At 43.4% G+C, this 144,179-nt stretch overlaps 1 protein-coding gene across 4 annotated transcripts; it reads right to left on the bottom strand.

The window, feature by feature from the left end:
* Positions 1–40,536: 40,536 nt before the first annotated feature.
* On the bottom strand, positions 40,537–122,514 carry AP3B2 (adaptor related protein complex 3 subunit beta 2). Of its 4 annotated transcripts, none has more exons than XM_056572618.1 (27): positions 122,343–122,514; positions 102,614–102,689; positions 102,457–102,531; positions 92,816–92,911; positions 91,000–91,160; positions 86,699–86,765; positions 85,388–85,570; positions 84,980–85,159; positions 84,097–84,194; positions 83,537–83,591; positions 82,805–82,876; positions 82,352–82,414; positions 81,892–82,024; positions 75,056–75,165; positions 74,684–74,860; positions 68,769–68,955; positions 62,791–62,921; positions 60,957–61,068; positions 60,232–60,394; positions 55,630–55,816; positions 53,766–53,838; positions 52,857–52,963; positions 52,497–52,728; positions 50,805–50,889; positions 50,458–50,555; positions 47,864–48,002; positions 40,537–41,693 (listed from the first exon to the last, which is right to left on the bottom strand). In XM_056572618.1, the coding sequence occupies exons 1-27, from the start codon at positions 122,447–122,449 to the stop codon at positions 41,543–41,545; spliced, it is 3,318 nt and encodes a 1,105-aa protein (XP_056428593.1). In that variant the 5' UTR covers positions 122,450–122,514; the 3' UTR covers positions 40,537–41,542. The 4 variants fall into 4 exon arrangements, with proteins under 4 accessions (XP_056428593.1, XP_056428594.1, XP_056428591.1 ...); XM_056572619.1 differs by having other exon boundaries at positions 62,803–62,921; positions 122,343–122,513; XM_056572616.1 differs by lacking the exon at positions 122,343–122,514 and adding an exon at positions 109,291–110,240.
* Between the last annotated feature and the right edge of the window lie 21,665 nt (positions 122,515–144,179).

Below are 144,179 nucleotides of genomic sequence, written 5' to 3'. Positions count from 1 at the left end.
CACCAGAGCAATATGAGAAATGGAAGCTCAGCTGTGATTGGTTGCTATGGGCAAAAAAGAGAACCTTACTATAAGACAGCTTGATGAATCTCCCCGATTAATTTGTTTTGCATTTTGCATTTGCTGTAACTGATCTGCAGTAAATGTGTAGTGTGTAAACATACCTTAATAATAAATCTGTAAAGGACCCTCACTTATACAATAATGATCTCCTCATATTGGGCAAGGTGACCTTTTCGACTTCACCATGCTTCAGGGCCCAGTGTGGCTGCAACCTCTATTTTCATATAATAAAACCTCAGCCCCAAATATAGTCAGGAAGCTGATTAGTAAGTGCTTAGACACCCAATAATTCCCCATTTTCAAAAGAAAGCAAAACAAATCAAAACAATAACAACAGCAATATCAGTGTCTGACTGTAAATAACCAGGGATGCACATACAGCAGGATAAGCGGCAGTTACAGTAATATAAAAAAAAAAAGCACAAAACGGCATGTACAAATCGACATGGCATGGATATTAGGAAAAGTGCAATAGAGTAGGCAGACACTGTGTACCAACAAACCTAACAAATGTGCCCATCACACAGAGGAACACACACAAATACAATTTCATCATTTATTCCTGTGCCCATCCCAACCCCCAAAGGAGGGAAAAAAGAGAAAAGAAAGGATATATCAAATTACCCATTTAGGTCAGCCTGGCGAATATCACCCACAGATGCATGAAAAATTAGCCAAGGCATTCAGATTTTGTAAAACTTTTTAGGGCACTTTCGGTTAAGAAAAAGAGCCTGATAAAGCGGGACATATTTGTTAACTAGGTTAATGAATCTTGAGATAGGGAGACTGACACTGTCCTTCCAGGTCATTGCTATGATCTTGCAGGCACCATAGAGAAGAAAACAAACAAGCATATGTCTATGAGAGCCCGATTCCACCTCATAAAGTAGACCCAACAAACAGACCTCTGGGGTAGGCCAAACAGGAAATCTAAGTGATCACCTTAGAACTGCATAACCTCCTTCCAGAACGAAACAACACATGGGCAGCTCCACACTACATGCAGTAAGGTCTCCTTCTCCGCAGAACACCTAAAACACAGACCTGATGGAGAAACTCCTATTCGTTTAAGTTTACAGGTATATAATAGAGATGTAGGAGAAAGCAGGACTGTATAAGGAGATCTCTAGCACTGACCACAGTAGAATAATATGTGTGCTTCCACTGATCCATACTAAGCATAGGCACCACTGCTTGCCACTTCAAGAAAGCAGAAGCAAATGGGCTAGGCGCTAGAGATTGAAAGAGAGCATTATCCTGAGTGAGTGACTTGGAGAGTTCTGTAGTGCCCAAGAGCAGCTCCACCTTAGAAACGTTGGGCGCCACCTCAAGGGTTCCAAATTGCGCACTAATTGCATGTCTCAATTGAAGGTACAAAAAAAAAAAAAAAAAACTGTTCGGGGAATATGAAATTTAGATTGCATATCAGCGAAGGACAGAAATGTATGATCCTTACTGAACAAGTATGTAACTAATTTAATCCAATGCCTATACCAGAAGCTGGCAGTCAGCAAATCATGCAAAGTGGATAGGTGCACATTTACCCAAAGAGGGTCTTTCGAAGAGACAGAGGATTGTGGGAAGCGTCTAGACACCACAGACCAAACTCCAGTAACTGTTCTAATGGGACCAAGGAAAGTGGAAGCAGAAGAGAATCTATACAATGCACTGGTGAGGCTCTCATAAGAACCCATGAGGGCTCCAGCCAGAGCCATTGTTATGTTAGAGAGATCAAGATTTATCCACCAGGCAGCATAACGTTACTGAAATTCAAGGAAATACAGTTGTTTGCAAAATTTTAGGCACCCTTCATTTTTATTTATAAGTAATTGCATCTGCAATAAAATTTTGAGCTATTAAATATCTGCCTCCTCATCCTCCACCATGTCCTCAGCCTCCACTGCACGGACAAGGCACAGTGCTCCTCCAGCATACCATGTGTGCAGGGCACGGTGGTGTCACGCTGTTCTTCACCTGGTTTGCCTTGGCGAACGAGTCACACGGGAGATACTGCTGAAAGTGATTTGTCAAGAAATCAAATCATGGCTTTCTCCGTGACAACTGGAAATGGGAACCATGGTGACCGACAACAGGAAGAACATCTTGTCTGCACTACGTCAAAGGAGCCTGAGCCATGCGCCCTGCATGGCACACGTGTTCAATCTGGTTGTCAAGAGTTTCCTAAAGTCTTCCACCCAATTGCAATACATCCTAACAATGGCAAGGAAACTGCATGCACTTCAGCCACTCGTACACCGCAAAGCACAACCTCCTTGAGCTGCAGCATCAGAACGCATCCCCCAACATAGTCTGATATTCGACATTACCACCCGTTGGAATTCCACCCTCCATATGTTGGACCGACTATAGGAACAGAGAAAGGCCATCAATGATTTCTTGATGATCCAAGGGGATAGGGGTACTCCACTGTGTAACTTTGATGTCAATTAGTGGCAGCTCATGTGACACCTTCCGTTTGCTCAGGCCCTTTGAGAAAGCCACATTATTAGTCAGTCGCCAGGATTACGGATGAATGACATCATTTCACAGCTTCATTTCTTACAACAGATGGTGGAAACAATGGCTGGTCAGGGTACTGGAAATGTGGCGCCTACATCTCACGGCCACATTAGTCCTGTGGGGGCTGAACTGGAAGAGGAGGAGGAGGGTGAGGGGGACGGTGAAGCACAGGCAATGTGTAGCAAAATGGGTGGTTTTTACACTCATCTGACAGGAGAGGAGGAGCAGGAGCAGCCAGACTATGTTGGGTGATGAGGAAGACGAGACAGAGGACCCAGACATACCATGGCAGTATGCAGTGGAGATGGAGGCAGGGAGTCACTTGCACAGTTTGCACGATGCATGTTCACTTGCTTGCATAGTGACTGCTGAATTGTCACCATTCGGCAGCGGGATGACTTCTGGCTCTCCCCCTTCCTTCCTGGACCCTCACTACCGGCAAAAAATGGGGGAGGGAGGACAAACTGACCTACTACAGAGAAATTCTATATAGTCAGTTGGCCAATATCTATTTGAGCCATCGTCCATCCTCTCGCAGGTCTGACTGGGGGGGGGGGGGCCCTCTGCGCTCACGTTCCACTGCCATGGCTGCTAGGGAGGGGTGGCAGGAGCAGTACCAGCTCCATCAGCAGCAGCCTAAATCTACAGTCGCTGATGAGTATCTTTCTTCACCCACATAGTTGTCAGACTATATGGGCCAGAATTATACAACATAGTGAAGCAAGTAAAAATAAATGTAGCCCGAAAAATTGTAATCCCAATAATTCAAAAAATTCCATTAGCCCCAATAACTCAATAACTACAATAAGCCCCATTAACTCAAAAAATACCATTAGCCCCAATAACTTAAATAACAACGTTAGACCCAATAACGCAAAAAAATCCCATTAGCCCCAATAACTTAAATAGTACAATTAGCCCTTATAACTCAAAAAATAACATTAACCCCAATAACTCTGAAAATCCCATTAGTGAGACTATATGTGTAAAACTTAATGGAAATGTAAAGTGTATGTTCACAAATGCCAGAAGCCTAGCAAATAAAATGGGGGAGCTTGAGGCCTTGATACTGGAGGAACATATTGATATAGTTGGGGTCCCTGAGACATGGCTGGACTCCTCACATGACTGGGCTGTTAATCTGCAGGGGTTTACATTGTTTCGCAAGGATAGAATGAACAGAAAAGGTGGTGGAGTCTGTCTATATGTAAGAATTGGTATGAAAGTCAGTGTGAACGATGCCATAGTGTGCTATGATTCTGAGGATGTGGAATCACTGTGGGTAGAATTACAAAAGGAGGGAAATATTGAAAAAATAGTATTTGGTGTAATCTACAGACCCCCTAATATCACTGAAGAGATAGAAGGTCAGCTGTATAAACAAATAGAGAGGGCCGCCCGGGCAGGTACAGTGGTAATAATGGGAGATTTTAACTATCCAGATATAGATTGGGGCCGGGGGCTGGCTAAAACTACAAAGGGGAGAAAATTCCTAAATTTATTGCAGGATAATTTTATGGGCCAGTTTGTGGAGGACCCAACAAGAAGTGATGCCTTGTTGGATCTGATCATTTCCAACAACGCAGAGCTGGTTGGTAATGTAACTGTGCGGGAAAACCTTGGTAAGAGCGACCACAATATAGTTACTTTTGACTTAAAATGTAGAAAACAAAGACAGACGGGGAAGGCAAAAACATTTAACTTTAAAAAGGCAAATTTCCCTGGGCATAGACTGGGGGGAGGTGTTCTAAAATACTGATACAGAATGTAAATGGGACATCTTTAAATCAACTCTAAATAACTATACAGCTAAATGTATACCAAAGGGGAACAAATATAAACGATTAAAACTAAATCCTACATGGCTGACAAATTATGTTAAAAGAGCAATAAACAACAAAAAAATAGCCTTCAAAAAATTCAAATCTGATGGGTCAGCTATAACATTTAAACAGTACAAAGAGCTTAATAAAATCTGTAAAAATGTAATAAAAACAGCAAAAATTCAAAATGAGAGACAGGTGGCCAAAGAAAGCAAAACTAATCCTAAATATTTTTTTAGATATATAAATACAAAAAAAACCTTAATAATGATAATGGGGAGGTTGTCACGGGCGATCAAGAGAAGGCAGAGCTACTGAATGGGTTCTTTAGTTCTGTATACACTATGGAAAAAGGAGCTGACATTGGCCAGGTCAGTGCTGGTAACACATCATGTAATGTACTGAACTGGCTTAATGTAGAGATGGTACAAGGTAAGTTAAGTAAAGTAAATGTAAGCAAATCTCCAGGGCCAGATGGACTACACCCAAGAGTTCTTAGAGAGGTAAGTTCAGTAGTATCTGTACCCTTGTTCATGATATTTAGAGATTCTCTGGTGTCTGGTATTGTGCCAAGGGACTGGCGCAAGGCTAATGTGGTACCAATCTTCAAGTAGGGCTCTAGGTCTTCGCCAGGCAATTATAGACCGGTAAGTCTAACGTGCATTGTGGGTAAATTGTTTGAAGGACTTATAAGGGATTACATACAGGAATACATAGGGGATAATAGTATTATAAGTGATAGCCAGCATGGGCTTACTAAGGATAGAAGTTGTCAAACCAATCTAATTTGCTTTTATGAAGAGGTGAGTAGAAGCCTTGACAGAGGAATGGCTGTGGATATAGTGTTTTTGGATTTTGCCAAAGCGTTTGATACTGTCCCTCACAGACGTCCGAAAGGTAAGTTAAGGTCTTTGGGCTTGGAAACTTTAGTTTGTAACTGGATTGAACACTGGCTCATGGATCGTACCCAGAGAGTGGTGGTCAATGATTCGTACTCTGATTGGTCCCCGTTAATTAGTGGTGTACCCCAAGGTTCAGTACTGGGCCCGCTGTTGTTTAATTTATTTATCAATGATATAGAGGATGGTATTAACAGCTCTGTTTCTATCTTTGCAGATGACACCAAGCTTTGTAGCACGGTACAGTCTATAGAGGATGTGCATAAGTTACAAGATGACTTGGATAGACTAAGTGTCTGGGCATCCACTTGGCAAATGAGGTTCAATGTGGATAAATGTAAAGTTATGCATCTGGGTACTAATAACATGCATGCATCGTATGTCTTAGGGGGGATTAAACTGTCAGAGTCACTGGTAGAGAAGGATCTGGGTGTACTTGTAGATCACAGACTACAGAATAGCAAGCAATGTCAGACTGCTGCTTCCAAAGCCGCCAGGATATTGTCATGTATAAAAAGAGGCATGGACTCAAGGGACAGGGACATAATACTCCCCCTTTATAAAGCATTGGTACGGCCTCACCTGGAATATGCTGTTCAGTTTTGGTCGCCTGTTCATAAGAGGGACACTGCGGAGTTGGAAAGGGTGCAGAGACGCGCGACTAAACTAATATGGGGCATGGAACATCTTAGCTATGAGGAGCGATTAAAGGAGTTACAATTGTTTAGTCTTGAGAAGAGACGTTTAAGGGGGGATATGATAAACGTATATAAGTATATAAATGGCCAATACAAAAAATATGGAGAAAAACTGTTCCAGGTTAAACCCCCCCAAAGGACGAGGGGGCACTCCCTCCATCTGGAGAAGAAAAGGTTTAGTCTAAAGGGGCGACACGCCGTCTTTACCGTGAGGACTGTAAATTTATGGAACAGTCTACCTCAGGAACTGGTCACAGCAGGAACAATTAAAAGCTTTAAAACAGGGTTAGATACATTCCTGGAACAAAATAACATTAATGCTTATGCAGAATTATAAAACTACATCCCTTTCCCTTATCCCCTTACACCCTTCCCTTCAATTCCCTGGTTGGACTTGATGGACGTATGTCTTTTTTCAACCATACTAACTATGTAAGTAATCAGCAGAAGGTAGACCTTGAGCAGGACCTGAACCAGCAGGTGGTGGCCTTACTTGGACATGACTCAGCCAATCCACATTGGAGTTCCGTTGGACTTCTGGGCAGCCAAACTGGATTTGTGGCCGTAACTAGCAGTTTGCCCTGGAAAAGCTGACCTGTGGAGAGACTGACCTTTGTCAAGATGAATCAGGCTTGGATCAGCCAGGATTTCCACCCACCAATGCCTGATGCATCAGACTAGATTAACCATGGTGCCACAGCAACACTTTACAAATATGTATACAACTAGAAAATTTAAGGTGCTTATCCCCAGTTACAGAAATTTTTCCGCATCAGACCACAAGTAAGTATTGAGGATATGCATTAGCTAAAACTTAACTTTTAATAATATTCTTAGGATAAAATATATGGACATTTTTTTTTAAATCAAACAAAAGGAAAGGTGTCCAAAAAACACCATGTGCCACCTACACCACCAAGTATTGATGTGATGCAAAAACCTCTAAAAGGTGGAAGGGAACAACGTATGGTCCTTTGTAACAGGTGGGGGTAAAAACTGACCCTGTAAGACCCTACTTTCACCCTATTAATTCCCTTCTTGACAAGTGTTAATCGCCCTACAAAGGGCGGCCCCACACAGGAACCTTTCCATATTTCCACCTAAAAACCCTGCTATTTCCCACCTGTTATAATGGACCATACGTTGTTCCCTTCCACCTTTTAGAGGTTTTTGCATCACATCAATACTTGGGGTAGGTGAGACATGGTGTTTTTTGCACACCTTTCCTTTTGTTTGATTCAAATAAATTTTGGGGTCCATATATATTATCCTAAGGATATTATTAAAAGTAAAATTTTAGCTAATGCATATCCTCAATACTTACTTGTGCACACCAACAGCCCCACTCTGTTACCGAGTCACTTTCAGGACTCCTGATGCTGCTGACATCTCTAGACTGTGTTATTGTGCCACCATATGGTCTCATGCTGCCGCCACCTCCAGGCTGTGTCATTCTGCCACCATATGGTCTCCTCATGCTGATGCCACCTCCAGGCTCTGTCATTGTGCCACTCTACAGCCTACATAGGCTGCCGCCACCTCCAGGCAGTGTCATTCTGCCTCCATATCATCTCCTCATTCTTCCACCACCTCCAGCCCGTGTCATTCTGCCGCCATGTGGTCTCCTCATGCTGCCGCCACCTCCAGACTGTGTCATTCTTCCACCATATGGTCTCCTCTTGCTGCCTCCACCTCCAGGCTGTATCATTCTGCCACCATATGGTCTCCTCATGCTGATGCCACCTCCAGGCTCTGTCATTGTGCCGCTCTGCGGCCTACATAGGCTGCTGCCACCTCCAGGCTGTGTCATTCTGCTGCCATATGGTGTCCTCATGCTGCCGCCACCTCCAGGCTGTGTCTTTCTGCCACCATATGGTGTCCTCATGCTGCTGCCACCTCCAGGCTGTGTCATTCTGCCGCCATATGGTCTCCTCACGCTGATGCCACCTTCAGGCTCTGGCATACAGGCAGTTATTCTAATAGCGACGCCTGTAATCTGCACATTAGCACACTCCCAGGACAAGGCAAAGTGTTCTATAGCTGTTTTTAATGGCTATTTGGGGCAAATAAATTTGGACCGATCCAATTTCTTCCGGAATATTTGGCGAATCGGCCAAATCGATTTTTCGAAAAAATTTGCTCATCTCTAACTCTCAAGTATAACAAGACTCCCAGTAAGGGCACTGGTTACACAACACCACAGCATGATTGAACCTCCACCAAATTTTACTGTGGGTAGCAAGTGTTTGTCTTAGAACGCTGTGTTCTTTCGATGCCATGCATAACGCCCCTTGTTATGACCAAATAACTTCCACTTTGTTTCATCAGTCTACATCACCTTCTTCCAATATGAAGCTGGATTGTCCAATTGAGCATCTGCATGCCTCAAGCGACTGTGTTTGTGGTGTGTGTGCAGAAAATGCTTCTTATGCATCACTCTGCCATACAGCTTCTCCATGTGCAAAGTGCGCTGAATTATTGAATGATGCACAGTGATACCATTTGCAGCAAGATGATGTAGGTCTTTGGAGGTGGTCTGTGGACTGTTTTTGACCATTCTCACCATCCTTCGCCTTTGCCTCTCCGATGTTTTACTTGGCCCTCCACTTCTGGCCTTAACAAGAACTGTGCCTGTAGCCTTCCATTTACTCACTATGTTCCTAACTATGGACACTGACAGCCTAAATCTTTGTGATAGCTTTTTTTTGTATTATTTATTTATTTATTTATTTATTTATTTAGCTGTGCACCCCTCCCTGTTTCACAGGAGGTTTTTAAATTGATAGTAGACCCTGCATGTCACCCAGTCAGAGGCCATATGCCACGCAGAGGTGAGTGGATTAAGCATGTTAGGGTCCCATCCGACAAGAGGCCACCTCGGCGTGATGGATGGGGGACACATTTTGATATAAAAGTGCACTAAGAGCCTCCATTTTTTGACCAAGAGAGCTGCTGCAACCTTCTTTTTTGTATACTTTGTACTTGCCACAACACCGTGCACTTGTGTATTAGGTAGTTGTGCTGGCTATTTTTCTTTTTTGTATTTTTGCTATGCAAGTTAGGGGGAGTGGCACCCTCTCTAACCGTGCACTCCTCCCTTTTTCACAGGAGGTTTTTAAATTGATAGTGGATCCTGCATGTCACCCTGTCAGAGGCCATATGCCCAGCAGAGGTGAGTGGATTAACCCCTTAAGGACCCAGCCATTTTACACCTTAGGACCCGGCCATTTTTTGAACATCTGACCACTGTCACTTTAAACATTAATAACTCTGGAATGCTTTTAGTTATCATTCTGATCCCGAGAATGTTTTTTCGTGACATATTCTACTTTAACATAGTGGTAAAATTTTGTGGTAACTTGCATCCTTTCTTGGTGAAAAATCCCAAAATTTGATGAAAAATTTGAAAATTTAGCATTTTTCTAACTTTGAAGCTCTCTGCTTGAAAGGGAAATGGATATTCCAAATAATTATTTTTTTATTCACATATACAATTTGTCTACTTTATGTTTGCATCATAAAAGTGACGAGTTTTTACTTTTGGAAGACACCAGAGGGCTTCAAAGTTCAGCAGCAATTTTCCAATTTTTCACAAAATTTCCAAAATCACAATTTTTCAGGGACCAGTTCAGGTTTGAAGTGGATTTGAAGGGTCTTCATCTTAGAAATACCCCACAAATGACCCCATTATAAAAACTGCACCCCCCAAAGTATTCAAAATTACATTCAGTCAGTATTTTAACCCTTTAGGTGTTTCACAGGAATAGCAGCAAAGTGAAGGAGAAAATTCACAATCTTCATTTTTTACACTCGCATGTTCTTGTAGACCAAATTTTTAAATTTTTACAAGGGGTAAAAGGAGAAAATGTATTGTTATTTTTGTAGCCCAATTTCTCTCGAGTAAGCGCATACCTCATATGTCTATGTAAAGTGTTCGGCGGGCGCATTAGAGGGCTCAGAAGCGAAGGAGCGACAAGGGGATTTTGGAGAGTACGTTTTTCTGAAATGGTTTTTGGGGGGCATGTTGCATTTAGGAAGCCCCTATGGTGCCAGAACAGCAAACCCCCCCCCCCCCCCACATGGCATACCATTTTGGAAACTAGACCCCTTGAGGAACGTAACAAGGAATAAAGTGAGCCTTAATACCCCACAGGTGTTTCACGACTTTTGCATATGTAAAAAAATATATAATTTTTTTCACTAAAATGTGTGTTTCCCCCCAAATTTCAAATTTTTGCAAGGGTTAATAGCAGAAAATACCCCCCAAAAATTGTAACCCCATCTCTTCTGAGTATGGAGGTACCCCATAAGTTGACCTGAAGTGTACTATGGGTGAACTACAATGCTCAGAAGAGAAGGAGTCATATTTGGCTTTTTGAGAGCAAATTTTGCTCAGGGGCATGTCGCATTTAGGAAGCCCCTATGGTGCCAGGACAGCAAAAAAAAAAAAACCACATGGCATACCATTTTGGAAACTAGACCCCTTGAGGAACATAACAAGAAATAAAGTGAGCTTTAATACCCCACAGGGGTTTCACGACTTTTGCATATGTAAAAAAAAAAATATTCACTTAAAAGGTGTGTTTCCCCCCCAAATTTCACATTTTTGCAAGGGTTAATAGCAGAAAATACCCCCCAAAATTTGTAACCCCATCTCTTCTGAGTGTGGAAGTACCCCATAAGTTGACCTGAAGTGCACTACGGGCGAACTACAATGCTCAGAAGAGAAGGAGTCATATTTGGCTTTTTGAGAGCAAATTTTGCTCGGTGGGCATGTTACATTTAGGAAGCCCCTATGGTGCCAGGACAGCAAAATAACCCCCACATGGCATACCATTTTGGAAACTAGACCCCTTGAGGAACGTAACAAGGCGTAAAGTGAGCTTTTACCCCCCACTGGTGTCTGTCAGATCTTTGGAACAGTGGGCTGTACAAAATTTTTTATTTACACAGCCCACTGTTCCAAAGATCTGTCAGACACCTGTGGGGTGTAAATTCTCACTGCACCCCTCATTACATTCCGTGAGGGGTGCAGTTTCCGAAATGGGGTCACATGTGGGGTTTTGTTTTTTTTGCGTTTGTCAAAACCGCTATAACAATCAGCCACCCCTGTGCAAATAACCTCAAATGTACATGGTGCACTCTCCCTTCTGGGCCTTGTTGTGCGCCCCCAGAGCACTTTGCGCCCACATATGGGGTATCTCCGTAGTCTGGAGAAATTGCATTACAAATTTTGGGGGGCTTTTTTCCCCTTTACCTCTTGTCAAAATGAAAAGTATAGGGCAACACCAGCATGTTAGTGTAAAAAATTATTTTTTTTACACTAACATGCTGGTGTAGACCCCAACGTCACCTTTTCATAAGGGGTGAAAGGAGAAAAAGCCCCCCAAAATTTGTTAGGCAATTTCTCCCGAGTACGGCGATACCCCATATGTGGCCCTAAATTGTTGCCTTGAAATACGACAGGGCTCCGAAGTGAGAGCGCCATGTGCATTTGAGGCCTGAATTAGGGATTTGCATAGGGGTATTCTACGCCAGTGATTCCCAAACAGGGTGCCTTCAGCTGTTGCAAAACTCCCAGCATGCTTGGACAGTCAACGGCTGTCCGGCAATACTGGGAGTTGTTGTTTTGCAACAGCTGGAGGCTCCATTTTGGAAAGAGTGGCGTACCAGACGTTTTTCATTTTTATTGGGGAGGGGGGCTGTGTAGGGGTATGTGTATATGTAGTCTTTTTTACTTTTTATTTTATTTTGTGTTAGTGTAGTGTAGCGTTTTTAGGGTACAGTCACACGGGTGGGGGATTACAGCGAGTTTCCCGCTGCGAGTTTGAGCTGCCGCGCAAAATTTGCTGCATTGCAAACTTGCAGCCTGATACTCACTGTAAGCCCCCTGCCCATGTGAATGTACCCTGTACATTCACAGGGGGGACGGGACCTCCAGCTGTTGCAAAACTACAACTCCCAGCATGCACAGTCTATCAGTGCATGCTGGTAGTTATAGTTTTGCAACAGCTGAAGGCACACGGGTTGGGAAACACTGAGTTAGGAAACAGACAATGTTTCCCAACCAGTGTGCCTCCAGCTGATGCAAAACCACAACTCCCAAACATTCTCAGGCATGCTGGGAGTAGTAGTTCGGCAACATCTTTAGAGCCAGATGTTGCTGAACTACAACTCCCAGCATGCTTGGAGTTGTAGTTTTGCAACATCTGGAGGACTACAGTTTGCAGACCACTAATACAGTGGTTCCCCATCTGTGCCCTTCCAGATGTTGCAAAACTACAAATCCCAGTATGCCAAAACTGTCCAGGCATGCTGGGAGTTGTAGTTCTGCAACATCTGAAGGGCCAGATGTTACAGAACTACAACTCCCAGCATGCCTGGACAGTAAGGGCATGCTGAGGATGTGTAGTTTTGCAACATCTGGAAGGGCACAGTGGTCCCAAAACTGTGGACCTCCAGAAGTTGCAAAACTGTAACTCCCTGCATGCCCAGACGCCAAGGGCTGTTTGGGCATGCTGGGAGTTGTAGTATACAGGGTCCCAATACAGCAATGCATGTCGCTTTACGGCGACGTGCATTGCTGTAAAGGGCCCGACCGCGGCTGAAGATCCACTCACCTGTCGCTGCCGCCGCCGTCTTCATCGCAGGGATCAGGGTCTTCAGGGACGAGGTAAGTACCGGGGCCGGTCCCCAGCACTCCCCCGTCCCCCGCCGCGTTCTCCGGTCCTCCTCCCGTCCTCTCCGGACTTCAAGGGGCCGGGCAGGGCGGGAGGAAGTAACCGCCCCCCCCTCTGCGATTGTTCGGTTAGTTAACCGACGGATCGCAGGGAATAGGAGGAGGTGGCAGGCTTGCCACCTCGCTCCTATTCTTTAGCATGGTCCTGGCTGTCTGTGACAGCCGGGACCATACAAAATTGCCAGGCGGTCGGGTCCCAGAGACCCGATCAGCCCGGTATCGCCGCAGATCGCAAGGGCGATTTCCCTTGCGATTTGCGGCCATCGCCGACATGGGGGGCCTACATGGCCCCCCTCGGCATTTGCCCTGGATGCCTGCTGAAGCATTTCAGCAGGCATCCGGTTCCGATCTCTGCCCAGCACGCGGCAGGGACCGGAAAACGCCAGGACGTCCTGGGTCCTTAAGAGGTTAAGGACCATCATGACACCCTGGTACTTAAGGACCTATGACGTACGCGTACGTCATGGAGAATTCCGGCCCCTGGGGTGTTCAGCAGGCATCCCGTGCAAACGCCCAGGGGGGTCATCAGACCCCCCCCCCCCCCCCATGTCGGCGATCGCGGCAAATCGCAAGTGAATTCACACTTGCGATTTGCGCAATTCCGGGTGATTACGGGTCTATAGTGACCAAGTGACCGGGAATATAAGGGGGATCGCGGTTGTCTAAGACACCCACGATCCCCCTGAAGGCATAGGAGCGAGGTGGCAGGGGTGCCACCCCTCCTATCCCTGCTATTGGTGGTCTAGACGCGACCACCAATAGCAGATTGGGGGCGGGGGGGGGGGGGGGGTTAACTTTCGTTTTCCCTGTCCTACCCACCCACAATAGGTGGGGCAGGACGGGGAAACGATGGGGACCAGCGCCAAAGATCCACTTACCGATCCGGACGGGCAACGGAGGCTGTGGGCGACGGAGATCGGCGGGCGGTGATGACGTGCGAATGGATCCGACTGAGGCCGGTGAGTTGCCTAGCAACATCTGGAGGGTACAGTTTGAGACCATTATACAGTGGTCTCTAACTGTAGCCCTCCAGATGTTGCAAAACTACAACTCTCAGCATGCCCAGACAGCTGTTTGGGCATGCTGGGAGTTGTAGTTTTGCAACAGCTGGAGGGCTACAGTTTGGGACCACAATATAATGGTCCCTAATCTTACAAAACTACAACTCCTAGCATGCCCAAACAACTGTTTGCTGTCAGGGCATGCTGGAATTTGTAGTTTTGCAACAGCTGGAGGACCACAGTTTAGAGATCACCTTGCTGTGTTCTTTAAAACTGTAGCCCTCCAGATGTTGCAAAACTGCAAATCCCAGCATGTCCAAACAGCAAACAGCTGTCTCGTCATGCTGGGAGTTGTAGTTGCGTACCTCCAGCTATTGCATAACTACATCTCCTGGGAGTTGTAGTTTTGCAACAGCTGGAAGCACACTGGTTGGAAAATACTGAGTTAGGTAACAGAACTTTACTGAAGGTTTTCCAACCAGTGTGTCTCCAGCTGTTGCAAAAGTACAACTCCCAGCATGCACGGCCTGTTAGTACATGCTGGGAGTTGTAGTTTTGAAACAGCTGGAGGTTTGCGCCCCCATGTGAACGTACAGGGTACATTCACACGGGCAGGCTTACAGAAAGTTTCCTGCTTCAAGTTTGGGCTGCGGCAAATTTTTCACCACAGCGCAAATTCCTAGCGGGAAACTCACCGTAACACGCCAGTGCGAATGTACCCTAAAATCACTACACTACACTACACTAACACATAATAAAGAGTAAAACACAACATATACACCCCCATCCACTGTCCCCCCCAATAAAAATGAAAAACGTATTGTATGGCAGTGTTTCCAAAACGGAGCCTCCAGCTGATGCAAAACAACAACTCCCAGCATTTCCGGACAGCCACTGACTGTCCAGGCATGCTGGGAATTTAGCAACAGCTGGAGGCACCCTGTTTGGGAATCACTGGCATAGAATGCCCCTATGTCCACCCCTATGCAATCCCTAATTTAGTCCTCAAATGCGCATGGTGCTCTCTCACTTCGAAGCCCTGTCGTATTTCAAGGAAACAGTTTAGGGCCACATATGGGGTATCTCCGTACTCGGGAGAAATTGCACTACAAATCTTGGGGGGGCTTTTTCTCCTTTTACCCCTTATGAAAAGGAAAAGTTGGGGTCTACACCAGCTTGTTAGTGTAAAAAAAAAAAAAAAAAAAATTGACACTAACATGCTGGTGTTGCCCCATACTTTTTATTTTTACAAGCGTTAAAAGGAAAAAAAGACCCCCAAAATTTGTAACGCAATTTCTCCTGAGTACGGAAATACCCCATATGTGGGTGTAAAATGCTCTGTGGGCGCACAACAAGGCTCAGGAGTGAGAGCGCACTATGTACATTTGAGGCCTAAATTGGTGATTTGCACAGGGGTGGCCGATTTTACAGCGGTTCTGACATAAATGCAAAAAAATAAATACCCATATGTGACCCCATTTTGGAAACTACACCCCTCACGTAATGTAATAAGGGGTACAGTGAGCATTTACGCCCCACATGGGTCTGGCAGATTTTTTGAACAATGGTCCGTGAAAATGAAAAATTCAATTTTTCATTTGCACAGCCCACTGTTCCAAAGATCTGTCAAACGCCAGTGGGGTGTAAATACTCACTGCACCCCTTATTAAATTCTGTGAGGGGTGTAGTTTCCAAAATAGGGTCACATGTGGGGGGGTCCACTGTTCTGTCACCACGGGGGGCTTTGTAAACACACATGGCCCCTGACTTCCATTTCAAACAATTTTTTTTCCCAAAAGCTCAATGGCGCTCCTTCTCTTCTGAGCATTGTCGTTTGCCCACAAAGCATTTTACGTCCTAACATGGGGTATTTCCATACTCAGAAGAGATGGGGTTACAAATTTTGGGGGTCATTTTGTCCTATTATCCCTTGTAAAAATGTTAAATTTGCGGGAAAACTAGCATTTTAGTGAAAAAAAAAATCATTTTCACATCCAACTTTAACGAAAAGTCATCAAACACCTGTGGGGTGTTAAGGCTCACTGGACCCCTTGTTACGTGCCTTGAGGGGTGCAGTTTCCAAAATAGTATGCCATATGTTTTTGTTTTTTGTGGTTCTGGCACCATAGGGGCTTCCGAAATGTGACATGCCCCCCAAAAACCATTTCAGAAAAACTCACTCTCCAAAATCCCACTGTCGCTCCTTCCCTTTTGAGCCCTCTACTGCGCCCGCCGAACACTTGACATACACATATGAGATATTTTCTTACTCGAGAGAAATTGGGTTACACATTTTAGGAAGATTTCTCTCCTTTTACCCCTTGTAAAAATTCAATAACTGGGTCTACAAGAACATGCGAGTGTAAAAAATTAAGATTTTGAATTTTCTCCTTCAATTTGCTGCTATTCCTGTGAAACACCTAAAGGGTTAACAAAATGTCATTTTAAATACTTTGAGGGGTGCAGTTTTTATAATGGGGTCATTTGTGGGGTATTTCTAATAAGAAGGCCCTTCAAATCCACTTTAAAACAGAACTGGTCCCTGAAAAGTTTTTATTAGGAAAATGTTGTGAAAAATTGGAAAATTGCTGCTATACTTTGAAGCCCTCTGATGTCTTCCAAAAGTAAAAACATGTCAACTTTATGATGGAAACATAAAGTAGACATATTGTATATGTGAATCAATATATAATTTATTTGGAATATTCATTTTCCTTATAAGCAGAGAGCTTCAAAGTAAAAAAAAAAAATGCAAAATTTTCAATTTTTTCATCAAATTTTGGAATTTTTCATCAAGAAATTATGCAAGTATCGACAAAATTTTACCACTAACATAAAGTAGAATATGTCACGAAAAAACTATCTCGGAATCAGAATGAAAGGTAAAAGCATCCCAGAGTTATTAATGTTTAAGGTAACAGTGGTCAGATGTGCAAAAAATGGCCGTGTCCTACAGTGAAAATTGGCTGGGTCCTTAAGGGGTTAAGCATGTAAGGGTCCCGGGGGCGTGGCCTGGCTTCCTAGCTGAATGCACACGTGAGCCCCGAGCTCTGGCTCCTATGCTGTATATAGCAACGAATATAGCACTCTGCCAGCTGATTTTCACACCCGTGGGTGTCGGAACGTTCCTACAATGCCCACCACCAGAAAAAAGTCAGCTCATCAGGCAAAGTTGGCGAAATTTCAGTTCACCAGGCGCCAGGAGAATATCCAAGATGGCCACCAGAGGGGACATGACGGCTCTCCCGGATGTTTATCCTCCCCTCACTCAGCGCACAGCTCGCTGGCCCTGAACCTCCTCAGATCTACATCGGTCCCCTCTCTGCTGGTGGAGAGCAGGACCTGCGCCTCGCCGCTACACACCCCGGACCTCCGAAACTCTCCGGCCTCCTCTGACGTGGGCCCAGCGGTAAGTGCAGACCGGCTCCCCCTTACCTCTCCTACACACTCGCCGGGGCCCTCGCCCTCTCAGAGCCCGCTTAAGCAACGGCAGTGCCTGGAGAAATGATGCGACTCACCTTCCTCTCCTTCGCAGGCGGCACGCACTCCGGCTGTCGATCCAGAGGGGGATGCTCTGCTTCAGCTGCCATTCTCTAATGTTCCCCTAACGGACACTGCCATGAAAGACATGCTCCTTCTTCAAAACCGCTCTATGCTGCAGGCTATGCAGGCGTTACTTAACCCCTTACTTAACCGATATAGCTGATCTGGGGGGCAGAGTGGATCACATGGAAGTGAAATTTGGGGATTTTGCAGATTCCCACAACTCCTTGATTGGCGCTCATAATGTGTTGGAGGATGCGGTCACCTTTTTGAAAGCTAAAATTGCTGACCTTGTGGACAGAAGCAGGCGCAACAACATAAAACTCAGGGGAGTGCCTGAAACAGTTCTACCGCTAAATATCCCAACATACGTGCACCTGGAGGTGGACAGAGCACACCGTGTTCCATGACTTAAGCATCTAACGGACTCTGTTCCTTGGGACATATTGGCTAGAGTGCACTTCTTCAGAGTGAAAGAGGCACTCATGAATTTTTAGAGGAAGAATGGCGGTCTTCCGGCGCCCTCTCATGGAATACAAATTTATGCTGACCTATCTGTGGTGACCCTGCAACTACGCAGAGATCTTTCATCTATAACTGCTGCTCTACACCAAGCAAAAATGCCTTACAAATGGGGGTTCCCGGTACGCCTGCTGGTACACTTCAGGAATGAGCTTCACATCATCCGTTCCGAAGAGGAGGGTCGTAAACTTCTTCATCAATGTAAAAGTGACTGTTCCGGGCCCCGCTATCTGTCCGCCACCCAAGTTGTGGGAGGATTGGGCTACTGTTCATTGAAAGCTGGACTGATTTACTGACTTACATTCTTCAGTGTGGGACTTGCTGGTGGCCTGTTGACTCGGGGTGCAGGAAGCTGTCGGCTGCAGCATGGACGTTTACCCCCATACCTCTGATGGACTTTGGTCTATCTTGGCATGTTCCAGTATCCTTCCATTGCATTTGGTTTGCATTACCTGTTGCTTTGTTTCTTTGTTTTTGTGTATGTCTGGTGGTGTCTGTCCTGTCAGTGTCATACTATGCATTGCAGTACCTTTAAGGAAACAGACACCCTCACTGGGAGGAGCTCTGTCCCGTTATACTGATTTTGCCTACGTAAAAATGTTCTTCTTTTTTCTTTTGCTTTATAATGGTGCTCATCTTTGCTAGTCTCAATGTCAATAGCTTAAATAGCCCAATGCGTAGAGCCCACATATGGAAAGAGGCTAAAAATTTGCATTGTGATGTTCTATGCCTTCAGGAAACACATCTTCTGAGCTGGGATGCTTCCCGTCTGGTTTGTAGATCCTTCCCACACATTTTTCAGGCACACTTTGCTTCCAAATCCCGAGGGGTGGCTATAGCCATAAAACACACTGTCACGATGCCGGCTGGCAGGTAGTGGATCCTCTGTGCCAGAGAGGGATTGGCGTGGACCGTGCTAGTGGATCGGTTCTAAGTCACTACTGGTTTTCACCAGAGCCCGCCGCAAAGCGGGATGGTCTTGCTGCGGCGGTAGTGACCAGGTCGTATCCACTAGCAACGGCTCAACCTCTCTGACTGCTGAAGATAGGCGCGGTACAAGGGAGTAGACAGAAGCAAGGTCGGACGTAGCAGAAGGTCGGGGCAGGCAGCAAGGATCGTAGTCAGGGGCAACGGCAGGAGGTCTGGAACACAGGCTAGGAACATACAAGGAAACGCTTTCACTGGCACAATGGCAACAAGATCCGGCAAGGGAGTGCAAGGGAAGTGAGGTATAAGTAGGGAGTGCACAGGTGGAAACTAATCAAGGTAATTGGGAAGATTGGGCCAGGCACCATCATTGGTGCACTGGCCCTTTAAATCGCAGAGACCCGGCGCGCGCGCGCCCTAGGGAGCGGGGCCGCGCGCGCCGGGACAGGACCGACGGAGAGCGAGTCAGGTACGGGAGCCGGGGTGCGCATCGCGAGCGGGCGCCACCCGCATCGCGAATCGCATCCCGGCTGGAGGCAGTATCGCAGCGCACCCGGTCAGTGGATCTGACCGGGGCGCTGCGGGAGCGAGAGTGTAGTGAGCGCTCCGGGGAGGAGCGGGGACCCGGAGCGCTCGGCGTAACAGTACCCCCCCCCTTGGGTCTCCCCCTCTTCTTGGAGCCTGAGAACCTGAGGACCAGACTTTTATCCAGGATATTGTCCTCAGGTTCCCAGGATCTCTCTTCAGGACCACAGCCCTCCCAGTCAACCAAAAAGAAGGTTTTTCCTCTGACCTTTTTGGAGGCCAGTATCTCCTTTACAGGAAAGATGTCAGAAGAACCGGAGACAGGAGTGGGAGAGATAAGTTTAGGAGAGAAACGGTTGATGATGAGTGGTTTAAGAAGATAAACGTGAAAGGCATTAGGAATACGAAGAGAAGGAGGGAGAAGAAGTTTATAAGAGACAGGATTGATCTGGCGCAAAATTTTGAAAGGACCAAGATAGCGTGGTCCCAATTTGTAGCTGGGAACACGGAAGCGGGCATATTTAGCGGAGAGCCATACCTTGTCTCCAGGAGAAAAAATGGGAGGAGCTCTTCTTTTCTTATCAGCAAACTTCTTCATGCGTGATGAAGCCTGTAAGAGAGAATTTTGGGTCTCTTTCCATATGGTGGAAAGATCACGAGAAATTTCATCCACAGCGGGCAGACCAGAGGGCAAGGGGGTAGGGAGGGGAGGAAGAGGGTGGCGGCCGTACACCACGAAAAATGGGGATTTGGAGGAAGATTCAGAGACTCTGAAGTTATACGAGAATTCGGCCCATGGTAGAAGATCTGCCCAATCATCCTGGCGGGAGGAAACAAAATGTCGTAAATAATCACCCAAGACCTGGTTAATTCTTTCTACTTGTCCATTGGATTGAGGATGATATGCAGAAGAAAAGTTTAATTTAATCTTGAGTTGTTTACAGAGAGCCCTCCAGAATTTTGACACGAATTGGACGCCTCTATCCGAGACGATCTGCGTGGGCAACCCGTGAAGACGAAAAATGTGTACAAAAAATTGTTTAGCCAACTGAGGCGCTGAAGGAAGACCAGGAAGAGGGATGAAATGTGCCATTTTGGAGAATCGATCAACGACCACCCAAACAACAGTGTTGCCACGGGATGGGGGTAAGTCTGTAATAAAATCCATACCGATCAGAGACCAAGGCTGTTCGGGGACAGGCAGGGGATGAAGAAAACCAGCGGGCTTCTGGCGAGGAGTCTTATCCCGGGCACAGACAGTGCAGGCTCGCACAAAGTCCACGACATCCGTCTCCAGAGTCGGCCACCAATAGAAGCGAGAGATGAGTTGCACAGATTTCTTGATGCCCGCATGACCTGCGAGATGGGAGGAGTGACCCCATTTGAGGATTCCGAGGCGTTGGCGTGGAGAGACGAAGGTCTTTCCTGGAGGAGTTTGCCTGATGGAGGCTGGAGAAGTGGAAATCAGGCAGTCAGGAGGAATGATGTGTTGTGGAGAGAGTTCAACTTCCGAGGCATCCGAGGAACGGGAAAGAGCATCGGCCCTAATGTTCTTATCGGCAGGCCGAAAGTGAATTTCAAAATTAAATCGGGCAAAGAACAGAGACCACCTGGCCTGGCGAGGATTCAGCCGTTGGGCAGACTGGAGATAGGAGAGGTTCTTGTGATCGGTGTAAATAATAACTGGAAATCTTGATCCCTCCAGCAGATGCCTCCATTCCTCAAGTGCTAATTTAATGGCTAGAAGCTCTCGATCCCCGATGGAGTAGTTCCTCTCCGCCGGAGAGAAGGTCCTAGAAAAAAAAACCACAAGTAACAGCATGCCCGGAAGAATTTTTTTGTAGAAGGACCGCTCCAGCTCCTACTGAGGAGGCATCAACCTCCAATAGGAAGGGTTTAGATGGGTCAGGTCTGGAGAGCACGGGAGCCGAAGAAAAGGCAGACTTGAGCCGTTTAAAGGCGTCTTCCGCTTGAGGAGGCCATGACTTGGGATTGGCATTTTTTTTGGTTAAAGCCACGATAGGAGCCACAACGGTAGAAAAATGTGGAATAAATTGCCTGTAATAATTGGCGAACCCCAAAAAACGTTGGATAGCACGGAGTCCGGAGGGGCGTGGCCAATCTAAGACGGCAGAGAGTTTGTCTGGATCCATTTGTAGTCCCTGGCCAGAGACCAAGTATCCTAGGAAAGGAAGAGATTGGCATTCAAACAGACATTTCTCTATCTTGGCATAAAGTTGATTGTCACGAAGTCTCTGAAGAACCATACGGACATGCTGGCGGTGTTCTTCTAGATTGGCAGAAAAAATCAGGATATCGTCCAGATATACAACAACACAGGAGTATAAGAGATCACGAAAAATTTCATTAACAAAGTCTTGGAAGACGGCAGGGGCGTTGCACAGGCCAAAGGGCATGACCAGATACTCAAAGTGTCCATCTCTAGTGTTAAATGCCGTTTTCCATTCATCCCCCTCTCTGATGCGGATGAGATTATAAGCACCTCTTAAGTCCAGTTTGGTAAAGATGTGAGCACCTTGGAGGCGATCAAAGAGTTCAGAGATGAGAGGTAGGGGGTAGCGGTTCTTTACCGTGATTTTATTAAGACCGCGGTAGTCGATGCAAGGACGTAGAGAGCCATCTTTTTTGGACACAAAGAAAAATCCGGCTCCGGCAGGAGAGGAGGATTTACGGATAAAGCCCTTTTTTAAATTTTCCTGGATGTACTCAGACATAGCAAGAGTCTCTGGGGCGGACAGAGGATAAATTCTGCCCCGGGGAGGAGTAGTGCCCGGGAGGAGGTCAATAGGACAATCATAAGGCCTGTGAGGAGGTAGAGTCTCAGCTTGTTTTTTGCAAAAAACATCCGCAAAGTCCATATAGGCCTTAGGGAGACCGGTTACAGGGGGAACCACAGAGTCACGGCAAGGGGTACTGGGAACCGGTTTTAGGCAGTCCTTGAAACAAGAGGGCCCCCAACTCTTGATCTCCCCAGTGGACCAATCCAGGGTTGGGGAATGGAGTTGAAGCCAGGGTAGTCCAAGGAGAATTTCGGAAGTGCAATTGGGGAGGACCAAAAATTCAATTTTCTCGTGATGAGGTCCGATGCACATTAGAAGGGGCTCCGTGCGGAAACGTATGGTACAGTCCAATCTTTCATTGTTTACACAATTGATGTAGAGGGGTCTGGCGAGACTGGTCACCGGGATGTTGAACCTGTTGACGAGAGAGGCCAAAATAAAATTTCCTGCAGATCCGGAATCCAAGAAGGCCATAGTAGAGAAGGAGAAGGCAGAGGCAGATATCCGCACAGGCACAGTAAGACGTGGAGAAGCAGAGTTGACATCAAGGCCTGTCTCACCTCTGTGCGTAGTCAGCGTAAGTCTTTCCAGGCGGGGAGGACGGATAGGACAATCCTTCAGGAAGTGTTCGGTACTGGCACAGTACAGGCAGAGATTCTCCATGCGGCGTCGTGTCCTCTCTTGAGGTGTCAGGCGAGACCGGTCGACCTGCATAGCCTCCACGGCGGGAGGCACAGGAACGGATTGCAGGGGACCAGAGGAGAGAGGAGCCGGGGAGAAAAAACGCCTCGTGCGAACAAAGTCCATATCCTGGCGGAGCTCCTGACGCCTTTCGGAAAAACGCATGTCAATGCGAGTGGCTAGATGAATGAGTTCATGTAGGTTAGCAGGGATTTCTCGTGCGGCCAGAACATCTTTAATGTTGCTGGATAGGCCTTTTTTAAAGGTCGCGCAGAGGGCCTCATTATTCCAGGATAGTTCTGAAGCAAGAGTACGGAATTGTACGGCGTACTCGCCAACGGAAGAATTACCCTGGACCAGGTTCAACAGGGCAGTCTCAGCAGAAGAGGCTCGGGCAGGTTCCTCAAAGACACTTCGAATTTCCGAGAAGAAGGAGTGTATAGAGGCAGTGACGGGGTCATTGCGGTCCCAGAGCGGTGTGGCCCATGACAGAGCTTTTCCAGACAGAAGGCTGACTACGAAAGCCACCTTAGACCTTTCAGTAGGAAACTGGTCCGACATCATCTCCAAGTGCAGGGAACATTGGGAAAGAAAGCCACGGCAGAATTTAGAGTCCCCATCAAATTTATCCGGCAAGGATAGTCGTAGACCAGAAGCGGCCACTCGCTGCGGAGGAGGTGCAGGAGCTGGCGGAGGAGATGATTGCTGAAGCTGTGGGAGTAGCTGCTGTAGCATCACGGTCAGTTGAGACAGCTGTTGGCCTTGTTGCGCTATCTGTTGTGACTGCTGGGCGACCACCGTGGTGAGGTCGGCGACAACTGGCAGAGGAACTTCAGCGGGATCCATGGCCGGATCTACTGTCACGATGCCGGCTGGCAGGTAGTGGATCCTCTGTGCCAGAGAGGGATTGGCGTGGACCGTGCTAGTGGATCGGTTCTAAGTCACTACTGGTTTTCACCAGAGCCCGCCGCAAAGCGGGATGGTCTTGCTGCGGCGGTAGTGACCAGGTCGTATCCACTAGCAACGGCTCAACCTCTCTGACTGCTGAAGATAGGCGCGGTACAAGGGAGTAGACAGAAGCAAGGTCGGACGTAGCAGAAGGTCGGGGCAGGCAGCAAGGATCGTAGTCAGGGGCAACGGCAGGAGGTCTGGAACACAGGCTAGGAACATACAAGGAAACGCTTTCACTGGCACAATGGCAACAAGATCCGGCAAGGGAGTGCAAGGGAAGTGAGGTATAAGTAGGGAGTGCACAGGTGGAAACTAATCAAGGTAATTGGGAAGATTGGGCCAGGCACCATCATTGGTGCACTGGCCCTTTAAATCGCAGAGACCCGGCGCGCGCGCGCCCTAGGGAGCGGGGCCGCGCGCGCCGGGACAGGACCGACGGAGAGCGAGTCAGGTACGGGAGCCGGGGTGCGCATCGCGAGCGGGCGCCACCCGCATCGCGAATCGCATCCCGGCTGGAGGCAGTATCGCAGCGCACCCGGTCAGTGGATCTGACCGGGGCGCTGCGGGAGCGAGAGTGTAGTGAGCGCTCCGGGGAGGAGCGGGGACCCGGAGCGCTCGGCGTAACACACACTGTGGCCTTTACACTTAAAGAATTTATCCCATCCCCTTCTGGCCGATACTCTATAGTGATATGCAGGCTAAACAATGTAGTATACACTGTGGTATCCCTATATGATCCAAAAAAAATCCCAACTGCCCTTTTTGAAAAAACTGATGCGGAAAATCAATCAGAACTGCCAGGGACATTAGATAATGTGCGGGGACTATAATCTTACAATAGACCCTTCCTTGGACACCACTTTCCCCTCATTGAGAAATGCTACTACACTGTCAGAATTCATATGGAGGAAAGAATTATATGATGTATGGCGAATACACCATGGGGAGGAAAGGGACTATACATTCCACTCGGGAGTGCATAATATGTATTCCCACTTAGACTTTTTCTTGATAGATAATTAATTGCTTTCACGGGTCCAACATACGAGCATAGATACTATTAAGTGGTCCGACCAAGCGGCAGTTCTGCTGTCGCCTTCAGAAAGTAATACCTCATCTCCAACGTATATTTGGCAGAGCAACTCCTTTCTCTTGTCTCACTTCCAATATGGGAATCAAATAGAAAAGGATTTAATAGAATACTTTCACCTCAATACCCCCTCCTCCCAGGATCCTAAAACCCTCTGGAATGCCCACAAGGCCTGCATAAGAGGTTCTTTCATCAAGCAGCCTGCGATTCACAAGCGGCAACAGGAGGCTAGAATTGTGGATCTTCTGCATGCAATCCAACAGGTAGAGTCTCAAAATAAATCCAACCACACTACCATTTTGGCAGCTTTCTTGGTGAAATTGCGACAGTAGTTAAGCTCGCCAGATTTTAACCAGGAACAGGGATTCTGGAGGCCTAGCGATTCCAGATCTAAAACTGTACTATTTAGCTACTTTGGTGTCTATGTTAATAGGATAAATTGACAAATACCCCCTAGAGGGTCTACGGGCCCTTATATATTAAACAACAACCTTGGGGATATGCATCCCCTCAGGGAAACCCTGAATAGAGACCCTCTGTGGTCTAAAACTTAACTTTTAATAATTTCAAATAATAATTTTTGTGCTCAAAATTTCCACTAAGTGGCAGTGTATGCTAAAATTACAGTCCCTATTTGTAATGATTTTTATTGCATACTATGCATGGATGAACCTGATCACGGGGCTCTGTTTTCAGCGCTCTGCTCTGACACCGTCTACAGACGTGGTGTCACAGCGCACCGTGATCCATCCATATTTGCATGGGGACTGAGCTAAAATCTCCTCCTCTGTCTCAACGTTTCGCTAGGCTAGCCTAGCTTTTTCAAGATATTGAATTGTGTGGTTGAAATACGTTTCTTTTGTTCTGATTTTGCTCACAATAATTCTGTAGTAATCTTCTCATATTCTTTTTTGTTTTTTTCAAGAATTCATTTCTGTAATTCCAAAGCATGTTTTAAAGGGGTTATCCAGAAAAAACTTTTTTTTATATATATCAACTGGCTCCAGAAAGTTAAACAGATTTGTAAATTAATTCTATTATATAATCTTAATCCTTTCAGTACTTATGAGCTGCTGAAGTTGAGTTGTTCTTTTCTATCTAAGTGCTCTCTAAAGACATGTGTCTCAGGAGCCACCCAGTTTAGAAGCAAATCCCCATAGCAAACCTATTCTACTCTGTGCAGTTCCTGAGACAAGCAGAGATGTCAGCAGAGAGCACTGTTGCCAGAAAGAAAACAACTCAACTTTAGCAGCTTATAATTATTGAAAGGATTAAGACTTTTTAATAGAAGTAATTTGCAAATCTGTTTAACTTTCTGGAGCCAGTTGATGTAAAAAAAAAAGTTTTTCCTGGAATACCCCTTTAAGTGCGCGTTTTTCCACTCTTCTACAAAGTTGGAATCATCTTGGAACTGTGATGGCGGTTTATAAAACCGCAGACCCCTGGAGGCTCTATTGCATTCCATATAGGCAGACTGAGATTTTATAGTCCAAAATGTCCATCTTTCTTTTTCTTCAAGTGTTTGGATGCGCAATTCTAAAGCTTTTATGCTGAGCGTTTGAAGTTCATCCAAAGAATTGCAGGATAAAAAATACCCTCCTGCGTCTTCCCTCCCTGAATTAATGGAAGTGTCCATAGTGCTATTATCAGGAATATCCTCCATGATGGCTTCTTTTGCGTGCTCTCATCCATGAAAAACAAGTACAATGCCCACCACCAGAAAAAAGTCAGCTCATCAGGCACCTTTTTGAAAGCTAAAATTGCTGACCTTGTGGACAGAAGCAGGCGCAACAACATAAAACTCAGGGGAGTGCCTGAAACAGTTCTACCGCTAAATATCCCAACATACGTGCACCTGGAGGTGGACAGAGCACACCGTGTTCCATGACTTAAGCATCTAACGGACTCTGTTCCTTGGGACATATTGGCTAGAGTGCACTTCTTCAGAGTGAAAGAGGCACTCATGAATTTTTAGAGGAAGAATGGCGGTCTTCCGGCGCCCTCTCATGGAATACAAATTTATGCTGACCTATCTGTGGTGACCCTGCAACTACGCAGAGATCTTTCATCTATAACTGCTGCTCTACACCAAGCAAAAATGCCTTACAAATGGGGGTTCCCGGTACGCCTGCTGGTACACTTCAGGAATGAGCTTCACATCATCCGTTCCGAAGAGGAGGGTCGTAAACTTCTTCATCAATGTAAAAGTGACTGTTCCGGGCCCCGCTATCTGTCCGCCACCCAAGTTGTGGGAGGATTGGGCTACTGTTCATTGAAAGCTGGACTGATTTACTGACTTACATTCTTCAGTGTGGGACTTGCTGGTGGCCTGTTGACTCGGGGTGCAGGAAGCTGTCGGCTGCAGCATGGACGTTTACCCCCATACCTCTGATGGACTTTGGTCTATCTTGGCATGTTCCAGTATCCTTCCATTGCATTTGGTTTGCATTACCTGTTGCTTTGTTTCTTTGTTTTTGTGTATGTCTGGTGGTGTCTGTCCTGTCAGTGTCATACTATGCATTGCAGTACCTTTAAGGAAACAGACACCCTCACTGGGAGGAGCTCTGTCCCGTTATACTGATTTTGCCTACGTAAAAATGTTCTTCTTTTTTCTTTTGCTTTATAATGGTGCTCATCTTTGCTAGTCTCAATGTCAATAGCTTAAATAGCCCAATGCGTAGAGCCCACATATGGAAAGAGGCTAAAAATTTGCATTGTGATGTCCTATGCCTTCAGGAAACACATCTTCTGAGCTGGGATGCTTCCCGTCTGGTTTGTAGATCCTTCCCACACATTTTTCAGGCACACTTTGCTTCCAAATCCCGAGGGGTGGCTATAGCCATAAAACACACTGTGGCCTTTACACTTAAAGAATTTATCCCATCCCCTTCTGGCCGATACTCTATAGTGATATGCAGGCTAAACAATGTAGTATACACTGTGGTATCCCTATATGATCCAAAAAAAATCCCAACTGCCCTTTTTGAAAAAACTGATGCGGAAAATCAATCAGAACTGCCAGGGACATTAGATAATGTGCGGGGACTATAATCTTACAATAGACCCTTCCTTGGACACCACTTTCCCCTCATTGAGAAATGCTACTACACTGTCAGAATTCATATGGAGGAAAGAATTATATGATGTATGGCGAATACACCATGGGGAGGAAAGGGACTATACATTCCACTCGGGAGTGCATAATATGTATTCCCACTTAGACTTTTTCTTGATAGATAATTAATTGCTTTCACGGGTCCAACATACGAGCATAGATACTATTAAGTGGTCCGACCAAGCGGCAGTTCTGCTGTCGCCTTCAGAAAGTAATACCTCATCTCCAACGTATATTTGGCAGAGCAACTCCTTTCTCTTGTCTCACTTCCAATATGGGAATCAAATAGAAAAGGATTTAATAGAATACTTTCACCTCAATACCCCCTCCTCCCAGGATCCTAAAACCCTCTGGAATGCCCACAAGGCCTGCATAAGAGGTTCTTTCATCAAGCAGCCTGCGATTCACAAGCGGCAACAGGAGGCTAGAATTGTGGATCTTCTGCATGCAATCCAACAGGTAGAGTCTCAAAATAAATCCAACCACACTACCATTTTGGCAGCTTTCTTGGTGAAATTGCGACAGTAGTTAAGCTCGCCAGATTTTAACCAGGAACAGGGATTCTGGAGGCCTAGCGATTCCAGATCTAAAACTGTACTATTTAGCTACTTTGGTGTCTATGTTAATAGGATAAATTGACAAATACCCCCTAGAGGGTCTACGGGCCCTTATATATTAAACAACAACCTTGGGGATATGCATCCCCTCAGGGAAACCCTGAATAGAGACCCTCTGTGGTCTAAAACTTAACTTTTAATAATTTCAAATAATAATTTTTGTGCTCAAAATTTCCACTAAGTGGCAGTGTATGCTAAAATTACAGTCCCTATTTGTAATGATTTTTATTGCATACTATGCATGGATGAACCTGATCACGGGGCTCTGTTTTCAGCGCTCTGCTCTGACACCGTCTACAGACGTGGTGTCACAGCGCACCGTGATCCATCCATATTTGCATGGGGACTGAGCTAAAATCTCCTCCTCTGTCTCAACGTTTCGCTAGGCTAGCCTAGCTTTTTCAAGATATTGAATTGTGTGGTTGAAATACGTTTCTTTTGTTCTGATTTTGCTCACAATAATTCTGTAGTAATCTTCTCATATTCTTTTTTGTTTTTTTCAAGAATTAATTTCTGTAATTCCAAAGCATGTTTTAAAGGGGTTATCCAGAAAAAACTTTTTTTTATATATATCAACTGGCTCCAGAAAGTTAAACAGATTTGTAAATTAATTCTATTATATAATCTTAATCCTTTCAGTACTTATGAGCTGCTGAAGTTGAGTTGTTCTTTTCTATCTAAGTGCTCTCTAAAGACATGTGTCTCAGGAGCCACCCAGTTTAGAAGCAAATCCCCATAGCAAACCTATTCTACTCTGTGCAGTTCCTGAGACAAGCAGAGATGTCAGCAGAGAGCACTGTTGCCAGAAAGAAAACAACTCAACTTTAGCAGCTTATAATTATTGAAAGGATTAAGACTTTTTAATAGAAGTAATTTGCAAATCTGTTTAACTTTCTGGAGCCAGTTGATGTAAAAAAAAAAGTTTTTCCTGGAATACCCCTTTAAGTGCGCGTTTTTCCACTCTTCTACAAAGTTGGAATCATCTTGGAACTGTGATGGCGGTTTATAAAACCGCAGACCCCTGGAGGCTCTATTGCATTCCATATAGGCAGACTGAGATTTTATAGTCCAAAATGTCCATCTTTCTTTTTCTTCAAGTGTTTGGATGCGCAATTCTAAAGCTTTTATGCTGAGCGTTTGAAGTTCATCCAAAGAATTGCAGGATAAAAAATACCCTCCTGCGTCTTCCCTCCCTGAATTAATGGAAGTGTCCATAGTGCTATTATCAGGAATATCCTCCATGATGGCTTCTTTTGCGTGCTCTCATCCATGAAAAACAAGTACAATGCCCACCACCAGAAAAAAGTCAGCTCATCAGGCACCTTTTTGAAAGCTAAAATTGCTGACCTTGTGGACAGAAGCAGGCGCAACAACATAAAACTCAGGGGAGTGCCTGAAACAGTTCTACCGCTAAATATCCCAACATACGTGCACCTGGAGGTGGACAGAGCACACCGTGTTCCATGACTTAAGCATCTAACGGACTCTGTTCCTTGGGACATATTGGCTAGAGTGCACTTCTTCAGAGTGAAAGAGGCACTCATGAATTTTTAGAGGAAGAATGGCGGTCTTCCGGCGCCCTCTCATGGAATACAAATTTATGCTGACCTATCTGTGGTGACCCTGCAACTACGCAGAGATCTTTCATCTATAACTGCTGCTCTACACCAAGCAAAAATGCCTTACAAATGGGGGTTCCCGGTACGCCTGCTGGTACACTTCAGGAATGAGCTTCACATCATCCGTTCCGAAGAGGAGGGTCGTAAACTTCTTCATCAATGTAAAAGTGACTGTTCCGGGCCCCGCTATCTGTCCGCCACCCAAGTTGTGGGAGGATTGGGCTACTGTTCATTGAAAGCTGGACTGATTTACTGACTTACATTCTTCAGTGTGGGACTTGCTGGTGGCCTGTTGACTCGGGGTGCAGGAAGCTGTCGGCTGCAGCATGGACGTTTACCCCCATACCTCTGATGGACTTTGGTCTATCTTGGCATGTTCCAGTATCCTTCCATTGCATTTGGTTTGCATTACCTGTTGCTTTGTTTCTTTGTTTTTGTGTATGTCTGGTGGTGTCTGTCCTGTCAGTGTCATACTATGCATTGCAGTACCTTTAAGGAAACAGACACCCTCACTGGGAGGAGCTCTGTCCCGTTATACTGATTTTGCCTACGTAAAAATGTTCTTCTTTTTTCTTTTGCTTTATAATGGTGCTCATCTTTGCTAGTCTCAATGTCAATAGCTTAAATAGCCCAATGCGTAGAGCCCACATATGGAAAGAGGCTAAAAATTTGCATTGTGATGTCCTATGCCTTCAGGAAACACATCTTCTGAGCTGGGATGCTTCCCGTCTGGTTTGTAGATCCTTCCCACACATTTTTCAGGCACACTTTGCTTCCAAATCCCGAGGGGTGGCTATAGCCATAAAACACACTGTGGCCTTTACACTTAAAGAATTTATCCCATCCCCTTCTGGCCGATACTCTATAGTGATATGCAGGCTAAACAATGTAGTATACACTGTGGTATCCCTATATGATCCAAAAAAAATCCCAACTGCCCTTTTTGAAAAAACTGATGCGGAAAATCAATCAGAACTGCCAGGGACATTAGATAATGTGCGGGGACTATAATCTTACAATAGACCCTTCCTTGGACACCACTTTCCCCTCATTGAGAAATGCTACTACACTGTCAGAATTCATATGGAGGAAAGAATTATATGATGTATGGCGAATACACCATGGGGAGGAAAGGGACTATACATTCCACTCGGGAGTGCATAATATGTATTCCCACTTAGACTTTTTCTTGATAGATAATTAATTGCTTTCACGGGTCCAACATACGAGCATAGATACTATTAAGTGGTCCGACCAAGCGGCAGTTCTGCTGTCGCCTTCAGAAAGTAATACCTCATCTCCAACGTATATTTGGCAGAGCAACTCCTTTCTCTTGTCTCACTTCCAATATGGGAATCAAATAGAAAAGGATTTAATAGAATACTTTCACCTCAATACCCCCTCCTCCCAGGATCCTAAAACCCTCTGGAATGCCCACAAGGCCTGCATAAGAGGTTCTTTCATCAAGCAGCCTGCGATTCACAAGCGGCAACAGGAGGCTAGAATTGTGGATCTTCTGTATGCAATCCAACAGGTAGAGTCTCAAAATAAATCCAACCACACTACCATTTTGGCAGCTTTCTTGGTGAAATTGCGACAGTAGTTAAGCTCGCCAGATTTTAACCAGGAACAGGGATTCTGGAGGCCTAGCGATTCCAGATCTAAAACTGTACTATTTAGCTACTTTGGTGTCTATGTTAATAGGATAAATTGACAAATACCCCCTAGAGGGTCTACGGGCCCTTATATATTAAACAACAACCTTGGGGATATGCATCCCCTCAGGGAAACCCTGAATAGAGACCCTCTGCGGTCTAAAACTTAACTTTTAATAATTTCAAATAATAATTTTTGTGCTCAAAATTTCCACTAAGTGGCAGTGTATGCTAAAATTACAGTCCCTATTTGTAATGATTTTTATTGCATACTATGCATGGATGAACCTGATCACGGGGCTCTGTTTGCAGCGCTCTGCTCTGACACCGTCTACAGACGTGGTGTCACAGCGCACCGTGATCCATCCATATTTGCATGGGGACTGAGCTAAAATCTCCTCCTCTGTCTCAACGTTTCGCTAGGCTAGCCTAGCTTTTTCAAGATATTGAATTGTGTGGTTGAAATACGTTTCTTTTGTTCTGATTTTGCTCACAATAATTCTGTAGTAATCTTCTCATATTCTTTTTTGTTTTTTTCAAGAATTAATTTCTGTAATTCCAAAGCATGTTTTAAAGGGGTTATCCAGAAAAAACTTTTTTTTATATATATCAACTGGCTCCAGAAAGTTAAACAGATTTGTAAATTAATTCTATTATATAATCTTAATCCTTTCAGTACTTATGAGCTGCTGAAGTTGAGTTGTTCTTTTCTATCTAAGTGCTCTCTAAAGACATGTGTCTCAGGAGCCACCCAGTTTAGAAGCAAATCCCCATAGCAAACCTATTCTACTCTGTGCAGTTCCTGAGACAAGCAGAGATGTCAGCAGAGAGCACTGTTGCCAGAAAGAAAACAACTCAACTTTAGCAGCTTATAATTATTGAAAGGATTAAGACTTTTTAATAGAAGTAATTTGCAAATCTGTTTAACTTTCTGGAGCCAGTTGATGTAAAAAAAAAAGTTTTTCCTGGAATACCCCTTTAAGTGCGCGTTTTTCCACTCTTCTACAAAGTTGGAATCATCTTGGAACTGTGATGGCGGTTTATAAAACCGCAGACCCCTGGAGGCTCTATTGCATTCCATATAGGCAGACTGAGATTTTATAGTCCAAAATGTCCATCTTTCTTTTTCTTCAAGTGTTTGGATGCGCAATTCTAAAGCTTTTATGCTGAGCGTTTGAAGTTCATCCAAAGAATTGCAGGATAAAAAATACCCTCCTGCGTCTTCCCTCCCTGAATTAATGGAAGTGTCCATAGTGCTATTATCAGGAATATCCTCCATGATGGCTTCTTTTGCGTGCTCTCATCCATGAAAAACAAGTACGTAGTAGATTCCAAATGGGAGAGGAGAGAGGGGGATGGGCACTACAACACGTGAATAGCAGTCTTAATTCAGCACATGTAATGAAAGACCCGGTGAGCAAAAATATGATATGGGGTGCTAGACAATAGTAGAACTAGCAATTCCACAAAAATATCCAATAAAGGAAAAAAGCATATCTGCACTCACCATGTAGCAAGAATAGAAATCAGACTTTATTAAAGCAAGATCCATGCACATATCTTGTTCGGACTTTAAAGCAACATAGTCCATACATGAAGCATGTTCACCCGGGTGCAGGGAGGGAAGGCAGCTACCAGCCAGCAGCCGGAGTGTATTGGCAGAACGACAGCGCGGTTTCACATCAGTGACGCATCATCTGGTTGGATTACTATCCAGTAATATATATGGGGAAGAGGAGTGACCCTTCACCAACAAAATACATAGTATATAAAATATATAGTATTCTAGATGATTTTATCTGGCAAGAGTCACATGTTTTGGTATCTCTAGATGTTGAGTCTCTACACCCGCATCCCTTGGGATGCGGGTGTACAAGCCCCGACATATTTTCTTTCCTATTATGGAAAATCAAAATAATTTATCGATTTAGTCGCTGAAGCATTATTATTTGTTTTGAGTAACAACAAATTTATCTATGAGAACACTTGGTACAAACAAACACATGGTACCCCAATGGGGTCCCCTGTGTCCTGTACATTAGCAAATATTTATCTTGCTATATTTAAATTAACGTATGTCCACACTCTCAGGAACCCCTTCACCCGGTTTGTGAAGGGGTTTCTGAGATATGTGGATGAAGTATTAATAATTTGGGACGGCACAAAAATGACTTTGAAGATTTTGTCAGATACTTGAATGACAATGACATGAACATGCTGTTCACGCATGAATATGGTGGAAAATCCTTACATTTTTTGGATATTACATTCAGTATTGATGAATTAAATTTAAAAACTACCGGTTACAGAAAAAATATAGCAAAAAATTTTTCTATTACATTATCAAAGTTCACATCCATTTTACATCAAAGAACAATGGCCCAGATTTATCAAACCGTGTGAGAAAAAAAATAGAGTGATTTTCCCCCAGAAACCAATCACAGCTCAGGTTTCACTTTAGCAGAGCTCGTTAGCTGAGCTGTGATTGGTTGCTGGGGGAAAATCACTCAATTTTTTTCTCTCACACAGTTTGATAAATCTGGGCCAATATCCCTTACTCACAATTTATCAGACTAAAAAGAATTAACAGTGACATTACTCAATATTATATACAAGCAGAAGAATTAAAACATCGATTAAAAGAAAAAAAATATTGAAATGCAATCATTAATAAGTCTTTTTTTAAAGCAGAACAGAGAGAAGGAAAGAGCTCCTTATATACAAATGTAGGTGCCACTCGTTTTATTGCCCACATAGACGGATACCACAATGATGAAAAAATCTTTCAGGCCTACAACATATTCCACAACAACCGCAAGGTGTGGATAGACATATAAAATGACTACAATGCGAAGCAAAGTGGATTATGAAATTGAAAGCGCTGGGCCCGTTAGGTCTGAATGAAAGAAACGATCTTAGTTCTTTTCTATGAATTAGCAGGATATTTGTTTTGATCTTCTTTTGGTTTTACTATATATATTAGAGTTTATATACTACAGTGGGGATCAAAAGTTTGGGCACCCCAGGTAAAAATTTGTATTAATGTGCATAAAGAAGCCAAGTAAAGATGGAAAAATCTCCAAAAGGCATCAAATTACAGATTAGACATTCTTATAATATGTCAACAAAAGTTATATTTTATTTCCATCATTTACACTTTCAAAATAACAGAAAACAAAAAAATGGCGTCTGCAAAAGTTTGGGCACCCTGCAGAATTTATAGCATGCACTGCCCCCTTTGCAAAGCTGAGATCTGCCAGTGTCATGGATTGTTCTCAATCATCATCTGGGAAGACCAGGTGATGTCAATCTCAAAGGTTTTAAATGCCCAGACTCATCTGACCTTGCACCAACAATCAGCACCATGGGTTCTTCTAAGCAGTTGTCTAGAAATCTGAAACTGAAAATAGTTGACGCTCACAAAGCTGGAGAAGGCTATAAGATAGCAAAAATGCTTTCAGATGTCAATATCCTCTGTTCAGAATGTAATTAAGAAATGGCAGTCATCAGGAACAGTGGAAGATAAAGCAAGATCTGGAAGACCAAGAAAAATATCAGACAGAACAGCTCGCAGGATTGTGAGAAAAACTATTAAAACCCCACATATGACTGCACAATCCCTCCAGAAAGATCTGGCAGATATTTGTGGTACACTATTCTACTATAAAGAGATACTTGTACAAATATGGTCTTCATGGAAGAGTCATCAGAAGAAAACATCTTCTACATCCTCACCACAAAAATCAGCGTTTGAACTTTGCAAGTGAACAAATAGACAAGCCTGATGCATTTTGGAAACAAGTTCTATGGACCTATGAGGTTAAAATTGAACTTTTTGGCCAGAATGAGCAAAGGTACTTTGGAGAAGAAGGGGAACAGAATTTAATGAAAAGAACCTTTATCCAACTGTTAAGCATGGGGGTGGATCAATCATGTTTTGGGGTTGTATTGCAGCCAGTGGCACAGGGAACATCTCATGAGTAGAAGGAAAAATGGATTCAATACAATTTCAGCTAATTTTGGATGCTAACTTGATGCCATCTGTGAAAAAGCTGAAGTTAAAGAAATGATGGCTTCTACAAATGGATAATTGTTAGGATTCGGCAGGCTGGATGTGGATCCTCTGTGTCAGCGAGGGATTGGCGTGGACCATACCGGTGGACCGGTTCTAAGCTGCTACTGGTATTCACCAGAGCCCGCCGCAAAGCGGGATGGTCTTGCAGCGGCGGTAGCAACCAGGTCGTATCCACCGGTAACGGCTCAACCTCGCTGACTGCTGAGAAGGCGTGGGACAGAAGGACTAGACAGAGGCGAGGTCAGACGTAGCAGAAGGTCAGGGCAGGCGGCAAGGTTCGTAGTCAATGGGAATGGCAGAAGGTCTGGAAACACTGGTATGGCAATCACAAGAAACGCTTTCACTAGGCACAAGGGCAACAAGATCCGGAAATGCTGGGAAGGGGAAGTGAGGTTATATAGAGCAAGGAGCAGGTGGAAGCTAATTACAGTGATTGGACCAGGCACCAATCATTGGTGCACTGGCCCTTTAAATCTCAGAGAGCTGGCGCGCGCGCCCTAGAGAGTGGAGCCACGCGTGCCAGGACGTGACAGCCGGGGACCGGGACAGGTAAGTGGATTGGGATGCGATCCGCGAGCGGGCGCGTCCCGCTATGCGAATCACATCCCCGTCGGCAATGTCAGTGCAGCGCTCCCGGTCAACGCCGCGAGCGCTCCAGGGAGGAGCAGGGACCCGGAGTGCTCGGTGTAACAATAATGATCCTAAACACACCTCGAAATCCACGGGGGATTACATCAAGAGGCGTAAACTGAAGGTTTTGCCATGGCCTACACAATCTCCTGACCTCAACATAATTGAAAATCTATGGATAGACCTTAAAAGAGCAGTGCGTGACAGACAGCCCAGAAATCTCAAAGAACTGGAAGACTTTTGTAAGGAAGAATGGGCTAAGATACCTCAAACAAGAATTTAAAGACTCTTGGTTGGATACAAAAAGCGTTTACAAGCTGTGATACTTGCCAAAGGGGGCAATACAAGATATTAACTCTGCAGGGTGCCCAAACTTTTGCAGATGCCATTTTTTTTGTTTTCTGTGTAAATGATGGAAATAAAATCTAACTTTTGTTGACATATTATAAGAATGTCTAATCTGTAATTTGATGCCTTTTGGAGATTTTTCCATCTTTCCTTGGCTTCTTGATGCACATTGATACAAATTTTTACCTGGGGTGCCCAAACTTTTGATCCCCACTGTATGTGTTTTGTTGGTGAATGGTCACTCCTCACCCTCTTCCTCATATATACCTGGATAGATATCCAATGGATCAGGAACCAGATGATGCATCACTGACGCGAAACCGCGCTGTCGTTCTGCCAACACGCTTCGGCTACCGGCTGGTAGCTGCCTTCAATCCCTGCACCCGGGTGAACATGCTTCATGTATGGACTATGTTGCTTTAAAGTCTGAACAAGATATGTACATGGACATTGCTTTAATAAACTCCGATTTCTATTCTTGCTACATGTTGAGTGCCGACATGCTTTTTTCCTTTATTGGATATATTTGTGATAAGTTTGCATAACTGAAGTATTTGGCCTTGTTGCCTATAAAACCCTAAAGTATATTTGTAGAAGTTTTTTTTTTGTCCATGTTACTGGTTGTATTGCTATAGTACAGGGTGGGCCATTTATATGGATACACCTTAATAAAATGGGAATGGTTGGTGATATTAACTTCCTGTTTGTGGCATAGATGAGGTATAGAGTCTACTCATTTTAAACTTACTATAGGGATACTTACGTTGTAATAAATACAGGTTAACTTTTACATGTACCTCAAGTTCATTGTCTCCCTATAGTATATATACCCACAAAATAGCGATAACATGTCAGTTTTACCGTTAAAGTGCACTCCCCCCTCAAAATAATATTTTTTTTGTTGCACTGTACATTTTTTGTAAAGTGAAAAGTGGCATGAAAAGTACAGGGTGGGCCATTTATATGGATACACCTTAATAAAATTGGAATGGTTGGTTATATTAACTTCCTGTTTGTGGCACATTAGTATATGTGAGGGGGGAAACTTTTCAAGATGGGTGGTTACCATGGTGTCAGTTTTGAAGTCGGCCATTTTGAATCCAACTATTGTTTTTTCAATAGGAAGAGGGTCATGTGACACATCAAACTTATTGGGAATTTCAAAAGACAAACAATGATGTGCTTGGTTTTAACGTAACTTTATTCTTTCATGAGTTATTTACAAGTTTCTGACCACTTATAAAATGTGTTCAATGTGCTGCCCATTGTGTTGGATTGTCAATGCAACCCTCTTCTCCCACTCTTCACACACTGATAGCAACACCGCAGGAGAAATGCTAGCACAGGCTTCCAGTATCTGTAGATTCAGGTGCTGCACATCTCGTATCTTCACAGCATAGACAATTGCCTTCAGATGACCCCAAAGATAAAAGTCTAAGGCGGTCAGATCGGGAGACCTTGGGGGCCATTCAACTGCCCCACGACGACCAATCCACTTGATGTGTTCCCCTCTTTATGCACTGAAGCTGGCACGTTCCCTGAGTTTTTCCAGCAAGATGGTGCACCACCACATTATGGGTGTCAGGTCAGAGCATTCCTAGATGAACAGTTTCCTGGAAAGTGGATTGGTCGTCGTGGGCCAGTTGAATGGCTTTTATCTTTGGGGTCATCTGAAAGCAATTGTCTATGCTGTGAAGATACGGGATGTGCAGCACCTGAAACCTGAAACCGGGAAGCCTGTGCTAGCGTGGGAGAAGAGGGTTGCATTGACAATCCAACACAATGGGCAGCACATTGAACACATTTTATAAGTGGTCAGTAACTTGTAAATAACTCATGAAAGAATAAAGTTACGTTAAAACCAAGGACATCATTGTTTTTCTTGTGAAATTCCCAATAAGTTTGATGTGTCACATGACCCTCTTCCTATTGAAAAGACTAAAGTTGAATTCAAAATGGCCAACTTCAAAATGGCCGCCAGGGTCACCACCCATCCTGAAAAGTTTCCCCCCTCATCTATACTAATGTGCTACAAACAGAAAGTTAATATCACCAACCATTCCCATTTTATTAAGGTGTACCCATATAAATGGCCCACCCTGTACAGTTAGTACCAGTGAGTACATGTGGTATTATGGTTTTTTGCAAACATTTGTTAAGTGGTAGAAGGGCTAAAGTTCCTGGGTTTGTAGACTGATCTTATGCTCAGTTTGTAGCCTGAGTGAATGTAAGAACTGTGGAGTAGTGCTTATCCCTTACAGTCACATCTGTGTCCCAGTGGTAAAGAGAGGCCATCACTTGACAAAATGGAAATATCCCTTTAACCCCTTAACGACGCAGGACGTATATTTACGTCCTGCGCCGGCTCCCGCGATATGAAGAGGGATCGCTCCGCGATCCTGCATCATATCGCGTCGGTCCCGGCGCTCATCAACGGCCAGGACCCGCGGCTAATACCACACATCGCCGATCGCGGCGATGTGCAGTATTAACCCTTGACCGCCGTTTCTAAAGTGAAAGTGACCCGGCTGCTCAGTCGGGCTGTTCGGGACCGCCGCGGTGAAATCGCGGCGTCCCGAACAGCTGACAGGACACCGGGAGGGCCCTTACCTGCCTCCTCGGTGTCCGATCGGCGAATGACTGCTCCGTGCCTGAGATCCAGGCAGGAGCAGTCAAGCGCCGATAACACTGATCACAGGCGTGTTAATACACGCCTGTGATTAGGATGAGAGATCAGTGTGTGCAGTGTCATAGGTCCCTATGGGACCTATAGCACTGCAAAAAAAATGTAAAAAAAAAGTGTTAATAAAGGTCATTTAACCCCTTCCCTAATAAAAGTTTGAATCACCCCCCTTTTCCCATAAAAAAAATAAAACAGTGTAAAAAAAATTTAAAATAAACATATGTGGTATCGCCGCGTGCGTAAATGTCCGAACTATAAAAATATATCATTAATTAAACCGTACGGTCAATGGCGTACGCGCAAAAAATTCCAAAGTCAAAAAAAGTGCATTTTTGGTCACTTTTTATACCATTAAAAAATGAATAAAAAGTGATCAAAAAGTCCGATCAAAACAAAAATCATACCAATAAAAACTTCAGATCACGGCGCAAAAAATGAGTCCTCATACCGCCCTGTACGTGGAAAAATAAAAGTTATAGGGGTCAGAAGATGACATTTTTAAACGTATAAATTTTCCTGCATGTAGTTATGATTTTTTCCAGAAGTGCGACAAAATCAAACCTATATAAGTAGGGCATCATTTTGACCGTATGGACCTACAGAATAATGATAAGGTGTAATGTTTACCGAAATATGCACTGCGTAGAAACGGAAGGCCCCAAAATTTACGAAATGGCGTTTTTTCTTCGATTTTGTCGCACAATGATTTTTTTTCCGTTTCGCCGTGCATTTTTGGGTAAAATGACTAATGTCACTGCAAAGTAGAATTGGCGACGCAAAAAATAAGCCATAATATGGATTTTTAGGTGGAAAATTGAAAGGGTTATGATTTTTAAAAGGTAAGGAGGAAAAAACGAAAGTGCAAAAACGGAAAAACCCTGAGTCCTTAAGGGGTTAAGTCAGGGCATGTAACAGGAAAAGCAAGAGGACGAACTGGATCTGTCTGCAAACTTTATTTGAGACAGGAAGTAACAGATATTCTTGGGGGGGGGGAAAAAAACTGCACACTCATTCTTCCTCATGTTTAACTTTATTGAAAGTCTTAACAGATGTTAATAAATAAAATTATATTCTTTCACTGAAAATAGTACACGGGGCTGGGAAACAGTAAGAAGTCACTTCAGGGGTACAGTATACTACTGTCACATTGTCATATCCTATCAGTAGGTGCACCAATCATGGGATCATACTTTGTAAGAATGCAAGTGTCTAGGGTATAGGAAGCACAGCACAGATGTAAAACTCTCCAATGGAACCTGAATGTATCAACTAATAAATTATAATAATTACACATGTTAGTAGTGCTGAGAAGTAGCTTTCCATATGATTCTATAGAACATAGTCCCACTCCAATATAGTCTCAAGAGATGCACATACAGTGAAACCTCCCCCAAATGAAACCTCATTGAAGACACCATCCCCTTATCTAGACGTTATCTGTCCACCGTACAGTTTGCATTGGGGCCATTTTCTTTGAGAAAGCCATCCCCATAAAAAACTACTTTTTATTGAAATTTTGAGTGGTCTTCTCAAAGAGGCTTCACTGTTTCAACATGTTGTTTACCTATTACCTATGTTTGTTTTTTTCTATTGTGGAGCATGGAAACACTGAAGGGTTGTAAACACTATAATATTAAGTGGTTCTCCCATTCTATCAGTTCTAAAAATATAAATAATAAAAGACAACAGCAGATCTGTATATGCTATAAAGATACATAAAATGTTGCATTCATTGTTCTACCCTTTGTTACTGACTTTTCTGAGGCAAAATAATATTAAGGCCATGCAAGTACAGTGTCTTCATCTTTTTCAGTATACACATTCACTTCCTTCTCTTTAGTGATATGAATGACTAAAGATTTTTATGAAGAAATACTAAACTACAAATAAACTGAGTTATCAGCAATATAAGATGTTCCATGGGTCACGCATCATCTGATCTTTACAATAGTTTTAGTGCAGGTATTAAACCAATACAACAAGTGCACTCGCTATACCTATATCGGATGCTAACGTATCACTGTGTCAGGGCCTGGACAATGTCCTTGGCTAACATGGTTGCAATCACCATTTTTTCACTATTGATAGTCAGCACTGCAGAAGTAGCATCCTTCAGCTTCAAAGTTACCAGGACAAGGGTTCCACTGGATACTGTTTTAGCTGCGAATCTGTAGAGATATTACAAAATAGTATTAAAAAAGTTGTGCGTGTGTATAAAGATATATCTCCTTCTATAACAAAGTACTGTGTTGTGAGGTAACATTTTTACACAGTTGAAAGCATAACAAAAACAAAAAGCAGCAGTTGAATGGGGTCTGTGCTGATCCGAGCAACGATACGTTTGCAGACGATTATGAGCTTCTCCTGATGGATCTGAATTATGTCGGCAGAAAAGGTGTTGTGAATGCTCTCTGATGCATTTACAGGAGAACTAAATAGGACTACACATGGATACTGTTATGTAGGCTCTGTGTACACCTGTGTTGGGGCATTTACTCATAATGGAAGCCTCAACACTGTATGGACTGCAGGACAGACACTGGCTTATTCTACGGACCACATTGACATATTCAGGTCTATCGGCACTCTTTTTTTCAGGTTAGTGTGATGGAATCTGCAACAAAGTCTCCAGATGGAGTGTTGGATTGAGACACAAGCAGCTATGCTGTTAATAACCTAGCCATAATCCCTGTACATTCAGCATAATCTATTTCCCTTTGACTTACATTGACTTAAAAAGGAATGGTGACTGATTCAGTCAGCTCTAGGACCGCTCAGATATGTGCCATCACCACTGACAGCAATGCATATCTGAGTGGATCTGTCTGAAATTTTAATTTATGTGGCGGTTAATTCAGCAGTGTGCACGGTGTAGCAGAATCCCATTGAAAACAATGGGAGGCTGCTGCACTGGAATTACAGAGTGGCATTTTCACTCCAAGCCTTAGACTAAAGTAGGAGATTACAACAAATCACTGACAAACAAGGACTTATAAGTCCCCCTTAGCTATCATAGACCAAAAATAACCCAAGAAAAAATAGCTAAAATATATCAAATCTTTGTTATCAAAAAAGTCTCTAAAACTAAATACACAAACAATTAAATCACTAGATATCCGGAGTAAAAAGACTCCTCTTAGGGGTATCGTCTCCTATCACAGAACAGGGACAATCCGCTACAGAAAGCCTAAAACCCAACGCGTTTCCCCGTATCGCAGATAGTATTACGGTTCATCAGGGGTTTTACACAAGAGTGCTAATTTGAGTATGGTAGGGACTAGATATTACAATTCATTCCATTCTGTATAGTAGACAAAGCAACAAAACATAGCAAGCGGTAACACAAAAGACATAGAGTAATTCCTTATGATGTAAATTTCCACAGATGAATAATGACATCATTGTAGCATCTAAGGATCTGGTTGATGACTCCTGAGGATGCTGTTCATTCCTTATGACAGAATGACGGTATGGTATCAGTCACCATACAGATTGAGACAGATACATTAGATACACATGTCTTTATTGTCATAAGTGGCCTCCATCAACTTCATATGTGTTATGTCCAAATTAGTCTGAAGATAGAAGTGCCAGATTGGCCCAAATGTAGATAGTTCGGATCAATCAATAAATTCAGACTCCCTCTCTAGAACAGATCTTTTCAATTATATCTTATCACAGATCCACATGCAATACACTATGTTGTAAATTCTATACTGTAACTCTATGGCCTTATGCACACCGCCTCACTAGACTAGATAAAATCTAGGACGGAACATCTAAAAGCCTCAGATAATGATAAATCCAATGGCAGTTAGATCCAGTTCCATTCTAATGTTAGGTTGCTTTCACACCTCCATACTCTTACGGGCACATCAGATGACCACTCCAGTCCCGGATTCCTGCTAGTGGTCTCCACTCCAGTCCCGGATTCCTGCTAGTGGTATCCTCAGGAGTCATCAACCAGATCCTTAGATGCTACAATGATGTCATAATTCATTTGTGGAAATTTACATCATAAGGAATTACTCTATTTCTTTTGTGTTTACCGCTTGCTATGTTTTGTTGCTTTGTCTACTATTCTACTATACAAAATGGAATGAATTGTAATATCTAGTCCCTACCATACTCAAATTAGCACTCTTGTGTAAGCCCCTGATGAATCTAATACGATCTGCGATACGGGGAAACGCGTTGGGTTTTAGGCTTTCTGTAGAGGATTGTCCCTGTACTGTTATAGGGGTATCGTCCCCATATAAGTTCTCCTAAGAGGAGTCTTTTTACTCTGGATATCTAGTGATTTAATTGTTTGTGTATTTAGTTTTAGAGACTTTTTTGATAATAAAGATTTGATATATTTTAGCAATTTTTTCTTGGGTTATTTTTAAAGTAGCAGTTTAACATACGCAAAAAATGAATTTGCACCAAAATGATTCTGTGAAAGCTTTTTACTAAATTTCATTACCAATGGTCCACAGATGCCATGTTACTTTGCACATTACTATTCTTTCTCTTGTGCCCGTTGTTGTCTACTGGGTTATGTGCTTACTTGCAGTGTTATGAACAATGTAGAAATGGATGATCAAGAATGAATGATATGTGTACTATACATATTATAACTGCAGTCTATGGCAGCATCTGTGGTACTCTGAAGGTTTGAACTAGCCAAGATAAAAACACACACTTTATTTTTGCCTGTAAAAGATTAAAGAATGACTAAAAATGTTAAGTCTGGATATACTACTCTTTAACACACCATGCAGGCACTACCTTATACATATGGGCTCTGCTTCTGGAATATCTGTGTCACTGTATTAGGAAAGCAACTGATTAAAACACAAACTGAAGTATATAACAAAACATATTTTGCATATACAATTTATAAATGTTTAAAGATTGTAAACATATTTTAAATATAATCCAGGGGATGTGGTGCAAATCCTATATCATTATAAGGGTCCTTTGACACGGTAGAATATCTGCCTGGAAAATTTTTGGGTGGACATTCTGCAGGCAGCAAGTGTCAGAACAACAAGCCGGCACTAGGACCACTTGGAAATGCACAATCTTCATAGACAGCAATGCATTTTTGTGCAGATTACACACAAATAATTCACATGCTTATCTTTCTGAGGAGTCTGGAATTTGAATTCTAACATGTACACAGTATAGCAGAATACAACAAAAAACAATAGGAGTCTGTTGCAACAGAATTTCTGAGCAGAATCCTTCTGACCGGATTCCGCTGTGTGAATAGGGACTTAAAGGAGAACTTGAGCAGTTTTTTTTATAGAACTGCACAGGTTATTATTGAAGAATGATGGAGAGGCTTTAGTCTATTGGGGAGATTTATTTAAAAAAGCCAAAAAAAAAACTGTGCAAGTTGCCCAAAGCATCAATCAGATCACTTCTTTCATTTTTCATTGGCCATTTTAAAAATGATAGAAGCAATCTTATTGGTTGCTATGGGCAGCTGCACCACTCTTGCTCTGAACGGGTTTTAATGAATCTCACTACATGTGTTTACCTGTTTTAGTATGAATGCCAAATATGAGCCACCTGCCATTTTGGCTATATCTTCCCTCGGATGCAATCCTTTCACACACTCTCATGCACAGCCCTGCAGTTTGGCTGCCAATGCTTTTGAGTCCCACAAAATAACAGTATACGCTTAGAAATGGACCAAACATAGTCACTAGTAGACTACATTCAGGAATTCTGTAGTATACATTGGTGTGGTAATAGCCTAATAAAAAAAACAAAAGTGGTATTAAGGGTATTTTTGGAACTTTTTTTTATACATGGCCAACCTCATGATAGATGTATAAACTGACCCATTCTGAAAGCGAATGTGACTCTACCAGTTTGTGTAGATGTGGTTTTGATAATAGACAGTGTGTACTCCTCAGCTGATGTAATAACTGATGCCCAGATTTATCAATCAGCCTGAAACACGAATTGTCTGGTTTTTCCCATAACAACCAATCACAGCTCAGCTTTCATATCTTAATGAGCACGGTGTGCATAATGTGAAAATACTTTAGTGCTCTACACCTGGTCACACCAGAATAGGACAGACCAGTAGGCGGCATTCACACAGCTACTAAGAGAGACTTCACTGTCTGTTTGCATGTTATCTGGCTATGAGACTAGTATCCTTAGTCAGGAAGCTGACTACACAGTGTGAAGTGAGGATAGATGAGGTATAGAGCCTACTCATTTTAAACTCACTATAGGGATACTTACGTTGTAATAAATACAGGTTAACTTTTACACGTACCACAAGTTTATTGTCTCCCTATAGTATATATACCCACAGAATAGCGATAACATGTCAGTTTTACCGTAAAGTGCACTCCCGCCTCCATGTAATATTTTTTTGTTGCACTGTACATTTTTTGGTAAAGTGAAAAGTGGCATGCAAAGTACAATTGGTCATGCAAAAAACAAGCCCTCATATGGGTCTGCAGATGGAAAATTTAAAGAATTTTGTTTCTTGAAAGGAGAGGAGGAAAAAACAAATCCTTAAATAAAAGGATATTTGCTGTGTCCTAACGGCAAAATGTGCTGTGCCCCTAAGGGGTTAAAGGGGTATTCCAGCCATAGACATTTTACTCACTATCAACAGCACCTGCATTCTATGCAGGGCTGCTGCTCCAGTCTCGGAAACCTCTGTGTTTCCGGGACTAGAGACTTGATGTCACGTCACGCCCCCGCCACCTCGTGGTGTCAGGCCACGCCCCCTCCATTCATGTCCACACAGAGGTTTCTTAGACTGGAGTAGCAGTCAAGCATAGAATGTAGGTGCTTCACTAAGATGGCGGGGTTTCCCAGCGGTGTGCCCCCCGCAATCAGACATCTTATCCCCTAGGGGATAGGGGAGAAGATGTCTATGGCCCGAATACCCCTTTAACAGCGTTAACAATGTGTGGGTTGTTACAATTGTGGCAACTGTATTGACCATAGCATGTAAGGAACTAAACGTCTGAGAACGGTAAAAAGACCACTAATGGTACCGCCCCCCCTCTTCATATTTCACCACATTTAGTGGCTTTCTAAAGAGTAAAATGGGTAAATTACACTGGTGTATCTCGATCAAATGCACACAGTGTGAAAATGAGTTTTACACTGTGTGCATTTTATCAAGATACACCAGTGTGAACAGGGTTTGAATATAATCTTTTGCGATTCTGCCTTTTTTCTATGTGTGTATGTCTTTAACAAAATGGAGAAAATCCTGGTTTTACATATTTCACCTATGTCAGAAAATCCATTTCTTTAGAATCCATTGCTTATGTTGAGCACAATGTATTCTAATATGAAACAAGTGCGGATGGGTCATATAAATGTAACCCGCTTGCTGTCTTCTATACAATTTGTCTACTGAAGAAGGGGTCGGATTAAGTACCCTGAAACGCGTCTAGAGTCACTTATATCGTCTGAATATAGCACTAAAAAGAAGCACTGCTGCTTGGCTCTAATCTGCATTGAAGTACCGGCTCTACACATTGCAAAAGACCCAACCTACCACACTTGATCCTCGGTTCTGTGTTTGAGAATGCTGCCAGTCAGCCACGAGTCTCCTGCCGGAGCAACAATACTTTTTGCCTCCTGTAAGAGCGCTCCATACAATATACACAGAGCTAATGGCTGCCCGCACCACAGAGAGCAACTCCGGCGCCCGCACTGCTACATCAGCCGCAAGACTTTCTATCAGGTCTGTCATAGCACGGGACAAGCGGCTAGAGGATTGGTGAGATATTATTTTGCAACTGTCTAGGAGGATATTTTCAGTCACCTATAGGACTGTCCAAATGTTTGGACTACAGCTATTATTTTATGATTAACATTCTATGCCGGACTATCAGTAACATTTTATGCCGAACTACCAGAATATCTAAGCTACAGTTCACAACACATCCAGAAATAGCGCTTTGAGATCCAGCAACATTCTTTCATATATTATATTTTTACCATTAGGGCCCAATGGTTGATAGATACAATTTTGGTGCATAATTCGTTTCATATTTTATTCCATATATTTTATTCGTTAATTTCTTTGTCTAATTTTTTATATTTTACAATTGTGCAATAAATGTTATATTATTTTCAGACTATTTATTTTTGAATAGGTAATCATGGGAAAATCTGGAAGTATTGTACAGTTGTCCATGGCCTCAGCCTCCTCTCCTCTACTAGGATCAACATATGTGCCCTCAAGGTATATTCATGCAGGGTGCTACACAGGGTGCTTCCATCATACTTTGAATGATAAAATATTAGTTCTTATGGTATACAAATAATGGACATTTCTTAAGGAATTTTCAATGCTTCTTACCTGAATTCTTTATCTGTACCACAAGGAACACGGTTCATGTTTGCAGCAGATGTGACTCGCTGTACAATGACATGGTCACTTTGATACTTCCCAGACACTGACAATAGTTCTGTGATCTCATTCATTCCAGTGAGTTTACCTGTATTACAGAACAACATTGATATATGCTTTACAATATTATTCCTATTGTAAGGCAGATGATGGTACTATGATACCTTAGTCTGAACACTTTCCAACTGCGTTGTATATATGTATTTTTTTCAAGGTATTATTCTATACTAAACTTTCCAATAGAATGATAAGTTGTGCTGAGATATATCAAATTAATATATATGGAAAATAGACTAATTTGGAATAGTTCTGCTTCAATCCGATATACCAAATATAAAATATTACAGCATTCAGAACTATTTTTTACTGGTCAAATGACGGATGCAATGCCACAGACCAGACAGGCTCAATTAAAAGCCAGTGGTGTCTGGAGTGCATCAGATCTGCTGGCCCTATTTTTTTTTTTTCTTCCATTCCAATGGTGGAGCAGATGAGAACCTAGTCTTACACTTTTGGGTATATATATATATATATATATATATATATATATATATATATACCCAAAAGTGTAAGACTAGGTTCTCATCTGCTCCACCATTGGAATGGAAGAAAAAAAAAAAATAGTTCTCCCACTTAAAAAGATGAGTGAGGCCTGTAATTTTCATCATAGGTATACCTCAATTATGAGAGACAGAATTAGGAAAAAAAATCCATAAATCACATTGTCTGATTTTTTAAAAAACATATTTGTTAATTATGGTGGGAAATAAGTATTTGGTCAATAAGAAAAGTTCATCTCAATACTTTGTTATATACCATTTGTTGGCAATGACAGAGGTCAAATGTTTTCTGTAAGTCTTCACAAGGTTTTCACACACTGTTGAGGTATTTTGGCCCATTCCTCCATGCAGATCTCCTCTAGAGCAGTGATGTTTTGGGATTGTCGCTGGGCACCATGGACTTTCAACTCCCCCCAAAGGTTTTCTATGGGGTTGAGATATGGACACTGGCTAGACCACTACAGGACCTTGAAATGCTTCTTACCAAGCCACTCCTTCGTTGCCCGGGCAGTGTGTTTGGGATCATTGTCATGCTGAAAGACCCAGCCACGTTTTATCTTCAATGCCCTTGCTGATGGAAGTAGGTTTTCACTCAAAATCTCACAATACATGGCCCCATTCATGCTTTCCTTTACACAGATCAGTCGTCCTGGACCCTTTGCTGAAAAACTGCCCCTAAGCATGATGTTTCCACTCCCATGCTTCACAGTAGGTATGGTGTTCTTTGAATGCAGCTCAGCATTCTTTCTACTCCAAACACAACAAGTTGAGTTTTTACCAAAAAGTCCTACTTTGGTTTCATCTGACCATATGTCATTCTCCCAATCCTCTTCTGGATCATCCAAATGCTCTCTAGCAAACTTCAGACTGACCTGACATGTACTGGCTTAAGCAGGGGGACACGTCTGGCACTGCATGATTTGAGTCCCTGTCGGCGTAGTGTGTTACTGATGTTAGCTTTTGTATCTTTGGTCCCAGCTCTCTGCAGGTCATTTACTATGTCCCCCCGTGAGGGTCTGCGATTTTTGCTCACCGTTCTTGTGATCATTTTGACACCACGGGGTGAGATCTTGCATGGAGCCCCAGATCGAGGGAGATTATCAGTGGGCTTGTATGTCTTCTATTTTCTAATCTGCTTCTCTATTGCAGATTCAGTCTTCCCAGCCTAATGCAGCTCTACAATTTTGTTTCCGGTGTCCTTCGACAGCTCTTTGGTCTTGGCCATAGTGGAGTTTGGAGTGTGACTGTTTGAGGTTGTGGACAGGTGTCTGTTATACTGATAACAAGTTCAAAAGGGTGCCATTAATACAGGGAACAGGTGGAGGACAGAGGAGACACTTAAAGAAGAAGTTGCAGGTCTGTGAGAGCCAGAAATCTTGCTTGTTTGTAGGTGACCAAATACTTATTTTACCAAGGAATTTACCAATTAATTCATTAGAATTCCTACAATGTGATTTCCTGTATTCTTTCCCCCCCAGTCTGTCTCTCATAGTTGAAGTGTACCTATGATGAAAATTATAGGCCTCTCTCATCTTTTTAAGTGGGAGAACTAGCACAATACTTTTTTGCCCCACTGAATATACATAAATTTTGAGGACATTGGGTAAACTAAGTGTGAACATAGCCAAACCAAGCTATATTTGTGAACTAACATGGTATTTCTTACTTACATGATAGTTATTTCATTTTTTTCCCTTTCGACACGTTTAATGGGAAAATGGACCTACTAAAATTTAATAAAGCACCTTGTTTTTTTTTATTGCTAGGCTTACTTACGCAGGCTGTTTTGTTTTTCACAGCCCAGTCTGTCATTTTACAGCTCCTACGTGAGTATACCCAGCACCTTGCTGCCGGGCAGCAAAAATAATAAGAATGATGTGCCTCTTTAAGCTTGGTCACCAAGAAGAAGCAGCATATATTTATTTTCTTTAATTACAGGGTTATTGACCCATCTGTAATCTCTTCACAAATTCCCTCACTCACCCTGCTCTCTCTTGAATTCATTTTCACTCATGAACACAGGAAGCATGAGCTCTCCCACTGGTGGCTGGATAGACACGTAGAACTGGCGTGTATGTGTGCTGAAAAATAAACATATCCTATATTATGCTACATTTCTTTACATTGTTATTTGAAAGCCTATTAGGATATGCGAACATAAACCATGGGGATTTACCTATTCTTACACCAGAAACCTGGTGTTAAAAAAGTCACAAATTCTTGAACAAAATGAAATAAGTGCAGAAATTAGCAACTTCTTTATGCCAGAAAACTTGCATGTACACCTTGATAATTTCCATGTTTTTCATAAATATAATTTAAGCTCTCACCAGAGTTGGAAGTTGGCAGCTTGCGTGGAGTCACAGAAATCAATGCCCATAATCACAGTAGCACTTTCACCTGATGGCAGTGATTCTGTGGAATTAAACAGATTTAATGGTGACACCTGTCCTCTTCTCATGGGCTTGAGATGTCCTTGTACTACATGGATGGCTATCCACCTATAAGATTTCTTTACAATATTATATTTCCCCTGCAATATGTGTTGCTAGCTGCATCATTCCCCAGTGAAATCTATAGCAGAGTACCAGGTATGGTTGTGCAACTATATCTGCAATAACAGGATAGACTCCCTGGACCATAACTGATCAGCAAAACGTTGGGGTATGCTTGTTGGAGCACTGTGGCCCCTTTCATTTTTAGATGTAATGGGGCATCTGTACATGTGTCTGTTTTACAAGTTCTGCTGTGTCTGAAAATGGAAGGAGTAATTTAATCATATGAGAGGTGTACATGTGGGTCAAAGCAAACACTCCAATATATTAGAGAAAAAAATGTAATAATAATGGAAAACATCTTTTCTTTTATTCCTCATCTATGACAAGTGTTCTGATTGCAAAAAAATGTCCCTGCAAATATGACTAATTCTATTTAACATATAAAAGATTTAACAATTGAAAATACACTAATACTTTGTTTAGCTACATAGCTTTGCACTGCCTGAATTGTTCCACACAGGTTTTTTGTGACTTATTGTTTGGAAAACTGTCACTGCAGTTTTTGAGCCAAAGCCAGAAGTGTATTAAAAAAGGAATGGGAAATAAAAAGGAAGGGGGTCCGACTGCTGGGTACCCCTATGATCTCCTGCTCGGAACCCTGTCTCTCTCCATGAATGAAGCGATCTCCGCTACGTGGACAGATTACTGTTGACTACCACTCTAAGTGGTGACTGACACGCCCCTCCATGTAGCTCTATAGCAGAGCTTGGAGATACCTGAACCCTGTATCATTTCCAGCCCACACATAGCTACATGAAGGGGGGGGGGGGGTGTCGGCCAATGCTCAAAGCAGTGGTCGACAATAATACATGCATGGAGCGTAAATGCAAGGAGAGAGACGGAGTGCCGGGCAGGAGATCGCTGGGACCCTTTGGATAGGGAATACAATGTTCTGAAATGGAGTACCTCTTTAAAGTGGAAAACAATTTTTTTCAAATCATCTGGTGCCAGAAAGTTTAACAGATTTGGAAATTACTTCTATGTAAATATCTTAACCCTTCCAGTACTTATCAGCTGCTGTATGCTCCACAGGAAGTTATATAGTTCTTTTCAGTCTGACCACAGAGCTCTCTGCTGACACCTGTGTCCATGTCTGGAACTGTCCAAAGCAGGAGGTTTGCTATGGGCTTTTGCTTGTACTCTGGACAGTTCCTTACATGGACAGAGGTGTCAGCAGAGAGCACTGTGGTCAGACTGAAAAGAACTATACAACTTCCTCTGGAGCATACACCAGCTGATAAGTACTGGAAGGATTAAGAGTTTTAAACAGAAGTAATTTACAAATCTGACTTTTTGGCACCAATCGATTTGAAAAAATTAGTTTTCAACCATAGTACCCATTTAAGGCACTATTAAAATGGTATGAATTCTATGTATCCTGTGGACTGTATACATCCATGTTGTAATGTATGTTTTGTACTTAATAAAAAGATGTTTAGAAAAAAAAAAAAAATAAAGACATACCAATTTCCTGAAACTCCTGCATCCTCATGCCACATAGCAGCTTGGGCTCATTTATACTGATATTCCGCACCTCACTGTCAGTGTTGTTGGAGATCTTGATTTGAACGGACACCATGCGATGATCAGGTGTGAAGGGCTGGCGGCTGAATATATATTCAACAGAAAGACCCTCTCCTGTCATTCGATGTAGTAGCTCAAATGTGCGACTCGTGGAGAATATAGGACTGATTACCTAAGGAGGAAAATTGACAGAAATACTTAAACATGAAATCACTTAGTGGTCACTGTATTCTAAGGGGGTACATTTTTATTTTAATAAAGCTGCTAAAAATCACAATGGAACAGCATAACGTTACTCACTGTGGGGGATAGAGATGTGTCTGTTAATGATAACCCTTCCAGGTCAGTCACAAGGCTGGATGAGACAATGCTTCCTGAAGTTGTAGGAGGAGCAGAGGGTGCAGAGACTGAAACAAGAAACTTTTAAGTTAAGTTAGATTATAAAAGAGCCTGAATACATTTTACTAAATAAATATGAAAGGGCATTTGTATTCAGTTGCTGGAGGATGGTTGTTGATACAAGAATTTATTCTGATTTCTCCTAAAAGGATTTTTCCTCCTCTAATATGAGACAATTTAAAGGGGTATTCCGGGCAAAAACATTTGATCCCCTATCCAAAAGATAGGGGATAAGATGTCTGATCGCAGGGGAGGGGGCGTGGCATGACGTTATGTCCCCAGTCCCGGAAACCCGGAGGTTTCCGAAACTGGAGACGCAGCTCCCGCATAGAATGCGGGTGCTGCAGGGAGATCGTGGGGGGGTCCCAGCGGCGGGCCCCCCCGCGATCATACATCTTATCCCCGATCCTTTGGATAGGGGATAAGATATTTTTGTCCGGAATACCCCTTTAACATTGTTTCATAGAGGTTTGTGCTGAATTGAGGTATGAGGTTGAGCTATTTTCATCTAAGTCAAATATATATATTGATTATTTTTATATATGTACAAGTTACAAAACAGGAGATACATCCACTCTATACTTGTTACTATGATTATTGCCATACAGCAAGACATCAATACCAATAACATTTCATAAACAGTATCAAAATCTATTTATCTAATTTTTTCTACCCATTGAGTGAACCCACCAAACCAATCCCTACCCCCCCCCCCTAGAATAGAAAGATTGTGAAATTAATTTATTAATTTATATCTAGGACAAATATTAGAAGTGATACAAAATATTCATATGTCAAAATTTTACTCACAGTCGTCTAGATCCAATAAAGACATCTCCTTCGTCTCTTTGGGCTTCTTCACTGCTGGTTTGGTAACTGTAGACTAAGTAATAAAAGAAATGAGAGTACGGTGGCCCCTTAAAATACAATATTTATTAGTTCTGGGACGAACTTTGTATATTGAGACCATTTTATGTTAAATGGTGCTCCAGGAAAGCTAAGAAAAATAAAATTTCCCCAAAGCCACCACAATACCTCTTTTGTGTCCCCTAAATTTATACATGTGATTTTGCCAGCTCCTGTGGCCCCTGATGTCTCCTAAAGGTTTGTTCTCCTTGCTTTCAGTGCAGACTACAACTCCCAGAAGTCAGTGCAGCTCTGTGTAATGGCTGCCAGCCAATTGCTTTTATTATCTGTGTGCATGCTGTGTTGTTATAAACACAGTGAGCAGCAACCAGCAATAAATCATGCTATGCTCTGAATGGCAGCAGTCAGTGATTAGATCTACAGCAGGAAAAGAGCAGTGTTATGGGCTGAGTTGTGACTGAGAATCTTCACTGGTCTTCTCTGCTGGCAAGCTCCTCACACAGGGAGGGGAGCTGTGGCTGTAAAGACAGAAATCGTGTGGTGTTTGTCTTCCAGGAGGGTTGGGGCTAGTCGCATTGAGAGATTTACACAAAGACAAGGTGGATCTTATTATGACATCTTTCTCTCACATCTGGAAGAGGGAAACTTCTCTATATAGCTAATGAATGATATTTAGACAATTAAATAGGTTGGTGAGAGGGAATGTATGGGCAATGGGTTTAGTTCCCCAAAGTACCCCTTTAAGAAAATGACTTTATAGAAACCTGTTAATTGCTTTTAAAGCCCCAAAAATGTCATCCCGAACTATGGAAATCTGAAGAATTAAGCAAAATAAGTCAAAACTGATACAGTTAATTCCAAGCCCTACTTTTAATAGTCAGAGGGAGCAACTCAAAACTGGCTAGTAACTTTGTAGAAGGATGGGAGCATACTACATTCAGCAGAATTTGAATGGAGTGGTAGCACAAATTTGTAACCACTTCAAACGGGCACCAGGGACCCCCTGAGAACCGTATAGGGACCTTCACCTTTTCATCTCTTTTTCGTTTCCACAACTGTACTGTTCTGACTGTACTGTACAGCACGTAGAAGGTGCAGCAACTACCATATGCAATACAGTCATTAGCCAATAACCATTCACAATGTCTGCATTGACTGACATCTTTCAGTCAATGATGCACATGCTAGGTTTAAAAGAGCTGTTAAAGGGTAGCTCCCACCATCCTATTTTTTTTCTTTTGCTAGCCCGTTTACCCCCCCCCCCCCGCTACGGCACTAGCCCGTTCCCTCCCCCCCCCCCTCCGCCCCGCATACCCCTTTCCCTCATTACACTTGCAGTTGCTGCAGAGTTCGGCAATGGGCGTGCAGGGACAGCGGCGGCAACGAGGTGGCGGCGGCGATGTGCGGGAGGAGTGGCCTCCCAGCCAGTGGCCAGGGAGCCAATGCGCTCGCTCCCGCCTGTCTGATTGACAGGCAGGGAGCGAGTGCAGACTGATTGCCACTCCAAAATCAGTCCTTTTTCAGTAGCCGGTTTTTAAATGTAAATTAAACCTTTTTAATGAAAAAAAAATAAAATGAAAGTATATTAGAGATATGTTGTAGTACATAAGTACTAAAACATATCAAAAAATTTAGTTGGTGACAGTGCCCATTTAAGTATAACTTTTTATCTTGTACTGTCGTTTACTCCCAGGCACCATAAACTCTTTTCTCTTGTGTCACCAGAGGTAGATGTTACTTAAGGTAGCACCTGGGAATGAGAAGAGAATCAGGGATGTGGAGAGGTGAAGAGTAGATTAAGACTTACAGGCTTCTTCTTTCTAGGCTCAAGCTGCGGTTGTACTTTTTCTTCCTCTTCTTTATCCTCTTCTGAAGAAGACTCACTCTCAGATTCGCTCTCTGAGCTGCTTTCTTCAGAGGCTGATTTTTTGGATGTTCGTATTGTTTTTTTCTTCCCTTTTGCTGCTGCTTTTTGTTCCCGATCACTTTCATCACTGTCAATTGATTAAGAACATCTTTATTAACATTAATCATTCTTTCTTTATCAGCAAACTATTTAACTACTGACATTTATTAATTACCACCAATATGTCTATTATTGTAACAACAGCATAAATCATACCTATAATGGCAGGAGGACTTGTGGCCAACCCCACCAAAAACTTGATTTTTCTTCTTAACTGTAAAATCCTTTTCTTTGTTGGGGGCCACGGGAGACTGTGGGTATTGGCTAGTGCCACTAGGAGGCCACACTAAGCATACCCCTTTTGCAAACACTGAGATAATCAGTTTGTACACCAGCAGTAGGAGTAGCAGAAAAAGCCAACACCAAAGAAAAATGGTATTAAGAGAAATGTCTGGACAGAGCAGCAATGAAATATTCTTAAAGACAAAGAACCAGAAAAAAATGACTTGGTGGGTGCTGTGTCCCCAATAAATAAAGAAAAGGATTTTATAGGGAGGATAATAATTGGATGAAAAATATCTCAGAATGCTGAAACATATGGTGACCATCAGGCTGGCTGATAGAACACTGCCCTAGAAACCCACAGGACTGGTGGAAGGAGCTGTTGAGCAAAAAGGAGAAGTCACAGGCCAAAGACGACCACACTCATGAACTTGAACTTGAAAAGGGCCACAGAAGCTGTCAGGGCAGATGAAGGAATCATGCAGAAGAAGAGATGGAAGAGGGAGTTGTGGGTTGCAGGCAGAACAAAGTGTGAGTACTAGCCCACTGAGGCTTGCCAGACATATGGACTGATATGTCAGAAGTCATCGAGAAGAGACAGGCCAGGTATGGGACACCCAGAAGGACGGAAAGTTGCCACATGGGTAACAGCACTCAGGGTACTTTGTCCCCAAGAGGTGGTCTCCCAAAAAAGACTAAATTGATGCATTTATTTTGGCAAGCCAAGTTGTAAAAATACAAGGGGCAGTTGCCAGAACAAGAGATCATTTGAGGGGCTGTATGCAATTGAATGCAGGGCTCAGTGAGCCCAACCACGATGCCAACTGATTCCATGAACAGAAAAGCCCTCTAAACAAGTGAGGGCCTTGGAGTCCAGGTCAGGTGCAAAGGAGGAATTAGACATGATAGACAGAAGAACGGGGGTGGGGGGCAATCCTAATGCAAAAAACAGGGAGCACACCTCGCAGGCCAGCCAGAAATCACACACAGGCATAAGGCTTAAAGGGGTACTCCGCCCCTAGACATCTTATCCCCTATCCAAAGGATAGGGGATAAGATGTCAGATCGCCGCGGTCCCGCTGCTGGGGAGCCCTGGGATCCCCGCTGCGGCACCGCGCTATCATTACTGCACAGAGCGATTCCGCTCTGTGTGTAATGACGGGCAATACAGGGGCCGGAGCATCGTTACGTCACGGCTCCGCCCCTCGTGACATCACGGCCCGCCCCTTTCAATACAAGTCTATGGGAGGGGCGTGGAGGACATTACGCCCCCTCCCATAGACTTGCATTAAGGGGACGGGCCGTGATGTCACAAGGGGCGGAGCCATGACGTCATGCTGCTCCGTCCCCCGTATCGCCCGTCATTACGCACAGAGCGAACTCGCTCTGTGCAGTAATGATAGCGCGGTGCCGCAGCGAGAATCCCGGGGATCCCCAGCAGCGGGACCGCGGCGATCTGACATCTTATCCCCTATCCTTTGGATAGGGGATAAGATGTCTGGGGGTGGAGTACCCCTTTAAAGACATATGGAAGAGAAACTCACTTCCTAAGGGTGAACACATGGACCCTGAAGGGGTATGGTTTACCAGTGGACATCTAGCTCTGGACCCATAAAAAGAGAGTTATCAAGGAGAAAATTCATAAAAAAAGGATTTAGAAGCTGTGGGGATGGAAATTGAAGGATAAGGCCTCTCAGAGTTGTTAAGATGAACCCCAGAGGCATTCTGATAGTGACAGCCAAGGGAAAAGGTAAACTGGTCAGGGAAGAGACAAGCATAAGAAACACACAATAGGAAGGGCACTCTGAGAGAAAGCGGTCAGAGGGGTCTAAACTGAAAGTGGAAAGGATTTCCAAGAAACATAGAAGAGGTCTCTGAAGTAGAGGCATTTAACGTGATGTGGGTCATGTGGGGCTATATGGGGCCTGATCTGCATGAGGCCAAGGGTGGGAGCCAAACAAGTTAGGGGGGAACAAAGACCACTCAAAACCTTGAGATGCTGCCAAGCAAGAAAGGAGAGAGATCCCCAAAGCCCTACCACTTCCCTATAGATGAGAGTATTAAAAAACCTCAGGCAATGACAGCTGCACTGTCAGCAGTAGCAGAGACAGCACAAAATGGGGGAAAGAGTATGTCTGGCTCATACAAAAGAACAAACAAACCATACAATTATTCCCCTGTGGAAGGGGGTATGGTTGCCTAATACCTGCAAAAACGGCAAACCAGGCAGGTTTGTGTGTGGTTGAACAGAATAAACTGCAAAATACAATGGGTTTGCCCAGAAGGGAGGAACACTGCTATGTGCCTAGCGATGACAGAGCTGCCTGATAGCAGAGAAGAGACATGTGTAAAGCACGATATGTATCCCACCAATGGAAAGGGAAAACGATACAATCTGCATAGCAGGTAAGGCACTCCAATGAGCAAGTGAGGAATTTCACATAAACTGGATTAAAAATGGGTAATGTCAGCGGGAGTCATAGCTGAAAAGGTTAATCTGCTCAACACATAAAGGACACCAATGAAAGGTGGGAAATTGACCTCTGCGTAGCAATGCCAGGAGTCCTGCACACTAAAGAGTGGAAATAGGCACAACACAATCACACCGACTAGGAAAGAGGGTATTCTGGCTGACTAGATAGTATATGAGGTGACTGCACAATGACAAAGCAGAAGTGGATATACAGCGAAATAAAAGTACTCATCTTTCAGAAGGTAAGAAATAATACTTTCTGAGAGGCAAAGGCAGGTGATCTGCATAGAAGGAGAAAAATCTGGCTATAAAAGGAAGAAAATAAACACAATGTTGCAAGGATAGATGCTCCAAGTGGCAGAAGAAGATTGCACAATTACCTATAAAAGGGGGTATGTGATCAGCATCACAGGTCCCCAAGAATGTAAAAGAGGTATTCCACAATGTTACTGACTATAGAGCAATGACAGTTGCACTATATAGGAAAAGCTGGAATCCCACAGAACACAATTATTCCACCATGGAAATGAGAAATATGAGGGACAACCCAGAAAGGACACGAACACCAAAAGGCAGGCGAGGATAGTCGGCATAGCACAAGCCTGACCATGCCTCAATTGCAGGTGCTCCATGTAGCAGAAAGTGGGTAACTTGTAGAGCCCAATTACTCTACCTACAAATGGGAGTAATCTGACTGGCTACAGAGCATACCAGTCATGTCATGTGGCAGAAGAAAATATCCTGCATAGCACAATTACTCCAATTATGGAAGGGGGTAATGTGCCTGGCTAGGTAGTGTGAAAGGTGTCCCATATGGTAGAGGTAGAAGCAAGTATTCTGCAAAGCATGACTACTTAAGCTACAGAAGGGTAAGAGTTACTATGTTATCAAAGTTAGGTGGTCTATATTGCAGAAGAGGATATTCTACTCCACCTGTGGAAGGGAGCAATGTGATTGACCTATGTAGTGGAACATGTGCACCATATGACGAAAAAGGTATTCTGTATAGCACACCTATTCAACCTATTGAAGTTAGTAATGTGACTCACCACATAGTGTGATAAGTGCCCAAATGGTAGAGGTAGAAGCTATTATAGCACGACTACTCCGCCTATAGAAGGGTGACTATGTAGCAATATCAGGTGGTCTATATAGCAGAAGATACTCTGCATAGCAAAGGTACTCTGACTATAGGAGAGGGTAACTTGACTGATGATGTATCAGGAGTAGGGAAATGGGACTACATAAGAAGCCAGGACCACCTGCCTTTACTTTGCTATGGTAGGGGAGTTGTGAAGTGTGGGGAAGAGAGGTGTCGAATTAATGCTGCTTGAGGGTACGTTCCCACACGGCGTATTTTGCTGCGTATTTGTTGCGTATTTGCTGCGTATTTGGTGCTGCGTATTTTCCTACCCATTGACTTCAACAGAGAAAATAAAATACACAGCAGCAAATACGCAGCAAATACGCCGTGTGGGAACGTACCCTGAAAGTGGTGGCAAAGGAATACTGCTCAACTCAATATATTAGGGCACCTTAAGCTATCTAATGATAGTAAAATCGGATCTTTTCGGGCAGAACAGAGCATTCAACCTCCCCTGTTCTGGATCCAATGAGCGAGGACTTCACAAAAGTATGTTATGTGTCCAGCTTACAGGTGGGAAGGTTGTATGTGTGAAACAGTTTTTCTGTGTTCTGATGAGCATTTCATAGTCATTCATGCCTATAGTTCTCACAGTTTTCCATACCTTCCCGCACTCTGTGTTTCATTCTTCTTTCCCTTTTTCTTTTCTTCTTTTTCAGACTCTTCTTCATCTTCACTTTCCTCCTCCTCTTCACTTTCAGAGCCTGATCCACTCCCACTGCTACTCCCACCACTCGCACTCACTGACTCACTGACTGACTCTGGTTCTGTAATAAAAATATTGTAAGGCATCTGTCAGCATATGTGAAACAATGTATGTATAAACTGAGGTATGGGCGGCACCACAGAGATGAGACCAGACTCAGGTATGCAGTAACGGAACACCAGGCAGGAGGATGGGAAATGATCCTTACTAACGGAGTCCAATGGCGGTGATAGGAAACATCGATAATGTAGATGAATGAACAGCAAACCACAAGAAGAAATGTCACTGCTAAGAAGACGGCTCGATGCTCCTATCAGGAATAGCCGGGACAAGGTCATTCAGATACAGCATGAGGCGCTCAGAGGCAACTGCTGGCAGTCAACCCTGAGCACCTCATGCTGTATCTGACCGACCTGCGTCCCGGCTATTCCTGATAGGAGCATCGAGTCGTCTTCTTAGCGGTGAGTGCAGGTGGACATTTCATTTCATGAAACCTATACTATCAAAACCATTACAAAAACATCTTAGTAGCCATTTTACTTTGGAAGCTGATGTTCAGGTTCTCCTTTTTTTAGTTTCATAAATGTATTATTTAAATAAGCATCCACAGTATAGTCTCTTACCACTGTCTGCGGACTCTGTGGGTCCTGATTCGCCTTCTGAATCAGAATAGAATGGTTTCTCCTCCCTTTCTTTCCTCTTCTCCCTGCTTGGGCACTTAGTCCATTCAGGTACCTGGAAGGATCAAATGCCTTATTATATGCATGAAGAGTTTAAAAGAAATGATATGCCAATCACAAAATATTTAAGTACATTGAAATATAGCAAAATTGAGAAATATTTAAAATTAAAAAGAGGTTCAACAAATTATATTATAAGATCATGAGGCAGATTGCTGCTTTTTTTTCTTTCTCCTGTGTCATTCTATGGCACATTTTTTTTTATCTGGATCGGCAGGTGGAAAATCCATAGTGTTTCTACTGCTATATCTGCAGCAGCAAATCCACAACAAACCTTCTGGATTTGGTGTAGATTTGTTGCAGAGCCTGAAAAAAAATAATAAGTTCAAATTCTGCTGTTGTGGATTTTGCTGCAAATCAGTTTCTGCAGTGAAATCCACACTGATATATTTGAATGCACATTTATTGCGGATTTTAACTACCCAATTGCAATTAGTAGGGAAAATGTGCAACAAATCTGATGAGCATCCACAAAAGCAACTGATAATGAATATCCATATGTAATATAAGCAGTTGTTTTACAGCATGTGGATGTGATTTGTGAATTCCACTCTGCTTGTACTGACATATACACTGCTCCAAAAAATAAAGGGAACACTAAGATAACACATGCTTGATCTGAATGAATGAACTAATCGTATGAAATACTTTCCTCTTTACATAGTTGAATGTGCTGACAACAAAATCACACAAATATTATCAATGAAATCAAATTTATCAACCCATGGATGTCTGGATATGGAGTCACACTCAAAATCAAAGTGGGAAACCACACTACAGGCTGATCCAACTTTGATGTAATGTCCTTAAAACAAGTCAAAATGATATATAAAAAAAGTTTTTTCCTGGATAACCCCTTTAAGGGTGGCTTCTGTCTGCCCCACTAGCTTTTATTGATAGATCTCTTCTTATACCTAAATAGAAAGAGATAAATCAAAGCTGGTGGATGGGAAGAAGCCATTGCTGACCACCCCGATGACGTGTGTTTCGGGTACCATTAAAGTGATCACAAGTTAATAAGGGGAAATTATTTTGGAAGTAATAGAAAATCAATAGTTTCAATATGCCACACAAAGTAAAGCTAGGCAGAAGCTTAAAACAAAAACACATAAGTGCAGTGTAAGGGATGCTTGCATAGTAAAGGCTAGGATCAGCAATAAAGGTGCACAGCACATACCAAGCTGACATCCATGCAAAGCGAACCTTATCATTGGTAGAATGTACAATCATCTGTTATGAAAACAATTGTGCTATGATGCTTGTGAAATCAGCTTTAGAAATGTAGTAAAAGATGTACTACTGTAGGTCACTGCACACAGAAAGAGTAAACTAACTGGAGAGAAAGTGCACACTCAGTCACACAAGTGACACCTTTTTCAACTCCCCAAGCAGGCTGATGTGACACTCTGTGGGCTCAGTATCTTCCTCTTCCTAAATACGAGGGAAGATTGATTTGGTTAAAAGTTGATTTATAATATATCCAAAAATATGCTATACTGCAGGCAGCATTGCTGGATTACTTTATGATCTGATAACTGCATTATCTAAATTTATGAATTCAAGAATAAGAAATAATTTTTGCAGCAAAAGCGCAAGCCTGTAACTATAGCCCTGAGCAGCAAAACAAAGCAAGTGATTAGAAGGGGACAGATTTTTATGCAGGATAAACAGCAGTACTGCACTGCCCACATCCCTATATACTCAGGTTAGCACGCACAGCTTCCTTCACCTCCACGTTGCGCACAGACGGATCGGGGGCCTCTTCTGGCCAGTCTGGTAGCTCCTGATACCCAACAGCTTTAGCATTCAACAGGTGAGAAAGTGAGCCCAACTGAAAGTGATCCCGATCTGTGCGTAGGAGAAAAAAAAGAATGATTTCCTATATACAGTACCACTCTCAGAACTCCTATTCCCTTTTACATATTCAGTATCCTTAACACAATCTCTTTTGTTACCTTATTTACAAAGCCACGTTTACGGGTGCAGCACAGTACTGAGCATTTTTTAGGTCATGCTTAATGTTTTTAAACTGCATGTGTTAACACACAAGTAATAACCCCTTAAAGGGGTATTTCATGCAAAAACTTTTTTTTATATATCAACTGGCTCCGGAAAGTTAAACAGATTTGTAAATTACTAATAGTAAAAAAGAAACAGAAGTGGCACCGATACCTCAAGCCTCCTAAGACCACGAGATGGAGACAGCGTCCCGCTAGTCTGGAAATCCACCCTGGCAGCGGAGGTGCTAGGACAATAAAGACCGTAGTCACCAAATAGCAGTAAATAAAGAACAAAGGTGCCCTGCACTCACCGCTTCAGTCCAGGTTATTACCTGGACTGAAGCGGTGAGTGCAGGGCACCTTTGTTCTTTATTTACTGAGATTTGTAAATTACTTCTATTAAAAAATCTTAATCCTTCCAATAGTTATTAGCTTCTGAAGTTTTCTGTCTAACTGCTCATTGATGATGTCATGTCCCGGGAGCTGTGCATGATGGGAGAATATCCCCATAGGAACTGCACAGCTCCCGGGACGTGAGTCATCAGAAAGCAGTTAGACAGAAAAGAGCAACTCAACTTCAGAAGCTAATAACTATTGGAAGGATTCATATTTTTTAATAGAAGTAATTTACAAATCTGTTTAACTTTCCAGAGCCAGTTGAGATATAAAAAAAAGTTTTTGCCTGGAATACCCCTTTAACCCCTTAAGGACTCAGCCCATTTTGGCCTTAAGGACTCAGACAATTTAATTTTTACGTTTTCATTTTTTCCTCCTCGCCTTCTAAAAATCATAACTCTTTTATATTTTCATCCACAAACTAGTATGAGGGCTTGTTTTTTGCGCGACCAGTTGTCCTTTGTAATGACATCACTCATTATATCATAAAATGTATGGCGCAACCAAAAAACACTATTTTTGTGGGGAAATTAAAACGAAAAACGCAATTTTGCTAATTTTGGAAGGTTTCGTTTTCACGCCGTACAATTTATGGTAAAAATGATGTGTTCTTTATTCTGAGGGTCAATACGATTAAAATGATACCCATTATTATATACTTTTATATTATTGTTGCGCTTAAAAAAAATCACAAACTTTTTAACCAAATTAGTACGTTTATAATCCCTTTATTTTGATGACCTCTAACTTTTTTATTTTTCCGTATAAGTGGCGGTATGGGGGCTCATTTTTTGCGCCATGATCTGTACTTTTTTTTTAAAACCACATTTGCATATAAAAAAACTTTTAATACATTTTTTATAATTTTTTTTTAAATAAAATGTATTAAAAAAGTAGGAATTTTGGACGTTTTTATTTTTTTTTCGTTCACGCCGTTCACTGTACGGGATCATTAACATTTTATTTTAATAGTTCGGACATTTACGCATGCGGATACCAAATATGTCTATAAAAAATGTTTTTTACGCTTTTTGGGGGTAAAATAGGAAAAAACGGACGTTTTACTTTTTTATTGGAGGAGGGGATTTTTCACTTTTTTTTTACTTTTACTTTTACATTTTTTTTTACACTTGAATAGTCCCCATAGGGGACTATTCATAGCAATACCATGATTGCTAATACTGATCTGTTCTATGTATAGGACATAGAACAGATCAGTATTATCGGTCATCTTCTGCTCTGGTCTGCTCGATCACAGACCAGAGCAGGAGACGCCGGGAGCCGCACGGAGGAAGGAGAGGGGACCTCCGTGCGGCGTTATGAATGATCGGATCCCCGCAGCAGCGCTGCGGGCGATCCGATCGTTCATTTAAATCGCGAACTGCCGCAGATGCCGGGATCTGTATTGATCCCGGCACCTGAGGGGTTAATGGCGGACGCCCGCGAGATCGCGGGCGTCGGCCATTGCCGGCGGGTCCCTGGCTGCGATCAGCAGCCGGGATCAGCCGCGCATGACACGGGCATCGCTCCGATGCCCGCGGTTATGCTTAGGACGTAAATGTACGTCCTGGTGCGTTAAGTACCACCTCACCAGGACGTACATTTACGTCCTGCGTCCTTAAGGGGTTAAGGACATGCGCCGTAAAGGTACGGCGCTGCATAGCATCACTTAGCAAACAGAGCCGTACATTTACTAGAGCTGCGCTCGCTTCATTCCTGGTGGCTGTCAGCAGCCGCAGACCCGCCGGTAATGGCGGACATCAGCGATAGCGCAGATGTCTGCCATTAATCCCTCAGGTGCGGTGATCAATACAGATCACGGCATGTGCGGCAATGGAGGCATGTGCGGCAATGGCTGATCTGATCGCCCGCGGCACTGCTGTGGGGATCAGTTCAGCCAAGATGGAGGACGGAGGTCCCCTCACCTGCCTTCATACATCTCCCGGGGTCTTCTGCACTGATCTACCTTCCAGCAGACTAGAGCCGAAGACCGCTGATAATACTGATCAGTGCTATGCCCTATGCATAGCACTGAACAGTATTAGCAATCTAATGATTGCTATAAAGAAGCAATATTAATACAAAAAAGTATTTAAAAAATGAATAATAAACATATTTGGTATCGTTGCGTGCGTAAATGTCCGAACTATAAAAATATAATGTTAATGATCCCGAACGGCGTAAACATTAAAAAAAAAGTAAAAAATTTCAGGTTTTTTTGTCACATCAAACTGCAAACATTTTTTATGAAAAACAATCGAAAAGTCACATATACGCAAACGTAGTACCGAAACAAACTACAGATCATGGCACAGAAAATGAGCCCTCAAACATCCCTGAATACGGAAAAACAAGAAAGTTACAGGTGGTCAAAATAGGGCAATTTTAAACATACTGATTTTGTAAAAAAAAAAGTTAGAGATTTTTTTTAAAGCAGTACAATAGAAATGTATGTAACCATGGATATCATTTTAATCGTATTGACCCAGAGAATAAAGGAAACATGTAATTTTACCGTAAAGTGCAAAAACAAAACCTCCCAAATTTGCAAAATTATGATTTTCGTTTACATTTCCTTACACAAAAATTTTTGGGGGGGTTTACCATACAATTTAGGGTAAAAAGAGTGATGTCATTACAAAGTACAACTGGTCACGCAAAAAACAAGCCCTCATATGGGTCTGTGAATGGAAATATAAAAGAGTTATACATTTTAGAAGGCAAAGAGGAAAAAACAAAAACGCAAAAATAAAATTGGCTGTATCCTTAAGGTGAAAATGGGCTATCTCCTTAAGGGGTTAAAGAGAATGTCATAGGGGGGGTCCTCATTGGGGTAAAGTAATAATTAGATAGGGCTAAAAGTGCATGGCTTCAGAATACGGAGTACAGACACAGAGTGAGGTCTGTGCTGATGTCTATTACAGGCAATAGTTTAGTCTTCTTTGACTACTGCTTACCCTCATATTGTCACTGGAGGGAAGTGGTAATGATGACATTAAAATTTGAGGATATGTATAAAATGTTTCAGAGACTCAGAGCAACAAAGGATAAATGTACCCCTTTACCTAACATGTCTGAGAATAGTCAGATACCTTGCAGATACCATTGTAATAATATCTGCTTAGCCCATCTCTTTGTGGCCAACTTTTACACGGAATGTAGCTAGCACTAAAAATAAAGTAATAAAATATTTGAAACAACAGACTATGTGGATGAATTTAAATGAATCAGATCAAGACAGTAGAAGACCAATAATAATGCATTGGTTCTTTTTTTTAATTTTAAAGAGCACCTATTATCAACTCAACTTTCCCTAATCCCCCTCCCCATCTGTCCCTGTCACTAACTCTATCTATCCTAGCATTTTTTTAAAATAAAAAAACACTTAAAATTACCTTTTTATGTTCATCTTTGGTAGCTCAGAGAGGAGCGTCTGAGAAGGGAGGAAGTGGGCGGGGCCCGGCAAGCGTGACGTCATCTGAAGCCTTGCCGTGCCGACCTTCTTCCTGTATGCTGCGCTCCCTCTCGGGAGCGCGCATACAGGAGGTGTGCAGAGGAGGGAGAAGAAGAGCTGCGCTCAACTGACTCGGGGCCAGCAAGCGCCGGCTCTCCTTGTCAGCGGGAGGAGCCTGAGACGCCTCTGACCAGCTGAGTCAGGAGCGCGCCTGGAAGGGATGCGCGTACAGCGCTCGCTCCCGCCTGTCTGCTTGACAGGCGGGAGCAGTGCTCAGTATCAGATTTCGGACTCAGCTGCCAGGCCGGCGGTGAGTCCGAAATCACCAAAAATAGGACTCGTAGGGAGACCCCTAGTGGTCAAAAGTTTAAACACATAAAAAACATAGAATAATAATTTTTTTTAAATTTAACCCAATTAGTAAATCGTTTTATATGTAATAAACTATAAAATATCAAAAAAATTTTTGATGAGAGGTACACTTTAAATAAAGTTGATATTTTTTCCTGGGAGCAGCCATATTGTAGGTATAAACTTTATTCTTGTGTTATCTGTGTGATGAAGTTTATTCCTCTCCCCCAGAGATCAGGAATGACACAGGAATCGTGTGTGTGTATATATATATATATATATATATATATATATATATATATATATATCCTTATCTGTGTATATAGTGGTACCAACCTGCCTTTTCTAGTTCTCCAGCAGTACAACAGAGCTCTCATTTACCAGTGAGCTATGGGAAGCTGGAATTGTCAGCCCATTGGGGGTATTTATCAAAACCTGTCCAGAGGAAAAGTTGCTGAATTAGCCATAGCAACCAATCAGATCGCTTTCATTTTCAGAGGCCTTTTTAAAAATGAAAGAAGCGATCTATAAAATTTATAATTTCTGATTCTGGTTATTTGTGAAATGTTCCTAACAGAAAGAAATTGGCTCCAAATTATCTTGAATAGGGTTTGTCTACTGCAGGGACCCATTATGTTTTTTTTTTGTGGGCCTATCTGTCCTTTGGCCAAATACATAGGCCCAGATTTATCAAAGAATGTCTACGGTAGAGCTATTTTCCCACGTTTATTGAGTGGAGGGTTTGACTAGCGTGCATCTTATTTATATAGAAAGTGCAGCAGGATGATGAATTTTGCGCAGCTCTGCTGTGGTGGGAAAAGCTCTACCACATACACTTTATCTAGATGCTTGTGAGGGAGGGAAGTAGACACTTTCCTGGGTCCTGAATTTGGCAAGTTAAGTGTTTTTACTTACTTTCACAGAACTGCCGGGACATTTTTACTTGCATTTTAGATGCTACAATCAAATTTGATTGCGGTGTCTAAGGGGTTAAAGCCAGGCATCACCGGGATCACTGATGTCTGGCATTAGAGATGAGTCCTGGTGGCAGATAGCTGCCAGGACCACCCAGCTATGACCCGCGCTCAGCTACTGAGCACGTGTCACAGAAGGGGAGTGGGACGCTGTCGTCCACAAGAGGTTAAAGGTTGAATTGCGGAAGGTAGAAGTGATTCTCCTGCCTACTGGTAGGTGGTGTAGCTTGCACCTAAAAAAGTACCTTTGCGAACAAAATAGCGACTTATGACAAAAAAGTCGCAAATGATAAATACGTGACCACTTCATGGTCAAAAAGAAAAAGTTCTACGGGTAGGCAAAAAGAGTGAAACTGTCTATATCAAAAGACGCATAAAAGTCACTAAATATGCTGCTTGCGCCTGAACTGCGCCAAAACATAGACAAAAAAAAATGTTCTAAAAGCAATGATAAATCTCCCCCATAATTCTTACACTTAGAAGATACTACTACATTATATATAAAGAAAGTGAATAATACCTTTAAATGGAGACTCCAAAATAGGTGCAGGTTTTTGAGCCAGAAAGAGTTTCTTGGCATGCTTACTAAGTGCTCCACTTTTTTCTGTGGGTACAATCAACTGGCGGATGAATCTTGTTCTGTCTCTGATGTCATAATTTTGGTCATACTTAGCCAGATTCAAAACATACTGAGTGAGAAGCTTCGTCTAAGAATACATATAATGGGGACAAATGCACATTAAAATACAGTAGTAACACCATCATAGAAATAGACTTCTAATTAAAGCAACACGTAGATAAAAAAAAAAAGTCATGGAGGATAAGATCTCAGACTTCACATTGGAAGCATGTTACATGAATTGCCCAATATCTATTTTTCTTATAATATACAGGACACTGAGGCTTCAATGTAGAATGCTTCAATGACAAGATTTAGAAGAGTATCTTCAAACCTTAGATAATAATCTCAATTGTATTTCCATAGCAGAAATTTGAGGCTGAACCTCAGATTTCCACAATTAATAAACTAGCGGCACTGCTACAGATCTGTAGAAGTATTAGCTCTGTTGTCATTTATGGGGATAATCCTTGGTTTTACATGCGCAATCTGCAGCTAATAAAGGATGTCACTTATTTGCCAGAAACTAAAATCCATGCAGACACTTTCTGATGCCTGTCCATTGGATTGCCAAAACCCTACTCAATTGCATTGGGTTTAACACAAATTTTAGCACAGAATTAATGACAAAACAAATAGAAAAACAGAAATCCATAAAGTGGAGAATGGAAAGTTAGCGATGTCCAAAGTTAAAAGATCTCATGTTAAAAACAATCCACCAATATGCCTATTACCAAGAATGGCTTTATAAATGAAGTCTCTGGAATTGTCATCTGTATGTGGTAATTGTCAAGAAGAGCTGAATCTGACATTTCTTCACAAATTCACTTACACCTTACACAGGACTTAAAGGAGTACTCCAGTGAAAAACACAACTGGTGCTAGAAAGTTAAAGGGGTTATCCACCATAAGGTGATTTTAGTATGTACCTGGCAGGCAGTAATGGACATGCTTAGGAAGGATCTGCGCTTGTCTTGGGGCTAAATGGCTATGTTGTGAGATTACCATAATACTGTGGCTAACTTTTTGTGAACTGGTATTTCCTGTTTGATTTTTCTTTTTTTGCCTACAAATCCCATAATTCCATTTTCCTCCCTCCCACACATCAGCCACCCCACCCATTGAAACAAATGAGCTGCATCCATCAAAAGACCTGTGGTTTTCAATCAGGGTGACTACAGCTGTTGCATTAGTTGCAGATTGATCTCTCTCCCACCAAGCGATCGCTCCACCCATTGAAGTAGACAGGCTCCCTGTCATCAGCTGACTAGTGAGTAAGATCTCGGCCGCATTGCAACCTGGGAAAAATCTGAGACAACAGTCATTTTGTATGCTGATAAAAATAAATATTGGTGTGAAAATCACATAAGAATTGTGAGAAAACCATCACACATAGGAACTGACACTATATTATGAACTACACTAACTTTACAGCCCCTGCAAAAAAAAAAATCCTGGAATACGTCTTTAAACATATTTAGAGCTGCAACGATTAATCGATAAAATCGATTTAATTCGATAATGGGATTCCTTGTCGACGAATCCCGTTATCGAATATTCGCCCGATTCTTTGTCCGTGGCAGCCTCAGTGACAGTCTCAGGCTGAGACTCTCAGCTCCATCCTCCGATCAGTGTTACCAGTTAGGAGGCTGCTGCTCCTCCTAACTGTCTCTTCCCCGCCGCCATTTTACCTGTATTTCCCTTACTCAGCCCATGAGGATCAGTGACCCTCCATTTTCTGCCGCCGCCTCCCGGTCCCCCGTACGGTAGGTTGAGGGTCCACTACAGCACACACTCACTGTGCTGCGGCCCTGGTGGCTGGTGATCCTCCCAGGACCATCGTCTGTGTGTGTCTGCAGTCTGCTCTGCACTGCACTGCTATACACATGGGGGTATGTGCAGAGCAGACTGCAGACAGAGCATTGCACCCTAGTGTCTTCAACAGACCATAGGGTGCAATGCTCTGCAGCCTGCACATACCCCGCATGTGTATAGCAGTGTTGGTACATTCCTATACAGGTGGGGGTATGTGCAGAGCATTGCACCCTAGTCTGTACTACAGACACAAGGGTGCAATGCTATGCATATACCCCTATGTGTATAGCAGTATATGCAGAGCATTGCACCCTTGCGTCTGTAGTACAGTGCACACCGCTTTACCTTGTGTCTGTAGTGCAGACATTAGGATGCAATGCTCTGCACATACCCCCATGCGTATAGCAGTGTGTGTGTGTAGTACATACACACTGCTATACAAATGGTAGTATGTGCAGAGCATTGCATCCTAAAGTCTGCACTACAGACACAAGGGTGCAATGCTCTGCACATACCCCCCATGGGTAAAGCGGTGTGCACTGTACTACAGACACAAGGGTGCAATTCTCTGCACATATCCCCATGGGTATGGGTATCCTCGTGTGTATGTAGTACATATACACCGCTATACACATGGGGGTGTGTGCAGAGCATTTGCACCCTAGCAATTGTAGTACTACAGAGTCTGTACTACAGACATGTACTACTGCAATGCTCTGCAGTCTGCACATACCCCCATGTGTATAGGAGTGCTATATAAAAAGAGTAAAAAATAATAATAATAATTATGAAATACTCCCCTAATAAAAATTAGCTCCCCCTTTTCCTACAAATATCCAAAAAAGTTAAATATATATATTTTTTACATATTTGATACTACTGCATGGCTAACTGTCTGAACTATTAAAATATTATTGAATCATTAACATTTTATTTTCATAGTTCAGACAGTTACCCATGCGGCAGTATCATATTTACACTGGTTCCTGTACAGCAGTGATTCCCAACCGCGGTGCCGCGGCACACGTGTGTGCCGTTCAGCACTGCCCGTGGTGCCACGGGATTTTGCCGTGATTTTTTTATTTTTTATTATTATTATTTTTTTAAATGTCCCACCCCAGCCTGACGGCGCAGGGGGGGAAGGGAAGTCTGCGTGCGCACTGCGCGCACAGCGCCCCCCTGCATCTCCTCCCGTCTCCTGTGTTCCCCTCCGTCTCCCGCGTCCCCCGTGTTCCCCCTCCTTCCTTCTCTGTTCCCTGTGTCCCCCGCGTCCCCCTCCTTCACCCTCCGTCCCCCTCTCCCTTACGGCGTAGGGAGCCGAAAATGGGTCCCTGCCTGGGGCGGAACGAGCTGCACCTGCGCCGGACTCCCGTGCCTGCTGTGGAACTGCAAGCTGCGCGGGCCGGCTTGCTTAAGGTACCGTACCCTTTCCACCCCTCTGTTAGCCTTCTCAACCCTGTCTAAACCCCCCCCCCACCGTCACCCAGGTCCACCCTCTGTCCCCCCCCTGTCAGCCATGTCTGCCTCCCCCTGTCACCCCCCCCCCCCGTCAGCCATGTCCGCCTTGTCCACCTCCCTGTCCATCTCTATCACCCTTCCCCCCCCTCCTGTCACCCATGTAATCCCACCCTGTCACCCATGTAATCCCACCCAGTCACCCATGTAATCCCACCCAGTCACCCATGTAATCCCACCCAGTCACCCATGTAATCCCACCCAGTCACCCATGTAATCCCACCCAGTCACCCATGTCCACCCCCCCTGTCACCCATGTCCACCCCCCCCCTGTCACCCATGTCCACCCCCCCTGTCACCCATGTCCACCCCCCCTGTCACCCATGTCCACCCTCCCCCTGTCACCCATGTCCACCCTCCCCCTGTCACCCATGTCCACCCTTCCCCTGTCACCCATGTCCACCCTCCCCCTGTCACCCATGTCCACCCTCCCCCTGTCACCCATGTACACCCATCTGTCACCCATGTACACTCCTCTACATCCCTCTGTCACCCATGTACACCCATCTGTCACCCATGTACACTCCTCTACACCCATCTGTCACCCATGTATGCTCCTCTACACCCCTGTCACCCATGTACGCTCCTCTATACCCCTGTCACCCATGTACGCTCCTCTACACCCCTCTGAACGCTCCTCTACACCCCTCCATCACCCATGTACGCTCCTCTACACCCCTCTAAACCCCTCTGTCACCCATGTCCACCCCTCTGTCACCCATGTACACTCCTCTAAACCCCTCTGTCACCCATGTCCACCCCTCTGTCACCCATGTATGCTCCTCTACACCCCTGTCACCCATGTACACTCCTCTATACCCCTGTCACCCATGTACGCTCCTCTACACCCCTCTGAACGCTCCTCTACACCCCTCCGTCACCCATGTACGCTCCTCTACACCACTCTACACCCCTCTAAACCCCTCTGTCACCCATGTCCACCCCTCTGTCACCCATGTACACTCCTCTACACCCCTCTAAACCCCTCTGTCACCCATGTCCACCCCTCTGTCACCCATGTCCACTCTTCTACACCCCTCTGTCACCCATGTAAAAAAAAAAGAAAAAAAAGTTTGGCGCCTAATAGATTTGTTTTGCAGGTTTAAAGGTGAAGAATTGTGTGTGGAAGAAATCGTGATGATGGCCCAGACCAGATGGAGAAGAGAAGGCAACAATGCAAATTAGAGAAGACGTCATTGGTGAGTTGCTGTATAAAGCAGCACTTTAAACTACATAAATAGATATAGTGCATTGCGTTTTTTTCGTTTTTTTTTTTTTTTCTTGCTTGTCAACCTCGGTAGCGGTGCCCCGAGGAAAAAAAAATTTCCGAGGTGTGCCCCGACCCGAAAAAGGTTGGGAAACACTGCTGTACAGGATCATTAATAATGATCCTTTACAGCAATCAGCGTGAACGTAAAAAAAAATAAAAAATTATAATAATAATAATTGCTGCAGTTTGGTCACATCACATGCTAGAAACTTTTAATATTGCCATTGTACATCATTTTTCAAGTAGAATCAGCTGAACCCATTTTTGGGGGAATTTTGTCATTTTTTCCGATTAATTGATTAATCCATAAAATAATTGACAACTAATCGATTATTAAATTAATCGTTGGCTGCAGCCCTAAACATATTTGTAAATAACTTCTTTTTAAAAATCTTAACCATCCAGTACTTATCAGCTGCTGTATTCTACACTTCTTTTCTTTTTGAATTTCTTTTCTGTCTTACCACAGTGCTCTCTGCTGACACCTCTGTCCATGTCAGGAACTGTCCAGAGCAGGAACAAATCCCCATAGCAAACCTATTCTGCTCTGGACAGTTTCTTACATGGACAGAGGTGTCAGCAGAGAGCATTGTGGTAAGACAGAAAAGAAATTCTAAACGAAAAGGACTTCCTGTGTAGCATACAGCAGCTTTTATATAGAAGTAATTTACAAATCTGTTTAACTTTCTTGCACCAGTTGATTTAAAAAATAAAATGTTTTCCACTGGAGTAGCCCTTTATGGATCCTTTCTCATATATGTGCATACAATGATCACTTACTTTTGCACATCATAGTGAGACATGGGCAGCACAGACCTCTGACCAAGCAAAATCTGGCTGTCTGGGAGGCATAGTGTGACATGCGAGACAGCCAGGCTAGGCACCAACACTAGCTGTTCAGTCTCCCCTGCCAGTGACTGCTGTCATGCGGACAGCATCAGTTAGGTTATGGACTGCCCAGTTAACACGTTATGAGGGTTTTATGATTATGTAAGATGTGTTTTGAAAAAAATATATTAAAATGGGCACATTAATCCTGGAGCTATATCCAATCTTTCAAGGCTTTCCAGTGAGTGGACACTTTGTATATCACCATCTAAAAGTCCCCAGCCTTCGAAAAGTGAAATGATACGGTAGTGGTTATATACAGATACTTATATCTGATTTGACATAGATCTCTAGTCATCTGTTCTAAAGCAATATTTTGGGCACATACCTGCTTTGAATTAGTCAGATACAACTTTGCTGCAAGGTTTATGGTCTGCAGTTTAACAATATCTTCTTCATTAGTGAAGGACTTGGCCATCTTCCTCAATACATCAGGAGCTATTTTAGGCACATGTTCACAGTACTCACCAATAAGCCACAATATGCTAGCCCGAGCCATAGGCACCTAAGAAAAAAGTAATAAAATGCTAAACAAGTGGGGTTACATACATAGAATTACATGATTGATTACATGCATGCACCCTGTCAGCTTACCAGCTTTGACATTTACATGATACAAATGACAACCGCACCACATAAAGCCAAAGTTGGTAAACTTACTATGGTCGCGTTATATGCATTTATTATGTTAGATTGATACCTGGATATTGTCAGTTAACTTGGCCATGTGTTTTATTATTTCGCTGTGCTGTGCTGGCTGCATTTGGAGCAATTTCTTAATAACCACCACTGATTCTGCAACAACCAGCTCTGCAAAAAATGTAAGCAATGTTAAATGTATTGTGTAAATACAATGCAAGCTACATTTTATCATGTAGTGTAGGACTGTGAAAAATATATACACATTAATATATTGTAACATTTTAATACATCAAATGTTGGCAGCACTAATGATTTGAATGTCATGACTTGTATATAAATATACAATACAGTGACCCCCCCGACCTACGATGGCCCCGACATACGATCATTTCAACATACAATGGCCTCTCAGAGGCCATCGCATGTGGAAGGCAGCATCAACATACGATGCTTTTATATGTGGAGGCCATCGCATAAACGGCTATCCGGCAGCGCAGACTGCTTCAGCTGTCACCGGATAGCCGTTTACAGTGCCCCGTGAGCTCCGGTGACGATCACTTACCTGTCCTTGGGGCTCCGGTGCGTCCTCTTCAGGATCCTCTGCATCGTCGGCACTCTCCATCGTCGTCATCATGTCGCTGCGCACGCTGTCCTGTCATCCAACAGGAGCAGCGTGCGTAGCGACGTGATGGCGGCGACGGAGAGCGAGGATGCCAGGGAAGCAGAGGCCTTGCCGGAGTGTCGGGGACACAACGGGGACGCGGCGACAGCGATGGAAGGTGACATCCAGGGCAGCGGTGACGAGCCTGAGCGGCGGGGTCACGTGAGTATAACCTCCAATACCAGTGGTCTTCAACCTGCGGACCTCCAGATGTTGCAAAACTATAACTCCCAGCATGCCCGGACAGCCGTTGGCTGTCCGGGCATGCTGGGTGTTGTAGTTTTGCAGCATCTGGAGGTCCGCAGGTTGTAGACTACTGTCCTATACTTTACATTGCACGGATCCCTCAACATGCGATGGTTTCAACAAACGATGGTCCGTTTGGAACGGATTACCATCGTATGTTGAGGGACCACTATATAATTTATCCAGTAATTTTAAGCCAGGGACAAGTGGTTATCGTCATGTACCGTACGTATGTCAAGCCTTTCCCTTCAAAACTCAGTTATTTGTGCTGCAAACTACTCCTTCTTCCTAATTCAGTAACAGGAGACTTTAAGCTTTATCTGTCATGTTAAAAATACAGTGGAAAAGCCTCCTGGTAAGGTTCACTAATTCTATGAATCTGCAAACTCTAATTGTAGTTGTACTCCTTGCTCTCCTCTCTCGCCTGTGCCAAGGCTGCTGTAATCACAGGATGTATTCTATAAGCAAACAGCTGGCATTTAACTTTCTTTTTCCTTACGTCCTAGTCAGCAGCACAATCATAGGGTATTCCTGCCCCTGTGTACTAGGTCAGGGAATTATTTATAAATGTCTGTAACAAAGTTAACTAGCTTATTACCTCCCTCCCCTTCCCTATATAATGGCAGCCTATACCCTTAGTCAATGTGTTTTTTCTGTCCTCTGTGGACACAGGACAGATGGAGTTTTCCAGATATTTTGATATTTTCTTTGTTGCTTACATTTTTTTAACACAATATTTTTTGGCATTTTGCAGGTGCCACGTAGCTGGCTCTCCAGCCTTACTAGTGGTGTAGAGTCCCGCTACCTTTCCAGTATGGAAACCGCTGGGTCAGGTCTTCTTCTTGTCTCTCTTTTAGCCGTTGGCTATTCTTAGGAGTCACAGCACTGGGCCTCTATTTTGGGCAAGGGCAGCCCCTTTTTCCGGAGCTGTGCAATCTCGCAGTGATGAACTGCCCCACTTCCATTGGAGCCATCTTTTTTTTTATTTTGTGTCCCCAGTAGGTTTTCCCTGTTATAAATATTTTCTCGGCCATATATTTGTTTTATTAATAATAAATTTCTTATGGCATTTGATGTATCATATCTGGAAGGGGAGCAGGGCCTCACTAATTTCCGAGCCTATTGTTACGCCGAGCGCTCCGGGTCCCTGCTCCTCCCCGGAGCGCTCGCGGCGTTCCTCTCTCTGCAGCGCCCCGGTCAGACCCGCTGACCGGGAACGCTGCACTGACACTGCCGGCGGGGATGCGATTCGCATAGCGGGACGCGCCCGCTCGCGAATCGCATCCCAAGTCTCTCACCTGTCCCGGTCCCCGGCTGTCTTGTCCTGGCGCGCGCGGCTCCGCTCCTTAGGGCGCGCGCGCCAGCTCTCTTAGATTTAAAGGGCCAGTGCAACAATGATTGGTGCCTGGCCCAATCAGTCTAATTAGCCTCCACCTGCTCCCTGTCTATTTAACCTCACTTCCCCTTCACTTCCTTTCCAGATCTTGTTGCCTTGTGCCAGAGAAAGCATTTATAGTGTTTGCCTTACCAGTGTTCCTGACCTCTTGCTATTGCTATTGACTACGAACCTTGCCGCCTGCCCCGACCTTCTGCTACGTCTGACCTTGCCTCTGCCTAGTCCTTCTGTCCCACGCCTTCTCAGCAGTCAGCGAGGTTGAGCCGTTGCCGGTGGCTACGACCTGGTTGCTACCGCCGCAGCAAGACCATCCCGCTTTGCGGCGGGCTCTGGTGAATACCAGTAGCAACCTAGAACCGGTCCACCGACATGGTCCATGCCAATCCCTCGCTGACACAGAGAATCCACATCCAGCCTGCCGAATCCTAACAGTAGATCCGGCCATGGATTCCGCTGAGGTGCCGCTGCCAGTTGTCGCTGACCTTACCACGGTAGTCGCCCAGCAGTCTCAACAGATAGAGCAACAAGGACAGCAGCTGTCGCAGTTGACCGCCATGCTACAGCAACTTCTGCCACAGCTACAGCAGCAACCATCTCCTCCGCCAGCTCCTGCACCTCCTCCGCAGCGAGTGCCCGCTCCTGGCCTCCGCTTGTCCCTGCCGGACAAATTTGATGGGGACTCTCGACTTTGCCATGGTTTCCTGTCACAATGTTCCCTACATTTGGAGATGCTGTCGGACCTATTTCCTACAGAACAGTCGAAGGTGGCTTTCGTGGTTAGTCTCCTGTCTGGGAAGGCCCTCTCATGGGCCACACCGCTCTGGGACCGCAATGATCCTGTCACTGCCACTGTACAGTCCTTCTTCGCTGAGGTTCGTAGAGTCTTCGAGGAACCAGCCCGAGCTTCTTCTGCCGAGACTGCCTTGCTGAACCTGGTCCAGGGAAATTCTTCTGTAGGGGAATACGCCATCCAATTTCGTACCCTCGCCTCTGAATTATCTTGGATCAACGAGGCCCTCTGCGCGACCTTTAAAAAAGGCCTATCCAGTAACATCAAGGATGTGCTGGCCGCACGAGAAATTCCTGCCAACCTGCATGAACTTATCCATTTGGCCACCCGCATTGACATGCGTTTTTCTGAAAGTTACCAGAAGCTCCGCCAGGAAAAAGACCTTGATCTCTGGGCACCTCTCTCACAGTATCCTTTGCAATCTACCCCTGTGCCTCCCGCCGAGGAGGCAATGCAAGTGGATCGGTCTCGCCTGACCCATGAAGAGAGGACTCGCCGTAGAGATAAAAAATTTTGTCTGTACTGCGCTAGTACCGAACATTTCTTGGTGGATTGCCCTATTCGTCCTCCACGTCTGGGAAACGCACGCACGCACCCAGCTCACGTGGGTGTGGCGTCTCTTGGTATGAAGTCTGCTTCTCCACGTCTCACTGTGCCCGTGCGGATTTCTCCTTCTGCCAACTCTTCCTTCTCAGCTATGGCCTTCTTGGACTCTGGTTCTGCGGGAAATTTCATTTTGGCCTCTTTTGTTAATAAGTTCAACATCCCTGTGACCTGTCTCGCCAAGCCGCTCTACATTTTCTCGGTCAACGGAGTGAAATTGGACTGCACTGTGCGTTACCGCACAGAACCCCTGCTCATGAGCATTGGACTGCATCACGAAAAAATTTAACTTTTTGTTTTGCCCAACTGCCCCTCTGAACTCCTCCTCGGTCTGCCATGGCTCCAACGCCACTCTCCTACCCTTGACTGGACCACCGGGGAGATCAAGAGCTGGGGTGCTTCTTGCCACAAAAAATGCCTCACGTCTGCCCCCAGTCCCGTCTGTCAAACCTCAGTGTCTCCTCCTATACCTGGTCTCCCCAAGGCCTATCAGGACTATGCCATGCCTCCTCATAACCCCCGTCCTGGTAACACTCTGCCCCTTGCCAAGCTTCACCCCCTGCCCCCCTCCCCATTCCCACTCCTTCTGAACTTCCTGCCGTTGATGAGCATACCCAGGACTTCACTGTCCTCCAGAAGGAGACTCTACAATCGCTCCCAATGTCCTCGTCCCATGTGGAGCGACATCCGGACAAAAAAAGGGGGAGACCTAAGGGGGGGGGGGGGGGTACTGTTACGCCGAGTGCTCCGGGTCCCTGCTCCTCCCCAGAGCGCTCGCGGCGTTCCTCTCTCTGCAGCGCCCCGGTCAGACCCGCTGACCGGGAACGCTGCACTGACACTGCCGGCGGGGATGCGATTCGCATAGCGGGACGCGCCCGCTCGCGAATCGCATCCCAAGTCTCTCACCTGTCCCGGTCCCCGGCTGTCTCGTCTTGGCGCGCGCGGCTCCGCTCCTTAGGGCGCGCGCGCGCCAGCTCTCTAAGATTTAAAGGGCCAGTGCACCAATGATTGGTGCCTGGCCCAATCAGTCTAATTAGCCTCCACCTGCTCCCTGTCTATTTAACCTCACTTCCCCTTCACTTCCTTGCCGGATCTTGTTGCCTTGTGCCAGAGAAAGCGTTTATAGTGTTTGCCTTACCAGTGTTCCTGACCTCTTGCTATTGCTATTGACTACGAACCTTGCTGCCTGCCCCGACCTTCTGCTACGTCTGACCTTGCCTCTGCCTAGTCCTTCTGTCCCACACCTTCTCAGCAGTCAGCGAGGTTGAGCCGTTGCTGGTGGATACGACCTGGTTGCTACCGCCGCAGCAAGACCATCCCGCATTGTGGCGGGCTCTGGTAAATACCAGTAGCAACCTAGAACCGGTCCACCGACACGGTCCACGCCAATACCTCGCTGACACAGAGGATCCACATCCAGCCTGCCGAATCCTAACACCTATTTAGAGAAGCACACTATAGCTGCTCTTTTAAGCACAGCTAGAATGTTTGGTTGTTTTCACAGTGAAATATGTGTGTTCTAAGTTCATATGCTAACAAATTGGATATGTGTAATCCATTTCTGATTTCTTTTTCAGGATTGTGTGAGAGAAAAGGCTTCTTCAAAGAGAACACACCTGACATTCAGGGATTGTCTCACTCCCATAGTCTGTGATTATAATAGTGTCAACTTCTCAAAGAAAGGAAGATACCTTCCTCAGTTCTTTCATGATAGAAGAAGACAAGCCAGGAGAAGTATATCTCCTCAGAGGTTAAGTCAAGCCAGACCACAGGGTTCAGGTGCCCAGAATCCTGTGACACAAGAGACAAAAAGGCAGAAGTGTGATGCCAGGTCTCCCTGAGTCAGCCACCAGTCCAGCTTCCAGTCCAGCCTTCAGTTCTTTCTCCAATCATCCTAAGTTCAGGAACATTAATCAGGTAATTTCTCTACCCTAACCCTTTCTTGGAGGAGTAACAGACACTTCATTCTCTTGACATTTCCGGAGGTCCTGGAATTCACCTTGAGAGATCTAGAAAGTTTAGAAACTTAGAAAACCTCCTTATTCTAATTACAAGCAGGAATAAGGGTCTTAAAGCTCCTAAACAAACTTTAATCAGATGGATCAGGAAAGCTATTAGGATGTCCTTTGTTTTATAAAACCTAGAACCCCTATTTTTTCTACTCCTTCTGTCGCTAGTTTTAAATGCAGCATCTTGGACACTCAACTTTTATCAACCCTTATAGGTTGGATGCTCAGATTTCGTAAAATACTGCCTTTGGGTGGACTATTTAGAAATGTTTTACAAGAGGGCCCTCTTGTTAATTCCCCATCATTTTGCTACTGGTTAGTATGTAAGGGAAGTGTTGAGTTTTAACAATAATCTGTTTTCCCTTAGTCCTAGCAGTAGCACACCACACAGAATCCCTCATTTCCTGTTATTTATTTCTTGTGAAATAACACACTGACTGAGGTGTAGACTGCCCTTAAATAGGGGAGGAAGGTAACTAACTATTAATTTTTTTTAAATAAATGTTATTACAAAATTCACATACATACAAATGCCATAAACAGAAATAATATTATAAGACATAAATACACAACCCCCCCCCTTGTCAGAAGTAAAAAAAAAAAAAAAAGGTAAATAAATAATAATTTATAAATGCTGCTTTTATCCTCTTACTCTTCCCATTCAGCCCAAATTGCTTTATCTTTAAGCCTCTTCTGGAGTTACCAGTTCGTCATTTCTCATATTTTCTAACTTTAAGGACCAACTTATTCCACTCTATTATATTTGAAACTGTGTTCCCAAACAACCCTCTCAAGATCACTAACTTAGCCAGCATAAAGATGCGATTCATTAAATCTCGACCTTTCCTAATATTACTCAAATTCCCTAAAATAACCTCTGTACTAAACCATTCTCTCTTCAAATTTAATTTATTCCCAATAATCTGAAAAACCTCAGACCAAAAAACTCTCACTATTGGGCATGTTAATAGTAAATGGATTAAGTCTGCGTCAGATGAACCGCACTTAGGGCAGTTAAATATTTAGCTACTGAATTTAATTAAACATGCTGTCTGTCCCACAAGTACACAGGAACAGGGATACCCCATCATTGTGCTTTTGGTTTGAACTAAGAAAAACAGATTATCGTTAGAAATTAGGCTTCAGAAGCTAAACGGTCTGTGGTCTTTACTAACACCATTCCTCTTACCATCCCGGTTTGATAGCAGCTGGACAAGTCCATTGAGACAGGTATCGCGGACTTTGCCTATGTTGGTAGCACATCGGCCAATAGCCTGTATTGAAGCAGCCACAAAATCTTTATCCATGCTGCGAATGTAAGTCTGAAAGGATTAAAGTAAATACATTTACTAGTTTGTTTAGGTAGTATTTTTGGCTTTGTATAATTTAAACAAACAAGAACTATTACAAAGACGGTAGACGACATGTGCTCCTCACTGAGAGAGCCAGGGTCCTGTCCCGGAGATCGCATGGGGTCCCAGCAGTTGGACCCACCACGATCAGCTACTTATCCCCTATCCTGTGGATAGGGGATAAGTAAATTTTTGCTTTAAATGTTCTCCTTTAATCAGTTTATTACCATAGATGGTCCGCTAGTTTTCATTTTCTGACATGTTTTGCAGGAAATGTAATTTTTGATATACACTTACTTGGAATTCTCGCAGAATGATGGAAATGTTGGTCTCATTAGCCAGGTTTGTTAGGACCTCCAGCTGCATGGGATAGGAAATATGATTAAGATGGATATCCATTTTATTTATGAAAAATTCTATTAATTGAGGCTGGCGGGGCAGGGAGAAGCCATGAGGACCGGCTGGATGCCGCATGGTTCAGACAGCATGAATGTAATGAAAGGTTCCCTTTAAATTGTACCTATATCTCTAATCTCTTGCCCATTCTTCAGACCACTCATGGATAATGCAGACCCACTTTGAGCTGTCAGGTACCAACTGTATGACGACCAGTGTGTATGTGCATGTTATATTATTTAGAATTGGCTAGGCATCATATGGTTGCCTTAGTGAATGTTTCTAAAATGAACCTACACTTTACACAAATTCAACATTTATCAAACACAGTGTCAATGCAAACTGATATAATACCTTCAGAATCTTAATTTGGGTTGGGTCAGTAGATCGGATGTAAAAACTTTTTAGGTATGGCTCAAACATCCCCTAAGAAAAAATAAATCATTGATTACAATAGCAGTAGGTTCAAATTTTTACATATATACTTATCATTAAGTTTAAGGAAGTATTCAATTTAAACATTGATGGTATATCAATAGGGCAAATCCCTTTAAACCTAAATACATTGTTAACAATAACACAAAAGACACTGGCCTATCAATTTATGGGGTATCTGGTGTATAAAAATTCTCTCAAGATCTTCATAAGATCTTCACATCCTTTAAATAAATTATTCCCAAACATTAAAATGTAAGTTTAAACTTAAATCCACATATATGTTCCTGTTCTACATACAACAAATAGCCAACAACAGAGTACAAGTAAGGTAGAATGAATGTGTGCATAACAAGAAAGTAATGAAACATGTGTTTTTTTTTTTTTTTTTTGGCAGACTAGATGGGTTAAATTGTTCTTATCTGCCAACTATTCTATGTTTCTATGAAATTACAATAAAAAAAAGCATAAACATTGAATAAAAAATAGCTAGATCACTTTGAGCCACTTAGGGTATTAGTCATGGTTCATTGCATGTTACATTGCATAACACTTTAAGGCATTCAGTTGCAAAAATAAAGTTTTAGTGATCTAAAAGAACCTAAAATTGTCATATTGTTAGCTTTGCAGGTCATGGCATCTTTTACATACCCTTCTCTTGATGGACATAGTGGCCACATTCTGGAGTACAACAAATTGCACCTCGCTGGAAAGGGAGATGATATTTATTACAAAAGCATATGCAACGATATCATACACAAGAAAATAAATAAAATTAAAGGAGAACTATGGTAAAAATGAACTTATGCCCTATCCACAGGGGATCCCAGCAGTTGGACCCCCTCCCCCCCCTCCCTTCCTATAACACCTATTATTGTGACATCATCACAATAGTGGGATACGCATTGAACACTTATTTCAAATAAGCATGCATGTGTATTTAGCGGCTGTTCTCTGATGTCATAAAAGCAAAACTATTTAATTGTTCAAATGACCTCTTGAAAAACTGAAAACTGGTTATTTGCTATGGGAAAACTTATTTTCCATTGATTTCACTTGTTTTGATACTGTAGTACAAAGAGTTTAATAAAGATAGTTTCATATCTATGTTTGTGCTGTACCGCTATCGGAACACCGCTTACAGCTGATGTGGCTTACTAACAGACAAGACCCACAATTCCCAATGCAAAGGAATTATCTAGTCTTTTTACCTGTGACTGCGTAATAAGCGAACCAAGGCCTTTGCTATGACACCAACTTCTGCTTTTGGTGCTAGATGAAAGTACAGTTGTGCGACTGCCATAACCACCTGTAGAAAGATGTCCATAAAAAAAAAAATGTAAACTGCATATGTACATTATTTTATTCTTGTATCTGTATAATTATTGTCAAGTTTATAGGTTTTAGCATAATAATGTCTGTTGTTATGCCAATCTTTTTTGGTAACAGACATAATAAATATTTCCTAATATGAAAAATGATATTTTAAAGGGGTATTCCAGGAAAAAACTTTTTTTTTATAAATCAACTGGCTCCAGAAAGTTAAACAGATTTGTAAATTACTTCTATTAAAAAATCTTAATCTTTCCAATAATTATCAGCTGCTGAAGTTGACTTGTTCTTTTCTGTCTGGCAACAGTGGTCTCTGCTGACATCTCTGCTTGTCTCGGGAACTGCACAGAGTAGAAGAGGTTTGCTATGGGGATTTGCTTCTACTCTGGACAGTTCCCGAGACACGTGTCATCTGAGAGCACTTAGACAAAAAAGAACAACTCAATTTCAGCAGCTCATAAGTACTGAAAGGATTAAGATTTTTTAACAGAAGTAAATTACAAATCTGTTTAACTTTCTGGAGCCAGTTGATATATATTGATATATATATATATATATATATATATATATATATATATATATATAAAAGTTTTTCCTTGGATAACACCTTTAAGGATATAATACAATCTTCCCTTTTCAGTATGAGACAGCAAGATGCCATATGGTAAATGGCCACTAGTTATGTTCATGCACCTCTATTTAGAAATTATTATCTATATTAACAGGATTGTATATTGTACATAGGAAAAAGGATTTGTTTACAGCTGCATTGCGGCTCTGCAAGAGGGGCTTGGTATTGCGAAGAAGAAGACGGTGGTCTGGGTCCATAATGTATGGTTTCCGTTTCACAACAGATGATGGTTCTGCGTTTTCTTCTTTGTTTCCGTCATCCTCATCTGAGCCATAGAAAGCTTTCTCTGGATTTTCTTCCAGAAGAGACTCCTACCAGAAATAACATAGTAAAGAAAAAAAACATGAGAAAGACTAACCATAATATTTTTACAATGTTATAGTGGATTCATTAATCAAACACGACATAGGGGAGATAAAGCATAGGGGACATACATTGAACATGCAGCCAGTGACAACACACAGAAAACACATGGTAGAGCACATTAAAGGGAAATAAGGACTCAATTCATAGTAAGAGAATAAAGATGTAGATCTTACATTTTGGTTGGGGTTCAGAAACTGGGTCCTTGCATAACGTGTCAGCATGTTGATAATGACTACCTGCCCCCATTCCTCCACATCAATCAGCAGGTTACACAACTTGCGATAATTCTTATGTATCAGGTCAATGCGTTCAGGACACACCTCTTCAAAAGCCATTACTACGCTTCCAGCAACCAGCTTTGGGAAAACAGTAAAAACATGTTAATAACCATGCTAGACTCAAATCTTAATGCTGTCTTCCTGTGATTTCATATGACAAGCTTTTAATCCTTTAACCATTTACTGTACACTGGTTAGAGTGCATTTACACCATGTTTTGGGGATACGGCAGCCAAATCTGGCGGGAGAATTTAAAAACCAGCCACTGCCGTATCCCCGCCGGGCATGTTTGGCTCCACACTTCCCACTTCTGCCACCATGCTGACTGCCTACCATGCTACCCCCTTGCTGGCTCAGTTGCTACCTCATGGGCAACCTGCAACTCTCTTCTGATGATGATGAAGCCCCTTCTGCACCCGGCTCCCAAGTGCGATCAGTTTCATCATCATCGAGTTGTGTCTGCACGTCACTGATGTCCTCCTCAGGTTCCTCAACAGTGTCTGCTTCAGGAGCCTGAACGCTCGCAACACCACCTACCAAGCCACTCTCATCATCATTACTTGCCCACCTAGCGGAGGAAGTGGCTGATGTTTCCTTCACTTCTTGGCTGGGCAGTAGCTGCTGACTGTCCTCTAGCCAACGGCTGTCCGGGCATGCTGGGAGTTGTAGTTTTGCAACATCTGGAGGTCCACAGGTTGAAGACCATTGCTCTAGTAGATCGTCCTCATTAGGGGAGCTGAACCAAAAGCATACAATACTTCTGTGGGGAAGGGAACAGAAACATAGGACAGAGGCAATGGGAGGACAGGGACTGCTCCCGGGCCATGCTAACTGTGGGTTGTGTCTGAGGAACCCACCGACTGTTGACTGGGGGTGTCAGATGTCACGTAACCGAGTTAACCAATCAATGATGGCAGATGGGTTGCGGGTAACGAATTAGGATTTGTCAGATTCCATTCGCTCATCCCCAACTGTGACGCTCCGTTCTTGAGAAGGGAACTTTCTCAATATAAACAAAATGTCACAGTGAGTTGTAAAAATCTCAGCAGTGCCATCATTTGCCCTGCTTCAAGATTTCAGTAGCACGCTACTATAAGAAGTGAAAAGTAACTGCACCTATGCTAATTAGGATACCTTAAGGACTTTGTTGAATTATAAAAATGTCATAGAAAACTCCATTAACCATATTAGCAGTATAAAACTCACCGTTGTCTTATCAGATAAAAGTTTTTCAATCACTTCAATAAGCTGATCTTTCTGGTCTGAATCCAAGCTGCAAAAATAATTATATGGTAAGCAATGAAAAAGCACAGAATATTTGTGGTTTCAAACACCCAAAAAAAAATAAATAAATAAAAAACTACAGAAAAGATGTTACTTTTTTTACATTTTTTTTTTTACAGAAACAATGAGGTGGCAAGATGTTGGACCTTTTAAGCCTCTGTGGCACGGATCCGATGGGAGAAGCTTAACCCGATAACGACCATGGACGAGTATAGACGTCCAGGTTGGCGGGCGTTCCCGCACCTGGACGTCTATACTCGTCCATTCTTCTCGTGGGTGCTGCCCAGTGCACCCACGAGATCGCGGCAGGGACTCGGCTGTATCACACAGCCGGGACCCTGCTGCACTGCCAGGACCGAAGTAAACTTCGGTCCCGGCAGTTTTAACCCTTACAGCCGCGGTCGGAAGTGACCGCGGGCTGTAAGAGTTATGACAGAGGGAGGGAGCTCCCTCTGTCTCCTCTGCAGCACCCCGCATCGCGATCGCGGGGTGCTGCGTGTAATACGCGGCTGGCCGGGGCCTGCCGCACTGCCGGGAGTGAAGTTCACTTCACTCCCGGCAGTTTAACCCTTACAGCCGCGGTCAGAAGTGACCGCGCGCTGTAAGGAGTTCTGACAGAGGGAGGGGGCTCCCTCTGTCTCTCTTGCAGCACCCCGCAGCGCGATCGCGGGGTGCTGTGTGTGGCCGCACTGCCGGGAGTGAAGTTCACTTCACTCCCGACAGTTTAACCCCTACAGCCGCGGTCAGAAGTGACCGCGTGCTGTAAGGAGTTCTGACAGAGGGAGGGGGCTCCCTCTGTCTCTCCTGCAGCACCCCGCATCGCGATCGCGGGGTGCTGCTGCATACCTGGGCTGCCGGGGGTCCTACAAAGACCCCCAGGTCTGCCCTGGGTATTGCCTGTCCCTGATATGCTGCCTGCTAGTGAAAACTGGCAGGCAGCATATAACTTCAATGCTTTGGAATACTAAGTATTCCAAAGCATTAAAAAGTGTAAAAATAAATAAATAAATAAATAAATAAATAAAATAAAAGTGTAAAAATAAATAAAAATGTAATAAAAGTGTAAAAAAAATATATATTAAAAATACATTTATTAAATTAATCTAATAAAAAAAAAGCATAATGTGTAGGATCGCATTGGCGGACATCCGCAGCATGTAATATGCTGCGGATGTCCGCCACGTGATCCTACACATTATGCAGCAGTCACGGTAATGAGCTCGCTGCTGCGGCTGGGTAGCTTTGTGCGTCCACTCATAGCGGCGGATTTTCCGCCAGCAGTCATGAGCGGACACACTGAGCTACCCAGCCGCAGCAGTAATGGATATATTCGGCATGAGCGGGTGCTTATTCCCACAACATGGCGGATATATCCATCAGGAGCCTTAACTGTCACAGACAGACGCGTTATACTGCCAGCCGACCAGCCAATAACTTGTAGGGGTGCGGTATATAAATGGGGTCACTTGTGGGGGTGGGGGTACTGTTCTGCCCTGAAAGCCAAATGGCGCTCCTCTCCTTCTGAGTCCTACCACGCGGCCAAGGAACCATATATGGCCAAAGCGGGGGTATTTCCGAACATGGGACAAGCAGCTAAATAAAATATAGGATGCATTTCTTTCAATATCAGAAGTGATGTACAAAAAATATGCCCCCCAAATGATGCATTTGTGAAAAATTGCAATTTTCGAATTTTTTACACTGACTTTGTAATAATTCCTGCCAAAAAACTATGGTGTTAAAATACTCACTGTACCCCCTAGCGAATACCTTGAGGGGTCTAGTTTTTAAAATGGGGTCATTTGGGGGGGTGTTCCTATGTTCTACTGCCTTTTAATTTCTGCAAACCTTGCATAGCACATAAAAAAAGATGTACTTTTCAAATTTTCAAAATTTTCAAAATTTCAAGTTAAATTGTTAGGGTTCTAACTAATTTAAAATGTTAATTAAAAACTAAAAAATGACGTCAAAATAAAGTAGACATCTGAAAGTATAAGTTTCATGAACTATTTGGTCAGTAAGTATAAATATATGCAACCAATTAGTGTTAAAATAGCAAAAAATCGTAATTTTTGGTAAAAATTTCATGATTTTTTGCATTGTAAAAAAAAAACTACAAATGATATCGGCTTACTTTTACTATGTACTTGAAGGACAACTTGTGACAAAAAAACAATGTCAGAATTATCGTGATTGGCAAAACGTTACCAGAGTTATTCTCTAATAAAGACAGACATCCCCGATTTGAAAAAACAGGCCTGGTCTTTCAGGGGCGTACAGGTTTATTTGCATTGGTCCTTAAGGGGTTAAAGGAGTACTCCCGTGAACTTTTTTTTTAAATCTACTGGTGCCAGAAAGTTAAACAGATTTGTAAATTACTTCTATTAAAAAATCTTAATCCTTCCAGTACTTATTAGCTGCTGAATACTACAGAGAAAATTATTTTCTTTTTGGAACACAGAGCTCTCTGCTGACATCACGAGCACAGTGCTCTCTGCTGACATCTCTGCGCATTTTAAGAACTGTCCAGAGTAGGAGAAAATCCCCATAGAAAACATATGCTGCTCTGGAGAGTTCCTAAAATGGACAGAGATGTCAGCAGAGAGCACTGTGCTCGTGATGTCAGCAGAGAGCTCTGTGTTCCAAAAAGAAAATAATTTCCTCTGTAGTATTCAGCAGCTAATAAGTACTGGAAGGATTAAGATTTTTTAATAGAAGTAATTTGCAAATCTGTTTAGCTTTCTGGCACCAGTTGATTTAAATAAATAAATAAATAAATAAAAAATAAAAAAGTTTTCCACCGGAGTACCTCTTTAATGACTCCATTCGGGTCATTGAATTGAATGGCAACCACCACACTTCCGGCACGTATACGTTGACAGGATGTTTTAGGCTTTTCCCCCCAGATCCATGCCACAGGGGAACAAAATGTGGTGTGAATGCATCCTTAGCTGGGAGTTCATCAGGAACCTGCTGTTAACATAGTCCTGTTCCTAGAGATATATGTACTTTAAAAGGGTAATTGCTGTCAGAATCCTTAATGTATTACTGTAATTAAAAACAACTTTTGACATGTTGATCTGACATGTCAAAAGTTGTTGATCACACTGGGTCTCACTCCTGAGACCCGCCACAATCGCAAGATATTAGCCAGGGAAGTGGGCGGCATTGCGCTCCACTCCTTGGCCGTTTGAGAGATCCATACATTTTCTACATAGACTTCTGAGAGCAAAAATGGACGTATCTTACAGCTGGCTGGGGAGTGGAGCGCAATGCTCTTCCCCCGGCTAATAACTCAATTAAAAACTTCTTTTAACTTCTCTGATCGACATGTCAAAAGTTGTTTTTAATGACAATAATGCTTAACTTTTGTGTGTCGTCCAGATTTAAAGGAATATCATAGTTCTGTACATTTTCAGAGATTATTTGCTGTTGGATGCATACAAAATCTAACAGAAAAAAATATGTTGGCGTTTTACTGAGATATTTTCCTCAAAAGGGATTATTGCATCAAGAGAAAAATAACATTGTATAATAATGTCACATAACGAATGGTGTGTCCCATGCACAATGCATCTAAAAAATATACAGTGGTCCCTCAACATAAGATGGTAATTCGTTCCAAACGACCCATCGTTTGTCGAATCCATTGTATGTTGAGGGATTCGTGCAATGTAAAAAGTGCATTTAATACTCACCTGTCCTCGCCGCTCCGGACTGCGTCCTCACTGCTCCCGATGCTGTCCCAGGGGCTCCCGATGTTGTCCTGCTGCTCCGGCGTCTTCTTCGGGATCCTCCGGCTTGTTCCGCATCTTCTCCAGTGTCTGGGCCTCGCTTTCTGGTGACTTTATTACGTTGCTGCGCCGACACAGCGTGCGTAGCGACGTAATAACGACGCCGGAAAGCGAGGCCCGGACCCTGGAGAAGATGCAGAAGACACCGGAGGATCGCGAAGTGGACCCGGAGCAGCGGGGATAGGTAAGTGAACCTGTCCGGGATGCTTAAGCTGCTATCCGAAAGCAGCTTAAGCATTTTGCGCTGTCGGATAGCAGTTAATGCGATGGCCCCGACATATAAAAGCATCGTATGTTGATGCTGACATCGACATGCGATGGCCTCTGAGAGGCCATCGTATGTCGATTTGATCATATGTTGGGGCCATCGCATGCCGGGGGGTTACTGTATTTAGTATCAAATGTAAAAGTTTTTTCTTTTGTTATTACCTATACAGTTTTGGTATAGCATGTGCAGCTGTCTTTCGAACATAGGGAGACATGTCTGAAGCTGCTTCTTTTATTGCAAGCATCATAATTGGCACAATTATTGGCACCCGGATGCTGGAAAGAACGCGCAAGGCACTGGCTCGGATCAGCTGATTGGGATCCTGCAAAAGAAAACACAGTAATTGTTCATACTTGTTACTGTGATATTTTATAGCACTATTGAATCTTTGACAAGGTAAATTTAAACTGTAAAAAATTTGAAAATTTTTACTAATTAAAACCAGATATTGGGACTTTGTACCAATTTTTAATTTTTTTTTAAAAGGTAAACTGAGCAGTATCACCTGTGCTAACCTAAATATACGGGTTAATAGTGCGTACCTGCAAACAATCCATTGCACCATTGCTGAGCAATCTGTATTTTTCCAATAAACAAATATAAGTTTCTGAGCAATGGAGACCAGCAGTCTCCAGCGGTGGGAGAAGCATTCTGAGCAATGCTTCTCCCACCACTCTGGCCTGATATTGCCTCCCCCTCCATAAATATGCAGCCGGGACACAGACAAACTCAGCACTGCTCACTGCCAGGGAGCAGTGTTGAGTTTGTCTGTGTCCCAGCTGCAGTCTGAGATTTAGGACTCCTGCATGAGTCTGAAATCTATTAAAAAAGGAATGGTAGGGAGACCCCTAGTGGTCATTTTTTCAAAGTGGAAAATTAAATAGAAAGAAGCATATTTTTTAATAACATGCTATTGGAAAGTAATTCTGCATACATTAATCTATAATATATCAAAAGATTTTTTGATGAAAGGTACCCTTTAACAGCTGTTCAGAGATATGCAGTAGAACAGCCTAATATACATAGGAAACTGATGTTTGGACATGACTCATCAGCTTGGGAATATAAAATAGCATTGTGGGCATGCTCTGAGCTGCGTTATCACCAATAGTCAGTAGTGTGACACTAAAAAAGAGGAGCTGGCCTTCATTGTAATGCTGTCTGTGATGATGAGATGACTTCTGAAAAGTGATTTCTACATAACATTAAATGGGCACTCTCATTAAAACAAATTTTTGCTATTGCACTCCTTGGTAATGACGTTTTCTATGTTTTATTTGTGCTTTAAAAAGCTCAAGAGCACAAGCTCATACACAGACTTAGAAATATTTCTTATTTACCATAAGGAGTGCCATAGCAAAAACATTTTTAGTGAGAGTTACCCTTTAAGTATCAGTCTACATTAAAGGGGTATTCTAGGCAAAGCCTTTTTTTATATATATCAACTGGCTCCGGAAAGTTTAACACATTTGTAAATTACTTCTATTAAAAAATCTTAATCCTTCCAATATTTATTAGCTTCTGAAGTTTTCTGTCTAACTGCTCAATGATGATGTCACGTCCCGGGAACTGTGCATGATGGGAGAATATCCGCATAGGAACTGCACAGCTCCCGGGACGTGAGTCATCAGAGAGCAGTTAGACAGAAAACAACAACTCAACTACAGAAGCTAATAACTATTGGAAGGTTTAAGATTTTTTTAATAGAAGTAATTTACAAATGTGTTTAACTTTCCGGAGCCAGTTGATATATAAAAAAAAGTTTTGGCCTGGAATACCCCTTTAAGAACAGTGGCCTGCAAGAATTCAGCATTTTTTTTAAATAATGACAGGGAAAATCAGAAAACAAAAAGGTTTAAGATCAAAATCTTAAAACAACTGTCTGTTTCCTGATAATGCATTCACTTTAATGAAGCACTACAATAAACCAAAAAACATCACAAATTAATAAAATACCATTGCCATTTCTCAACCAACCTTTAACCCTCGCTGAAAGGTGGAAATAGAAAGAAGAGCCAGATCCTGTTGTTCCTCGGCATATCGAACCAAATAAACATAAACCAATTTCTTCACCTGAAAAGATGAATATGTTTTGCTATCAAAATGCTTTTAAACATACATCATTTTTGAGGGTTAAATTACCTGTCTGAGTTGAGGAGCCCTTTTTGCATCATATAAAGTGTAAAGTTGCTTGCTCCCTTATCAGGTCTGATGACAGTGCTCCTTAAAGGGGTACTCCAACCCTAATACATCTTATCCTCTATCCAAATGATAGAGGATAAGATGTATGATCGCGGGGGTCCCGCCGCTGGGGACCCTCGCAATCTGTCATTCTGCACCCACCTTTGTGAGCTCTCCGCAGCGCTGGAGGCTCTGAGTGTGAAGCGTGCGGTCATGCCCCTTCCCATAGACTTGCATTGAGGGGCTAGGTCGTGACGTCACACGGGGACGGAGTCGTGGTCGTCACGCTTCACATTCGGAGCCTCCAGCGCTGCGGAGAACTCACACAGGCGGGTGAGGAATGACAGATTGTATATCATATATCTTATCCCCTATCCTTTGGATAGGAGATAAGGTGTATTAGGGCTGGAGTACCCCCTTTAAAAGGATTTACCAGGAAATATCCATTGCCTATCCACCACGTTGACCGTGTGTGCTTTTATTTTTATTTTTTAATATGAATAGATTTTTCTTTTTTAAAGTTATTAGCACTAAAAGTAACTATCATTTATCTTTAGTACACTAAAGAAAAAAATGATTTAGTATACTAAAGAAAAACCAGTACTGCTCCCTAGCACTGTTCTGAACCTCCTGTGTATGACCTTGTTGTGCTTTGATTATGAATGTGTCCTGCCTTAGCTGGTCTACAGACTTGACTATTGTCTTACACCAGCATCTCTTGACCTGCTGGGTCAGCGGCCAGTTATACTAGCCACTTCCAGAGGTAGCTGCCTGGTAGTCCCCTGCAATGAAACTAGAGCCCCCCCTTCATTATTGGTGACATCTAACTGGTTTGACTTTGGACATCCCCCCCCCCCCCTATATTTATATTTATTGTGTAGTTAGATGTTATTTATTGGTGCCTGGGAGAAGCCATTTTGGGCTTAAGAGAAACTAACTAATAAGTGCAATAAAATGGTGGTCTAGTTCTTTGCATTCACTTCCAGGCAGTGGAAGAAAGAGGTGGTATCTGGTAAATATGAAAGCAAGTACACTAAGCGATTGTTTGAGCTAGTGATTGTGTGTCTGTATACAAGAGTGTGAAGTATACAAGTGACTGTAAGTATAAAAGTACCGTATATACACAAGTATACAGTGGGGATCAAAAGTTTGGGCACCCTAGGTAAAAATTTGTATTAATGTGCATAAAGAAGCCAAGGAAAGATGGAAAAATCTCCAAAAGGCATCAAATTACAGATTAGACATTCTTATAATATGTCAACAAAAGTTAGATTTTATTTCCATCATTTACACTTTCAAAATAACAGAAAAAAAATGGTGTCTACAAAAGCTTGGGCACCCTGCAGAATTTATAGCATGCACTGCCCCCTTTGCAAAGCTGAGACCTGCCAGTGTCATGGATTGTTCTCAATCATCATCTGGGAAGACCAGGTGATGTCAATCTCAAAGGTTTTAAATGCCCAGACTCATCTGACCTTGCCCCAACAATCAGCACCATGGGTTCTTCAAAGCATTTGTCTAGAAATCTGAAACTGAAAATAGTTGATGCTCACAAAGCTGGAGAAGGCTATAAGAAGACAGCAAAACGTTTTCAGATGTCAATATCCTCTGTTCGGAATGTAATTAAGAAATAACAGTCATCAGGAACAGTGGAAGTTAAAGCAAGATCTGGAAGACCGAGAAAAATATCAGAGAGAACAGCTTGCAGGATTGTGAGAAAAACTATTCAAAACCGACGTTTGACTGCACAATCCCTCCAGAAAGATCTGGCAGACACTGGAGTTGTGGTACACTATTCCACTATAAAGATACTTGTACAAATATTTTCTTCATGGAAGAGTCATCAGAATAAAACCTTATCTACGTCCTCACCACAAAAATCAGTGTTTGAACTTTGCAAATGAACATATAGACAAGCCTGATGCATTTTGGAAACAAGTTCTGTGGACCGGTGAGGTTAAAATTTTACTTTTTGGCCGGAATGAGCAAAGGTACGTTTGGAGAGGAAGGGGAACAGAATTTAATGAAAAGAACCTCTGTCCAACTGTTAAGCATGGGGGTGGATCAATCATGCTTTGGGGTTGTATTGAAGCCAGTGGCACAGGGAACATCTCACGAGTAGAAGGAAAAATGGATTCAATAAAATTTCAGCAAATTTTGGATGCTAACCCGATGCCATCTGTGAAAAAGCTGAAGTTAAAGAGAGGAGGGCTTCTACAAATGGATAATCAAGAGGCATCAAGAGGCGTAAACTGAAGGTTTTGCCATGGCCTTCACAATCTCCTGACCTCAACATAATTGAAAGTCTATGGATAGACCTTAAAAGAGCAGTGCGTGACAGACAGCCCAGAAATCTCAAAGAATTGGAAGACTTTTGTAAGGAAGAATGGGCAAAGATACCTCAAACAAGAATTGAAAGACCCTTGGCTGGCTACAAAAAGCGTTTACAAGCTTTGATGCTTGCCAAAGGGGGCAGTACAAGATATTAACTCTGCAGAGTGCCCAAACTTTTGCAGATACCATTTTTTTGTTTTCTGTTATTTTTAAAGTGTAAATGATGGAAATAAAATCTAACTTTTGTTGACATATTATAAGAATGTCTAATCTGTAATTTGATGCCTTTGGGCATCAACAGATTTTTCCATCTTTCCTTGGCTTCTTTATGCACATTAAAGGACAAGTCTCACAGTAAAAAATTGTTCAGCTTTTAGTACAGAAGGTAAAGTTATATAGGTTTGTAAATCACTTCCATTACCAATGCTGCTTAGAAACAAGCTTTATCTGCATTCTTCTGTCTGACAGGAAATTCAGCTGTTCCAGGTTTTCATGACTTTCGACCCCCTATTCAGGCTGTTATCAGCAGCATCCCGGGGGCCGTGACGTGACAATTACCCAGAAAACCCCTGTGCTGCAGAGAGCTCCTTGTGCTCGGCCTTAGCCCCTCCCATCTGATGAATATTCACACTGTCCTCCCTCTGTTCTGCAGTGATTGGCTGATTCAGATCATAGCAGAGTCAGCAAACAGGCTGATTCTCTCCCCTCTCCTTGCTAATGTTTATACACTGAGAACGGAGGAGAGGGGGGAGGGGAGGGAGCTGTCACACTGAGCACTGGGGAGAGAGGAGTGCAGGGCAGAGAAGGGGGGAGGGTGATTGTGCCAGTGTAAAGCTATTTCACTGAGAGGAGGAGGGGGAGGGAGTGATTTTACAGTGTAAAACTGCAGCTTCAACTCCAGGGTCCCTCTCTCTGAGCACTGAGATTAGTTTGTTTCCTCGTGGCCACCCTGCTGTATTGGGCTATGATTGGAGCTCAGTGTTATGTGGGAGTGGCTAACATAAGTTAGGGGTGGTAACAAGCTCTCTGCTCAGGCAGCTGAGAGCAGGAAATGTGAGCAGTGCATGCAGGGAAATGTAGTCTTTGAGATCACAGGCATAGCCACCATAACCAGGAAGTAACTGGAATTTATGAGCTGAATAGCCGGTGAATGGGGGGCGGAAAAAAAATCACAAACATGTCAGAGAGGTGGTAGGTGAATATACTATGGAATGGCTAGATATTTTTTTTCTTCTTTGCTGCATGGGATATCTTCTTTAATACAAATTTTTACCTAGGGTGCCCAAACTTTTGATCCCCACTGTAAGCAGAGTTTTTCAGCACGATTTTTCATTTTTCGGCTTATACTCGAGTGAACAAAAAAACTTTTTTTGGCTTAGCTGTGAGGGGATGGTCCGGGCCGTCCATCTTCGGCCACCTATGCTGCAGGGATCGTCCTGTGGGGAGGGTTAGTCATTCCGGGCTGTCCATCTTCACCAGGAGACCCTCTGCTCCGCTCCGGGCCGGCCCCGAACTAGTGACGCTGCATTGACGCCACCACGCAGGAACGTTCATGCACAGGGACGTCTGCTGCGCACCGACGTCCCTGCGCATAGTTGTCAACGCAATGTCTCTAGTCCGGGGCTGGCCCGGAGCGGAGAAGAGGGCCTCCCGGGGAAGATGGACAGCCCAGAACGACTAACCCTCCCCACCGGACGGTCCCTGCAGCATAGGTGGCCAAAGATGGACAGCCCGGACCAGCTCACCCTTCCTTCCCACCGAGAAGATTTGAGTAGAAAAGAAAAGGGGAGTCTGGATGATGACGAAGGCCGCAGTGGTCTTCAACCTGCGGACCTCCAGATATTTCAATACTACAACTCCCAGCATGCCCGGACAGCCATCGGCTGGGAGTTGTAGTTTTGCAACACCTGGAGGTCAGCAGGTTGAAGACCACTGAGAAGGGATTGACAGGCGGTGATAATGAAGGGGGGGGGGGTGATGACGAGGGTGATAATGACGAGGGTGATGATGATGATGGGGGTGTTAATGACAGGGGTCTGGATGATGACAGGGGGGGATGATGTATTTCCCACCCTAGGCTTATAGTCGAGTCAATAACTTTTCCTAGGTTTTTGGGGAGAAATTAGGGGCCCCGGCTTATATTCGGAGTGGCTAATACTCGAGTATATACGGTAAGAGGGACTTAAAATTAAGGGAAAACTGTAAGAAGTATTGTGAGTATTGAGTGCATTTCTGTGTTTTTTTTCTCTTTCCCTGTCTGGGAGGAATACAGGTGGAGAGTGGGTGGAGTAGTTAATTAATTAGCAGCTCATAAATTGCAGCTGTTGCAGCCAGCTATCCTTTCCCTTCACTTCCAGGCACTGGAAGAGAGAGGATGTGTCTGGCAACTATAAAAGGAAGTATACTAAGTGATTGTCTGAGCTAGTGATTGTGTGTCTGTATACAAGAATGTGAAGTATACAAGTGAGTGTAAGTATAAAATTGAGAGGGACTTAAATTAAGGGACTTTAAATTCAGGGAGTTTAATTGAAATATTTGATTGTTTTTTTATTGTTCATTTTGGCAATCCCCAAATTTTGTATGGCCTCCATGTTGGAAAAGACAGTCCAGTGTGCATCTAGCACAATGTATACAATCCTTGAACAGCAGTTTGAGGGTGCATATTGTTGTGCGAGATGTGTGTGAGTTGTCCATTTGGAAGCCCAGATCCTGGATTTAGAAGAGCAACTGGCAACACTGAGACACACTGACAACTTGGAGAGGAGTCTCCTGCTCACTGAACAAATACTCTCTGGGGTAGAGGTGGGGGAGGATAGTGGGACGGAGGTGCAGGACATTCAGGCAGCTAGCTGGGTTACATGGGGTAGCTGGGTTACTGGTAAAACAGGGTAGAGGGAAAAGTGTCAGGAAGGCTAGTCCTGATCTGGCACCCCCCAACAAGTTTGCCCAGTTGGCAGATGAGGGGGATGCCATTTCAGATCTAGCAGTACTGCAGCTGGACTCTGCCTCGACTGCCAGGGCGGTATCTGCTCCAGTAAGGAGGGGGGGAGGAGTGCAGAGCATGCCAGACAGGTACTAGTAGTGGGGGACTTAATTATTAGGGAGAAAAGCAGGGCGATCTGTCACAAAGACCGGGGTCGCTGAACAGTGTGTTATCTTCCTGGTGCTCGAGTTTGGCACATCGCGGATCGGGTTGACAGGTTGCTGGGTGGAGCTGGAGAGGACCCAGCAGTCATGGTACATACTGGCACCAATGACAAAGTAAGAGGAGGAGTGTCCTTAAAAATGATTTCAGGGACTTAGGCCGCAAGCTTAAGGCAAGGACCTCCAAGGTAATATTTTCTGAAATATTACAAGTACCACGAGCCACACCAGAGAGGCAGCGGGAGTTTAGGGAGGTAAACAAGTGGCTCAGAAGCTGATGTAGGAAGGAGGCGTCTGGGTTCATGGAGAACTGGGCCAACTTCGCTGTCGGATACCGGCTCTACTGTATGGACGGGCTGCACCTCAATGGGGAGGGTGCAGCTGTGCTTGGGGAGAAGATGGCTAGAAGGGTGGACTAGTGTTTAAACTAGGGATTGGGGGAGGGAACCTACAACGTAGAGGGGGAAGATAGTGTAGATAGAGAGGTGGGGCTTATTAATGTACTTGGGGTGGAGCAGAGGGAGGGGTTAGAATAGTTAATAGGGATAGGCGTCATAGGAAAAAAAAACATACACCATTGAATTGCATGTTGACTAATGCCAGAAGTCTGTCCAATAAAACAGAGGAATTGGAGTGGTTGATGTCTGAGAAGAATTATGACATAGTGGGTATAACAGAGACTTGGTTGGAAGATAGCTGTGACTGGGCGGTCAACATACAGGGTTATAGTCTATTCAGGAAGGATCGGACAAAATGGAAAGGGGGAGGAGTTTGTTTTTATGTGAAATCAAGTCTGAAGGCTGCACTGCGGGAGGATAAATGGGAGGGAAACGATAATGTGGAGTCATTATGGGTAGAAATATATGGAGATAAAAAAAATTCTGAAAGGGGTTTTCTATAAGCCACCAAACATAATGGAAGAGCCAGAAGATCAATTACTGAGGCACATAAACAAGGCAGCAAATCAGAATGAGGTGATAATAATGGGGGACTTTAACTATCCTGATATAAACTGGGAGACTGAGACCTTTGAATCTCATAAAGGAAACAGGTTTCTGACTATAGCTAAAGACAATTATCTGTCCCAAATGGTGCAGAGCTCGACCAGAGGGGGCGCCCTACTAGACTTATTATTAACCAACAGACCTGACAGAGTAACTAATGTGCAGGAAGAAGGAAACCTAGGAAATAGTGATCATAATATAATACATTATAACTTGTTCTTGTTCAATATGGGAATCTCTCAAGGGGCCACAAAAACAATGAACTTTAGGAAGACAAAGTTTGATCAACTCAGAGAAGCCCTTAACAATATAAAATGGGATAATGTCCTCAAAAACAAGAATACTGACACTAAATGGGAGACTTTTAAAAATATCTTAAATTCTCACTGTATGAGGTATATACCTTATTGGAATAAAATGGTCAGAAATAAAATAAACCAATATGGATGAATAAAAATGTTAAGGGGGCAATAAACAACAAAAATAAAGCATTTAAACTACTAAAACAGGACGGCAGTGAAGAAGCATTAAAAAGCTATTGAGAAAAATGTTAAATATTTCAAAAACAGATAAAAGCCGCTAAAATAGAAACAGAAAGATTCATTGCCAAAGAGAGTAAAAATAACCCCAAAATGTTCTTTAACTACATAAATAGCAAAAAGGTTAAAAATGAAAGTGTAGGCCCTTTAAAAAACGATAAAGAAGAAATTATAAACGAGGATCAGGAAAAAGCAAATATATTAAACAAATTCTTCTCCACTGTATTCAGTGGAAATTGAATTGCCAGGTGAAATACAGTGAGATAAGGTAAACTTCCCAGTACAGGTCACCTGTCTAACCCAGGAAGAAGTACAGTGCCACCTACAAAAAATCAAAATAGACAAGTCACCAGGCCCAGATCGCATTCACCCCCGTATTCTAAAGGAATTAAAGGGGTTCTCCCTTGTTTATACTGTTTTTTGTTATTATGTTTGTGTGTTATGTGTGTATAAGTATGTGTTTTTTTATGTGTGTTTTGATTATGTATATATGTATTTTCGTACCTTTTGTGAAGATCCGGAAGCTGGCCCCTTTTTCTTCCAGCGGCTTGCTGTGTAACCTCGGCCTCCGCCATGTTGTGTTCGGTAAGTGGGATGTCGGGGGGGGTGTTCTTGCTTCTGTCCTTCCTATCTTCTGACGTCCGAGGCAAATCTTTTCTTCCTGTTTCTTCCGTGGCTCAGCGACGAATCTGCCGCCTCTTCCGGCGCATGCGCAGGTAGTTTTCTTTTTTTACCAATAATTTTTTTTGTCTAACTGACAAACAGTCTGCGCATGCGCGTGTACGCAAGTGCTACGCTAACAGCGTAGCGTACGTTAGGTCTACGCTAATATCGTAGCTTCGCGCAAGCGCAGACAGTTTGTCAATTAGACAAAAAAACTTTATTGGTAAAAAAAAAACTACCTGCGCATGCGCCGGAAGAGGCCGCTGATTCGTCGCTGAGCCACGGCAGAAACAGGAAGAAAATATTCGCCTCGAACGTCAGAAACACACCCCCCGACACCCCACTTACCGAACACAACATGGCAGAGGCCGAGGTTACACAGCAAGCCGCTGGAAGAAAAAGGGGCCAGCTTCCGGATCTTCACAAAAGGTAAGAAAATACATATATACATAATCACAACACACATAAAATAACACATACTTATACAGTAACCCCCCCGACATGCGATGGCCCCGACATATGATAAAATCGACATACGATGGCCTCTCAGAGGCCATCGCATGCCGATGTCAGCATCGACATACGATGCTTTTATATGTCGGGGCCATCGCATTAACTGCTATCCGACAGAGCAAAATGCTTAAGCTGCTGTCGGATAGCAGTTTAAGCATCCCGGGCAGGTTCGCTTACCTATTTCCGCTGCTCCGGGTCCACTTCGCGATCCTCCGGCGTCTTCCGCATATTCTCCAGGGTCCAGGCCTCGCATTCCAGCGTCGTTATTACGTCACTATGCACGCCGCGCCGGCGCAGCAGCATAATAACGTCACCAAAAAGCGAGGCCCGGACCCTGCAGAAGATGCGGTAGAAGCCGGAGGATCCCGAAGACGACACCGGAGCAGCGGGACAGCATCGGGAGCCCCTTGGACAGCATCGGGAGCGGAGAGGACCTGGTCCGGAGCGGCGGGGACAGGTGAGTACAGCTTCCTATACTTTACATTGCACGGATCCCTCAACATATGATGGATTCGACATACGATGGGTCGTTTGGAACGAATTACCATCGTATGTTGAGGGACCACTGTACACACATAACACACAAACATAATAACAAAAACAGTATAAACAAGGGAGAACCCCTTTAAGTAATGTAATAGACAGACCCCTATTTTTTATATTCAGGGACTCTATAGTAACAGGGACTGTAAGAGGGCATCCTCTACGTTTAAAGGAAAGAAGGTTTCTACAACAGCACAGATGTGGATTTTTTACTGTTAAAGCAGCAAGACTGTGGAATTCTCTGCCTGAGCAGGTGGTCATGGTTAACTCGGTAAAATAATTTAAAAGCGGTCTGGATGCATTTTTGGAGAATAATAACATTACAGGTTATGGATTCTAGATCTATATGGACAGAACGTTGATCCAGAGATTTATTCTGATGCCATATTTGGAGTCGGGAAGCAATTTTTACCTCTAGTATGAGGTTTTTTTTTCCTTCCTCTGGATCAACTCAGTAGGGACTCATTAGGGTTATAGGTTGAACTCGATGGACTCTGGTCTTTTTTTAACCTTATGAACTATGTTACTATGTTACTAGTGATCACCATTTTAGTGGGGAAAAACTCCAAAAACAATTACAACAATATGTCATAGCAGAAAATGGAATAATATGATATATGTGATAGGTAATAACAGAGAATCTTCCAATTAGTTCTATTTATATTAGCTGCTGACTTCATAAAGTTTGTCGCCTCACCTCTATGTTCTTGCAGGCCACATTTTTTACCACTGCTGGAAACAGGTCTGATGTATTCTTTCCTCTAGCTATCATCTAAAAAGAAAAAGAGGTCACATATATAATAATAATACTTATTTATTCTGCAGCACTTCTTAAAAAAAACAACAAAACTTACAGCAACTATCCTTTTCATAGCTTCCAACTTCAGCGAGTCCTTGTTACTGTCCAACATTTCTTTCAAGTCATCGTGTCTGAATTTAAATACAAAGAGAAGAAAACTCAAATGACACATGTAGATATGAAAGGACAACTGTGGCTGAATGTGAAGTGCTCAGAGCTGTACTGCACAGACTGGTTATTGCTGTGTACAGGAGAAAAGACTTCCAAGGAATGGATGGGTTTTAACGGCGCTGACCCGGACCAGAAGTGTCAAGTTAAAATAGGCAGGTTTATTCAGATATCAAACAATGCAACGCGTTTCACCGCGCTTGCGCGGCTTCATCAGGAATGTCAGGTGCAGGTAAAGGGGAGGCTTATATATCAGATGAAATAAACCATTTCATGACATTATTTCTTTTTCTTAATTTGCTCAAAATCTAATTTTGTCAGAGTGTACAGCGACTGTGAGCCCACGAATGTGTACACTCACAAAAGCTATACTACAAAAATCCTACCATCTTACAAATAATGGACACGCGTTTGTGTGCAGAAGTACAGCAGGCATCCATCAAAATGCAATGCCCATTCATATTTTTAATTATTATATCTATATTTTCAAAATGTTATAATTTTTTTTTACAATAAACAACACACTGCTCTATACAACAAACTGCTTTCATCAAGCCAAGAGCTTTAAATGCACTTGTCACTTTAATTAAAAAAAAAGAAAACTTTTGACATGTCATAGAGACATGTGAAAAGTTTTGATATGTCAGGGTCTGAGCATTTAGACCCAACCACTCGCTAGATGGAGCTGGGAGAAAAGCCCAGCTGTCCGAGACAATCCCATAGACTTCCATTGTAAGTTTGTCTCTCTTAGCACGCTCTTTTCTCAGCTTGTTTTAGCGATTGTTCAGGTTTCAAGCACTCAAAGGTTATACAACATGTCAAAAGTTTTAAACCTTACAATACACCTTGTCTGACCAAACCTGCTGCTTTCAGCAGATTCTGTTGGCAGTCCAAGGATGCATTCACACGCTATTTGTTCTTGCGGGTTTTCCGCTGCGTATTTGAAAGTGGGCGGGCTCTTCTCGGCTGTCCGTAGCATATTTTCCGTAGCGGAATTTACGCTGCAGAAAATCCGCCGCAGTCCCTACTGACTTCAATGGGTATTGCGGCGCATTTCGGCAGCGTAAATTCCAACGTGGAAAATCTGCTGCAGACAGCCGAGAAGAGCCCGCACCCTTGCAAATACGCATCGGAAAACCCGCATGAACAAATAGCGTATGAACGCACCCTAAGGCAGCGTTTCCAAACCAGTGTTCTTACAGCTGTTGCAAAGCTAAAACTCCCAGCATGCTTGGAAAGCTTTTGGTAGTGTGCACTGTGCAGTAGAATGCCATTGCCAGCTTTGGGATTCTGCTGCACCAGAATTTCCAACCAAAATTCCTGAGCGGAATTACGGTCAAAAATTCTGTGTGAATCCGGCCTAAGGATTTTTCCCATTGTTATTTCTGCCTTTTTGATTTATCCTCTGCATACACTGGGTGAGTCTGTTGTGTATCCAAGCATTTTACCCTTATACCCAGGTCATTTTTTAACACATGCCTTACCATATATTTATTTAAAAGTTGTCATGTCAATTTCAGGTACAGGGCTTTACTCTACCCTTAGACATCTTGTCAAGATGTCTGTTCATTTAGAGCGTCGGGTGCACGCCAGAGGCTCGTGATGTCATGGCCACGCCCCCTCAATGCAATTCTATGGGAGGGGGCGTGACGTGGCGTCACACCCCCTCCCATAGACTAGCATTGAGGGGTCATGGCTGTGACGTCACGAGCAGGGCGTAACCGTGATGTCACGAGCTTCCGACCCGCATCGCCAGTCATCCGGGACGGAGCAAAGTTTGCAGCTGAGATCGCAGAGACCGCTTCTGGGGACTCCCGCAATCACACATCTTATCCCCTATCCTTTGGATAGGGGATAAGATGTCTAGGGACGGAGTACCCCTTTAAGTCATTGGGATGTCTCCTGCTCTAATTGACAGATCTATCCCTTGGAGGCCCATTACTATCCAAAGATAAAATCTATGACTACTCTAAAACAGCCAAGCCCTTCAAATGTAATCCTCGATGGTTGTGATTAGGAAGCTTGTCAGCATTTCATGCTACATGTGGTTTGAGCAGCATGAAACTAGTGACAGGTTCCTTTAAATTCTAACTGAATTGTTGGAGTTGTTTTAAGTATAATTATATATGTATTTATATGTATAATATATATATATATATATATATATATATATATATATATATGTGGTTATTTAGTTTTATGAAAGAAATATCTTTGTTAACATTAGTTTTTACATATTCATTAGCCTTATAATTATTGTATTAAAGGGATAATAAAGTGTTAAGTGTCCTCCGTCTTTTGCTACATATAACTCGACAGTAGGTTTTGAAATATTCATTAGTAGTGTCTTATTACACCAGAATGAAAGGGGAAGCAAGGCCACAGATGGTCTCCGCAGCAACCATGCTTCTAAGATTCCATTAAAGGATGCTATGTAGCCCTTTAGTTAGGAACAATGAATATATGTTGGAACGTATCCTTTTGCAGTGCTTTTTGTGGCACTTTCAATTGCATGTTTAACAGTTTTTTCCAGAAATGTGACAAGATGTCACTTTAGCGTCTATAGTAAATTACTGAGAAGTCTACACAATATTTTAGTTTTTGAACGGTTTTATGGACTGTGGTAATATTTCCAATACACAGGGGCCCTGATTTACTAAGAGTGGAGTGTAATTTTCTTTGTGTTTTTTTTCCCCCCCAACAGGTATTTTTCCAGGGTTTTTACTAAGGTTCTCCTGCTTTTTGCACTTTTCCCTACATTTTGCATTTTTACACCTGCTCTGAGCTGTGGGCTTTCCAGAGCTCAAATCCGCCACATTTTCTGTGGAAACCTTAGTAAATATGTCAGGATTTTTCGAAAATGTCGGTTGACACGCCCCCTTTTCCCAGCAGCCATGCCCCCTTTTTTTTTTTGGGGGGGGGGGGGGGGGGGGGGGTGGAGTTGGTCTAATCTTTAGGCAGAATGCTATAGAGCAGGAAAAACTGAGCAGATTGATATATATTTTTGAGAAAAAAGGATCAATTGTAATGTATTCATGTAATCTCATGCTCATTCTGGGCTAAGTAGTCAAGTGGGTGGTGCTAATCAGTGATTGGCAGCTATCTGTGTGCAAATAGGGGATGCTTTATGTCACTGCCCACTTGACTATTTAGTTAAAATAAACAGAGGTTTACATGAATAAATGACAAGTTATCCGGAACCTTTTTAAACAATATTATATAACAATCTGCTCAGCTTCTACTGCTCTATAACATGATGCTGGTAGATCTGATTCTTTTCCAATTTGATAGGTTCCCTTTAAACTTCTCTAAAGAACACCCAAAATTTTTTTTATACATTTTACAGGAATAAAAATGCACCAAAACCATTATGAAAAATGCTTCATATCGAAGCATTTAAAAAGGGAATGTAATTTGAACAAACATTACATAGATCAATAGTACAAGTAAATATAATCAACTTTGTAATATATTAGACAAAAATGCTTCTTTCTCCTATTATCAAGCTTCTTCTCTCTCCCTCCTCTCCTATAAGACTGTATTCCACTCTGAAAATCAGCTTTGTTTTGTGTCAAGCCAATACAAGTTTATTATGGTGGGGGGAGGGAGCTCCGCCCACCAGCTCTGGGAGAACTGCAATTTAGAGACAAAGCCTGCCGAGCAGAAATGTGCTAAAGAACATACCATATGAAAGTTTTATATTGGCCTGCTTCTCATGTACACACACAGGACTGCTTATGCTGAAAAGTCACCTGAAATGACAGGTACGCTTTAGAGACGTGGAAAAATAAGGAGGCCTAAAGCAAACATGTGTCTCAAAAAGCTAAGCTGCAGATAAAATATTAAGTAAAATGTTAAATTGTGCGTAACTTGAATTAGGAAGTACAAGATATAATTATAATATGAATTTGTAAAATGGTAAATAAAATTCAATGAATCGTGTGACCATTGCGGATTATGTGAACTGTCATAGGCATCATTTTAAATCAATTTTGCCTTCTGTTATGCATAGCTCACATCCTAACAGATCTGTCTGTGCAGTATCAATAAGAATTTACATAATTTAAAAAAAGATCATTTTAAAGGGGTACTCCCGTGGAAAACTTTTTTTTTTTTTTTTATCAACTAACTTAATCAAGTTAAACAGATTTGTAAATTGTTTCTATTAAAAAATCTTAATCCTTCCAGTACTTTTTAGGGGCTATATACAACAGAAGAAATGCTTTTCTTTTTGGATTTCTCTGATGTCACGACCACAGTGCTCTCTGCTGTCCATTTTTGGAACTGTCCAGAGCAGGAGAAAATCCCCATAGCAAACATATGCTGCTCTGTACAGTTCCTAAAAAAATGGACAGCAGAGGTCAACAGAGAGCACTGTGGTCGTGACATCAGAGAAATCAAAAAAGAAAAGCATTTCCTCTGTAGTATACAGCCCATAAAATGTATTGGAAGGATTATGATTTTTTAATAGAAGTAATTTACAAATCTGTTTAACTTTCTGGCACCAGTTGATTTAAAAAAAAAAAAAAAAAGTTTTCCACAGGAGTACCCCTTTAAAGGGCACCTCTCATCAAATAAACTTTTGATATATTTTAGATTAATGAATGTTGAATAACTTTCCAATAGCATGTTAATGAAAAATATGCTTCTTTCTATTGTATTTTTCCCGATCAGTCCTGTCAGCAAGCATTTCTGACTCATGCTGGAGTCCTAAACACTCAGAGCGGCCAGCCTGCTTTGTTCACAGCCAAACAGGCTGTGAACAAAGCAGACTGGCAGCTCGTAGTGTTTAGGACTCCAGCATGAGTCTGAAATGCTTGCTGCCAAGACTGGTAGGGAGACCCCTAGTGGTCATTTCTTCAAAGTGGAAAATTAAATAGAAAGAAGTATATTTTTTAATAACATGCAATTGTGAAGTTATTCTGCATACATTAATCTATAATATATCAAAAGTTTTTTTGATGAGAGGTACCCTTTAAGTAGAACAGCCGTGCAGGGATGTATCTCCAGACATTTACCCAATGTTTTTAGCTGTTCAGTTATAGGGTGATGTAATACTGTTGAGATTACATTCTGCTAAGTCTGACACTTCTATTGTAGAATGGACATTGACATGCGAGACTTCTCACCACAGAGCTATTTTATAACCCTGCAACTTAGAATGCCCTCCACAAACTGTGCCATCCTGGGACTGTAAGGGAAACTTCCATCATTTTATAGTAAAGATCAGGACACCAGGGCCAATAAGCACCACAGTGATGAACTTGTCTCTATGCATCTATGATTTATATGTGTATTTTTTATCTTGAGATCATTGTATAGACCAGTGATCTCCAACCTGCGGACCTCCAGATGTTGCAAAACTACAACTCCCAGCATGCCCGGACAGCCAACGGCTGTCCGGGCATGCTGGGAGTTGTAGTTTTGCAACATCTGGAGGTCCGCAGGTTGGAGACCTCTGGTATGGACTTTTTAGACTGTCTGCATATAGATCATAACTTGCAATAGTTGGTGGTGAAGTTTTGATCAGCATTGGTATTGCAAAAATGATGCTCAGTGTACTACCTGCACAATACCCAAATATCATCAGGATGATGATGATGAAAACAATAGTTCTTGAGACTGAATGCTGAGTCTACTCTTCGGTAACAATCTTTGCCTCCTTTCTACCTGATTCTGACAGATCTGGAGAGATTTGCTTTTCATCACTTCTATTTACTTTCCAGCTCACAAGACCCTGGGAACGACATGTCCTGTTCATTGCTGCAAACTGCAACCTGCATTCTCCTACAGTAGACAACGTCTACAAAGTAAGCAAGGGTATGTTTAAAAGTTATAAGCCTACATAAAGTATGTTAAAGGGGTACTCCGCTGGAAAAAAAAATTATTCAACTGGTGCCAGAAAGTTACACAGATTTGTATATTACTTCTATTTAAAAATTTTAATCCTTCCAGTACTTATCAGCTGCTGTATGCTCCACAGGAAGTTCTTTGCTTTTTGAATTGCCTTTCTGCCTGACCACAGTGCTCCTTGCTGATACCTCTGTCCATGTCCGGAACTGTCCAGAGTAGGAGCAAACCTATCCTGCTCTGGACATTTCCTGACATGGACAGAGGTGTCAGCAGAGAGTGCTGTGGTCAGACAGAAAAAGAACTAGACAACTTCCTGTGGAGCCTACAGCAGCTGATAAGTACTGAAAGGATTAAGATTTTTAAATAGAAGTAATTTACAAATCTGTCTAACTTTCTGGCACCAGTTGATTAAAAAAATGTGTTTTCCACCGGAGTATCCCTTTAAGGGTAAATATGGTTAAAGAACAAGACACAATAAAAGATAAGATATTAAGGTACTCTAACCAAATTTCTTATCTAGGTTTATGTTATATTTTTATAAATATGAATGATCCAAGATAATTAACAAAGCATGCTTACAAAATATTTTCTATTTAAAGGCTGCATCATCCAAACCGCATTAAAAATAACATCTTAAGAGCTAATGCAAACTGATCTGTTAAAGAGGTTGTTGTATATATACAGGTACTAGGTACTTGAGAGGCTCCATACCGCACAGGCTGACTTTGGGAGCTGGTTCCGTTGTTTTCCATGCTGGATTCCATTTGTGGAGATTTGAGTAATTTCAGCTCATCTGCTTGTAGTGCATTGTAAAACGTTTGGACTCCTCCGTCTGGTGTCAGAACAGGACTTTTTGCCTCCTCTGATCGGTGGTTCTTTACTAGATTCACAGCTGTCACTGGCAATTGAAAAAGCCTCTGCATGGGCTTCATAACTGGTGGGTGGATGCTGGAGGCCCTTTTAGCCAGAGCCAAAATGTTTAAAGGTATTGGAGAAGTTGCCAAAATGTGCAATATGAATCAAGTCAACATTTAGAGCAATCCCCAGAGGTTTGTACAGGTGTGATCAGCTGTAGGTCCGGGACTAACTCCCGGTCCTGGTCCTGGTCCTTTCAGTAGGATGGAAAGTGCCAAAGCAGTTCTTTTGAGATCTTACAGTAACATCCAATATAATCCATAAGTGACTTGGTATATTTTAGGGGCAAAACCACGGTATAAACGCTTGAAAAAGAACTTAGCCTAATTCTCCATCCACCTGTATGTTGGGAAAGGCACCAAGTATACTGTTCTCCTCAGTACTTAGTGTGACACTCTCTGCCCTGGTCCCATTCATCTGTATACAGTGCACAAGTTCCAGCAGTCTTTATACTCAGGATCAGATTACAAATTCCCCGCCTGTTTTTTCCCCAACAAGCCTCCTCTATGCTCTTTACCTATCTCATTTCATTGCTGTCAGTATGCCTCTTTCAGCTTTGTCCCTTTATTCTCTATTTTGCCTCCTGTCGCCTCTTCTTCCCCTACCATACCTTATTCTCTTACCACTCTGACCTGGTAGTCTTGTTGTTCCCTCTTGCTCTAGCATTTAGTTTCAGGTTTTGCCATATTATATCCTAAACTGTGTTCCGTTCTTTTCTCCTGTTTTACCAGCTGATCCTGTTTCAGTCATTTCCCAGCCACGTTTGCAGGTCATTCCCCTCCTCCAGCTTCTCCCAGCCCTCCCACACATACACACATCTCCGAGAACATGACTCAGCCTAGATGATGTGCGGCACACACTCCCACCTACGGCATCTCCTCCCCATCAATAGTCCAGCTTTCCTTTTATCAATGTTGATGTGGATGAACTCTTTTTTCCCCCCACCTATCTATTTGTGTGGTTGCACGGCATGTCATAAATATCATGCTAGTATATAATATATTTAAAATTACACTTCAGTACACCACTTTGTATGGCTCCCCCGCTGCGCAAAAATCTACCACTTTTTAAACCACTGTGCAAATGTTTTTGTGATTTATTTATTTTTTTAAATAAGAAAAGTCTTACTTCATAAATCAACTATTGCAAATTAAAAAGACAGAAGTGTTCAAGGAAACCACTTTTCAAAAATCATTTAAGATCTAGAGCTGCTAAAAAGTTAAAAATTTTGGGACTTTTCTAAACCAAAAAAAGCCCCCCCCCCCCCTGTACATCTAGCTGATAATGTTACTCCATGTCAAAACTTACTAGATAATAGAAGGGATCCCCAGTTTAAGAACCTCAATTCTTAGCCAGAGATAACATTGGCTACAATGGAAGACCCTTCCTGTTAGTGTCCTACAAGGACCAGTGTTTCCCATCTAGGGTGCCTCAAGCTGTTGCAAAACTACAACTCCCTACATGCCTGGACAGCCAGAACAGAGCAGCAGAATCTCATTGAAACACAGGGCCATCATTAACGTGGGGCAAAAGGGGCAGTTGCCCTGGGCCCTGTCATTCCTAGGGACCCCAAGCAGCTAGCCCTTTAGTCCCAGGCAGGGCCAGCCCTGCGCTGCTGCTCATTGTTCTAAAGCGGCGCCGCGGCCTTTAAAACAGTGAGCCTGTGGCTGGAACTGATTGTGTATTACTTTGCCAGAATATGCAGTACTGTACAATGAGAGACAAGGTGTAATAGCATACAGTAAGTGTAAAGCACCACCTTGTGGCCTGTGTGAATTTATCATGCAGTAACGTTCACATTAGCTAAGTCTGAACATTCTTTAGGTTTTAGTAGGTATCAAAATTCAGGGAAACTGCTGTGTTAGAGATAGGGCAGTCAGAGCTATATCATGTGTCAATACCATCTACAACATCATTTAGTGTATGGCGGACGAGGCAGCTGGGATTTACATAGGCTGATAGAGCCTCAATGGTGGGGAACTGAATTCCCTCTAGTCCAGCAGGACTATTATTGTAGCTTTCTTGTCTGTCAATTTACTGTATATTATGAAATGATAATTCAAGCAATTGCATATATGATGACTTAGGGTAGAATTTATTAACTGGCACGCACCTGCAAAACACATTTTTTTCCCTTTTTTATAAAAAAAAAATGCCCCAAAACTTCAAAAATGCTGCATGCTGTTTTGTTGGTGAAAAACACCACGCTCAGATGTTAGATGAATAGGAACCCACTTGATATTATTTCCTTTGGTGTTTTTCTGTGGTTTTAAGCTCAGTGGCAGTTTTCCCAAATTGCAGCATGTTGAGAAATCTTGGCGTTTCTCGCCCATAGAAGTCTATAGGAGCCAAAAACACCCTAAAAAACACTGCGTTTTAGCATTGCAATTTTTCTGACATCATCACGTGACTCAAATCCTTGACTCACATAATGAAAGAATCACATGACTTGTGATGATAAAGACATAGGGAATAAATGGCAAAGAAAACTCACTATATATATATTTTTTTTAAATATGCCACAAAAACTGCAACTCAGGAGGGCTAAGTGACAGGGTAGTTTTTTTGTGGCAAACTCAGCACTGTAAGGTGTGTATTAGCTCAATTTAATTTCTAATATCTGTGTAATACCTATAAAATAGATTAATGACATTACAGTGATTACTCTAAATATTTTCAAACAATAGGAATAGCTGCAGAAAGTCAGCCTCATTGACTTCAATGGCATTCCGCAGCCGAAGTCCGGAAAAATATAAGACCAGACTTATATTTTTCCGGAAAACAGAATTTCATCAGGGGAATTCCGCATGCAGAAATTCTACTGTGTGAGTGTCTGAATTAACGCTGAATTTTCCGCTGTGTGAGCGCGGCGTTAGGGTCACACGTAGCGTATTTGATGCTGCGTATTTTTACCTTGCATATTTGATGCTGCATATTTCAGTACTAGCAAAATCTATTTGTGTTTAATTAATACTCCCATAGACTTTGCAAGCACAGAAATACACAGCATTAAATATGCAGCGTATAAGTAATGTGTGACCATACCCTTAAAGGGGTACTCACAGCCTAGACATCTTATCCCCTATCCAAAGGATAGGGGATAAGATGTCTGATCGCAGGTGTGCCGCCACTGGGGACCCCGCAATATTGCATGTGGCACCCACCTGTTTCTTGTCCGGAAGCACTGGAGGGTTTGAGTCGCAACCACGGGAACGGAAGTCTGTGACGTCAGGACTCCGCCCCCCGTGTGACGTCACGCCCCGACCCTCCAGCGCTTCCGGACAAGAAACAGGTGGGTGCCGCATGCAATATTGCAGGGGTCCCCAGCGGCGGGACACCCGCAATCAGACATCTTATCCCCTATCCTTTGGATAGGGGATAAGATGTCTAGGGTGGGAGTACCCCTTTAAAGACACAGCCAAGTTTTTGTTAGGGAAATGGAAATCAAGAATCTATTATGTGTGACTGTTGCATCTAAAAATGGAGGAGACTCTTCTAAAATGGCTTCTGGGTCATGTGACTTGTTTTTTCTGTTTGGTTTCGACCAATACTCATATTATTCAAGCTAGTGTTATGAAACTGCTTAAATCGGCACTCTCGTAAAAAAAATTTTTTGCTATTGCACTAAATAAAAAATCTTTATAATGTACTTTGTTTAAAAAAAATTGAAGTTTTCTAGGTTTTACTTGTGTTTAAAACAGCTGCCACTAGGTGTCTCCCTACTTGTCCAGAGCACATTTTCCCCCATTTCTTGCACAGACTTTGGACTCCTGCTGGCCTGGGAGAAGTCCATAATCAGGAAATGCAGTCTGTAGTGCTTTTTATTTACATAGGTTTTTTTTTTTTTTATGGGAAAAGGGGGGTGATTCAAACTTTTATTAGGGAAGGGGTTAAATCACATTTATTAACTATTTTTTTTTACAAATTTTTTTTGCAATGTTATAGCCCCATAGGGGACTATAACATGCAGTACATTAATTGCAGACACTGATCAATGCTATGCCATAGCATTGCATTGATCAGTGTTTTCAGCGCTTGATTGCTCCAGCCTGGATCTCAGGCATGGAGCAATCAAATTGGACAACGAAGAGGCAGGTAGGGACCCTCCTCGTTTCCGTACAGCTGATCGGGACACCGCAGTTTCACGGCGGAGGTCCCGATCAGCCCGACTGAGCTGCCGGGAATGCTTTTTTTTTTTACTTTAGACGCGGCGATCATCTTTGGTCACTACGTCTAAAGGGTTAGCCATGGGTCCTGGCTACCATTAGCCGCCGGGACCAACCCAATATGATGTGGAGTCACCCCGTGACCCTGCGTTATATCACGGGAGCGGGTGAGAGTGAGGGGAAAGGTATGATATAGAGCTTTTTAAAGCTCGGAAATTTTTTTTAAGGGCAGGAGGATAGTTAGGAGTATGGTTTGATGACAGGTACTACTTAAAGGGTAACTCTCCTTAAAACTAATTTTTGCTATTGCACTCTTTATGGTAAATAAATAATATTTCTAATATACTTTTTTTTTTATGACATTTTCTATGTTTTATTTGTGCTTAAAAAAGCTCAAGAACACATTTTCCCCCATCTCATACAGACTTTGAACCGAAGCCCAAACACAGGAAGTGCAGCCTGGAGTGCTGAGGGGGTGTGTCCAACCAACAGCATATGGCAGTTAAGTGTGAGAGAAGCTATGATTGGTTGAGGCTGGACACACACCCCTCAGCACTCCAGGCTGCACTTCCTGTGTTTGGACTTAGGTCCAAAGTCTGTGTATTAGATGGGGGGGGGGGGGAAATGTTCTCTTGAGCTTTATTAAGCACAAATAAAACATAGAAAACTTCTTTTTTTTTTTTTAACAAAGTATATTAGAAATATTTTTTATTTACCATAAGGAGTGCAATAGCAAAAAAATATTTAATGAGAGTGCCCATTTAACAAAATAGGTATGTTTAAAATTGCCCTATTCTGACCCCTATAATTTTCTTAGTTTTCTGTATATGGGGCTGTATCATGGCTCATTTTTTGCACCATCATCTGTAGTTTTTATCAGTATCCCTTTTGTGTATATGAGACCTTTTGATCAACCCCCGCAATCATGTTACAGGTGGTCTGATGATTCCCACAAAGCGCCACTAAGGCTAGGTTCACACTACAGAATTTCCGCCTGCAATCCCACTTTGAAATTAAAATGTATAGTATAGTGAATGGGTTTCCGTTCACAAATTCACACTTCGGAATTTGTGAACGGAAAATCCGCTTGAAAATTTCCGCCTGAAGAATGGCGTTGCTCATTCTTCAGGTGGAAATACTGACGGAACACACTGCAGTCTATTGGAGTCTACTGGCCGCACTCGGAATCTCCGGGCGGAAATTTTCTGCCCGGAGATTCCGGAGTGTGAACCTAGCCTAATGCTTTAGATGCTGTGAATTCAGTTGCAGGTAATGGGTCCAACAACAGGTAAATGACTCAAAACACACTACTAAAAACACCATGAAAGATAAAAACATTCTAACAAAAAGTTACTTTGAAGTAGGGATCGACCGATTATCGGTATGGCCGATATTATCGGCCGATAATCACGATTTTGGGCATTATTGGTATCGGCAATTACCTTGCTGATAATGCCCCGCCCCCCGCACCGCGAAAGCCCCCCGACCTGCCGCACCGCGACCACCCCCCTGCACTGCGTCGCACCCCCCATCGTAGTGGTGGGCGGTATACTGGTATGAACCGGATACCGTTTTTTTTTCTCCCACGGTATGGATTTTTGCCCATACCGCTATACCGGTCGGGCCCCTCCCCCACCCTCCGAGTCAATAAAAAAAATTTAACTTACCCGTAATGGGGGTGGTCCGGGCCATCCATCCTTCCTGTAGTGTCCGGCGGCATTCTGGGTGGAGGGTGAACCGGTCCGGGCTGTCCTTCTCCGGGGGTCCTCTTCTCCACTCCGGGCAAGCTCCGGCCTAGTACGCTGCATAGACGCTGCTACGCCATGACGTCAGGTGCATCGCTGCGCACGGGTGTCACTGCGCAGCGGCGTCTATGCTGCGTTACTAGGCCGGAGCCTGCCCGGAGTGGAGAAGAGGACCCCCGGAGAAGAAGGACTGCCCGAACCGGTTCACCCTCCACCCGGAATGCCGCCGGACACTACAGGAAGGATGGATGGCCCGGCCCACCCTGACAGGTAGGGGGAGAGAAGCGGGTGGCGGCGGCGGCCTATGGCACCGCAAAAGCCACTGCAGTGCATTGATTTAAAGCGCCCGCTTTAAATCAATGATCTGCAGCGGTGTTGCGGGGGGGATAAATAGCCGATAACTTATACCGGAATATCGGTATAAGTTAGCGGCTATCGACCCTAACCTCCACCAATTATCGGTATCGGCCCTAAAAAAACGATATCGGACGATCCCTACTTTGAAGTATCCTTCTATGAGCACTGAATCCTATTGAACTGTGGAAGAAGCTGGACCATGCAGTCTGGAGTGACACCCTTCAAACCTGAGACGGCTGGGAGTAGTTTGCGTGAGGAGGAGTGGGCCAAGATACCTGTAGACAAGTGCAGAAGTCTCATTATGGCTATGTTCACACAGCCAAATTTATGTGGCGGAAACATTTCAGGAAATCCCAATTCTGGTGTCCACAGAAAGTCTTTTCTTTCTGTCTATTCAGAGCGGTCCTAGCGTTTGCAAGAACATTAAAATGTGCGGAATGTCTTTCTGTGTTTTCCGAGTGGATATTTCGCACATTGCCGTTGGCTGTCCGGGCATGCTGGGAGTTGTAGTTTTGCAACATCTGGAGGTCCGCAGGTTGGAGACCACTGCTTTAGTGCTTACCTTTCCTGAACCTGTGTGGCCATGTCCAATGCTGGCTCAACGGAGGGTGAAGGTTCCTTAGAGACAACTATGTCGCAGGATAGTATTGAGCAGCCCTGGAGGCGTCGCTGCTTTCATAAAAAAAATGTTTAATGTATTTTGACGCCTTTACATTTTCTGACATTGGTAAGTGTGTTTTCCATGTGCAAAATTCCTTGGTGGGGATTTGCGCCCAAAAAACGGGATTTGTGCCAAAATTGCGCCAAAGATCGATTGGCGCAAATGATGAATTACTGACTAAAGTTGAAATCACAAACATGACCGTGTGATTTTGAGAAAGTTGTAAAAATGACAGTGGAGAAGATGCGCCAAACTTTGGCGCAAAAAGACACTGCGCCAAAGTATTGCGCCAAAGTTAGGTGAAAAAAAAACACATAAATCCTTTGATAAATATTACTATTACTATTACTTATGTCAGTTTTGGGTTATTTAAAGGAGCATTGTGTGTTTTTTAAGTAAATTTGCTGTGACACAGTGGAGCAGTTGATCTATTGCAATATTTATCAATAACTCAAAGCATTTTGAAACAAATATACCTTAGCAAGGTTTCATTTTGCAACAGTTACACAATTTCTCTGACTATAAGACTCCATACACAACAAAATGTCTTGAAGGAAAGTCAGTACTTGCATCCACGGCATCACTCCTGCCAACCAGCGCCCCATTATTTAGGGTCAAGAACCTTGAAAAATTTGTCTGCAGAAGGGTGACTCTTCCTTTTAGAGTTTGTCATTTATACAATGGGACCAATTTCCTGGTGGCACAGGGGAAGTTACTATGGCGTTTCTTTAAAACCCTTGTAGTTTATTGTAGGTGATCATAAAAGAGCAAAAATGACCTCGCAAATGGCGCTGCTGGTTCCGTGGAGCTGTAGGAATAAACCAAAATCCAAGGTGGAATATTGTAAAAGCTTGTGGATTTTATTGCAAATGAATAAAAGCAATAAAAGCAATAAAAGAGCGATACAAGTTAAGATTACGCGTTTCGGGGGAGCCACCCCCTTCTTCAGATCAGTATGCAGACTATACAAACAGAGATTCTATAAATACTGGAAAAAAGGGCGCCAGGTACATTAGGGGGCGGAGTTATGCAAATTACATACATGTGAAACAATAGGAAAAACCACAGAAACCGAATGTAATCAAAGAATGTCCATCTTATATAGGTAACAGTGGGGACCAAATGTTATTAGACAGGGAATTCAGTGTGTGGCTCAAAGATGAGGCTGCCGATGTCTGGCAGTATCAGGCCACACATCCGGAACGCAGATGTAAACATCCGGGGTCCAGATGTGAGTCAGAACAGCTTATTTAAATCAATTTAATCATTTCCAGATATCCTCTTCCATCCCCCTGCAGTTCTCGCCAGCTTACACAGAGCTACACACTGTTAGATGCAGCGCACGGAGCTGTCAGCATACCACTGACAGCTCTCCGTGATCACTGCTTCCTGATTGGCCGCACTAGCCACGTGACGCACACACCTTAGCAACGCGTCCGTGGCAACTCCCCCTGACGCGCGCCCTCGCATTACACATCGCAGCCGCTGTCAGAGCTGTTCTGACTCACATCTGGACCCCGGATGTTTACATCTGCGGTCCGGATGTGTGGCCTGATACTGCCAGACATCGGCAGCCTCATCTTTGAGCCACACACTGAATTCCCTGTCTAATAACATTTGGTCCCCACTGTTACCTATATAAGATGGACATTCTTTGATTACATTCGGTTTCTGTGGTTTTTTCTATTGTTTCCTATTGTTTTTCCTATTATTCCTAATGTACCTGGTGCCCTTTTTTCCAGTATTGATAGAATCTCTGTTTGTATAGTCTGCATACTGATCTGAAGAAGGGGGTAGCTCCCCCGAAACGCGTAATCTTAACTTGTATCGCTCTTTTATTGCTTTTATTGGTTTTATTCATTTGCAATAAAATCCACAAGCTTTTACAATATTCCATCTTGGATTTTGGTTTATTCCTACATCTCCACGGAACCAGCAGAACCATTTGCGAGGTCATTTTTGCTCTTTTATGATCAAGTACTCTCTCCAGGAGACGGTTTTTACCTCACCTGTTACCTCAGGCTCAGCAGCGGTTCCGGCTATTTTGTAACCTGTGCATTGGGTTGATATGCAAGTTTAATACTTGCTCTAAGGTGAGCAGTTACTACCTAAGGAGCCTGCAGGCCCCGCACCTACTTCCCTTCCTTTTCCCTCAACCACCTAACGGTATCACACGAGGCGCCCTCTATGGTCTCTTTTTTTTCTCCCCATACAGGTTTTGTAGTTTATTGTGTCTTTCTTTCAGAGGACACTTTGTTTGGCTAGCATGTGCCATGTGTAAGAACCAAGCATTGTCTTAAAACAAGTCTCCATTACCATGGTTTCTCTTTAATGAGAATTGGTTTCCCCACACACATACACAATGGGGGAGATTTATCAAAACCTGTACAGAGGAAGAGTGGTGCAGTTGCCCATAGCAACCAATCAGATTGCATCTTTCATTTTCCACAGGCCTCTTTAGAGGCCTGTGGAAAATGAAAGAAGCAATCTGATTGGTTGCTATGGGCAACTGCACCACTCTTCCTCTGCAAAGGTTTTGATAAATCTCCCCCAATATCTCTATAGTAGCACATGTATATAAAGTAAATGTAATGCTGAAACAATAGGGATTTTAGAATATTTGCTTGTTTGTGGGTAACAGGTTTGTGTAAACCCCTTTTAGATAGGAAGACAGCATGATGACTGGTCAAGTATGTACATGTAAATCAATGCGCAACACTTCCATTGTCGTTGGCATCACACACCTATACAGTATACAAAGGGAGATGTGCTGCCGAAAACCAGCAATTTTTAGTGCTACATAAAACTAGTGCTACATTGCCTGTTTTCGCCTGATCACAGGGCAACAATTGTGCCATAAGGGGTACTAAGTTTATCTTATCTATCTTTGCTATGGATGCAATCTGTAAGAAGTCATGTAAGGCCTCGATCACATTGCCTTCGGACTCTGCTATTCGGAGTTCCGTCGGCAATTCGGACAAAAGGACAGGAGTTTTGCGGAGAAAAAAAATAGTTCAAGTACTTTTTTTTTCACGTCTAAAATCCTGTAAAATTATCGGGTCACCGACAGAACTCATGCAAGTGAATGGGGTTCATCATGACCCGGTAGACGCAGTTTTCATCCAACCCATTTCAGGGTCCGATCAGTTAAAAAAAAAAAAAGCAGATTGGACCCTTAATGGGTCAGATGCAAACGGCCATGTGAACTTAGCCTTACTTATATACAACTTATATACAGGCTGACAGCAGTATTCTTCAATGAGATTACTGACAGGATATCCAGAAAAACATCTGCCTAATGATCACTACATTATCATTTATATATATATATATATATATATATATATATATATATATATATATATATATAAATAACCAAGAAGCAGCGATTACATGCACTCACCGCATACAATGTGTCACCCAGTCCTGGAGGCTGAAGTCACCGGGAGTTGTCCATGGACCTGACCGAAGTGCTCGGAGGCAACGCCAGCGTATATATATATATATATATATATATATATATATATACAGGAGCATAATAAGTAATTATATAGTCCCACTCTTATATGAAGATCTCTTCTGACTGCGGGAGATCCAGCCACTGGGACCCACCGTGATCTCCTGCACAGCGCCCCGGCTCTCCCCATGAACAGAGCTGTGTCGACCACAGCATGAAGCTAAGGAAGATACAGCGTTCGTTGACCACAGCTTCCTGTGGGGGTTGACAGTCACCTTGCATGGAGCAGAGATCGCTTCATGCATGAGGAGATCTGGGCACTGGGCAGTAGATTGCGCGGCATCCCAGCGTTTGGACCCCCTGAGATCAAACACGTTCCCCCCTATCCTTTGGAATAGGGATAAATTGTCCTACACCACAATACTCCTTTAAAGGGGATATCCAGGAAAAAACTTTTTTTATATATCCACTGGCTCCAGAAAGTTAAACAGATTTGTAAATTACTTCTGTTAAAAAAATCTTAATCCTTTCAGTACTTATGAGCTGCTGAAGTTGAGTTGTTCTTTTCTGTCTAAGTGCTCTCTGATGATACGTGTCTCGGGAACTGTCCAGAGTAGAAGCAAATCCCCATAGCAAACCTCTTCTACTCTGTGCAGTTCCCGAGACAAGCAGAGATGTCAGCAGAGAGCATTGTTGCAAGACAGAAAACAACAACTCAACTTCAGCAGCTGATAATTATTGAAAGGATTAAGATTTTTTTAATAGAAGTCATTTACAAATTTGTTGAACTTTATTTAAAAAAAAGTTTATTCCTGGAATACCCCTTTAACCTCCTTTGTTTGGCCTCCAAGTGATTCGGTCCCCTTTTACTCCCCCCTTCCTTTATCCTCAGTGATCAATACGTGCAATTCTGCTCTTGGTGGATGTCGGCCCTACGGCAATTGTCAACCCTGGTAGATGCCCCCGTGCTCATTTACCTCCAGTTCTAAAAACATCCTAGGACCATTTAACATATTATTTGAATAATATCATTGGTTGTTTTTGATATTATTATTATGTTTACACTTTTTTAATCTCCAATCTTTGGGATTGGTGAAATACCTGCTCAACCACGACATGCCGCACTCACCGGACTAAGAATCCTGCCCAGGCATATGGTCTTATTTGTAGTTGGATGTGACACTTTATGGGTCACATGTCCATAAGCACGAAAATGTGTTTACCGTATTTCACACAGTTGTCTTGTAAATGACCCATGGAGGAGTTGGCAGGAGGCAGATGGTACCATTTGGCTAACACATTGGGCCTGCATCCCCTGGTAGCTCTTAAAGGGGTATTCCAGGAAAAAACAATTTTTTTTTCATATCAACTGGCTCCAGAAAGTTAAACAGATTTGTAAATTACTTCTATTAAAAAAATCTTAATCCTTTCAATAATTATCAGCTGCTGAAGTTGAGTTGTTGTTTTGTGCCTGGCAACAGTGCTCTATGCTGACATCTCTGCTTGTCTTGGGAACTGCACAGAGTAGAAGAGGTTTGCTATGGGGATTTGCTTCTAAACTGGGCGGTTCCCGAGACACGTGTCATCAGAGAGCACTTAGACAGAAAAGAACAACTCAACTTCAGCAGCTCATAAGTACTGAAAGGATTAAGATTTTTTAATAGAAGTCATTTACAAATCTGTTTAACTTTCTGGAGCCAGTTGAGATATATACATATATATATATATATATATATATATATATATATATAAATTCCTGGATAACCCCTTTAATGTAATACAATCGATTGGATACGTTGTATATACAAATAACAGCAAGTGCTTTTATAACGTGTCCGCCCTGAAAGTGTTTCCCAACCTGTAGCTCTATAGCTGTTGCAAAACTACAACTCCCAGCATGCCCCAACAGTCAAAGGCAGGTTGTAGTTTTGAAACATCTGGGATACACAACCTATGTGGTTCTGTGAGCGCTCAGGGGCCACAATATAGATTTATGGGTTCAGTGACACATCCATAGACTGGAATGTAAATGTAACTTTCTTTACCACAGTGTTTCCCAACCAGGGTGCCTCCTGCTGTTGCAAAACTACAACTCCCAGCACGCCCAGACAGCCGAAGGCTGTCTGGGCGTGCTGGGAGTTGTAGTTTTGCAACAGCAGGAGGCACCCTGGTTGGGAAATACTTACACAGTATCCAATAGTGAAGCAGACATGATCCAAGCGTTATCTCTATATGCAGCCGCATTGTGGGTGACACCTTTGTGCCATCTGTAGGCCCGAGCCCTGCTATGTATGGAGCCCACCCTCCGGGGAGAAGAGAAGACCATCCCCCTCTATCCTCCCAGCAGCATCACTAGCCCAGTACAAGCCACCATTGTATGTGTGAGCGCTATGAGCCCTCCCTGTAGTGTTCTCATCCATTATACAGGGTCACATAGTGCCCGCTGCCCCCCCACGTGATACCTCTTGTAGTCGCTGCTGAAGATGCCCCCGCTGGCCGGGTCCTGGCCATATTCGGGCTCGCCCAGGCTGCCCCCCTTCTCCTCGCTGTACCCCGGACTGGCGGACATGGCTCAGCACTGTGTTCGCGGACAGCGCCTGGCAGTATACCCCGCTGCTGACGTCACCAGAGGAGGCGAACCTTTACAAATCTCTCCCCCCCCCCCCCCCCCCCGCCACCTTGAGTTAACCCCGTCAGTGCCGCTCCTCTATACAGCTTCACTTCACCTCACAGAGCACTTCCTGTGTTATCATGGACCATCAGAAACCTGTATAGGATGCAAAAGAGGTGATGCCTGGCTCGTAGCTGTGATTCATGGTGACATGTAGTGTTACTGACAGGACAGCTCCATTTCTCCACAGTGTCATCTATAACCACCCTCTACATGTAGAGACCAGCATCACAGGAGCTTCTTCTATGAGGAAATGCTTTTTATTATATACAGTGATCCCTCAACTTACAATGGCCTCAACATACAACAGTTTCAACATACAATGGTCTATTCTGGACCATTGTAACTTGAAACCAGACTCAACATACATTGCTATGGAATCTACAAAACATGTCAATGGCTGGAAGAACCGACCAATCAGAATGGATATTTCACTGGTAAAACCCCTGTATTACTGAAGCGTATGCACTGACTGGTGTCTGTTAGTGCCCCTACAGTACAGGGAGGTATTACATGTTCTTTACTCTTTACCTGTGCCACAGTTAGCTGCTCCTTTGGGCATCAGGTAAGGGCGGCTCCATTTTCCTTTTTTTTAGGACATTGCGTGTTCTGTACAGGGCCCTGAAGAAGCTTCTGTCCTCTACATAGACCAGTGTTTCCCAAAGAGTGTGCCTCCAGCTGTTGCAAAACTACAAATCCCAGCATGCCTGGACATGCCCTGGTTGGGAAACACTGAAATAGACAGTGATTTACAGCTCCCATCAGATCTTTATTGCTTTTATATGTAAGGATTTGCATTATCTACATTAGTTATCTACTTATTTATCTTTAATCCTCACTTTTTCCTATTTTTGGATGACATTTTGGTGGCTTCAGAACCAATTACCAGGTTTCCATAGAGTTATGGTCTCAACATACAATGGTTTCAACATACAATGGTCGTCCCAGAACCAATTAATATTGTAACTTGAGGGACTACTGTACAGGGCTGTGGCTCTGCCTATAGGCAAAATAGGCAGCCGCCTTGAGCGCCCTCTTGATGGGGGGCACCGCTCTGCCTGCCACAAGAAAGTTAGACAACCTGCATCCGAACCACTCACTCAGCCTGCAGAATGAGGAGGAGGTTTGTTACAGTGTGTCACCCCAGTAGTAAGGATATTACATGAGGAGGAGGTTTGTTACAGTGTGTCACCCCAGTAGTAAGTTAATAACATGAGGATGTGGTTTGTTACAGTGTGTCACCCCAGTAGTAAGATTACATGAGGAGGTAGTTTGTTATAGTGTGTCACCCCAATAGTAAGGAGATTACCATGAGGAGGGGGTTTGTTACAGTGTGTCACCCCAGTAGTAAGGGGATTACATGAAGAGGAGGTTTGTTACAGTGTGTCACCCCAGTAGTAAGGAGATTACATGAGGAGGATGTTTGTTACAGTGTGTCACCCCAGTAGTAAGGAGATTACATGAGGAGGATGTTTGTTACAGTGTGTCACCCCAGTAGTAAGGAGATTACATGAGGAGGAGGTTTGTTACAGTGTGTCACCCCAGTAGTAAGGAGATTACCATGAGGAGGGGGTTTGTTACAGTGTGTCACCCCAGTAGTAAGGAGATTACATGAGGAGGAGGTTTGTTACAGTGTGTCACCCCAGTAGTAAGGAGATTACATGAGGAGGATGTTTGTTACAGTGTGTCACCCCAGTAGTAAGGAGATTACATGAGGAGGAGGTTTTGTACAGTGTGTCACCCCAGTAGTAAGGAGATTACATGAGGAGGAGGTTTGTTACAGTGTGTCACCCCAGTTGTAAGGAGATTACATGAGGAGGGAGTTTTTTACAGTGTGTCACCCCAGTAGTAAGGAGATTCCATGAGGAGGGGGTTTGTTACAGTGTGTCACCCCAGTAGTGGGGTTGGGCATGTCAAAGGGCAGGCCAATGGGTGGAGTCAAGGGGGAGGCAAAATTAGCTTTTGCCTAGGGTGGCAAAAATCCTTGTACCAGGCCTGATTATATATCATGCTTCCTAATTTCCTAGATCAGTTGTGGAACTCCAGGGTTTTGCCAAACTACAACTCCTAGCATGCCCGGACAGCCAATGGAGGTCCACAGTTTGAAGAGCACTGTCTTAGATGGTCAAAAAAGGGACACAAGTAATAATATTTCTGGAAAGAAAAACTTCTGCCAGACATTCCATCCACTAAGACCCCTCAGAATCCACCAAAAGAATTGACAGAATTTTAATTACCTGGCCAAATGTTTCCGGTCTAGAAATTCGGCCATATGCTCGGCGCAGCAGAATCCCTTTGAAAACAATAGGATTCTGCAGCAACAACATTTTCAAGCAGAATTTTTCCGTCGCATTCCGCTTGGAAATTCGGCCGTGTGAACAAGGCCTTATGGTTCCTTGTGAAAGATCCATATTTTTTTTAGCTATACAGTGGGGCAAAAAAGTATTTAGTCATCCACCAACTGTGCTTAAAGTTTGGTTCCCCCGCTCTGCCCACCCAGTCCAAGCAGAGCAGGGGAACTGTGATGTGAAAGGTGGCGGTGGAGGTCCCTTACCAGGCAGCAATCGGGGGGCGGCGATCCTGCTGACTGATTTTTGCCAGTGAGTTGGTGCCTAGCAACATCTGCAGGGTGACAGTTTGGAGACCACTATGCAGTGGTCTCTAAACTGTAGCCCTCCAGATGTTGCAAAACTGCAACTTCCAGCATGCCCAGACAGCTGTTTGGGCATGCTAGGATTCGTAATTTTGCAAGATTTAGAGGGGTACAGTTTGGAGATCACTGTGCAGTGGTCTCTAAACTGTGGCCCCCTAGATCTTGCAAAAACTAAAACTCCCAGCATGCCCACACAGCAGTTTGCTGTCTGGGCATGCTGGGATTTGTAGTTTTGCAACAGTAGGTGGGCTACAGTTTGGAGATCACTGTGCGGTTGTCTCTAAACCGTTACCCTCTAAATCTTGCAAAATTACAACTCCCAGCATGGACGAACAGCAAACGGCTGTCTTGGCATGCTGGGAGTTGTAATTGCATGCCTCCAGCTGTTTCATAACTACAACTCCCAGCATGCCATTCGGCGATCAGTACATGCTGGAAGTTGTAGTTTTGCAACAGCTAGAGGCACATTGATCGGAAAATACTGAGTTAGGTAACAAAACCAAACTCAAGGTTCTCCAACCAGTTTTCCTCCAGCTGTTGCAAAAGTAAAACTCCCAGCATGCACAGTCTGTCAGTGCATGCTGGGAGTTGTAAGTTGTAGTTTTGCAACAGCTGTAGGTTTGCCCCCCCCCCCCCCCCCCCCCCATGTGAATGTACAGGGTATACAGTGCCTTGTGTAAGTATTCGGCCCCCTTGAACTTTTTGACCTTTTGCCACATTTCAGGCTTCAAACATAAAGATAGAAAACTGTAAGTGGGACACAATCATGAAGTGGAACGAAATTTATTGGATATTTCAAACTTTTTTAACAAATAAAAAACGGAAAAATTGTTAATACTTTGTAGCGCCACCTTTTGCTGCGATTACAGCTTTAAGTCACTTGGGGTATGTCTCTATCAGTTTTGCACATCGAGCGACTGAAATTCTTGCCCATTCCTCCTTGCAAAACAGCTCGAGCTCAGTGAGGTTGGATGGAGAGCGTTTGTGAACAGCAGTTTTCAGTTCTTTCCACAGATTCTCGATTGGATTCAGGTCTGGATTTTGACTTGGCGATTCTAACACCTGGATATGTTTATTTGTGAACCATTCCATTGTAGATTTTTCTTTATGTTTTGGATCATTGTCTTGTTGGAAGACAAATCTCCGTCCCAGTCTTTTGCAGACTCCATCAGGTTTTCTTCCAGAATGGTCCTGTATTTGGCTCCATCCATCTTCCCATCAATTTTAACCATCTTCCCTGTCCCTGCTGAAGAAAAGCAGGCCCAAACCATGATGCTGCCACCACCATGTTTGACAGTGGGGATGGTGTGTTCAGGGTGATGAGCTGTGTTGCTTTTATGCCAAACATAACGTTTTACGTTGTTGCCAAAAAGTTGGATTTTGGTTTCATCTGACCAGAGCACCTTCTTCCACATGTTTGGTGTGTCTCCCTGGTGGCTTGTGGCAAACTTTAAACAACGCTTTTTATGGATATCTTTAAGAAATGGCTTTCTTCTTGCCACTCTTACGTAAAGGCCAGATTTGTGCAGTATACAACTGATTGTTGACCTATGGACAGAGTCTCCCACCTCAGCTGTAGATCTCTGCAGTTCATCCAGAGTGATCATGGGACTCTTGGCTGCATCTCTGATCAGTTTTCTCATTGTATGAGCTGAAAGTTTAGAGGGAAGGCCAGGTCTTTGTAGTTTTGCAGTGGTCTGATACTCCTTCCATTTCAATATTATCGCTTGCACAGTTCTCCTTGGGATATTTAACCCCTTAAGGACCAGGCCATTTTACACCTTAAGGACCAGAGCGTTTTTTGCAAATCTGACCACTGTCACTTTAAACATTAATAACTCTGGAATGCTTTTAGTTATCATTCTGATTCCGAGATAGTTTTTTCGTGACATATTCTACTTTAACATAGTGGTAAAATTTTATGGTAACTTGCATCCTTTCTTGGTGAAAAAGAAATCCCCAAATTTGATGAAAAAAATGTAAATTTTGCATTTTTCTTACTTTGAGGCTCTCTGCTTGTAAGGAAAATGGATATTCAAAATATATTATTTTTGGGTTCACATATACAATATGTCTACTTTATGTTTGCATCATAAAATTTATGAGTTTTTACTTTTGGAAGACACCAGAGGGCTTCAAAGTTCAGCAGCAATTTTGAAATTTTCAAACTCACTATTTTTCAGGGACCAGTTCAGTTTTGAAGTGGATTTGAAGGGTCTTCATATTAGAAATACCCCATAAAAGACCTCATTATAAAAACTTCACCCCCCAAAGTATTCAAAATGACATTCAGTAAGTGTATTAACCCTTTAGGTGTTTCACAGGAATAGCAGCAAAGTGAAGGAGAAAATTCAAAATCTTCATTTTTTACACTCGCATGTTCTTGTAGACCCAATTTTTGAATTTTTGCAAGGGGTAAAAAGGAGAAAATTTTTACTTGTATTTGAAACCCAATTTCTCTCGAGTAAGGACATACCTCATATGTCTATGTTAATTGTTCAGCGGGCGCAGTAGAGGGCTCAGAAGGGAAGGAGCGACAAATGGTTTTTGGGGGGCATGTCACCTTTAGGAAGCCCCTATGGTGCCAGGACAGCAAAAAAAAAATAAAAAAACACATGGCATACCATTTTGGAAACTAGACCCCTCAGGGAACATAACAAGGGGTAACGTGAACCTTAATACCCTACAGGTGTTTCACAACTTTTGCATATGTAAAAAAAAATATTTTTTTTTACCTAAAATGCTTGGTTTCCCAAAATTTTTACATTTTTAAAAAGGGTAATAGCAGAAATTACCCCCCAAAATTTGAAGCCCAAATTCTCCCGATTCAGAAAACACCCCATATGGGGGTGAAAAGTGCTCTGCTGGTGCACTACAGGTCTCAGAAGAGAAGGAGTCACATTTGGCTTTTTGAAAGCAAATTTTGCTCTGGGGGCATGCCGCATTTAGGAAGCCCCTATGGTGCCAGAACAGCAAAAAAAAAACACATGGCATACCATTTTGGAAACTAGACCCCTCGGGGAACGTAACAAGGGGTAATGCGCACCTAAATACCCTACAGGTGTTTCACGACTTTTGTATATGTAAAAAAAATATATATATTTTTTTACCTAAAATGCCTGTTTTCCCAAAAATGTAACATTTTTAAAAAGGGTAATAGCAGAAAATACCCCCCAAAATTTGTAACACAATTTCTCCCGAGTACGGCGATACCCCATATGTGACCCTAAACTGTTGCCTTGAAATACGACAGGGCTCCAAAGTGAGAGCGCCATGCGCATTTGAGGCCTAAATTAGGGACTTGCATAGGGGTGGACATAGGGGTATTCTACACCAGTGATTCCCAAACAGGGTGCCTCCAGCTGTTGTAAAACTCCCAGCATGCCTAGACAGTCAGTGGCTATCTGGCAATACTGGGAGTAGTTGTTTTGCAACAGCTGGAGGCTCCGTTTTGGAAACAGTGGCGTACCAGACGTTTTTCATTTTTATTGGGGAGGGGAGGGGGGCTGTGTAGGGGTATGTGTATATGTAGTGTTTTTTACTTTTTATTTTATTGCGTGTTAGTGTAGTGTAGTGTTTTTAGGGTACAGTCACACGGGTGGGGGTTCACAGTAGTATCTCGCCGGCAGTTTGAGCTGCGGCAGAAAATTTGCCGCAGCTCAAACTTGCAGTCGGATACTTTTTGTAATCCTACGCCCATGTGAGTGTACCCTGTACGTTCACATTGGGGGGGGGGGGGAACATCCAACTGTTGCAAAACTACAACTCCCAGCATGTACGGTCTATCAGTGCATGCTGGGAGTTGTAGTTTTGCAACCGCTGGAGGCTCCATTTTGGAAACAGTGGTGTACCAGACGTTTTTCATTTTTATTGGGGAGGGGAGGGGGGCTGTGTAGGGGTATGTGTATATGTAGTGTTTTTTACTTTTTATTTTATTGTGTGTTAGTGTTGTGTAGTGTAGTGTTTTTAGGGTACAGTCACACGGGCGGGGGTTCACAGTAGTTTCTCGCTGGCAGTTTGAGCTGCGGCAGAAAATTTGCCGCAGCTCAAACTTGCAGTCGGATACTTTTTGTAATCCTACGCCCATGTGAGTGTACCCTGTACATTCACATTGGGGGGGGGGGGGGGGAACATCCAGCTGTTGCAAAACTACAACTCCCAGCATGTACGGTCTATCAGTGCATGCTGGGAGTTGTAGTTTTGCAACAGCTGGAGGCACGCTGGTTGTAACAAACTCAGTGTTTTGCAACCAGTGTGCCTTCAGCTGTTGCAAAAGCTACAACCCCCAGCATGTACGGACAGCGTAAGGGCATGCTGGGTCTTGTAGTTATGCAACAGCTGGAGGCATACTACTTTGGCTGGGGATGCTGGGGATTGTAGTTATGCAACAGCTGGAGACACACTGGTTTGCTACTTAACTCAGTGTGCCTTCAGCTGTTGCAAAACTACAACTCTCAGCAGTCACCGACAGCCAACGGGCATGCTGGGAGTTGTAGTTATGCATCCAGCAGATGCACCACTACAACTCCCAGCATGCACTTTAGCTGATTGTGCAAGCTGGGAGTTGTAGTTATACAACAGCTGAAGGTACACTTTTCCATAGAAAAAATGTGCCTCCAGCTGTTGCAAAACTATAAGTCCCAGCATGCCCATAAGGGAATGCTGGGAGTTGTGGTGGTCTGCCTCCTGCTGTTGCATAACTACAGCTCCCAGCATGCCCTTTTTGCATGCTGGGAGCTGTTGCTAAGCAACAGCAGGAGGCTGTCACTCACCTCCTACTGCTGCTGCTGCTCCACGCCGTGCAGGTCAGTCCCGCCGCCGCCGCTCCTGGGGCCCCGATCCCAACAGGGATGCCGGGGATCAGGGTCCCCAGCACCCGGGGTCTTCTTCCCGCACCCGCTCACGTCCTCCGGAAGAGGGGCGGAGCGGGTTGCGGGAGTGACACCCGCAGCAGGCGCCCTGATTGGTCGGCCGGGAAACCGGCCGACGAATCAGGGGGATCGTGAGGTGGCACCAGTGCCACCTCACCCCTGCTGGCTCTGGCTGTTCGGGGCCGTCTCTGACGGCCCCGATCAGCCAATAATTCTGGGTCACCGGGTCACTGGGGACCCGATTGACCCGGAATCCGCCGCAGATCGCTGGACTGAATTGTCCAGCGATCTGCGGCCATCGCCGACATGGGGGGTCATCATGACCCCCCTGGGTGATATGCCCCGATGCCTGCTGAACGATTTCAGCAGGCATCGGGCACCGGCTCCGCTCCAGATGGCTGGTTCTCATACGTCATGTGTCCTTAAGGACTCGGAAATGGAGACGTATGAGAACGTCATGTGTCCTTAAGGGGTTAAAGCTTGGGAAATCTTTTTGTATGCAAATCCGGCTTTAAACTTCTCCACAACAGTATCTCGTACCTGCCTGGTGTGTTCCTTGTTCTTCATGATGCTCTCTGCGCTTTAAATGGACCTCTGAGACTATCACAGTGCAGGTGAATCTAAACGGAGACGGGATTAAACACAGGTGGATTCTATTTATAGTCATTTAGGTCAACATTGGATCATTCAGAGATCCTCACTGAGCTTCTGGAGAAAGTTTGCTGCACTGAAAGTATAGGGGCTGAATAATTTTGCATGCCCAATTTTTCAGTTTTTTATTTGTTAACAAAGTTTGAAATATCCAATAAATTTCGTTCCACTTCATGACTGTGTCCCACTTGTTGTTGATTCTTCACAAAAAATTACAGTTTTATATCTTTATGTTTGAAACCTGAAATGTGGCAAAAGGTCAAAAAGTTCAAGGGGGCTGAATACTTTCACCAGGCAATGTATTTACACGTGCAGGTTTACAGTGAGTTTCCTGCTTCAAGTTTGAGCTGCAGCGCAAACTCCTAGCGGGAATTTAACGGTAAACCCCCGCCAGTGCGAATGTACCCTAAAAACACTACACTACACTACACTAACACATCATAAAGGGTAAAACACTACATATACACACCCTTACACTGTCCCCCCAATAAAAATGAAAAACCTATTGGACGGCAGTGTTTCCAAAATGGAGCCTCCAGCTGTTGCAAGACAACAACTCCCAGCATTTCCAGACAGCCATTGACTGTCCAGGCATGCTGGGAGTTTAGCAACAGCTGGAGGCACCCTGTTTGGGAATCACTGACGTAGAATGTGTAACACAATTTCTCCTGAGTATGGGAATACCCCATATGTGGGCGTAAAATGCTCTGCGGGCTCAGGATTGAGAGCGTACTATGTACATTGAGGCCTAAATTGGTGATTTGCACAGGGGTGGCTGATTTCACAGCGGTTCTGACATAAACGCAAAAATAATTAATACCCATGTGTGACCCCATTTTGGAAACTACACCCCTCACGGAACGTATCAAGGTGAGCCCACAGGTGTTTGATGAATTTTCGTTAAAATTTTGTTTCTGTTTTTTTCACTAAAATACTGGTGTTACCCAAAATTTTTCATTTTCACAAGGGAAAATAGGAAAAAATCCCCCCAAAATTTGTAACCCCATTTCTTCTGAGTAAGAACATACCCCCTATGTGGATGTAAAGTGCTCTGCGGGTGCACTACAATGCTCAGAAGAGAAGGAGCGCCATTGGGCTTTTGGAGAGAAAATTTGTCCGGAATTGAAAGTCACGTGTGTTTACAAAGCCCCCATGGTGCCAGAACAATGGAACCCATCACATGTGACCCCATTTTTGAAACTACACCCCTCACGGAATATAATAAGGGGTACAGTGAGCAGTTACGCCTCACAGGTATCTGACAGATTTTTGGAACAATGGTCCATAAAAATGAAAAATTAAATTTTTCATTTGCACAGCCCACTGTTCCAAAGATCTGTCAAACGCCAGTGGGGTGTAAATGCTCACTGCACCACTTATTAAATTCTGTGAGTGGTGTATTTTCCAAAATGGGGTCACATGTGGGGGGGTCCACTGTTCTGGCACCATGGGGGCTTTGTAAACACACACCACATGGACCCCGACTTCCATTCCAAACAAATTCTCTCTCCAAAAGCCCAATGGCGCTTCTTCTCTTCTGAGCATTGTAGTGTGCCAGTAGAGCACTTGACGTCCACACATCGGGTATTTCGTGGTTACAATTTTTTTTTTTTTTTGGGGGGGGGGGGGGTGGTTTTGCTCTGTGCAGTAATGACAGCAGGGTGCTGCAGCCGAGATCCTGGGGGTCCCCAGCGGCGCGACCCCTGCAATCAGACAACTTATCCCCTATCCTTTAGATAGGGGATAAGATGCTAGGGGCGAAGTACCCCTTTAAGGCACACTATACCCCTTGTTACGTTCCTTGAGGGGTGTAGTTTCCAAACTAGTATGCCATGTGTTTTTTTTTGTGTGTTCTGGCACCATAGGGGCTCTGGCCGGCTCCTTACATGACAGTGTGCTCAACCTATCACCGGCCGAGGCGGGACATAGTTGCGACCGGTGATACGCTGACGGCTCTGTGACGTTCCCGTCCTCAGGAAGCAGCAAGAGGATTGCAGCGGAGGACGATGAAGCCGGTAACAGAGCAACAGGAGAACGTAGGAAGGTGAGCTAAAGTTTAGTTTGTTTATTTTTGCAGCCCGGGCACAGGAGAAAGTAAAATTCATGCAGTACAGATGTCCTTTATGGGGAAAATAAGCTGCGTCCTTAAAGGGGTACTCTGGTGGAAAACTTTTTTTTTTTTTTTTTTTAAATCAACTGGTTCCAGAAAGTTAAACAGATTTGTAAATTACTTCTATGAAAAAATCTTCCAGTACTTATTAGCTGCTGAATACTACAGAGGAAATTATTTTCTTTTTGGAACACAGTACTCTCTGCTGACATCGTGAGCACAGTGCTCTCTACTGACATCTCTGTCCATTTTAGGAACTGTCCAGAGCAGCATATGCTTTCTATTAGGATTTTCTCCTACTCTGGACATTTCTTAAAATGGACAGAGATGTCAGCAGAGAGCACTGCGGTAATGATGTCAGCAGAGAGCTCTGTGTTCCAAAAAGCAAAGAATTTCCTCTGCAGTATTCAGCAGCTAATACGTACTGGAAGGATTAAGATTTTTTAATATAAGTAATTTACAAATCTGTTTAACTTTCTGGCACCAGTTGATTTAAAAAAAAGTTTCCCACCAGAGTACTCCTTTAAGGGGTTAAAAAAAATTTGAGTGGCCTGTAAATTTTCATCATAGGTATACCTCAACTATGAGAGACATAATGAGGGAAAAAAAATCCATAAAATCACATTGTCTGATTTTTAAAGAATTTATTTGCAAATTATGGTAGAAAATAAGTATTTGGTCACCTACAAACAAGCAAGATTTCTGGCTCTCACAGACCTGTAACTTCTTCATTAAGAGTCTCCTCTGTCCTCCACTCATTACCTGTGTAAATGGCACCTGTTTGAACTTGTTATTAGTATAAAAGACACCTGTCCACAACCTCAAACAGTCACACTCCAAACTCCACTATGGCCAAGACCAAACTCCACTATGGCCAAGAAACAAAACTGTAGATCTGCACCAGGCTGGGAAGACTGAATATGTAATAGACAAGCAGCTTGGTGTGAAGAAATCAACTGTGGGAGCAATTATTAGAAAATGGAAGACATACAAGACCACTGATAATCTCCCTCGATCTGGGGCTCCACGCAAGATCTCACCCCGTGGTGCCAAAATGATCACATGAACGGTGAGCAAAAATCCCAGAACCACACGGGGGGACCTAGTGAATGATTGGGAAAATGTCATATGGTCAGATGAAACCAAAGTAGAACTTTTTGGTAGAAAACCCAACTCGTTGTGTTTGGAGGAGAAAGAATGCTGAGTTGCATACAAAGAGCCACCATACCTACTGTGAAGCATGGGGGTGAAAACATCATGCTTTGGGGCTGTTTTTTTTCTAAGGGACCAGGACGACTGATCCGTGTAAAGGAAAGAATGAATGGGGCCATGTATCATGAGATTTTGAGTGAAAACCTCCTTCCATCAGCAAGAGCATTGAAGATGAAACGTGGCTGGGTCTTTCAGCATGACAATGATCCCAAACACACCGCCCGGGCAACAAAGGAGCAGATTCGTAAGAAGCGTTTCAAGGTCAAACTCCAAACTCCTCTATGGCCAAGACCAAAGAGCTGTCGAAGGACACCAGAAACAAAATTGTAGACCTGCACCAGGCTGGGAAGACTGAATCTGCAATAGTCAAGCAACTTGTGTGAAGAAATCAACTGTGGGAGCAATTATTAGAAAATGGAAGACATACAAGACCGCTGATAATCTCTCTCGATCTGGGGCTCCACGCAAGATCTCACCCCGTGGTGTCAAAACGATCACAAGAACAGTGAACAAAAATCTCAGAACCACACAGGGGGACCTAGTGAATTACCTGCAGAGAGCTGAGACCAAAGTAACAAAGGCTACCATCAGTAACACACTACGCCGCCAGGGACTCAAATCATGCAGTGCCAGACGTGTCCCCCTGCTTAAGCCAGTACATGTACGGGCCCATCTGAAGTTTGCTAGAGAGCATTTGGATGATCCAGAAGAGGATTGGGAGAATTTCATATGGTCAGATGAAACCAAAGTAGAATTTTTTTGTAAAAACTCAACTAATTGTGTTTGGAGGAGAAAGAATGCTGAGTTGCATCCAAAGAACACCATACCTACAGTGAAGCATGAGGGTGGAAACATCATGCTTTGGGGCTGTTTTTGGCTAAGGGACCAGGATGACTGATCCGTGTAAAGGAAAGAGTGAATGGGGCCATGTATCGTGAGATTTTGAGTGAAAACCTTCTATCAGCAAGGGCAGTGAAGATGAAACGTGGCTGGGTCTTTCACAATGGTCTTTCAAATACACCGCCCGGGCAATGAAGGAGTAGCTTCGTAAGAAGCATTTCAAGGTCCTGGAGTGGCTTAGCCAGTCTCCAGATTTCAACCCCATAGAAAACCTTTGGAGGGAGTTGAAAGTCCATGTTGCCCAGCAACAGCCCCAAAACATCACCGCTCTAGAGGAGATCTGCATGGAGGAATGGGCCAAAATACCAGCAACAGTGTGTGAAAACCTTGTGAAGACTTACAGAAAACGTTTGATCTCTGCAAACAAAGGGTATATAACAAAGTATTGAGATGAACTTTTGTTATTGACCAAATACTTATTTTCCACCATATTTTGCAAATAAATTCTTTAAAAATCTGACAATGTGATTTTATGGATTTTTTTTTCTCATTCTCTCTGTCCTAGTTGAAGTGTATCTATGATGATAATTACAGGCCTCTCTAATCTTTTTAAGTGGGAGAACTTGCACAATTGGTGGCTGACTAAATACTTTTTTGCCCCACTGTACCTGTAACCTGAATATTTTTTAATTCAAATTTAAATACAAAAACCACAGTAAAATAGAAAAGTTAATAATCCAAGTTACACCAACTGATGGAATCGAAACCAAGTTGGGGTCTTATATACAGTAAGGGTATGTCCACAGGGTTGATTTTCCAAAATTCCGCTGAAATGCTTTTCAGCAAAGCTTGCTGAACGGAATTGCGGAATTCCTACGGAATTTTGGAAGAATTGCAACAGAATTTCGGCAGAAATGAGACGGAATTTCTATGTTCTCAGAACACAGAATGTTGCCGAAATGTAAGGCCCGTTGATTTCTATTGGACTCTGCCACGGAATTCCACAAAATATAACACTGGTTATTCACTGTCCACAAGCCGGTGTACACCCAGCGGTAATTCCATTTTCCTGAGCCCCTTTGGGATCTCCGTATTAGAAAAAGAAAAAATTAGCATTGTGAAAAATGCCACTTTTTCAAGCCGTTTTCAAATTTTTTTTGTTACTAGATGTTACTTTATAAATTAATAACAAAATATAAAACAAGCTACATATAAGCTATTGGTCAGTGGCTTTATTAGGCCGCATTTCACACTGCGGAATATCCACCCAGAAAATTTTCGGGTGGACATTTCGCAGGCTGCGGGACAACAAGCCGGTGCTAGGACTGCTAGATGGCAATGCATTTACAAAGAAGATGTTTGTGCTGCAGAAATTCCGCCATGTGCACGGTGTGGCACAATCCAATTGAAAACAATGAGTCTGCTACAACAGCATTTCCGAACTGAATTTTTCCACAGGAATGGGACCTAAGGGCCAATGTTTGCGATCTGGTCTGGGATCTGAATTTATTTAGGGGATCAGGTTTGGGGATGATTACTTTAGGGCCATGGTCTGAATTTTTTTTTAAATATATTTTTATTAAACATTTTTCAATAAACAGAAAACAGAACAATATAAAAGTGCAAGATCCGTAAGGACAAAAATACAAACCACGACAATGTATAAGGTGCAAGAGACATCTCTATCCATAGCAGTTAAGGAACTCAATACAATAACATAAAATGAAATCCCCCCTCAAAAAGGAAGCAATCACTTATCGCCCCTGAAGAACAAGAGACGGTGTTCCTAGAAGTAAATGTCCTCGGTTGCCACAATGTGATAATTCGGAAAAAGGTAAGTGCATCTCAGGAAGAGAAGGAAACATAATAAGATTGCCTCCTAGGTCCCAAACTATACAAGTGAGTACCGATCGCGGCCCCTCACACAGGTAGCCGCAGTCAGCCTCAGCCACCGCTCCTCTGACTCCCAGGGGATTTAAAGGAAAAACAATCATGTTCAAGTGAGAATACGTAGACTATGTTAAATTTCCAGTAACCTCAAAGCCCGTAGGGAACCTCTCAGAGATTCCACTCCATACCAAGAGGTGTATCTAAATGGTTGTACAATGGTAGCAATACCCTGAGAGTCAAAGTGAGTAACAATAAAGAATTTCCGTTTCTGTAAAAAACGTTTCCAGGGGGCAGCCAAGGCTTTCTCTACTTCTAGGTTGGAAAAATAATTGGAGTCATTGCAGCCGATTGGAGTCATTGCAGCCAATTTAGCGTGTGGCGAAATATACATGCCAAATTATAACCCCAGATCCGAGAAATTTCCCCCCTCCGCTTTACTAAGCATAAGTTTCTGCAGAGCTATGCGCGGGTGCTTGCCTTGCCACAGAAAGCGTTGAAAGGCAGTGTTGAGGCGTCTAACATCAGAATGTTGAAGTAGGAGTGGCAGCGTTTGTAAAGAATATAGTAACCGAGGGAAGTTAATCATTTTGACAAGATGACATCTACCCAGAAAAGACAGTGGTAAGTTCTCCCAACGCTTCAGTTCATCCAATATACGTCGGAAGATTGGTGTATAATTGAGTGAATAAAGTATCAGGAGTTCTCCCTATGCGTATGCCCAAATAAGTTATAAAAGAAAAGGCAACTTGCACCCCTAGCGCCTTCACATCAGAAAGCCACCCGGGAGAAGTCGCATCTAGCGGCAACAGCATACTCTTGGTTGCATTAACTCTATAACCAGTGAAACTCCCCACATAGGATAAAAAGGTAAGACTTTTAGGGACAGCTTCCCTGGGATTGCTAAAATAAAGAAGCACATCATCAGCAAACATGGATAATTTGACCTCCCGGGTGTCCACAGCTATACCCTTGTAGACATCTGAATAGATAAAAAAAAAAAAAAAAGTCGCCAGATCGAAAAATAAGGGTGACAAGGGGCAACCCTGGCACCTGCCCTTTGCTAACGTAAGGGAGGGGGATAGGATACTAAATGTATGTATCTTGCTGTAAGATCATTATAAAAGCCATCTGTGAAGGAGCTAAACCGTCCCGTAATCCCAAATTTGGACAAGACCAGTCTAAGGCTGGGTTCACACCACGTTTTGTTAAATACGGTTCCCGTATATGGTTGGGAGGAGGGGGCGGGGCTTAATCGTGGCGCCCGCACTCAGCCGTATTCGGGAACCGTAGTTAATGTATGCCTATGAGCCGACCGGAGTGAACCGCAGCCTCCAGTCGGCTTTGTTTTCGGCCGTATGCGTTTTCCCGACCGCAGGCAAAAACGTGGCCAACCGCGTATTTGCCTGCGGTCGGGAAACCGCATACGGCCAAAAATGAAGCCGACCGGAGGCTGCGGTTCACTCCGGTCGGCTCATAGACATACATTAAATACGGTTCCCGAATACTGCTGAGTGCGGGCGCCGCGATTAAGCACCCCCCCCTCCTCCCAGCCGTGTACGGGAACCGTATTTAACAAAATGTGGTGTGAACCCAGCCTAAGCCAGTCCCAACCTACATTGTCGAAAACCTTTTTTGTATCCAGGGTGAGAAAAGCAGGTTGAGAGTCTGTCCGGGACTAGCCCCGGCGACTATCCATCACTGCCAGTACCTTCCTAATATTTGTGACTGCTGAGCGGGTCTTCACGAAGCCTCTCTGGTGATCACCTACAAGGGAGGGTAAAAACCTGACCAGGCGATCAGCTAAAATCTTAGAAAGCTACTTCAGATCCTGGTTGATCAGGGAGATTGGGCGATAAGAACCAGGCTCCAAGGGGTCTTTGCCCGGTTTGGGGATAACTTTTATGTAAGCCAATTTTACAGCTGGCGAGAGTACACCTATGCGTAATATGTCATAAAAATATGCTGTTAAGGGGGGTACCGCCCGATCCACTAGGAGTTTGTAAAACTCGCCAGGATAACCATCAGGGCCCAGCGCCTTTACGTTCGCCAGGGGATGTATCACACTCGCTATCTCTTCCAACGTCACATCTGCATTAAGGTCCTGACGCTGTTCATCAGATAGGGATGGCAAGGGTAAAACCACGCTCCCTCATCAGTTGGAGCGGGGGAGAAGAGTACAGAGCAGCGTAGTAGGAGCTTAAGACACCATTAATGGAGTGCGGGTCGTGCACTATGTTTCCTGTTGGGTGGCACAATGCTAGGATATGTGCAGGCACGTGGGAGCCTTTTGCTATCCGCACAAGTAAACGTCCCGCCTTATTGCCCTGAGGAAATTAATCTGCTTAAAGTGGGACCAATAGATCCTCTCTTTCCTATCTAACCATAGTTCATATGAGAACCTCACTTCCTGCCATTTGAGTTTATGGTCTGTGGTGGGGGACTCTGGGAAATGGGAGTACACCTCTGCTAAAGCAGTGCTCACCCTGGCATGACCATCCATGGTTTTTTGTTTAACCGTGTTACTATGGGACATTATTTTACCATGAAGTACCACTTCTGATGTTTCCTAGTAAAGGGGGGGGGGGGGGGGGGGGATTATCTACATGAGATGCATTGTCCGTCTGGAATTCCAGCCACCACCCCTTGAGAAGACTCAGGAAAGATGCATCCTTTGTTAGATAAGACAGACACCGCCATAAGAAACCAGAACCCTTGGGGCATGATGACAGGAGCTGCAGCGCCACCAGCGCGTGGTCCGAAATGACCAGATCCTGGATGTCCACCACTTCCAAACAAGAACATAGCAGGGGACTAACCAGGAAATAATCAATGCGAGACCAAGAACCATGTACATGTGAGAAGTGCGTGTACTTCCGTCCATCCGGGTGCAGATAACTCCAAGAGTCGATTAGCCCTGTCTGTGTCAAGAAGGGGGGGAGAACTCTATCACTTAATCGTGAAGAAAGACGTCGATGTACGGACAGGTTGCCTACGGTCCACTAGCTTATCAACCACTGTGTTCAAGACCCCACCAAGGATGGTGAGCGGTCCACTAAAACCATTAACCTTGTCTGCTAGAGCTTGAAAGAAGGAAGAATTATCCCCATTAGGAGCATAAACATTATAAATGTGGTATGTGGTGCTGTTACAAACCAGTTGTAAATGGGAGAAACGCCTTTCATCATCCCTGTCATGTGAGAGTATGTGATGAGGGAAGGATTTATTAATCAACATTAAAACTCCAGATTTGCCTTCTTCCGCTGAGCTGCCCAACAGCTTGCCCACCCATAGCTTCTGCATTCTCTGAAAATCATGCTCCATTAGATGAATCTCCTGGAGGAGAAATATGTCTGGACATAGGCGTTTCAGGAAACACAGAAGTTTCATGCACTTTTGCAGAGGCCCTTAACATGCCATGTCACAATCTTACACATGTGGAATAAACAAACCCCTGGGAGTAGGGGCGAGAGATTAGACCAGACGAGAGACAACATACAAAAAAAAAACCGCTGAGGAGGAGGCAGAAAGAGCATGAAAATAACATGGAGCAGAAAGAGGGGAGGAGCTAGCATGAAGGACCGTCAATGTCGTGGAGACTAATACAGAAGTGGGCCATTTGCCGTTGGAGAACTGTGGGGGGGGGGGGGGGGGGGTGAGGGAAAGCAACAACGCAAAAATCAACACAGACAACCAAAAGGTGAACATGAACAGGAATACAAAACCCCTGGGCAGACCGATCCTCAGAATAGAACAATGACAGTCGTCATGTGGGCAGCCAGAACTCCATCCCCGGACCCCCTACAAGGCAGGCTCAACAGGACAGGATTCAGTTCAGTAACAGAAAACACAGAGAAATTGAAAAGCACCTGACCCCCACCCCATCTGGTAAGTTTAACAAAGTTGGGCTAATCATATAAAGGGACAGGAGAGGTATGCAGATGGGTGCATGACATGCAACCTGCAACCGCTTTGTAGAGATAGGAGAAGCAAGAGCGGGGAAACAAGACCAAGTGAAATTAGTATAACATTAGAACAGCAAAACAACAGAGGGCACCATATATAAAGAAGCCAATGTCAATAACCCCCTAAGGCACAGTATGGGCATTCCCTAAGGATATTAAGTGCATAGTAATAAAAGACACCATAAAAGTCTGCATCAACTGATACTACCAATGAACGGTACATCACCCTCCTACAGAGATAATGGGCAACAGTGAAAAAAGACAATACTCAGTCTGGAGAGGATGAGCTGTGAAAAATTTGAAAATGTTATGAAAAATTTGAACATTTTGCATTTTTCTAACTTTGAAGCTCTCTGTTTGTAAGGAAATGGATATTCAAAATATTTGAAATTTTTTTTCACATATACAATATGTCTACTTTATGTTTGCATCATAAAATTGACAAGTTTTTACTTTTGGAAGACACCAGAGGGCTTCAAAGTTCAGCAGCAATTTTCCAATTTTTCACAAAATTTCCAAACTCACTATTTTTCAGGGACCAGTTCAGGTTTGAAGTGGATTTGAAGGGTCTTCATCTTAGAAATACCCCACAAATGACCCCATTATAAAAACTGCACCCCCCAAAGTATACAAAATGATATTCGGTCAGCCTTTTAACCCTTTAGGTGTTTCACAGGAATAGCAGGAAAGTGAAGGAGAAAATTCACAATCTTCATTTTTTACACTCGCATGTTCTTGTAGACCCAATTTTTGAATTTTTACGAGGGGTAAAAGGAGAAAATTTTTACTTATATTTGTAGCCCAATTTCTCTCGAGTAAGCACATACCTCATATGTCTATGTAAAGTGTTCGGTGGGCGCAGTAGAGGGCTCAGAACCGAAGGAGTGACAAGGGGATTTTGGAGAGTACGTTTTTCTGAAATGGTTTTTGGGGGGCATGTTGCATTTAGGAAGCCCCTATGGTGCCAGAACAGCAAAAAAAAAAAAAAAAAAAAAAAGAAAACACATGCCATACCATTTTGGAAACAAGACCCCTTGAGGAACGTAACAAGGAATTAAGTGAGCCTTAATACCCCACATGTGTTTCACGACTTTTGCATATGTAAAAAATAAAATAAAATGTCACTAAAATGTGTGTTTCCCCCCAAATTTCACATTTTTGCAAGGGTTAATAGCAGAAAATACCGCCAAAAATTTGTAACCCCATCTCTTCTGAGTATGGAGGTACCCCATAAGTTGACCTGAAGTGGTCTGTACAACATTTTTAATTTGCACAGCCCACTGTTCCAAAGATCTGTCAGACACCTGTGGGGTGTAAATTCTCACTGCACCCCTCAATACATTTCGTGAGGGGTGTAGTTTCCAAAATGGGGTCACATGTGGGTTTTTTTTTTTTTGCGTTTGTCAAAACCGCTGTAACAATCAGCCACCCCTGTGTAAATCACCTCAAATGTACATGGTGCATTCTCCCTTCTGGGCCTTGTTGTGCGCCCCCAGAGCACTTTGCGCCCACTTATGGGGTATCTCCGTAGTCGGGAGAAATTGCATTACAAATTTTGGGGGGCTTTTTTCCCTTTTACCTCTTGTCAAAATGAAAAGTATAGGGCAACACCAGCATGTTAGTGTAAAAAATTTTTTTTTTTACACTAACATGCTGGTGTAGACCCCAACTTCACATTTTCATAAGGGGTGAAAGGAGAAAAAGCCCCCCAAAATTTGTTAGGCAATTTCTCCCGAGTACGGCGATACCCCATATGTGACCCTAAACTGTTGCCTTGAAATACGACAGGGCTCCAAAGTGAGAGCGCCATGCGCATTTGAGGCCTGAATTAGGGATTTGCATAGGGGTGGACATAGGGGTATTCTACGCCAGTGATTCCCAAACAGGGTGCCTCCAGCTGTTGCAAAACTCCCAGCATGCTTGGACAGTCAACGGCTGTCCAGCAATACTGGGAGTTGTTGTTTTACAACAGCTGGAGGCTCCATTTTGGAAACAGTGGCATACCAGACGTTTTTCATTTTTATTGGGGAGGGGAGGGGGGCTGTGTAGGGGTATGTGTATATGTAGTGTTTTTTACTTTTTATTTTATTTTGTGTTAGTGTAGTGTAGTGTTTTTAGGGTACAGTCACATGGGCGGAGGGTTACAGCGAGTTTCCGGCTGCGAGTTTGAGCTGCCGCGCAAAATTTGCTGCATCGCAAACTTGCAGCCCGATACTCACTGTAAGCCCCCTGCCCATGTGAATGTACCCTGTACATTCACAGGGGGGGGGGACCTCCAGCTGTTGCAAAACTACAACTCCCAGCATGCACAGTCTATCAGTGCATGCTGGTAGTTATAGTTTTGCAACAGCTGGAGGCACACGTGTTAGGAAACACTGAGTTAGGAAACAGACAATGTTTCCCAACCAGTGTGCCTCCAGCTGTTGCAAAATCACAACTCCAAAACATTCTCAGGCATGCTGGGAGTAGTAGTTCGGCAACATCTTTAGAGCCAGATGTTGCCGAACTACAACTCCCAGCATGCTTGGAGTTGTAGTTTTGCAACATCTGGAGGACTACAGTTTGCAGACCACTAATACAGTGGTTCTCAATCTGTGCCCTTCCAGATGTTGCAAAACTACAACTCCCAGTATGCCAAAACTGTCCAGGCATGCTGGGAGTTGTAGTTCTGCAACATCTGAAGGGCCAGATTTTACAGAACTACAACTCCCAGCATGCCTGGACAGTAAGGGCATGCTGAGGATGTGTAGTTTTGCAACATCTGGAAGGGCACAGTGGTCTCCAAACTGTGGACCTCCAGATGTTGCAAAACTGCAACTCCCAGCATGCCCAGACGCCAAGGGCTGTCTGGGCATGCTGGGAGTTGTAGTTTACAGGGTCCCATTACAGCAATGCATGTCGCTTTACGGCGACGTGCATTGCTGTAAAGGGCCCGACCGCGGCTGAAGATCCACTCACCTGTCGCCACCGCCGCCGTCTTCATCGCAGGGATCCGGGTCTTTAGGGACGAGGTAAGTACCCCAGCACTCCCCCCGTCCCCCGCCGCGTCCTCCGGTCTTCCTTCCGTCCTCTCCGGACTTTCAGGGGCCGGGCAGGACGGAAGTAACCGCCCCCCCCTTCTGCGATTGGTCGGTTAACTAACCGACAGATCGCAGGGTATAGGAGGAGGTGGCCGGCTTGCCACCTCGCTCCTATACTTTAGCATGGTCCAGGCTGTCTGTGACAGCTGGGAGCATGCAAAATTACCGGGCGGTCGGGTCCCAGAGACCCGATCAGCCCGGTATCGCCGCAGATCGCAAGGGCAAATTCCCTTGCGATTTGGGGCGATTGCCGACATGGGGGGCCTACATGGCCCCCCTCGGCGTTTGCCCTGGATGCCTGCTGAAGGATTTCAGCAGGCATCCAGTTCCGATCTCTGCCCGGCGCGCGGCAGAGACCG

Source organism: Hyla sarda, chromosome 4 (genome assembly GCF_029499605.1).
Source record: "Hyla sarda isolate aHylSar1 chromosome 4, aHylSar1.hap1, whole genome shotgun sequence".
Classification (NCBI taxonomy): domain Eukaryota; kingdom Metazoa; phylum Chordata; class Amphibia; order Anura; family Hylidae; genus Hyla; species Hyla sarda.
Note: the sequence above shows the minus strand (reverse complement) of the source record. Positions and strands in the feature narration are given on the sequence as shown.

Excerpts from the sequence above, each read along its gene's own strand:
- AP3B2 (XM_056572616.1), bottom strand. The coding sequence starts at position 109,511 with ATGAAGCCCATGCAGAGGCTTTTTCAATTGCCAGTGACAGCTGTGAAT. Across the intron at positions 68,956-74,683 it reads ATCTGACTAATTCAAAGCAG|ACGAAGCTTCTCACTCAGTA; the intron begins GTATGTGCCCAA and ends ATGTATTCTTAG. Across the intron at positions 48,003-50,457 it reads TGAATTCAAGAGAGAGCAGG|GTAAACTCACTGGAATGAAT; the intron begins GTGAGTGAGGGA and ends TCTGTAATACAG.